Source organism: Dipodomys merriami, unplaced genomic scaffold (assembly GCF_024711535.1).
Source record: "Dipodomys merriami isolate MVZ:Mamm:240054 unplaced genomic scaffold, mDipMer1.0.p SCAF_1672, whole genome shotgun sequence".
Classification (NCBI taxonomy): Eukaryota; Metazoa; Chordata; class Mammalia; order Rodentia; family Heteromyidae; genus Dipodomys; species Dipodomys merriami.
Window position 1 is genome coordinate 1 of NW_027203018.1, and position 117354 is coordinate 117354.

The 117354-nt window shown below is 36.6% G+C and overlaps 1 long non-coding RNA gene and 1 other non-coding gene across 3 annotated transcripts; both read left to right on the forward strand.

Annotated features, from left to right (window-relative positions):
* The first annotated feature begins 2115 nt into the window (after nt 1-2115).
* On the forward strand, nt 2116-63071 carry LOC138828911 (uncharacterized). 2 transcript variants are annotated; one of them, XR_011372417.1, is made up of 3 exons: nt 2116-2384; nt 16054-16104; nt 62720-63071. It is a non-coding gene; the product is annotated as an uncharacterized lncRNA (long non-coding RNA). The 2 variants fall into 2 exon arrangements; XR_011372418.1 differs by lacking the exon at nt 62720-63071 and adding an exon at nt 54257-54382.
* A 26369-nt stretch (nt 63072-89440) lies between these two features.
* LOC138828912 (U6 spliceosomal RNA) lies at nt 89441-89547 on the forward strand. Its single transcript, XR_011372419.1, has one exon. It is a non-coding gene; the product is annotated as a U6 spliceosomal RNA (small nuclear RNA).
* The last annotated feature ends 27807 nt before the right edge of the window (nt 89548-117354 follow it).

A 117354-nucleotide genomic window follows, 5' to 3' on the forward strand; every position in this document is an offset into this window, starting at 1 on the left:
TTCTCAATACGGCGCTTGAAGTCAGGTCATGGCAACTCTGCCTCAGCTTTGATCACCCTAGGCTGGGTTGCAGCCACTAGATCTACAGCTCCTCCTAGAATCCTAGACCCTCAGGCATTGCAAGGAAAGCAATGCACAGAAAAAATATGGACATTTTATGTTTTCTTCATTGCATGGTGACCCTCATGGGTCTGAATTACACTGTTGCAAAGGGTACTTCATCTTGCATTGCTGAAGGCTGCCAGACTATCAGGGATGCCATAGGCCCACGTGGCAACATAGGCTCTGATTTCGAATCCCTGTCCTGACACCAACCAATGGCAGGAGCTATTAAGGAAATGGTTCCCATCCATAGGTTTAACAATGGAATGTTGTCAATGTCATGGTTGAATGAATTGATCATGAATGATGCTCCTATAAAATTAAACAGCATCATTTTAGGAGGTTGATGTATTTTATTTAATATTTATGAAGCATTGAAGGAATATTATTAATTAAAAGAATGCAATAATTTCAGGACACTGATTTCATTAATAGTTTAAGGATGAAAACAATTAATTACATTACATTAATTACATTAATTACATGGAGGCATAATTAATACCCAGGAATTGGAAGGAATGTAGTCTATATAACTGAATAATGTATAGTCATATCTGACACTCTATAAAGATATATATTTATTAGCGTAGTGCCATCTGCATGTCAAGCCCCTGGGGCTTGATCTGAGGTCCTGGGAACAGCCTGTCAGCTCAATTTGCCCCAGGATGGCATGCTAACACTCACCCATTCATGAATTGGGCCTTATAGGCTTGTAGGTCTTGAGTTCAGATGCCAGCACTCCCAAAAATGAATCGTGGAGTAAGAAGATGATGATGACACATGTTTTCCTTTTCTATGAAAGTCCTGGGTGTCAGGTATGAAGTGGAATACATATGCAGACCTATATCTTGTGTAATCAATGTAATCAATGTTTTATGTTCCATAATAGTCAATAAAATAAATTGTCAATACATGAATAAAACAACAAAATAAAATAACTACACTGAATGCAATATGGAGTCAACATAGGTATATAAATATAAATCATATATGTAAATTGTACATGAATAGGATGTTTTCTAGTGTTGGAGATCTATTTTAGGCATAAGGAACAGACCTGAATTTCTTGACTTTAAGTAGGCCAGCTTCCCATTCCCACACAGTGCAACAGAGTTACCAAGACATTGAGTTTCAATCCCAGTCCTGGCAGAAAAATGGTACCTTTGCAGTATGGGAGGCCCAATTCTTAAGCCTTTCATTATGCCTCCATTTTATGAATGTGATTGTTTAACTGCTTAATAAAGAATTAACTAAAATCGATCAGTGTCCTATAATATAATTGTGTATAATTTTATCCTAGAATCATTCAAGTACTTCCCAACCATGACATACATCACATTCCATTGGTATTCATATGGATAGGAATGAGTTCCTTAGGATCTCCAGCCATTTGGAGGTGGCAGGAACAGGATTCCAAATGTGAGCTCCAGCTCCCACCACTTCAACCTGGGGATAGGCTACTCACCGGGCAGTCCAAGAATATCAGCAAGACCAATGATTAGACAGGCACCAGTGGCTCTCAGCAGTCCACCTTGATACTTACAAGGCTGTGATGGGAGGATCATGGTCAAAGTCATCCTAGTCAGGAAAGTCCTTGAGACCTCTGTCCAACTTCAGTGCCAACAAAGCCAGAAGCCCAGGGCTCCAGTGTGGAGGGCGAGCCTTGAGCAAAAGCAGTGCACAGACTGTGCCCAGATCCTGAGTTCACGGTCTGGGTCTGGCAACAAACAGACATACAGAACAATCTGTGCAGCCATCCAGCTAAAGCAGGTCACCATCTCATCTCCAAATGAATTGGACATTGTTCCCTGGGAAAAGGGCTGGGGGAGCTCCTATCTTCTTGACTCCGCCCATGCTGCTTGCATCACAGAATTCTGGCCACACCCCCATTCTTTCATGGTTATTTCTGACCAATGGGATACAAGAACGGTGACCACGCCCACATTCCATGCTGCCTAGTAGCACCCCGGATTCCCTCTGTTAGTTTACAACACTACCAGCAGTTGAGGAAGGTAGAGGTGGCTGAGTGGTGAGGAAGAGACTCAAGCAACTTTGGAGTATAGTAGGAAATTGAGAAGCCTGCCCACACCCTTGCTCCCTCCTCACCTTTCCAAGTTGCAGGATTTCAAACCTCAGGCAATGGTGCACTGCCAGCCCGCATAAAGCCATGACCTGGTCCCTGGCCCTGGTTCTCTGCTCTTGGCCCATGTGTTTGCAATGCCGCTGCCATTGCTGCTTGCCCCACCTGGAGCAACCTCCAGCAGCTTTTCCCAGCAGCACAGGTGAGTGGCTGCCCCCAAATCACCACTACCTGGGATCAGACACCCCTCTGGGGGCACCATGACCACTTTCTTGGATCTGAGGAGCAACCTTTCTGTCTTGGGCATTTCTGAAACAGAAACTCATTATATGCTCTAGTTGGACTGGATCGAGGTCCTCCTATCTGGGACAGGTATGCTCCACCAGGATTGGTCCTCTGTAGTTGGGATGGTAAACACGTAGCGTCATGCTCAGTCATCGATTTAGATGGATTATCCCAAACTTTTAGTCCACAGCAGCCGATTCTTGACCACAAGTGAAGCTCTGGGTAGGGCCACAACCATCAGACCTCATTCTCCTCACAGGACAGTTTTGAGGAAACAAGGGATTTATAGAGAGGGAATCTCTGGAGCATGACTTGGCATGGAGGGAGTGGCATTCAGAGAAGGTTCTCTGCAATTCTGTGAGCAAATGACAGGAAGATACCCACAAAGGGCTCAGGTTGGGCCAGTTATTAATCATGCAACAGCTGGGGATTTTGAAACAAACCATGGCTCTCTTTCATCATTACCCTATCCCCATGAGGAAGGGGATCCTTCACTGTGTTGAATTTTGCATCTGGGGAAACCGAGGCACAGAGAAGTCAGGTGACCTCCTTATGACTTCAACTTCACAGGAAGCTCAGCCTGACTTCACTACCATGCTCCCTAGGACAATGGGTGCTATTCAATCCACTTCTTGTGGTAGGAAGTACACTTCTTGTCAGTTGTGGGGTTTGAACCCTAGGCATGGGCACTGTTCCTGAGCTCCTCAGCAAAATGCTAGTGCTCTACCACTTGAGCCCACAGCACCACCTCTGGTTTTCTGATGGTTCTTTGGAAATAAAAGGCTCAAAGACGTTAATGCGGGGGCTGGCTATGAACCATGATCCTCATATTTCAGCCTCCAGTGTAGATAGGATTAGAGTTCTGAGCCACTGGCACTCAACTTCATTTTAATTCTGACTTCTCTCTCTCTCTTTTACAAAAACTGGTTGAATTGGTGCTGGAGAAGGGGGTCCAGCATCCCCATGTGGCTGGAATCCAAGGTGACCTTCTCATTCTGGAGGTGGGCTGTGGGTCAGGGGCTGTCTCGCTCAGCCTGTTGAAACAGCTCCCTGAGGTAAGCCCCACTGTTCCCTGGCTAGACCATGAAATTCATTGTCCATCCAGCCTTACTGGACTTATTGAATTGTATTGCTTTCTACATCATTTTCTAGCACCTGGCCAAACTTATGATACATAGTTATGGAGTGAAAATATAATGCCTTCTTAAGAAAGTCATTGAGGGCTCTGGGAATGTGCCTTCATGGTATGGTGATTGTCTAGCATGCATGAAAACCTGGGTTCAATTCCTCAGTAACACAGAAAAAAAGAAAAAGACTAGAGGGAATGCTGTGCCTCAAGTGGTAGAGTGCTAGCCTTGAGAAAAAAAGCTCAGGAATAATTCCCTACCCCTGAGTTTAAGCCCCAGGACTGGCAAAAAAATTAGTAAATGGAAAATAAAGGACCCATACTTGAAATACATTATTGCTATTTCCATACTGATACCTGATAATAGCCCCTAATTCATGTATTTTACTTATGTTAGGATACTGTGTTGAAAAAAGTTTTGTTCTTTAAGTCACAGCAATTAATGCTAGGAATGTGCTTAGATGTCAGCTGAAGATTAATTCTGGAAATTCAAGGATTCAAAGATTTTGTGTAATCACTGCTAATCACAAAGTGAAAAGTAGTCTAAGTGTGATTTTGAAATCTTTTGGATCAGTTTTGGCATCAAAAAAGCAGAGGCTAATTACTAGTTGTGACAGAAAATAAGGAATAACTCCAGATGGAAGGAAAAAATGATAGTAAATAACGTATACCAGATACTGGTCTAGAGAACCATTTTTAGTTATTGAAGAACTCGTTGTCAACTAGGCTTTTGCTCATTGCCTTTATCATTCTAAATCTCTTAGGCTAGTTCTTAATCTCTGCGTGATAAATGTTTCTCTCTTTTTTTTTTTACTTGTGTGCATTTTTTCCTCTTTTTTCTTTTTTAAATTTTTTATTCTTTTAATTTTAATTTTAATTTTTTGTGAACATACTGTACAGAGGGGTTACAATTACATGGACCAGATAATGAGTACATTTATCAATCATTGCAGCCTCCTCCTTTGTTTACCCTTCACATCCCTTCCCAGCCTCTCCCCATCCCCCAACACCAACACCCCCACCCCGCACCAAAGTTGTAAAATTCGTTTTTGACATGACAACTTGTACTTCTCATAGTTGCATCAGGTCCACCTGTACCCTTAAACGACTTGTTTTTCCACATCTCCTCCACAAATTATACCGACATCAAATATAGTCAAAGCAGGGGTTGTAATGTGGGAGAGGGTCATACAAAGCAACAAAAATATAATCTCATAAATGAGTTAGAAACAAAGGTATGAAAGAAAAAAACATTTAAATACATATCAAGGGTTCATTTTCCTAAGATCACATTATCTGACCTTTACTGCTTTACTCATACATATACTAAATATTGCAAATAAGGGAAACAATGGGACCTTTGTTTCCTTGGGCTTGGCTTACTTCACTTAATATAATTTTTTCCAAGCCTTTCCATTACCTAACAAATGGGGAAATGTCGTTCTTTCTGATGGAGGAATAGAATTCCATTGTGTATATATACCACATTTTCTTGATCCATTCATCTACTGAGGTGCATCTGGGGTGGTTCCATATCTTAGCTATGGTAACTAATGCTGCAATAGACAAAGTTGTACTGCTAGCTTTAGTGTGGTCTTGTTTGTGAACATTTGGGTAAATGCCCAAAAGTGGGATTGCTGGGTCATAGGGGAGCTTTATGTGAAGTCTTCAGGAATCTCCATACTGCTTTCCAAAGTGGTTGAACAAGTTTACACTCCCACCAACAATGGAGTAAGGTTCCCTTCTGTCGACATTCCCTCCAACATCTCTTGTTGTTAGAGTTCTTGATTATAGCCATTCTAAATGGTGTGAGGTAGTATCTCAATATTGTTTTGATTTGCATTTCTTTTATGGCTAGGGAGTTTGAGCATTTCCTCATGTGTGTATTGGCCATCCTTCTTTATTCTTCAGAGAAGTTTCTCTTTAAGTCTTTAGGCCATTTATTTATTGGGCAGCTCTTTCTTTGAGGACATGTTGTTGGGGGATATATTTTTTTTTAGTTCCAAGTGTATTTGAGATATGAGACCCTTATCCGTTGTATGGCTAGTGAAGATCTCCCAATCCGTGGGCTTTCTATTGATCTTGCTAGCTAGGTCCTTTGCAATGCAGAAGCTCTGCAACTTCATGCAATCCCATTTGTCCAACCTTTCTTTGATTTGTTGTATTTCCGGGTCTCTACTAAGAAAATTTTGGCCTGTGCCAGGAGACCTAGGGTTCTCCTATTCCATCCTGTAATGTTTTCAGAGTGTCTGCTTTGACTCCGAGGTGTTTGATCCATTTGGAGCTTATTCTTGTGTAGGGTGTTATATAAGGACCTAATTTTAGTTTTCTACAAGTTTTTAACCAATTTTGCCAGCACCATTTACTAAAGAGGCTGTCTTTCTTCCATTCTATTATTTTAGCTCCCTTATCAAGGATTAATTGGGTATAGGTCTATAGGTTCATTTCTGGATTTTCAATTCTATTCCATTGGTCTGAAGTCCGTTCTTTTGCCAGTACCAAGCTGTTTTGATTACTATGGCTTTATAGTAGAGTTTGAAATTTGGTATTGATATTCCACCAGAAGTGTTCTTTCCATTGAGGAGCGTTTTTGCTATTTGGGGATTTTATTGTTCCATATGAATTTCTCTAAGAATGAGGTTGGAATTTTGATAGGTATCACATTGAATTTGTACATAGCCTTGGGAAGTATTGCCATTTTCACAATATTAGTCTGTCCAATACAGGAGCATGGGAGATTTTGCCATTTTCTAAGGTCTGTTTTGATTTCCTTTTTCAAGATTTTAAAGTTTTTATCATACCGGTCCTTCCCTTCTTTGGTGAAGTTAATTCCTAGGTATTTTATTTTTAGAGGTGCTATTACAAATGGAGTTACTTTCCTAATTTTATCCACACTTTTCTCATTGTTGGCATACAGAAAAGCCATTGATTTTTTGGGGTTAATTTTATACCCTACTACTTTGCCAAAGTTTTGATTCAGCTTGAGTAATTTGGGAGTGGAGTCTGTGGGATTCTTTAAATACAAGATCATGTCATCTACAAAGAGGGAGAGTTTTATTTCTTCTTTCCCTATTTGGATCCCCTTTATGTTTTTGATCTTGTCTGATTGCTGTAGCTAGGCATCCTAATACTAGATTGAAGAGAAGTGGAGAGAGTGGACATCCTTGACTTGTTCCTGAGTTAAGAGGAAATAGCTTTAGTTTTTGACCATTAAGTATAATGCTGGCTGTAGGTTTGTCATATACAGCCAATATTGTATTGAGGAATGTTCCACGGATTCCTAATTTTTCCAAAACCTTCATCATAATGGGGTGTTGGATCTTGTCGAATGCTTTTTCTGCATCTATTGAGAAAACCATGTAGTTCTTATCCTTGCTCCTGTTGATGTAATGAATAATATTAATTGATTTGCGTCTGTTGAAACAGCTTGCATCCCTGAAATGAATCCTGTTTGATCGTGGTGTATGATTTTTTGGATGAATTGTTGAAGTCTATTGGCCAACATTTTGTTGAGAAGTTTTGCATCAATGTTCATCAAAGAAATGGGTCTATAGTTCTCTTTCTTTGATGAGTCCCTGCCTGGTTTTGGTCTGAGGGATATGATGGCTTCATAGAATGTGTTCGGTAGTAAACTTTCTCTTTCAATTTCATTTTAGAGTTGGAGGAGTATTGGTGTGAGCTCTGCTTTGCAGGCCTTGTAGAATTCTGCTGTAAATCCATCTGTTCCTGGAATTTTCTTAGCTGGGAGGTCTCTTATTGTTTCTATTTCAATGCCTCATATGGGCCTGTTAAGCTGATTTAACTCATCTTGGTTTAGTTTTGGCATGTCAATATTTGCTACGAAACGGTCCATTTCTGTCAAGTTCTCAAACTTATTAGCATAAAGTTTTGTCAAGTATTCCATTATAAACGTTCTGAATCTGGTTTTTTCCATGGTGATGTTTCCATTCTCATCTCTGAGTTTATTTATTTGGGTGTGTTCTCTTCTTTTTCTGATAAGATTTGCTAAGAGTCTGTCAACATTGTTGATTTTTTCGAAGAACCTACTCTTTTTTTGTTGATACTTTCTATAGTTTTTTTGGATTCTAATTCATTTAATTCTAATTTAATTTTAATTATTTCTTTCCATCTACTGGATTGGGGTTTATCTTGCTGCTCTTTTTCAGGGAGGTTCAGATGTCTCATTAAAGTGTTGGTTTCAGATCTCTCCAATTCGTTGACTTGGGAACTCAGACCTATACCTTGCTCTGAGTACTGCCTTTGCTATGTCGCAGAGGAGCTGGTAATTTGTGTGTACATTTTTGTTGAATATCATGAATACTTGAACTTCAAGTCTCATCACTTCTATGACCCACTGGGGGTCCAACAGTGTTGTTCAGCCTCCATATGTTACCGGAATTTCTTTGGTGGCTTTTAGTGTTGAGTTCTAATTGTATTCCCTTGTGGTGTGAGCGAATGCAATGTATAACTTCAATGTTTCTGAATTTGGACAAGTTTGCTTGGTGGCCAAAAATGTAGTCTATTTTAGAAAATGTTCCATGTGCTGCTGAGAAAAACGTGTATTCTGAATCTGCTGGGTGAAATATTAGGTAGATGTCTTTTAAATCTAGTTGACCTATGCAGCTGTTTAGATCTGCGGTTTCTCTGAATTTTTGCCGAGTTGATCTATCTAGCGGGGAGAGTGGTTTGCTAAAATCCCCAACAATTAATGTCTTTGGATCTATGTGGGATATGAGGGAAAGTACTGTTGCTTGTATAAATTTGAGTGCTACATTTTTTGGCGAATAGATATTAAGGATTGCAATAACCTCCTGAAAGAGAAATCACTTAATTACTATGTATCGACCTTCTTTAACGCTTCTCCCTAATTTTAATTTGAAATCTATTTTATCTGATATTAGGATTGCAACACCCGCCTGTTTATGGGGGCCATTTGCTTGGTAGATTTTGCTTCAGCCTTTAACTTTGAAAATGTGTTTGTTTTTATGGGCAAGGTGTGACTCCTGAAGGCAGCAGTTAGAAGGATCTTGTTTTTTAATCCAACTAGACAGTCTATGTCGCTTAATTGTAAAGTTAAATCCGTTAATGTTAAGAGATAGGACTAAGAGGTCTTTGGGAGTTGCTGCCATGTTATCTACCTTCTTGGGGGTTGCGAAAACTGTGTTCTTCCTATGGTTCTTGGATTCTCAGTTTGGGTGCAGTTTCTTGGCCTTTATTGTGGTCTTGTTGGTTTTCTATGTGTAGGATATCTTGAAGAATCTTTTGTAGGCCTGGTTTGTTGGAGATGTATTGTTTCAATTTTTCTTTGCTATGGAAGGTTTTTATTTGGTCTTCAGTTATGAAGGAGAGTTTAGCTGGGTACAGTATTCTTGGTTGATAGATGTTTGTTTTCAGGGCTTGTCATACATCATTCCAGGCTCTTCTTGCTTTGATTGTCTATGCTGAGAAATCTGAGGTGATTCTAATTGGTTTCCCTTTATAGGTGATTCATCTTTTCGCCTTGACAGCTTTAAAGATCTTTTCCTTGGTCTGAGTTGATCCTGTGTGTATAATAATGTTACACTGGGATGTCCTATTCTGATCTGGTCTATTAGGAGTTCTAAAAGCTTCTTGTATCTAAATAGGCCTATCTTTTTGCATGTTTGGGAAGTTCTCTGCTATGATCCTGTTAAACAAATTTCCTAGACCATTTACTTCTGTTTCTAGGTGCTCCTCTATACCCATTATCCTTAGATTAGCCCTTCTGATGGTGTCTTCTAAGTATTGGATAGATCTATCATATTTCTTGGATTTGTCTTGCAGGTTGTATGTTCTTTCTCTATAATATCTAGGCTATCTTCAATCCCCGAGATTTGATCTTCTGCATGGTCTAAACTGCTGTCAAGACTTTCTACTTTGTTTTTTATTTCTTTTGCTTCTAATTATTTAGCTTTGATGGCTTCAATTTCTTTATTGAAGCTTTCTTTTAGATCTTGTAAGGACTTCTTTACTTCCTTAATTTGGTGTTCAGTGTTTATTGTCAAATCACTTAGTTAATTGGTTATGGTTTTCTTGGATTCCCATTCCTTCTGTGGAGTTCCATTCAGCATTTCCTTTGTGGTCTCCCTGACTTCCTTCAGCTCTTTGTTAATGGATCCCATGAATGCCTTTAGTGATCTTTCTGTATTCTCTTCCTGCTTTCTCAATTCCTGTGTTACTCCTTGCTTATCTTCCTCCTGTTCACGCCATTCCTACCTTTCTCTTTGATTATTCTCAAGAAACTGCTCACGCAAATCCTGTATCAGTTTTTGAGTTGCTTCCTCACACTCATGATATTCCTGTATAGACATTTGGATTGCCTCCTCTCTCTCCCTCTCTCACTCATACAGAGTCCTTTGTAGGTTTTCAATCTTTTCCTGCATTGACCTATTGTTTGCCTCCTCTCTCTCCCTATCACGCTCATACAGAGTTCTTTGTATGTTTTCAATCTTTTCATTTATCATGTTTGCCAGCAGTGTTTGTAGAGCTATTTGGGAACTCTCCTCTGAATTATACATTATCTGTTCTGTCCTGTGATTATCATGAGTGGGAGTGGAGATACCCGGACCTGCCATTTTCCTTGTGGTTTTCCGGCTTACTCTGCCCATTTGGGATGAAAGTAACAGCAGTTTTGTGCAAGAACACTAACTTTAGGCAAGCATCAACCAAAGTCTGAATTTGCATAGTCAATAGTCTGCAGATACAATCTAGTTCAACAGATATCTCTATTCAACATCAAACAACTATATATTAATGGGCTATGAACCGCTAAGAAGAATTTGGTAAACCAGAAATTATTAGTGTTAGGGAAATTATTAGTGTTAGGAATGGAGTGATGTGGGAAGGTACAGGGAGAGTTAACTAAGTCCTAGTCTCAAAGCAGGAAATAGGTTAGATAGGATGGAAGTAGAGGGAAAACAAGAAGAAAGAGAAAGGGAAAAAAAGAGACCAGAAAAAGTAGAAAATTAAAAATTAGTAATATGCAGATTTGAGAACAAACTATTCAAAGAACGGGAATATATTGAGAGAAGGGGAGGGATATAAAGGAGATGTGAAAAATTTAAAAATAAAAATACTTAAAGTGTTATATAGGTATAAAGAGGTAATACTGCTATTAAGGAATTTAATTCTCAGAAGTTTTGAATTGAGTAATAAATTTGTGGATTAAGTGTGTACACAATGGGGGATAGAGGCTAATAGTCACCTACGGGTTTATCTGAGGATGTGCAGAACAACAATTAAGTCCCATAAAGAGGAACAAAAGAGAGGAAAAGGTGAGAAGCATAAGAAAGAAAGGAAAAAAAAGATCAGAAGTTCAGTCGAGCTAAGCAAAACACAAAAAGAAAAAAATTTTAAAAGAAGAAAAAAAAAGAAAGAAAAATGCACACATGCATGTATCACTAAAATAAAGATTATAGGGGGAAAAAAGTTACTAGAAAACATTTTTTTTTCAAAAAAGGTAAAAATTGATTTAAAAAAGTTTTAGAAAATAAATAAAAATTTAAAGTTGTAATAAAAAATAAGAAGAGGGACAAAAATAGTTCTTTGATTTTTTGGGGAGGGTTGGGAAAAATCCTGTACCTCCCTTGTGTCTGTAATCAGCCTCTGGTTGTAGTCTCTGGTCTGCTTGTGGTCCTGTGGCTTGGTTGGTTTCTTAAGTCAGTTTGTTTGGACAGGCAGAAAAATTTTCTGCTTTACCCAGGATTTTTCGATCCTCCTCCCGAGTTAGTTCAATGAGATGGGGGTGTGCTTTGAGTATCACAAAAGAGGGAGATGGCTTTTTCCTCAAGTTTGGAAATGCTGTGATGAGGCTATGTTCTGGGTAGAGTTGAGGCCTTTCAGCAAACAGTAGCTTTTCCCTGGGGCTAGTTTGTGAGAAACTCACAGAGGCCAGCCTGGAGCCACTCGCAGGGTTTCTGTTTACTGATGTCGAGGCTACTAAAGGGAGGGGCAGTCTGTGGCTCTGATTACCCAATGAAGAAAGCCACTCCCAGGGCTGGTGCCCGAACTGGGTGACTTTTCCCTGGGTGGAGCTGAGTCTGGCAGGTCATGCCGTTAAGTTCTTGTGACCTGCTAAATGACCCTATTTTTATTCCAAGGCCTGAGTTGGAGCTAGCAGCTCTGCGGAGCTTTGTCAGTATCCAATATGGAGATCTCTGGTACTGGGGGGGGGGAAGGGGTGGCCTTCCCTCCTCTGCTACCTGAGAAGGAGTGAGGAAGTCAGGCTTCTACTCACGCTGAGTCTTGGTTCCTGGGTCGTCTCTAGTCTGCGAAATGCAGGATGAATATGTCTGCTCCTTGTTGGTTCTTCCTGGTGTTGAGTAGTTTCTGCTTGCTTGCCGCATCTGGCTCTTTTAGTCCCCAGACTCTCTCTGTTTCAGGTATGGTGGTACTGCCCCTGCCGCCACCACTGCCGCCACAGCAGCAGCAGCAGTTTCTGGCAAGAGCTCAGATCTGTCTCCTTGCCTGGATTTTCCCTCTCTGGCCTAACTCTCTGTCCTGTGATGGCACACTTGGTGTTATTCTCTGGCTTAGGACTCTTCACTGGAGCTCTAAAACTGCTTTCTATGGGAGAGCTTGTTTTGCCTCCAGCTTCTCCTCTGCCATCTTCCCGGAACTCCCAAAATGTACCTCCTTCTATGCTGTTGTTTCATACCTTATCTCCTTTGTTTTCTAAAAATCTCAGTCTTTCTATATTTCCCTATGAACATTTCCTGATAGTAAATATACCTATAAAGATGTCACAGGATGCTAATATAAGGGTCCCATAGCTCATGAGTCATTAATGTAACAAAATGGAAAAGGAGACATATTTACTGCTACCTCAATTTTTCTGAAATGCTGCAATGTCATCATTTGGTTAAAATTCCATTCTTTGTTTACACAGTGTCATTCAGTCCACCTAAATGCAAATATGAAATTGGTGCTGGTGGTTTACAACTGTAATCCTAGCTACTCAGGAGGTTGAGACCAGGGCATTGTGGTTCAAAGCTAGCCTTGTCAGGAAAGTCCATGAGACACTAATCTTCAATTAACCACCAGAAACCCGGAAGTGGTGCTGTAGCTAAAGTGGTAGTGTGCACAACTTGAACTGAAACGTGGAGGGACAGTGCCCAGGATCAGAATTCAAACCCCACAACCAACAAAAAAGGTGAAATATGACTTTAAGTTTCCCCAGAAGGAATGACAAGATCAATAATCTTCCCAAGCAAAAAAATTAATTCCAAAAAAATTATTCAGTGCACCTACTTTTGGTAAGTTATGTTATCGAATCTGTGCTGGACATATTCTCTAAAAACAAATTGTTTAGGGATACAGGTGGACCCATTGCAACAATGAGATGTCCATGTCGTTATGTCAAAAAACGAACTTTACAACTTTGGAGAGGGGGAGTATGGGAAGGAATGGGAAGCAGAAACAACGAAGAAGCAACAATGTTTGATAAGAAATGTACACGTTATCTTGCCCGTGTAATTGTAACTCCTCTGTAAGGTATTCCTACAATAAAAAAAGAAAAAATGTAAAATATTAGCTTCACAATAAACATCTAATATTTCTTCTTTGAAGAGTGACGTCTATACAGTTGATGTCACTTGGCTTTCTTACTATCTTAGTTCGAATCCAACCCTGGCAGGAGAGTCTGTCAAACTCTTATCGGTAATTACACAGCAGAAAAGCCACAAGTGGACTTTTGGTTCAAGCAGTATAGTACTAGCTTTGGGGGCAGATTATCAGGAAATAAAACTGTTCAGGGACAGGATCCAGCCTATGAGTTCAAGCCCCATAACCAACACAAACTAAAAAAAAAAAAAAAAAGCAAAAAAAAAAAAACCCAGATATTTCACTGGGACCCTGCTTAAAGGAGTACTGGTCTGAGAAAAGGTGCCTTTTTGCTGATCATACTCACTGGATGCTTTTTTGGAATCCTTATTGCTCTCGAGAATTCAGGACCAAACTAAAGGAATTGATAACTGACTCCTGAAACAAGAGAATCATCTCAGGGGAGGAAATACCAGCGGTAAGACACTTTAAAACCTCCGTGTCATTGTTTCTTGGCAGTAGAACTGTTTTGGGGGGTCCAGTCGTGGGCCTGAACTCTGGGCCTGAGCGCTGTCCCTCAGCTCTTCAACTCAAGGCTAGTGCTCTACAACTTGAGCCACAGCACCACTTCTGGCTTAATTTTTGCTTATATAGTGCTGACGAACCGAACCTTGGCCTCATGCATGAAAGGCAAGCGCTCTACCACTGAGGCAATTTCCCAGTCTCTGCAGTAGAACATGTTTAAAACAATGTTATTTCTTTTTGTTCTATGCTGGCCGTCAAATGGCACATTATTTCTTTTTGTAATACTCTCAATTAGAAGTTTACAGAAAAGCTATATATGAGTAAAAACACACACGAAAAAGTCGGGGACAGAGTTTCTTTCAAGCCTTCTGATTTTCTTGTACAGTAAAAATGAAAGCACAAGTTAACTTGAACTTTGTCAATCCTCTATGTTCCATTCCTCTCCTGGGATCAGTTTCCACATCCAGTAGCAGTTACTTCCAGGAACAATCTACGGTGCTGCCTGAGATATAATGAATGCTTTCTTGCTTCATGGAAATAACACAAAGACCCCCTGATCTGAGGTTACACGTGTTTCAGAGACAACTTAGTAAAGAGAAAATATGAAATTTATATTGCTCTTAAATACATTTTCCATGAGAATATTGAGTTCAAACTTTGTAAGTTCTCTATAAAGTAAGGTGAATTTTAAATGGGAAGAAGGTTCTCAGATCATTTTTTTGTGAGTGTATGTGCTGCACATTATTTCCCAACTGTTCATGAGTTAACAGTAAGGAAACAATAGCAATAATAGGAGAAAGAGAAGTTTTGTGTTTAAGTATAAGGGTTCAATACACTATATAAGATTCTACAAATAAGGCGACGTTGAAACAATAAAGCTATGTTCAGTATGTAGATTTGAGAGTGATATAGAGAAAGCATTACTCCCACGTGGAACAGGAAGTATGAGGCCACTCCCTTTCTTAATCACGCTTGCTAATCACGCAACTTTGTAGACAGTAGAATGGAAGCATAATTCTCTTTCCAATGCAACTCAGATATAAGAGCATGGACTTAATTGGAAAAAAAAGTCCATCCTGAGAGAGCAGGGATTATACTAGCCATTAACTGGTGGAGAAGATCACATTTATTTTCTTTCTTTTACTTATGTATTTTTTGTTGGTGGTGGTCTTGGCACTTGAACACTGGGCCTGGGAGCTGTCCCTCGGCTATTCAGCTCAAGGCTAATGCTCTATACTTGAGCCACAGTGCCACTTTCAGTTTTCTTGTAGTTAATTGGAAAAAGAGTCTCCGGGACTTTCCTGCCCGGCCTGGCTTTGAACCCTATCTGAAGATCTCATCACCACCCAGTTTAGGATCACACTTCTAACAGTGAACACACAGCATATATAATGTGCATGTTCATCTATCTTTATATAAATTCGTAAGTTAAAAATATAGGCTACAACTTAGCTTTTTCACTCACAAAAATGTTTGTAATTTAAAAGTTGATACTACTGGAGGAATAAAACCTAAGAATATAAAAGTGTTTGGGAAGTTCAGTTTGCATCCAGCCTGGGCAAAACAGTCTTTGAGAAGCTATAATTAACCAACCAAAAGCTGGATTGGAAACATGGCTCAAGTATTGGAATACCAGTCATGAGCAAGATTGCTGAATAAGATCTTGACGCTTTTGCATACATACATACAATCATACACATATATACAGAGACACTTATATGCACACACAAATACACATATGAAGCAACTCTCAGAATATGTGGAAAAGTTGGAAAACAATAGAAAATATGTCCTGAGTAAGACTAGAACCAAGTGATAATTTTTAATGTTAGAAAGTCCTCAAGAGAACCTTCTTCAAAAAAGTTTAAGAATATTACATACATAGATAAGGACCAGAGATAGTAAGAGAGTCAAGTAATGATTACTAATGGGAACCGGTCCATGGAGGAATGAATCAGAGACTCTTGCAGGTGCATCTGAAAATGTTCATATCCTGTGTCAAATGTTAGAACATCTTTGAAAAGAGTACATGAACACTCTGAGCAGTATAGTGGATAATATTGCTGGAGAAATTCAGAATTGCTAGTCTGTATCTAGATTAAATAAACCAAGAAACTATGGAGGGGCAATGTGATACAAGGCTAGAATTCTAGCACTCAGACTAAGAAAGGAGATTAGATAGTGGAATTACACAGTGATACCTTCCCTGGACCAGGTAGTATAATTTTGTCTTAATAAAACAAACCAAACAGGAAAGGAATACAAAGTTGGAAGTTTGGGCTAATTTTGTCATTATGTTTTCAGAAGTCAAGTTTCCTATTGAAATGCAACTCATATGTAATCCTCAGTTGTGTTTTAAATGTTCTCTTCATTACAGAACATTCTTAGATGCAAAATGGCTCATGATTCCCATCCAAAATTTGAAAAAGTAAGTAATCATCATTCTGATATATTCCAAGGATAGGATGAAGGATTTCAAAAGCTTAAGGCTGAAAAAATAGCAAAGTTAATCTAATGTAGCACTATGTAGATCTTGCTAAATTAGAGTTTAGATTTAAAATAAATGTTTTGGTTTTGTTTGTAATTTCATATTCTATAGGATACTACAAAATTCTTTTTTTTTTTTTGGGGGTCCGGTCATGGGGCCTGAACTCTGGGCCTGGGCGCTGTCCCTCAGCTCTTCAGCTCAAGGCTAGCGCTCTACCACTTGAGCCACAGCGCCACTTCCAGCTTTTTCTTTTTGCTTATGTGGTGCTGGGGAATCGAACCCAGGGCCTCTGGCATGCAAGGCATGTGCTCTACCACTGAGCCACCTTCCCAGCCCACTACAAAATTCTTTTTAAATAGAGGGTTTAATTGACAAATTTACAAATGTTTCTGGAATTCTATTTGCCTAGAATTTTCTTTCATGAGAGTTATAATTAGAACTGTTAATAGATATACCAACACTTCATGTATAAAATGATAATGTGAATAATGTTGACAGAGTTGGCAACAAATGGATGATATTAATTTATAAATTTAGAAAAAGGGCGATTTTCTGAGGCTTTGGTATAAAATGGTATGAAGAGACTAATTGTGTGACATCTTCTTTCTTCTACCTGTATGTAAAACAGGAAGCAATTTCCTTAATTACGTGCATCTGTATACAGTGAGAAAAATGCTAAATTTGGGATTTCTTTTATTTTCGTTTTTGTTTTATTTGTTTGTCCTAGGGCTTGAACTCGGGGACTGGACACTGTCTCTGAGCCTGTTTATGCTCAAGGCCCGTGCCCTACCACTTCAACTTCAGCTCACTTGTGGCTGGCTTTTGTTAAGAAGTTTATTGGAGATAAGAATCTAGAGAACCTTCCTGCCTGGGTGGGCTTTTGTCAACCTCTAGTGCATTGGGGTCCCTGGGTAAGGGTAATGAAATCACCAGTACACCGGGTATGCAGAGTGCAAACAGCAATTGTCACTGCATGCTGTGCTTTATTGTTAGTGGTATTTAATGACAAGCAAGCATGATCTTGCCAAGATTTGGTCAGAAGACATTGACACAAAAATTTCAACAGATACATTTTTACTTGACCTATGAGACAATGTCTTAGTATATAATTATATAAACTATTTTAGAGCAAGCTCAAACCAATCAGGAAAATGCTTGACCAGCTGTTCATCTATGCTTAAGCAAGAAGAAGAGCTACTTCCTCAGCTCTCAGGAGTCTGTGACATGTGTTTTTAGATAGGGAGAGAGAACATTTTCCCTCTCTAGCCCGGCATGCCAAGAGCTTTGCTAATACTCAAATACAGTCTTCATATAATCCTGAGGCGAAGCCTGCATCATTCGGCCCCCTCAACATAGACCCTGAGTCTTCACAATTTCCTTCTTTTTTCTTTTGTTTTAAAAGTAAAGCTTTCCACAGAGTTATCATAGATGCTTGCATTGGTTTCATAAAAATCAAATATAACAGTACAAGTGCAGACAAAATAATAACAATCATAATTTCCATACCACTAGCAGTATGTGAAATGCTTTGTAGTATTTCTTTCGGATCTAACCCTTCCAATTGTTTAATGAATGCATTAGCAATATTAGAAGCATCATCATTTGTAAATTGTTTACCAAAAATCTCATGTACATTAAATTGTAACTGAGCAATCAATTGAGCAGCAGTAGAAATTACAGATAAATACTGCTGTATTACATTCTAATCATGTATGGATTTATTATATTTTATATTAGTAATGCAAAAGGTAGTAAAATTCCAATTACATTTTAACAATAACTGTTTTTCCACAACCAATAACTTGTTTCCTAACCATTCCACTGTCTGTTTAAGAATATTAATGTGTTTGTAATAGAGCATCAATTTCTACCTGTGAGACCCACAATTCATGTGAATCCCGGTGCCATTCTTCCACAAAGTGCTAATTTGTAAGGAAGTGTGTAGGGCCATTCCAGACACCGCAGCAACAGTGGTAATAGCAATTAAGCTTAAGATTAAGCAATTAAGCAATTAAGCTCCAATGGCTCCAATCATACGCTTTGTACGTTTTAGTAGTTTGGTAAAAAATTCAATAACAACACTCTCCAAAGGATTTTGGGACCACTCTCTTCCTAATTTAGCAGGTAGCCAAATATGAGTTCTTTCTGGTAATATCATAATACTATCACTATCATTAAAATTAAGAGAGGAATTATGCAAGAACACAGGTGACAATTAAAACAAGAAATAGTAGGATAAAATGTAAAATTTCCCACTAAAAATGCATAAGGCAGAGGTACACAAGCAGTTGCATCATAAGATTTGTACAAAGTAAAATTATAAGTCGATGCAGAGTTCACTGTCCTTGAAAACGATCCATTTGATAGCATCACGGGATTCAGCGCCGCTGCGACCTTCCAAAGATGAGTCTGAACAGCAGTGGGTGCAGCCATGAAAACCCATAGAGCATCAGCAATGCCTCCAACTCTCCAGGCCATCAATCGAGCTCCAGTATGCGATCCATTAATGGCTTCCGGCATCCTAGTAACATTTGATAAATCACAATTGGTAATATTCCATTCTGAACATGTGTTAATAAACTGCCCAAAAGGTCCTCAATTAATAAAATTATTGAACATTTTTCCAAATATTCCTCTACACTCTTGCCACACAAAAGGCTGATATTTTAAATCGATATAAGTAAATCAGGGCACATAGGTAAGGATAACGTGCCATAAGAGACAGTTTCCCAGCTACTATTAATGGCCAAGTAGTTATTCGCTGCAGCAGTGTTTTAGAATTGGAAGTGCGTTTCCCAGGTAAAACCCAATGTTGCCAATTCATTACTAAACATGGAGGAGGCCCCAGTCAAACAGGCAAGGAATGAGTATAGTAATTAAAATTCAAAAAGCTACCATCATCCTTATTGCAAAATGTGAAATTATTCCAAGGAGGAGATAAAACAGCAGGAACAGTATAGACGGTTATATCCATGTCTCCCCAAATAACAGGTTCCAATAACGAGGATTAGGAATAAAGGCCTAATAACTTAAATTAGCATTAGCATGGACAGTGTTTATAGTAAGCAGGGCACACATGGCCAGGAACAAGTTCTCAGCTGTGACAGGTTTACCATTGCATTGTAACACCTTTTGTCCTTCTCCAGTCAACTTTTTAACCTGCCCCTAAGTGGGCAGTGGGGATTTCTTTTTCCTTAACTGGTGGCCGATTCCTTGAAGGATACAGGGCTGTCCTCACTGGGCCGCATCTGTATCCATCAGGCAGGAAGCTAGGATTGTTTGCCATCCTGTGTAGACACAAAATCCTATCCTCGCCCCTTATTTAATAATGTTCCTAGTTGCCATTCTGCATCCAATGCAATCTTAATCCATACGGAAAAATTTAAATAAGGTTTTTCTGATATTTGTTCAAAAAGGTGCTCAGCTCTAGTTAAAATATATCCTTGAGGTAAGTTTAAAAAATTAAGAACATAAAGAGCTTGATGTAAAATTATTTTAAGATTTTGCATGGAAAACCACAAAATATCCATACGCTCATCCAACCTTTTCCTCCTTTTTAATTTTTTAATTTGTTGTTTTAGTGTGCCATGAACTCGTTCAATAATGGCTTGTCCTTGGGGGTTATATTCTATTCCTGTAATATGTACCACATCATAAAGTTTACAAAATATTTTAAATCTGATTCTTTTATAGGCTTGTCCATTATCAGTCTTTATTTTAGCAGGCACTCCCATAATGGCAAAAGCTTCCAATAAGTGTTCAATTACATGGTTAACAGTTTCTCCCATAAGGCAGAAGCCCAAACAAATTTGGAATAAGTATCTAGTGTAACATGTAGAAAGGAAAATCGGCCAAAGGCTTATACATGGATTATATGCATTTGCAAGAGCTCCTTAGGTTGTAATCCACGAGGATTTTCTCTAGCAGGTACAACTCTCAAATGCATTGGTCTGCATATAGGACACCTTTTTATAATTTGTTTATATTGAGAATAAGGTATTTTATAATGCATATGTAAATGGCTAGCATTTGTATGTAAATGAGCACGATCCTGTTTAGCAGAAGCAAAACTAAATAATTTATCAACCTGATTATTACCATATACAAGGTACCCAGGTAATGAAGAGTGAGCTCTAATGTGAGTTACAAACAGTTTGACATTACGTTGTTGCAGTAATGCTTGTAATAGTTTAAATAGTTGGTTTAGCTGGGGTTTAGATGAATGTGTAACTGCAGTGACTATATTAGTCACAACTCTTACAGCATAGGCAGAATCAGTAACAATATTAACATCTCTCACAAAATCTTGTAACATCTTATTAATAGCACAAAGTTCATTTTGTTGAACTGATGCTTAAGTAGCTGTTTGTACCCAGTATTTATTTGTTGTCCAATAGCACTTTTTGTTTTGGAGCCATCTGTAAAAACGGTAAGAGCAGTGGAAATAGGGGCCTTGGTAATTATATAATTAATGACAAGTTGTTGTTTATGCAAGCAATCCCACAATCTACCTTTGGGAAAATGATAGGAAAATTGCCAGTAAAATTTACTAATGCTATTTGTAGCGTTTGAGACAGGTTTAAAAAATATTTTACTTGGACATTTGGCAAAGGAAAGATAATTTCATATAAATCATACACCGATAGGGTAAATACCCGTTGCCTGGCCTGTTGAATAATAATTGCCAAATGTGGTTCATAAGGCATAGTATTTTTTGTAAATCTATGCCGTGTATAAATCCATTCTAATTGTAGCTCATTTTGTCGTATAATTCCTGTTGGGTAGTTCCATGTATCTAAAATATATAAATTTATGAGTTGATTTAGCATTACTCGATATAAAAACATTTTTTATTCTCGGTTCTACAATTTGTACTTCTCTTTCAGCTTTCCTTAGTTGAAGTTCTTTTGCTATGTAAATCAGGCTCCCCTTGTAATAATGAAAAAAATTATATAATTGATAAGTAGGAATTCCTAAGGCCGGTCGCATGCAAATAATATCTCCTAGTAACTTTTGAAAATCATTTAACTTATGTAATTGATCATGTCGTAAAGATATTTTTGAGGTGTCACTGTTTGTCTACAAACAATATATTCTGATGGAGGCATAGAATTCCATTGTGTATATATACCACATTTTCTTGATCCATTCATCTACTGAGGGGCATTTGGTTCCAGATCTTAGCTATGGTAAATAATGCTGCAATAAACAGTTGTGCTGGTAGCTTTAGTGTGGTCTTGTTTGTAAACATTTGGGTAAATGCCCAAAAGTTGGAGTGCTGGGTCATAGGGGAGCTCTATGTAAAGTCTTTTGAGGAACCTCCATACTGCTTTCCAAAATGGTTGAACAAGTTTACACTCCCACCAACAATGAAATAAGGTTCCCTTCTGTCGACATCCCCTCCAGCATCTGTTGTTGTTAGAGTTCTTGATTTTAGCCATTCTAACTGGGGTGAGGTGGTAGCTCAATGTTGTATGGATTTGCATTTCTTTTATGGCTAGGGATGTTGAGCATTTCCTCATGTGTCTATTGGCCATCCTTCTTTCTTCTTCAGAGAAATTTCTCTTTAAGTAATTAGCCCACTTATTTATTCGGCAGTTATTTCTTTGAGGATTTGTTGTTGGAGGATTTAATTTATTGAGTTCCAAGTATATTTGAGATATGAGACACTTATCCGTTGTATGGCTAGTGAAGATCTTCTGCCAATCCGTGGGCCTTCTATTGATTTTGCTAGCTAGGTCCTTTGCCATGCAGAAGCGCTGCAACTTCATGCAATCCCATTTATCCAACCTTTCTTTGATTTGTTGTGTTTCCGGGTCTCTATTAAGAAAATTTCGGCCTGCGCCAAGGAGACCTAGGGTTTCTCTTATTCCAACCTGTAATGTTTTCAGAGTGTCTCCTTTGACTCCGTGGTCTTTGATCCATTTGGAGTTGATTCTGGTTCAGGGCGGTATATAAGGATCTAGCTTTAGTTTTCTACAAGTAGTTAACCAGTTTTGCCAGCATCGTTTACTGAAGAGGCTTTCTTTCTTCCATTCTATTATTTTAGCTCCCTTATCAAAGTTTATATGGCTATAAGTCTGCAGGTTCATTTCTGGGTTTTCAATTCTATTTCATTGGTCCTGAGTTCTGTTCATGTGCCAGTACCAAGCTGTTTTGATTAGTATGGCTTTATAGTAGAGTTTGAAATTTGGTATTGATATTCCTCTATCAGTGTTCTTTCCATTGAGGAGGGTTTTTGCTATTCGGGGTCTTTTATTGTTCCATATGAATTTTTGGATTGCCTGTTCTATTTCCTTGAAGAATGAGGTTGGAATTTTGATAGGTATCACACTGAATTTGTAGATAGCCTTGAGAAGTATTGCCATTTTCATGATGTTAAACTTTCCAATCCTGGAGCATGGAGGATGACATTGCCCCATTTGTTCAGAAATGGAAATAAGTGGAAAAATTTATATTATATGAAGTAAGCCAAGTCCAAAGAAAGGTCCCATGATTTCCCTTATTTGCAATATCTAATATGTGTATGAGTCAAGGAGAAAAGTTTAGATAAGGTGATGTTAGGAAAATGAACCCTAAGATATGTATTTAAATGCTTTTTTTTCCTTAATGCATTTGTTTCTAACACAATTATAAGATTATTTCTTTGCTGCTTTGTATGTCCCTCCCCCACAGCATAACCCCTGCTTTCACTGTATTTGATGTCGGTATAATTTTTGGAGGTGAAGGGGAAAAACATGTCATTTAAATAAGGATACAGGTGGACCTGTTGCAACAATGAGAATTACAAGTTGTCATGTCGAAACGAACTTTACAACTTGGGGGGGGGGATTGGGTTTGCGAGAGGGCAGATGGGAAAGAATGAGAAGGGTAAATAAAGGAGGAGGCTACAATGCTTGATAAGAAATGTACTCACTATCTTGCCCATGTAATTGTAACACCTCTGTACCGTACTTTCACAATAAAACAAAAAACAACATATCCTAAACATTTTACCACCGTATCTTTTTGTATTTTTCCAGGTGCTATTATTAATCCAAAAATCTTTAAATATAGAGGGTAAACACTGTAACACCATTTCTGATTCTGTCATATTTGGTACTCCAAATAAAATATCATCCATATAATGAAAAATATAAATGTGAGGCCATTTTTGTCTAACAGGTTTTAAGGCCTTATCAACATATATCTGTCACATAGTTGGAGAATTCATCATTCCTTGGGGCAACACCTACCATTGGAAATGCTGATGAGGGGTTTGAGGATTTATTTGTGGTAAAGAAAAGGCAAATCCTTTATAATCTTTTACATGTACAGGAATGGTAAAAAAGCAGTCTAGCAGTCCTGTAAATCTATTACTATTATTGGCCAATTTTTAGGAAGCATGGCAGGTGACAGTATACCAGGTTGTAAAGCCCCATAGGGTACGTGGATGCCTTACCTCCTTGTAAATCAGTCCGCAATCTTCATTTCCCTGACTTCTTTTTAATAACAAATATTGTAGAATTCCCTGGTGACATAGATGGCTAGATATGTCCTTTGGTTAACTGTTTTTCAACTAATTGATGAGCTGCTTCTAATTTTTCTTTAGAAAAGGACATCGTTGAATACAAAGAAGTTCCTCAGATTTCCATAATATCTTTATGGGCTCCAACTAAAAATGTTAAAATTGAATATAAGCTCCCCATTTTTCCAGTACATCTCTACCAATTATGTTAACTGGAACTTCCATAATATAAGGTTTAAGGACAGCTGTTTGTCCATCTTCTGATGTTATAGTAACATACGACACTGAGAGTTAGAAAAGAGCAGCGAGAGAGAGCCTCTGGGCCTGGGCTAGGCCTTATCTAGGGTATGGGCAGAGAAAGCTGTGGCCACATCAAATTCAGATGTGACCTCAGCGGATGCAGATGTGACCTCTTCCAGGTGTCCCAGTTGCCTAGGTAACGCAGGTACTGGGTGGAGACTTTGCTGCGAGAAGGGTGGAGTCTGCTTGCCATCCTGGAGCGGACCTTACATTCCAGCCTTTTAATAATCATAAAATAGGGTGTGGATTCTCTCTGGCTACTTCCTGCTGACAAGGGGGCTTCGACAATATGGGTAAAAGGCTGGAATTTGGTCCCCTCCCAGAGAAGGAAGTGAGCAGCAGTGGTCTCTTGGTGGCGTGAGTCCTTAGATGAAGTCTGGAGAAGTCTCATGAGCATTGAGGGGATGGAAAAAAATACTAGTGAGCAAATAAATGACAAGAGTAAGGACTTGGGGCTTAAAATGTTGTAGAAATATCCTTAGCTACTTCTGACATCTGGCGACTAGGTAGAGAAGTCAGGTGACAAAGGCAAGAATTATAAATTCCTGTTCAGTTAATAGGTAGATAGGTATAGACATTGGATGGGCAGGCTTCTTACTTCCCCTGACCTCCAGACTCTGGTTAATTTTGAAAGGGCACAAAATAGCTGATGTGTCCTCTCCTCTTACTCCTCTCCATGTTCCCTAGTTCCCCAGACTGGCTGTGTCTAAGTGCTCATTGCTGGGATGGCTTGTCCCAGTTGGTATTCAAGGAGGCTTGAACTCAAGGCCTGGGCACGGTCCCTGAGCACTTCTGCTCAAGGCTAGTGCTCTACCACTTTGAGTTACAATAGCACTTCCAGTGTTTGGCTGCTTACAGATAAGAGTCTTGAGCCATGCTTCCAGCTGGGCTCTTTGTAGGTTAGTTGGGAGATGGAGTCTTAGGGATTTTTCAGCCCGGGCTGGCTTTGAACTGCAATCTTTGCTACAAAAGCCCTTTATTGTTTTGAATTAAAGCAATAGGGAGGTGAAGTAGAATAAGTAGAGCTTACCTGGTTCTTATCAAGAATTGAATGACAAATATTCTGAAATGACAAAACTCATTAGATGTGATGAGAATTTCAGTACAGATATGCCCAGTATTTTAAAACCATGTAGTCAGTAGAATACACAACACAAAACAAAAAAGGCAAAACTCAAAACCGAAAATTTTGACAACAATGTTTAGACATCTTTGCTAACAAAGCACATCACATGGTTGGGCCTCAGTTACCAGGGCCTGTGAAAAAAGCAAATTGTTAGTAAGGCACCTTAGAATAGCCGGATGGAGTAGTAAGTTTGGTGGAAGGTTAAGGGCTAGATGGGGCCAAACCCTTAAGCCAGCATGTGGCCAAGATGGCAAACTCAAGATGGCGAATTTCTGAAAATAAAATGCAAAGACACCCTGAACAAATAGACCAAGACTACAGTTGGCTAGCCTTTGAGAGAGAACCTAGAGGGGGTCCTTGGGATCCAGCCTGCATCGCACTCTTCAGGGCACAAGCTAAAATGTAGAAAAAAGAAAGGGAGAGATAGGGAAAGTTGGACATGAATGGCAGAGAGAGAGCAAAGAGAGCCTGGAAATAAAGAGAATTCTGACCATTTACCATTGTAGTAGCAAAAATTGTCTACATCTGAGAATGGCATAAAAATGAGGCGCTCTGGCTTTCCAGGGACCACAGGAGACATTTCAAAGGGGTTTCACGGTTCAGGCATGATTCGCAGCACCCCATTAAATGAGTAGGAAAGTCAGTCTGGTCAGTGAAGGAGAGCTGACCAGGTAGAAGGGGCATCCCGACTTCCCCCAGAGCCCTCTAGAGAGAGCAACAGAGAACGTTAGAGTAGCTTCACTCACCAGAGTAGAGAAGTGGTGTGTAGCTTCACTCACCAGAGTAGAGAAGTGGTGTGGACGTGGATGTGAAAGCCAGCAATGGTATCGATGCGCTGTGTCTACAGCAGACAGATGGGTTCGCAAAAGGCCATTAGAACTGTGGGTATTCCTCAGAGCAAAAAAGGGAAAACAAACAGAAAAAGAAAAAAGAGGAAAAAATACCAGAGAGAAGTCCTAGCTATCCTGACTTTAAGCCCTTTATCCGAGTCATGCCACCATTCATGTTAGGTTTTTAAAAAGCGGTAGCCGAGTAAGAACAGCACCAGGCATGTGGTATTCAGGTAAGGGGTAGATTTATTCAATAGACCTGCTGGGACCAGGCAAGGTTGGCACTCCACGTGGCTGGGAAAAGCCTAGTAAAGAGAGATCTGGGAAAGAGAGAGGAAAGAAAGACAGGAAAGAGAGAGAAGAGAGAGCTAGAAAAGAGCAGCGAGAAAGCAGACTGAGAGAGCAGAGCTAGCTAGAAAAGAACAGTGAAAGAGCAGAGAGAGAGAACAGAGAGCTAGAATAGTACACTGAGAGCAGAGAGAGAGAGAGCAGAGAGCTATAAAAGAACAGTGAGAGAGCTAGAAAAGAGCAGAGAGCAGAGAGAGCTAGAAAAGAGCAGCGAGAGAGCGCCTCTGGGCCTGGGCTAGGCCTTATCTAGGGTATGGGCAGAGAAAGGTGTGGCCACATCAAATTCAGATGTGACCTCAGTGGATGCAGATGTGACCTCTTCCAGGTGTACCAGTTGCCTAGGTAATGCAGGTACTGGGTGGAGACTTTGCTGCAAGGAGGGTGGAGTCTGCTCACCATCCTGGAGCGTACCTTGCAAGGACGATACACCATCACTGCCTTCTTAAGTTTACCAATATCATCAACAGCAGCACCTTCATATCTGGCTGGTTGAGATATATCATTCATAGGGGGTGGTCGAATTACAGGATAAGAAAAAAATAGGCATTTCATCATCAAACTCTCTCTCTGAGCCCTCTGTTTTGTGAGGGAGTGATGCTATAAAAATTGCATCGGCCAATGAAGGAGCCGAAGGCTGCTTTACTTTCACTTTCTCAGGTTCTCTTTTCACTCTGCTAATTTCCAACTCCACATGTTGTAATTTTGATAAAAACAATTTCATTTGCTCAGACATTTTATTTACACTTTCAGTTTGTTCCTTTTTAGCCTTTTTTACCTCTTTTTTTTCTCTGTTATTTGCAATGCATCCTTATCTATTGTGTCGTTAACCTCAGAGTCCAATTGTAAATCTACAATAGAAGGGGTGGCCTCTTTCTTTAAGTCTGCTATTAATCTTTCCTCATTCAAAGCTTTAAGAAGGGTATGTAAAATAGCCCAAATGGATCAAATCTAATAGGAATCTTTTCCCCTTCTTGAACAGCTCTTTCTATGTTATTCTTTACTCGTTTCTAATTATCAACATCTAATGTTCCTTCATCGGGGAACCAAGGATTCCATTCCATAACTACATTAATACACAGTTCTATGTCAGAAGAAGAAATATTTAGACCATAAGCAGCAAGTAAATGTTTAAACATATGTAAGTACGGAGTAGATTTAACTTGTCCCATCACCCTGTAATTAAAAGTACTTACCTGAATATCCTTTCCTGAATTCAACAATGAAGGGTCCCTGTTTGGGTGCCAATTGTATCGTCTAGTGCCTTGGGGTCCCTGGGTAAGGGTAACGAAATCACCAGGACACTGGGGATGCAGAGTGCAAACAGCAATTGCCACTGCATGCTATGCTTTATTGTTAGTGGGTATTTGAAGACAAGCAAGCATGATCTTTGCCAAGATTTGGTCAGAAGACATTGACACAAAAATTTCAACAGATACATTTTTACTTGACCTATGAGACAATGCATTGGTATATTATTATTTTTGGGGGGGTCCGTTCGTCGGGCCTGAACTCTGGGCCTGGGTGCTGTCCCTCAGCTCTTCAGCACAAGGCTAGAGCTCTACCACTTGAGCAACATCACCATTTCCGCCTTTTTTCTTTTTGCTTAAGTGGTGCTGAGGAATATAACTCAGGGCCTCATGCATGCAAGGCAAGCGCTCTACCACTGAGCCACCTTCCCAGCCCTGTCTTGGTATATTATTATCTAAACTATTTTAGAGCAAGCTTAAACCACTTCTCCAATCTCAGGAAAATGCTTGACCAGCTGTTCAACTATGCTTAAGCAAGCAGAAGAGCTACTTCCTCAGCTCCCAGGAGTCTGTGACATTTGTTTTGAGATAGGGGGAGAGAACATTTTCCCTCTCTAGCCCGACATACCAAGAGCTTTCCTAATACTCAAAGACAGTCCTCAGACAATCCTGAGGCCAGGGCCTACATCATTCTGCCCCTTCAACATAGACCCTGAGTCTTCACAGGCTTTGAACTGTAATCTTAAAATCTGATTATCTATGATAGTTAAAAAAGTATAAATATAAATAATATTTCCAAGAATACCAGTGGGGGAAAAATGATGCAACCCAGTTTATAGTGGTGTTCTTTCCAGAACACGGAGGCCAATACATTAGCAGAGGTGCAGTGTATTTTCACAATGGAGATAAGCTATGCTTGATGTGAATTAAGGGAATTTTGAGATGCACCCTACAAGTTGGAAACTGGTGGGCTAGGATGACTTTATGGCATAAATCTTGTGATTGATGGTCATTAAATAATAGCTTAATCTGACAAACAACTGCTTACTCCTGAAGAATTAATTATAACATGCTTCATAGTTTTATCCTATATCAGAATGTAGCTTTTTTCTGTTCAGCTCTCAGTCTGTAACACCCCATTGGAAAATGGATCTATTGCAGAATTACATAACATACAAACAGGCATATTTTGAATCTGTCAGGTATGGAATGTTCAGAATTTGAAAATGAGTAGTTATTAGACATAGGAATTTTGAAGAACACGTACATTCTGTCCTCTTAACAACTTATTTACTTTTAAAAGTTATGGGTTTCCATAGAATTAAACTGTTTTCTGTTTTAGTATAAGAAAGTACTAGATTTATTCTATTTTCAAAATATTGGCAAGTATATTTTGAAAAAATTGTCTAGTTGGATATGTCAAGTTGATGACCCTCTGATAAAGAAGAGGTAATTAATTCAAATTAGATGCCAAATAATACTGATTTTTAAAAAGTTACTACATAAAGAATAATATTGACTATACCAAAACAGTGAAATTTTATTTCATCAGCTTATTTTTTAAATTTAATTTTAATGAGAAAGTGATGTGCACTGGGGTTACAGCCATTGTAAGGTACTGAACACATAACTTTTCAAACTTGTTATTCCCTCTCTCATTTTTCTCACAGTTTTTCCTTCACCCCAATACGCCTCAAAAGTTGTAATGTACATTTACAACATATTGTCTTGTGAGAATTGCTATTGCATTGGTTTGCTCTTTGTCCTTTGCCTCACCATTATTTTTGTTCATGTTCCTTTCCCTAATTAAGGTAAATGTATACACAATACACAGGATACCAAAATCAAACACAGCAGGGGATTAACCACACAGGAAAATCTCAAAGAAAATAGAAATCACGTAGTACATCAAAAACAACAACCGCAAATAAATATTTCTCTTTCCATATCTTGGAGTTCATTTTGCTCAGCATCAGTTTATATGGTCATATATACGCATAACAAAGGTACTGGAAAATAGTTTTTCATGGATACTATATCATGAAAACAACATGTTAACTGCTTTTGATGGTAAAGGCGGGATTATGATTGGTGATTTCACGATTCTGATAAAGGAATTTCAAAAGAGCATTAAAATTTATGACAGGTAAATTTTAATTGTTCAAACTTTTTAACAACTTAGCCTATTAAGAAAATTTAAAATTGTCTGGGAAAATAGGCTTTCATGCAAAGAAATCCGTGGAGATTTAGCTGAGAGGGAGCAATGTGGGTGAATATGCTCATTTTCACAGTAAACAAACAAGCCTCACAAACCTTGCTGTAAATCCTGTAGGTTCCCTTGAGAATTGTCCTTACCCAGGAAATATGCTCTCACTGTGTGAAACAATGTTGCAGTGGAATTAATATTCAAAGATCTTTAAAAAAAGACATCAAAATTTGTGAATTGACATTTAATTACCAAACAGTAATTCTCTGAAAAAGACGGAAAGATGTAACTCAAAATCACTTGATTTTATTAAAAGTATGAGAAAAAAGTAGTGAAGAAAGATGAGAGAAACCATAGAGGACTGTTTTCTCTCTAGTGGTGTAATGGGTTCTTGACCTTGTTTCTTCCATTCTATCTTCACAAGCTATAAAGTGTAGCTCAAGACTGGAGTAACCAGTTCAGACAAAGAATACTCAAAGAATGGGGGCTGGGAAAGTGGCTCCGTGGTAGAGCGCTTGCCTTGAATGCCTGAGGCCCTGGGTTCGATTCCTCAGGACCAGATAAGCAAAAAGAAAAAAGCCGGAATTGGAGCTGTGGCTCAAGTGGTAGAGCACTAGCCTTGAGCTGAAGAGCTGAGGGACAGCACCCAGGCCCAGAGTTCAGGCCCCACGACTGGACCCCACCCCCCAAAAAAAAAATACTCAGAGAAGAAAATATTTGCAGTAGATGTAGGTAATGTATAACCTTTGACAATCTATTTTAATCTATTCAAAATTCTCCCCTACCCCAAACTGCCCACTTTGAACAATTTGTTTGCTTTTCTCATGACTTCCCTTCATTAACTGCTTAAAATTGTGTGAGGTCATATACATACTCTCTAGAGATTGCTGTTTGTTTGTGATTTTTGTGTGTTTTTGTTATATTTGAACTCTAAGTCAAGTTTTCCTAGCCTTGGTAGAACAATTATGGATCTAACATTCCAGGAATTATTTTTTGGCCTACTTATGCTGGACTGAAATCTTCCATTCATCATTAGGAGAGGGGTATTAAAAATAATCTTGTGACATTTGTGATTTTGTTTACTCATATGCCGAGGACCGGCTCTGTCTGGACGACAGAGGACACCTAGGGGAGGAACCTGGAATAGGGGGGGAGATGGCAAACAGACAACTCACACACATTAAGAGTGGATGCTGATTACGATTTTATGCAGAGGATAACAAACTTTTATAGCAAAAGTCTTCATGAGAACTGTCAAAAGGTTACACAATCTTGCTGCAGGACTTCATTCTTGGGTGTCACCAGCTGGTCGCCTGATAGGCATTTGTTTCCGGCTTATCTCTAAGAAATAAAATGGGTTTCAATGTTTGTCACCAATTAACCATTACCTTTTTTTATAGAGGCCTTAACTGTCCCATAAGATCTTTCCTGTTCCTTTTTTAATAGTAAACTTCAAGGAGACCTAGATCTAGCAAGTCTCTTAATAAATAAAAGAGAGTAGCAGGAAATTCTTTCTCCTAAGTAGTTATCTCAGCAATTGCCATACATTCTTTCTGTTCTAGCCGAGCCTACAGCTTCTTGCAAATCTCTTACAAACAATTCCTTCTGCTGAAGTGACTTCGTGAAACCCCCAATACTTTTATATTTACTTATGACTTGTCTACTGGCCTCCATAAGAGGGGTTTCAGGGTAGAATTTAACTCTGGTGAGTTAGTCATATTTTTAAGACACTCATCAGATATTGGAGTCATCAACACTCTTAAGAAAGAGCTTTGAATACGGGAACGTTGACAATGAGTAAGTACAAAGAGCAGTAGAAAAAGTAAAAGATTAATAGGCACTCCTATACAGTGAAGAAAAGAAAAGCAGAAACACATCTTTCCCAGGGGTTTGCCAGCCTTTCCAGGAGTAGGCCTCTTAGAAGCCCCATTCTCTGAGGTAGACTTCGGTGAAGTCCCATTGTTCAGAGATAGGTCTCTGTGGAGCCCCATTCTCAGGTCTGAAAGGAGACTCCACTGGAGTCTGCTAAGCAGACTCCACTGGAGTAGGCGTGGCACTCATATGGGCTGGTCATCTGTAAATTGAAAGTTTGGACTACAGTAATTTCTCTCATATTTTGTGATCTCATCTTTCATTTTAATTTGCCTTACATTTCACAATTGCTTACGGCTAATTCCTGCAATGAATTGAGATGGGTCTTCAATTACTTTCTCTTAGCATGTTGCATGGACCAAGGTGAGAAGTCTTGCCCATGTTATCTGATGATGCAGGTAACTGGGACCTGATATCGTCGGACCCATGGGTACTGCAGAAGAATAATAGCTTTTAGGCATCATATCAGTAAAATTTGGGTATAATCATTAAGAATGCTTCAGAAATATGGAAAAAAACACTGGGACTACCGAGTTAACACAATAAACACATCACATCAGCAGTGTAAAATCTCTTCTAGATTAGAGAAAAACAATACTGTTTTTTTTTTTTACAATGTGAATTCAGAAGAACAAGAAAACTTAGAAGGTGTCACAAGTTTATACCGAAGACATTGCATTGATACATTTTATAGTCTAATATATATTCTAAACCTAATTATTTATGTTCCAATCTATTTATGGGAATAATTTTCAATTTATTTGTCAAATTATCAATTAATTCTAGTAAGATTCACTGTGTGAGATTTAAGATAAGCACATATAAAATATATAAGTATATATAATATAAGAAATTGTTATGCATTATTCTGTTGTGTTTAGGGTATCAAAGGCAACTCTGTTTTAAAGTATTATTCCATTATCTCTACCTCAGTTTTTGGTAGAGTTAGACCTAATACTTTACCATTTGTAAATTTACAACCTGGAGGCAAGAGGAAACACTTTGATTAAAACATTACCAATTTAAGGCCTAATATCGAGGAGAAACATATGGACTTCTCAAGGAACTATGGAAATATTTGGTGGTAGAAAGTCAGTAGTGTAAGTTCCTGCCTGGTTGGATGGTAGACAGGCCAGGATATTAGGTAAACATGAATATGAACAATTTTTTCACCTTCTTGGCTTTAGCTACTTTTGAAATGATAGGTATAATAAATAATTATATTGTGATAAAATACCTTCTATTCTGAAAAATTCGGTCTGAGGTGTTCATCTCTCTATGAACCCTTGTAACTAAGATTAGTTTTGTTCCAGTAAGACAATCTATGCTGTCAGGGTAAGATATTCTGGTTGGTCTGTTCCTACATGGAAGAAGGGTAAAGGGTCAGGAAGACATTTTTCCCTTGAGCTACCACCTCATGTCCAATGTCTAAATGTCCACTCTAGGCTTCTCGATGAAGAAGGGTATACTTACCTCATTTCTAGTATACATGAGTGGCCTTTTTGGAAAGTAGTCTCGGCACTGGAGTAAGCCGATTAATTTCCGCATCCCAAAGGAGAAATTTGCATGGTATTCTTCTCCATTATTTTCTTGCAATTGATACCCTCCTCACATTTTCATCTTGTTCCGTGTCTTCATCAGAATTGCTTAACCAGAGACTTTGAGTACCAGTTCGAATGAGGTGTCCATGTATTTCCCCAATAGTTCACATTGGTTGAAATGGTCAGAAAAATCCGGTGAAATTTCTGCAGATGTTTTTTCACCAGAATTTATTTTCTCTTTTTCCATTTTTACTATTTTAAATTATTCAAACTGGAGAGTAGTGAATTGATAGAGAGCAGAGGAAATATTTTCCTCCGTATTCAAATGCACAGACTGAAAATGAAGACCAGTGGTGTATTCATGATTCATGTGCAGCTTATTCTAAGAAGGAGAAAATAGGAAAAAATGCCTTCTATGTAAATAATTTGGGAAATACCAAGATATAGTGTAAGAGAACTTACTATTCAATATATGAGCTTTAAGAGCTTGCTAATAGATCCATTATTTATTGGTAACCAACATTTGAAAAAAATGTATAATGCAGTAGTAAAATAGAATTCCTTTATATGACTACCTAAATTCTTGTTTTTTAAAAAAAACACTTGTTTTCATCTTAAAAAGTAGGCCTGGGCTGGGAAGGTGGCTCAGTGGTAGAGCGCTTGCCTTGCATGCCAGAGGCCCTGGGTTCAATTCCTCAGCACCACATAAGCAAAAAGAAAAAAGCCGGAAGTGGCGCTGTGGCTCAAGTGCTAGAGCACTAGCCTTGAGCTGAAGAGCTGAGGGACAGCGCCCAGGCCAGAGTTCAGGCCCCAGGAAAGGACCAAAAAAAAAAAGTAGGCCTATCTATTGTCTTCAGGTGATTTTGATGATTGAAGATGCTTAATGAGAAGTCAAAATGTATTAGTCGTCCTTTGATATCAATTAAATTTCATTTTTCCTTCTTGGAGAATATAATGATCAAAGCAATAGTTCAGAATCAGCAAGCAATAGTTCAGCATCATGCTTCCAGTGCAAATGGATCTCCAGCAAGTAATCCTCTATACCATTTTCCACAAAGTTTTGTCACAGATACAATCTGCCTGCCTTCTCTAGCTGCTTTCCTAGCCTGGACCTTTTCTTTCATTGTGCAGGAAAAGTGTGAGTCAACTGATTTCAGTCAGATCGGTTCCTAGAATTATCAAGGATTTAGATTCGTTTAAAAAAAATTAGTTGTGGTAAATAATGCTGCAATAAACATAGTTGTGCTGGTAGCTTTAGTGTGGTCTTGTTTGTAAACATTTGGGTAAATGCCCAAAAGTGGGATTGCTGGATCATAGGGGAGATGTATGTGAAGTCTTTTGAGGAACCTCCATACTGCTTTCCAAAGTGGTTGAACAAGTTTACATTCCCACCAACAATGAAGTAAGGTTCCTTTCTGTCCACATCCCCTCCAGCATCTGTTGTTGTTAGAGTTCTTGATTTTTGCTGTTCTAACTGGAGTGAGGTGAACTATATTTGATGTCAGTATAACATGTGGAGGAGATGGGGACAAACAAGTCGTTTAAGGATTCAGGTGGACCTGTTGCAACAATGAGAAGTACAAAATGTCATGTCAAAACCAGCTTTACAATGTCGGTGTGGGGGGGGGAGGGGGGTATAATTGGGTGGGAGGAGGGGGGTAAAATTGGGTGGGGGGAGGGGGGAGGCGGGGAAGGGAAGTGAAGGGTAAACAAAGGAGGAGGCTGCAATGCTTGGTAAGAAATGTATGCATTATCCTGCCCATGTAATTGTAGCCCCTCTGTGCAGTATGTTCTCAAATAAAATAAAATACAATTAAAAAAAATTAGTTGTGGGGCCTGAACTCTGGGCTTTTGCACCGTCCTTGAGCTCTTCAAATCAAGGCAAGCGCTCTACCACTTGAGCCACAGAACCACTTCTGTGGTTCTGTTTATGTGGTGCTGATTTGGGAAATGCAGAGCAGAAAGTGAAATGATGCAACCAAAAATATAAAAGCAAAATAAACTAGGATAATTATGGAGCAACCATATTGTCTATGAGACTCATGAAAGAGAGAGAGGAAGAGAGATACAGATGTGCAATGACCTAGCTAGCCAAAAAATCCATGCTTCTGATCCATTTACAAAGCTAACAATTTTATTTTTCATTTGTTAAAAGAGATGGAAATAGAATTTATATATTTACTTGAAATTAGTAAATACATTTTTAGTAGCCTACATAAAGAGACATAGCTTTGAACAAATTACAAACAAGAATCTTAATCCTTGGGCTAGGAAAGTGGCTAGTGGTAGAGTGCTTTTCTTGCCACTTATTACAGTGCGGAGACTACTTTCCAAAAAGGCCACTCCTATGAATACTAGGGATGAGGATGAGTATACCCCTCTTCATCGGGAAGCCTAGTGGACACTTAGACAATGTCCACGAGTTGGTAGCTCAAGGCAGATATTCACGCAATTACTGTGAATATCTGGACACCCCTGCACAGTGCTTATATGTGAAACATATTGCAACAGTACACACACATCACACACACACACACACACACACACACACACACACATACATCATCATCATCATCATCATCATCATCATCATCATCATAAGATTTCTTCTTAAGTATTTTTTGTGTATGGTCTTAAGAAGAAATTTACATTACTAACTTGAATTTCTGACAGAACAATGTAATCACTATACATCTTGCTTCTATACTGTCAATATTAAATTGCTATCTAAGTATGTGCAATAGATAAGTATAGGAAAAAGTAGGAGCCACACTGGTGGCTCATGTCTTTATTCCTAGATAAGCAGAAAGATAAAATCTGATGATTGTGGTTTGAAACCAGATGAAGAAAAAAATCTATTAGATTCTGGTTTGAAAGTAACCAGCAAAAGCTAGAAATGGAGCTGTGGTACAAGCAATAAAATGCTAGCCTTGAGAAAACTAAAACAAAAAAATAATAAATTTTGGGACAGAGCTAGGCCCTGAGTTCAAGCTCTAGTATTAGTATTTAACTAATGAAGGAATGAATTAGTTAAAGAATTGCCTAAAATAAATGAAGTGGTCACATGTGGAGGGGCAGAAAAAATGTAACTACAATGATGACTGAATTATGTATTATTTTGTAATAAGGCAAATTATCATTTGTCATAATCACTAATATTTGTGTGTATACGTGTGCACACATATGTGTTTATGTGTGTGTGTGTGTGTGTGTGTGTGTGTGTGTGTGTGTGTGTGTGTGTGTGTGTGTGTGCTGTTGCAATGTTGCTTGCCAACATGAACAGGGTGAGGCTAAAAAGAACTGTATTGCAAAGTTTCTTTTTATTTATCAGTGTTCTGTCCTGTCATTTCAGTGGAACCACCCTTCTGTACATTTTATTTGTTAATAACATCATCATAATCAAAGCATTTACAACATAAGTTAGATAAAAGAGATCATTTTCAGTTCTTAATATATGTTAGGTAAAAAGATACACATATAATTAGGTAGTAAGTTATTGCTGTAAGAAGACTGTCAGTACAAAATATGTACTTGACTTCTTAAATTGGTTATATTTTTAAGAAATATTCATGGAGTGATTTTGACCAACTTGACCAAATAGGTATTACTCTCTGGTTATTTCTGTGAAACACAAGGTGGATAAACTCTTTCCGGATTTCTGTTGAAAATAACATTCTTTGTAAGAACGTATCTATTCACAGTAAGATAATAAACCCCATATTTTTAAGGTTTGAATATCGCATCATATTGACTGAAAATCAGTATTGTTGCTATGCTTGTTAGATATATATTTAAAAAAACAAAAACATGTGTCATCTCTAGATTGTGGATGCATTTGAAGTTGTTTTGTACATACAAAGGTTTCTTCATTAATAGTTCTTTTGTGGGAGTAACTATCACAACTTTAACAAATAAGACTTTTCGAATATCTTTTGCAATATAAATAACATTCCAGACCGTGTCTTGCAATTTCAGAAAACCATTTAAATATTTTAGTAATATTTTAGTTCATTGATTATACAGCTAAAGACATTTCTGAAATAAATATTGTGAAGATCTGAAAATGTGGGTGGGTATATAGGATTTTTTATGGATCATTTTATGAAAAGCCAGTTTTTTTGAAACTAAAAGAAATAGAATAAAAGAATGTAAGTGAATTGGGTAACTAAATTATTAATATAATTTTGTTTTCTATTAGCACAGTCCTTTGAATGTAGATGATGCAGTTAAATTATTTTTGTGTCACTGCGTTTCAGTTATTTTTAGAATTTTTGTAGTTATAAGAGTGAATTTGTAGTAAAAATAAATGTCTTTTAATATGATTAGGATTAATCTTGTGTTTTGTGTTCTACTCCCATGAAAATGAGTTATTTTCAAGTGTTAATAGTTTATAATTGAATCTTCAGTATCATAAGAAATTTTGAAAAAAAATGGTAGTATTGATGTCTTTATTTTTGGGGGTAGGGGTTCAGTGGTGGAGCTTGAACTCTGGGCGCTGTCCCTCAGCATTTCAGCTCAAGTCTAGCACTCTACCACTTGAGCCACAGCGTCACTTCCAGCTTTTTTCTTTATGCTTGTTTGGTGCTAAGGAATCGAACCCAGGGCTTCATGCATGCAAGGCAAACACTCTACCACTAAGCCAACTTCCCAGCCCTTCATGTCTTTTTAAACCAATAGTATTCACAAGTTGGAGAGTTTTTAATTCATACTTAGATCTTGGTGTCTATGATTTTTTATCCTCTCATTCCTAACATTAATGATAGGTCAGAGTGCATTTTTGAGTATAGGAAAGGTAAAATATTTATCTGGGGGGTCAAAGGTGATTTTTTATAGCAGTCTTGCTTTAATAGCATTTTAAAGTAGTTCCTTTCTCTCAAAATGTTGGGTATAAAAAGTAATCAAAATACTTCGAATGGTAAACAACTTCGTTGAGCTACAATATGGAAATGATTGGTCCATAAGACCTGCAGTCTGTTTCCATCAGGAATTGGGAGGTCATTATTTCAATAAGGCAGTGTTAAACAGAGATAGGGTCCCCAGGCAGTGCAGTGTTGAGTGAAGGCATAAAATATGATTTCTACTATTTTGAGCTAGAAATCAAGAATATTATTCTTTAACAGCTCCTTTCACCAGGGAGGTATGCATTGATTCTGAACTTTGAGTTTTCATATTATAGTTCACTGTTTTCTAACAAAGATAAAGTGAAATATTGTGAAAGTGAAAACAATAATTCTGGGAAATTTTCCTAGAATTTGTAGACTAAGTGCTGGTATTTTAGTCATAAAATAGAATGAGGTTAATTGATACAGTGGGAGACGATCCTCAGGCTCACACTTACCATGTGTGCAATGTTGTACTAGTAATTTCAACTCTGAAGACTTCAATATCATCATCTGAGAATTAAAAATGTAAGGAGTTCCACTTTATGCAATTATTGTGAGGATTAAATTATATACCATGGGTAAAGTACTTGGAAAAACAATCAATTAGCATTTGGCACATTCTACCTGTTATTTTATCATGTGATGAATTCTAATATTTTTACCGTGATTTTATATGTGCAATGTGATGTATTGATATTCATTGCATTGATCAGTTTTCTGTCACTCTGAGGAAAATACCAGCAAAGGAAATTTCTGAGGAGGAAACTATTTTATTGACTCATGGTTTAAGAGAACACAGTTGAAGATCAAATGTCTCCATTGTTTTTAATCATATTTTTATTATCTTAACTAGGTGTACACGGGAATTTCCATTCTATAAATGAGTTTTTAAGTATAATGGATCTTTATATAACTTTTCCCTACCCTTCCAAACCTCACCCCTTTAATTTTTTCTAGTTTCATATTATTTGCATTGAATATAATGTCTTCACTCTTACTCCATAACTCTCTTTATTTCTTCCCTTTGACTTCCCCTCACATCTTCCAAGTGATAGTTTCCTGGTATTCATTTTGTTGGATTAAAAGTTCAATTTTATAAGAAATTACACCTTTTAAATACTGCTCTGAAAAATGAAAACTTTGGTTAATACTCTTGTTTAACTTGCATAAAATTCTGGCTTCGAAATATGCGACAGAACATGGGTCCTTTGTGTGTCTGGCTCTGACTTCATTTACTTAACATATTTTTAGATCTATCCCTTTCTTTGCAAATAATGTAACAGTGCTCATAATGGATAGGTACATTCCAATTGTGTATATATGACACAATTTCTCCAACCATCCTCTGCCAAAAGGCATCTTGGCTGTTTCCATAACTTGGCTGTGGTGAATAGTGCAGTAATGAACAAGGTTGTGAAAGTGATTTTACTGTAACCTTTTGGAAGAAATCATCACTATCTTTCTGGGAGCAATCCTCTAGCCAGTTTTCTAGAATAAGCACATCCTTCCTTTCATCTCTATCACAAGATATTGCAAGTCCTCAAAAATACACTCTACCATACATGTCTCAATAAGCTAAAACCACACTATGCCCATATTCTTTCAATAAATTTTTAATACTTACATAAATTTAGTGAGAACTTTCTATGTACTTTCCTAATGTGGGAATAAGAGATATAACAACAGAGTAAAAGTAAGAAAAATATATTTTAATTAGCTATTATCATATTTAAAATCTTTTTCAGCTCTAACTCATAGCCTCACTTACTATTATTTTAATCTTTATTTGATTACTTCATCTATCCCCTAAATTATAACAGGTGAGTTAAATACAGATAAAAATTTTGGTTTGATTTTGACACTCATGTGTGAGGATGCACAATATGGGCAAATAGATGGATTGGAATTAATAGCAATTATCCATTTTGTTAAAATAGAGATGGTTTTTTTCAAAACTGATACATATTTCCTTCAACAAAAAGAAACTTGTAACAATTCCCTTTGTTTTGCTACTTACTAACTTTTGTTTCCATTTTATTTTATAATGAAGGATGATTTCATATATGTACTGTAGATACAAAAATATGTTAAACTATTTCTATCCATATGTATTGATATATATATATACATACATATATTACACAGGTTACAATGATAATTTATAACTTCTGTAACTATACAATTTACTAAATTATTAAAAACATCGATGGTTCATGCCTGGAATCCTGGTTACTCGGGAGCCTGAGATCTGATGAACATGGTTTAAAGCCATCATGGGCAAGAAAGTCCATAAGCCTCTTATCTCCAAACAAACAACAGAAAATAAGAATTGGAACTGTGGCTCAAAGTAATAGAGTGGTAGCCTTGAGAGAAAAAGCTCAGGGACATCACCCAGGTTCTTAGTTCAATAACTACAATCTACCCAAAAAAATCTATTTAATTTACACCTGTGTAAGTAGAGTATTTCCATCACCCAAATGCACATCCATGCTCATTTGCAAGGTAAATCTGTTTTGTCTGAAGTACCACTAAGCACTATCACTAAAGTAGCATCGGAACGTGGGTTCATTCTATCTCTCTAATGGATTTTTCTCCACTAAAATACTCAAGTGTTACAATTATTCCAATTATTTAAAATCATACCTTTTTTCTTTAATACCCCTAATATTACAGTTTGAATTCAGTGTCTTGTGTCCCCTAAATGGGTGTTCTTTCCATTTTGTCATGTGCCCAGCCCGAAATTATCCTGACAATTTTTCAGATAGAAACTGGCTTCCTACATGTGTAAGATCTTGGCCTCAGTCCACTTTATGTTATTCTTCCTGGAATTTAGAATAACAAGTGCATGGTATTATTTATAATTTTTTTCTGTGTAGTCTCGGCGTTAGCCACTGTTCTCAAATCAGTGCACTCCCATGTAGTCAGGATTTTCATAAGCTTGTCATAGCTGATTTTTAAAAAAAACTTTGCATTTCCTGCAGGTTCTTGAGTACTGAATTAATTTGTGTTTTCTTGTCTTGTTTTGTTTCATTTGAATGAATGTGTTGAGTTGTTCCTCACTTTTCCATTTGTTTCTTTCCCTGATATTCTTACCTAAAGTGCTGAGAAACTAATTCTTCTTTCTCAAGATAGTCAGGGTGAACATTATTCATTCCAAAGCAATTTCAGTAACATTTAAACACCTTCATATCTATGAATGGTATACAAATGTTAAGCGCTGAGAAGGGTGTTTTTACTTTCACGGTAGTCTTTGTCATACACAGATCATGAAATATATGAAGATAATATAACTACAGATGCATGCCAGGAGTATAAAAACCTACTATTAATTGTGTGACAGAAGCTTCCCTTCTAGTGAAAGAAATATATTGCTTGATGCAGGATTTCACAAAATCATATTGCTAGGAAGAACCTAAGCTATCATCTAATACTACAGACTTGAAAGTGATGAATTGACTTCCTGAATAATTTACTTTTGGGTCAAATAAAAGCAGGCATCCAAAAAGAGTGTAGATTTTAGAGAAACATGATGAATTTTATGTAAATAGGTCCTTAGCTGATTTTGTTAATTTGTGACCTAATACAGGGAAATAAAGTACAGCAAGGTAAAAAAATAAAGAACTTCACAATAAAATACTCATGTGTGTGTGTGTGTGTGTGTGTGTGTGTGTTTATGCGCATACGAGTATGGAAACACACATGTGCATGTTCTCATGCATGCATTCATCATTCTTGAGGCTTGATAGTGCCTGAGAACTATTCCTCAGCTTCTGTGCCCAAGGATAGTGGTCTACCACTTCAGCCACTTCTGTGTTTTTTTGTTTTTTGTTTTTTAGATAATCACTTGTATTTTCATGATTGGACTGGCTTTGAAGTGGTCATGAGATTTCAGACTCCTGAGTAGCTAGTTAAGCTTATTCAGCCTCTGAGTCCCTAGTTAAAATTCTGCCTGTCCTCTATGCTTCACTGCTCTTTTATTCATTTCCTGAGGTAATCACAAGCCTAAGTCATATATATGCCTAATTGCTTTAAAAGTACTGTTACTGCTTGGCACCAGGCGCTCCTATCTGTACTCTTAACTACTTAAGAGGCTTGAGAACAGAACCCAGGCCAAAAGTTTAGTGGAATTACTTCTCAATCTAAAGCTGCCTGCATTGGATCATTTCCACTATCCTTCACTACCTAGTTACTACGATTGGAAGGCCTGTGGATCCAGGCCAGTCAAGGTAGCAGGTTGGAAAAGTTGGTGTTTATCTCAGATGCCACTGATGATGAGAAAGCTAAAAGGACAGATCAGGTGCATGTTCTTGTGGAAAGGAATCCCCTATCCTAAAATTAACCACTGATATGACGCCGGCCTAGCAAGAAAAATATACCCCCAAGTTGAAATATCCACAATTTCCCACAGCCAAAATAAGTATATACATGAACATTCAAAAACTTAGTAAAATCTCTTCTTTGCTCTAATATCAGCTTCATCTGATTATCATATGATGTGACAGAACAGTTTCTTCATTAATCTTATGATAATTTAAAAATTCTTTCTCACTTATTAAGTGCAAATTATTGGCAAATTGCATCATTTCTTACATATTTGACTACCACTATAAATTCATCTTATGATTATCATTAATAGTAATATATTCTGATTTGTTACTTTACTTTGTAACTGTTTTTAAACTTTTTGCTTTTCTGCTGAAGATGAAGTATTTAAATAGTATCATCAAAGTATATTCCTTGGGTATTTATGGCAGTTTTTTACAAAGTTTTTAACCAATGGATTCTAAGAATTCTTAATTGGTATATCATTTGGTTTATTTTTAATTTCAATTTAATTTTATTTCAATGGTAGTGTACACAGAGGTTACAGTTACATAAATAAAGTAATGAGTACATTTCATAGGGAGGGAACATTGTTATCTCTTCCATCAATTTTTTGTACACTCAAAAGAAGAACTACTGATGCTTTTGCAGTTGCTATTGTTCCATGGGTACTTTTGCTTTCTTTGTTAATGCACTTTTATTATAAAATCGATATACAGAGGGTTTACACTTAAGTAAACTAAAGAGTACACTTCATTTTATTTTCTAAATTTCAAATTTTGGGCTTAAATGATTTGTTTCTTTAGGTTAATTCATTTTTTCAGAGTTGTACGATTAGTTAATTTATTTTTGCAATGTTTTTACACATGTAAACTATTCAGACACATGTATTTTGCTTTTATAATATTTAACATGTGACTATTTTAAATTATTTTCTTAATTTTTATATGGCTATTGATTTTAAATAAATTTATTTTCTTATAGTTATAAACATATTTGTCCAGGTAACAAATACTTACTGTATTTTCAAGAAGCACATACTTTATTAAGAAAGGCTTCATTACTTGGTCACTCTTTGGAAATATTTTTACTTGAATTAATAAAAAGTTTGATCTCCGCATTGTGATTTGTGGCATCCATTTCCTCGCTATGGTGGGAAGTGTAAATAGGGTTTGTAATTCGAGAGATACTGAGAAACTCTGTGACCTTATTATAAAACTATTCAGAATGAAATGATTAGAGATACAGCCATCGCTAGTGTTATATAGGGCACCTCGCTATCATATACTAAATCTTGAGTTAAAACACCAGTAACATCAATCTTTTGTCAAAATAAAAGGACACATATTTAAAAATGTTTATTATTGAAACTTATTTGCAAAGATTCTCATGTCTTCTAATAATTTTCAATTTACTTAATCTATAAAATCCAAGTATATTGTGATTATTTTATTTCTACTAAACTTTTAAATTGTACGAGCAATATTAAGATTTCATATATAACATACTTTTACTATTTGTGATAATTTCCTCCATTTAATATGATAATATCAATATTCCAAATGTGTGTATGTGGTGTGTATGTGTGTGTTTATGTGGTTTTTGTGTGTGTGTGCTTTGTGTGTACTTTGTAATGTTTGAGAGATCACACCATTGCTTCACACATGCTAGGCCAATGTTTTACCACTGGGCTATACTGCCTATAGTCCAAATATTGTTTTAAATCATGACTTTGAAACTTTCATTCCTAGTATGTTTTTTCAAAATTATATATGATAAAATGTGATCCATATTCTATCCACGCTAGCAATTTTTATTGTTATTTAGAATATTCCCACTGCCTTTCCACTTCCAAACTCTTGTGTTTGTTATTGATAAAGGTTTTACTTTGCTTCTTTTCTCTCTTCATTCTTTCTCCCTTTATAGTTTAGCTATTCTTTCTTTTATTTCTTTGGGAATTAATTATCATATTCCTACTAAATTTCCTTACATTGTAATAGGTTTATACAATGCTTTATTTTCTATTTTTTCCCATTTTTCACTGACTTTTGGTCCAAACTATTAGATGGATTAAAAAGAAACTTGACTCAGGACATTTTACTTTTCTCCTTCTTTTCTCTGAAGTCTTTCTGTTTTTTGAAACACAATAGCAATGACATATAGCTCCTATGTGGTCCATCATTCTTTCCCCTCTCACTCTCCTCTGTTGTAAAGCTCAAGTTGTTATCATTCAGATTTATTATGCTACAGCATTATCTAAATCTTAACTCATTCCTAAATTAATTTTAGTTGTTTCCAGTATTCTCTAAAGACATTTCTCTATGTATAATATCTGGGGTCTTGTGTTTTTCCAAGGTACAAAATATGAGTGACTAACAAACATCTAGATATCTCTGTAGAATATTGGTCCACCTGCTCAACAAACTTGTATGTAAATTCAAGGAATACAGGTCAGTCAGAACATTCTTGTAAAATGGGTGTAGCTTCAGCCTTCAAACTAGTTTTGAATCTTATTACCACCTTTAGTAGTAAAGATAAAATAGTTCTACTATAAGAGCAGATACATAGAAGAATGTAACAGATTTATCAAAAATAAATTCTTAGTTTTATGATCAATAGATGTTGAAAACTATCCTATGACTTTATGAAATAAAAATAAAATCTTAAATGGGTGTATTGACACTATTTTCTCTCGAGATTTAAAGAATGATCTTAGACTACTACCTCAAACCTTTTTTGTTTTGTTTTGTATTTTTGTCATTCATGGGGCTTGAACTCTGGGCTTAGGCGCTGTCTGTGTGCTCTTCCGCTCAATGTGAGTGCCCTACCGCTTGAGTCACAGAACCAGATCTGGTTTTCTACAAGTTTATTGGATATAAGATTCTCATGGACGTTTCTGCCCGGGATGGCTTTAAACTGTGATCCTCAGATCTCAGACTCCTCAGTAACTAGGGTTACAGATATGAGCCTCAGGCACCCGTCCTACCTCCATCCTTATACAAAAAATTAAAATAAAAATGATTATCAAACTAAATGTGAGATGTGAAAACCTATAAAACATAAATGTACAATTTCATGACATTGCATCACTAAGGATTTCTAAAAATTTGACATGGAAATCATTAGTGGCTAAAGAAAAACAAGAATAAACTGGATAATATCAAGTGATAACTTTTCATAATCCAAAGGATACTATAACCGAAGTGAAAACATATCCAACAGATACAGGGAACATATTTGTTAATGCTACAATATTTCTGAATCTTAAGTATTTTTATATCTTCTAATTCTATATAAATTTTACCTGAATAGGATATTTCTTTGAAGAACATATATAAATTAATAGTCAATAGGAGGATCATATGAAATAAGTTCTTCTTTAGTTTCTAAGAAAAAAGACAAAGAAAACTCACTAGTATGACCCTAATATAAAAAGATGACACAAAATATAGTAATGCATTTGTGGAGAAAATGATAAACTCTACATAGGAGAATGATTTGTATAATACTGTGATCATTTTAGCAAGCAAATTGCAAGTCTTCAAAAGGTCAAAGAGAATTGTATATTATCCAGCCATTACACTTCTATGTATGTATTAAAGAGAAGTAAAAAACTTGTTTGGACAGGGAATGTAGTTCATTGACAGTGCACTTGAATAATATGTGTGAGACCCTGGAAATAATCCCCAAAAACAAATGCGAAAAGACACACTATAGAGGATGTATGCTGGACAAATTCCTGTCGGTTCTAAAATTTACAGCATTTCTATTTGAAGAAATGCAAGTTTGTGAAAATTAGGCTTGGAAAACCTATTATTGTACAATTTACTTCCAAAGCACTAAAATGTATACAATAAAAGGAGATTATTTATTGATGTGAATTTCATGTCAGCAAAAAAAGAAAACTAATGTTAAAAACACTTCACACAAATTGCAGAATACCTAAAAAGATGTTTTCAGTGTTGGCTAAAAATTCCTTGTAAACTACAGCGTTTAAAACAAAGATGTGATTTCTGTGTACTTTGAGTTTTTTTGGTCCGGTGTTTTTTTTGAGTTTATACAGAGATAACTCAATCAAAAAGTGTATGCGATAACTGTAATATCTAGGAATAATGCATCACTTATAAGTAATTGATAACCTTTTCTGGAAGAAACTTTTAGCAAATGACAGATGACCCAAATCTATGCATCTGCATTCTATGAAAGTCATATGTTACTTCCTCAATCCAATTGTATTCTCTACTTTGTTAGGAAAAAAAAAACTATTCTTAATGTAAGAGCCAATAGCAGTGAAAAGAAACAAAATACATAATCATTTTAATTTATTTGTGAAAATAACAAATTAAATAAACAATTCCACTTAAGCGACTCCAATATTAGTACCTATGAAGATGTTCCTGAATATCAATATCCACTGAATTTTTGGAATGTTAATTTCTACCAACATATAAAAACTAGAAGAAGAAAACAAATATAGTCTTAGAGCAAACCAGCCTTGGACTAATTTTTTTAATTGTTTTGACATTACAAAAGAATTGATCCCCTGGGAAGGGATGTGAGGGGTAAAAAAAGGAGGAAGCTACAATGCTTGATAAGAAATGTACTCATTATCTTGCCCATGTAATTGTAACTCCTCTGTACAGTATGTTCTCAATAAAAAATAAAATTTAAAAAAAAGCAAGTCAAAGGAAAAAAAAGGAAAAAAAGAAAAGAAAAAAAGAAAAATAATCAAAAGAATTGATACCATTAAGAAAATGATTTTTTCCTATGGAAATCAATTAAAAATGTTTATTATTTATTATAGCTCAAATACCAAACAAGATTATTTTTATACAATCATTACAAATATCATTTTATTACTATAGTAAAATAAAATAAAAGACCAGTCCCAATATATTATCATTATTCTTAATTCCTAATCATTACCTAAATATCTTAAATTAAATAGTCATGTCTTTCACATAAACTTAATATTCTATAGTTTTTACTTAACATTTTCCAGGGGCTTGTATTCTTGTTTCTAAGAAATGTTCACAGCAGTTAAAAGGTGCTTTTTTGAAATTAATGTGATATATATTGTTGTTGTTAGCAAGGCCTGGGCATTATCCCTAAGACTTTTTATGCTCAAAGCCAGCATTTTACAACTTGAGGCACAGAGGTAACTCCTGTTTTTAGTGGTTAAATGGAGATAAGAATCTAACAAATACTTTTTTGCAGGGGGGGGAGGGTCCAGTCATGGGGCCTGAACTCTGGCCTGGGCACTGTCCCTCAGCTCTTCAGCTCAAGGCTAGAGCTCGACCACTTGAGACACAGTGCCACTTCCAGCTTTTTTCTGTTTGCTTATGTGGTGCTGAGGAATCGAACCCAGGGCCTCATGCATGCAAGGCAAGCGCTCTACCACTAAGTCACCTTCCCAGCCCCCTAAAAAGTATTTTCCTGTCTGGGCTAGTTTCGAACACAATTCTAAGATCTCATTAAGCAGAATAGCTCAAATTACAGTCGTGAGTCACTGGCACTTGGTTGATGTATTTTTTTAATTTTAATTATGTTTTAAGATTTTTGTTTCACTATAATGTACATCGTTCTACACATAAATTCATATATATGTATATATTTCTGATGACAAATAATCTCTAAACTGTATGTCTTTCTTCATATATATATATATATATATATATATATATATATATACATTGCTGAAGACAGACTTCCTCTAAAACTTTTATGCTACTATTTTTTGACCTTTTTCATTTCAAAGATATACAGTCTATTGTTCCAAATGTTTCGTAGAATAAAATAACTAATATTTCAATAGAATGTAGAATCTATTACTTTCAAGGGAATTTTAGATATACACATGATATTGCAGTAATATTTACAGTATGTTACTTGAAATAATTCTGTTCACAGTCTTAAATATTTGTGTGTAGTGGTGGGGAGAGAGGAAGTTAATTCATACTGGTTAGGAATTTGCAATACATCCAAAATCTATTCCATAATTTGTTATAAGCACATAGTCAATCTACCTGTTATGGTTTAGTTTTTTTTTTGTTTATTTATTTGTGCAAATCTTTAATATGGATGCATGCACAGTGGTAACATTAAAAATATTAATCCAGATTTTCGGATATTTATGTTTCTCTTGGGAAAACTAATGAGCTCCCAGATAATGTCCATAAGGAGCCTTTCAATTCTAATATCACAGTTTGTCTTAAAATGCTTTAAATTCTACACACTCTAATGTGGACACAGGGTCATATTATGGAACTTTTCTCTTCAGAGAGTGAGCACTACCCTACTGCTTAATATGGACAATATACCTTCATACATAGACTGGGCATGTCAAAGAAGAAGTGGTAGTTGAACAATTTTCTTAGCAGTTTTTACAGATGAAATGGAAATAGAACAACGATGAACTCAAAAGGAATGTGCAAAGAAGACAAGGGCACAAGGTAGAATGTGCCACATGCTGAAGTATATTTTCAAATAATGTGCTCAGGTGTGAGGGTGTGTTCAAAGTACAGATTCAGACAATGTACTAGGATATCTTGGGGGGGGGCAACTGCTTTAACCTCTTCTGGGATAAATGTACAAGAACAAGCCCATAACTCTGACTCTACTCAGCCACATCATCATCAACTAGGGATATTTTCCAACTGCAAAGTGAGAAAAAAAAGGGCTCATCACAGTTAGTATTCAGGTTGAAGCAATGGCAATCACATAACTTTTCTTATAAGTTTTCAATTGTTTTGGATCATTAAAGTAGGAAAAAGCCAAGTAATTATTTTGCATGTACCTAAATTAAATGGCATGTATTCTACTGGTCTCTCTTTAACTTGATAGTTATAGACTATGTCTTTTTTACTCTATCTTGGGACAATGATCTGCTGTCAGTTATTTTCTTCCTGTCCCCTTCTTTTGTCCTTCTACTTACATAATTATTATTTAAAGAGACATACTTAAGCTTGCATTTCTAAATTCTTCAAAATTATCTGAACTACTTTATACTTCTGGCAGCCTCCTATATCTTTCTCAAGGGAAATATTTTTGACACTACCATTTTTATCCTCTATGATATTGGATAGCTTCCTGCCTAATTCAGTGCAAGATATACATAAGACTCATCCAGATTTCTCAAAAATCGTACCACCATAAAATCCTATGATACTTAGAAATCATGCTTTTAGAATGTCTGGGGAAGTGGCATCTCTCATTTTTGAATGACCCTAAGTGATACTTACATGCAGTCATGTTTTGAACCAATATGCCACTCAGTAGATGAACGAATTTACAAAATGGATTTATGTATGCACGGTGGAATTCATACTTCAAATTCATACGGAGCTGGAAAGTCTTGGAAAAATCCCACGAAGTAAAGTAACCAAGACACAAAGAAACAGATTCCGTGGTTTGCTCATTTTTAATAAGTAGGAAATGTCTAGGATAGTAATAGCAGTTGAGCAGAATTGCTCAATAACTATATATGTATGACCATATAAGATGATGATGAGAAAAATGGAATCCTGGATATGGGAACAAAATTTTCTGTTTGTGGTTGTTTTTAATGTACTATGTGATTTCTTTTTTCTTTTGTGTTTTTCCTTTGGTTTATCCCTGTTATATTTGATTTCAATATCCTGTGTATTGTATATACATTTATCTTAATTTGGCAAGGGAAGAGGAACAACGAAATGGCAAGACTAAGAACAAAGGGCAAACCAATGCAATAGCAATACTCACAAAACAACATGTTGGAAATTTACATTACAACTTATGAGGGGTATTGGGCTGAAGGAAAACTGTGAGAAAATTGAGGGAGGGGGTAAAAAGTTACACATGTTATGTATTCACTACCTTATAATTACTGCAACCCCTTCTATATATCACCTTGACGATATAATTAAATTAAAAATTAGCTGTATAAAATATAATATTACTCTATTGGTATAGTAAATATTATTCTATGTGTATTACCTTTTAAAGAAATGAACATTTTTGGCTGCTAATTTGAATTAATTACCCCTTTATCAGAGGGTCATCAACTTGAATATTATCAAACTATACAATATTTTCAGAATATAATTGTCATTATTTTGAAAAAAAGATTGTTTTAGTATTGTCTCATTCTAAAACAAAAAAAGTTCAATTCTGTTGAAACTCCTAACTTTTAAAACGGAATAATTGTTAAGAGGACAGAGTATATATGTTTTTCAACATTCCTATGACTACTAACTACTCATTTTCAAATTCTGAACATGCCACACTAGAGACATTCAAAACAGTACCTGTTTGCATTTTATTTAATTCTGCAATAAGTGCAGTTTTCAATGGGGCGTTACATATTTAAATTCAACAGAAAAAATAGCCACAGTCTGGTAGAAGGTAAAACTATGAAGTATCTATATTAATTCCTCAAGAGTAAAAATTTGTCCATCAAAGTAAGCCATCATTTCTATAACCATCAATCCCAAGTTTTTATGCCATAAAGTCATCCTAGCCCCAAAATTTCCAACTTGTAATGTGCACCTTAAAATTCCTTAAATTCACAACATGACAAGCATATAACTATTGTAAAAAAATACTACATTTCTGCTAATGTGATGCCCTTCGTATTCTTGAAAGAACACTACACTAAACTTGCTGCATCATTTTCCACCCAGTGTTATCCTTGAGATCAGAACACTTGCAAATATTATTTACAGTTATATATTTTATCTATCATAGATATTCAGGAGATCTGAATGTCTGAATATTAAGATCTGAAGACTCTGGGAGGACGGTTCCTTAGATTCTTACCTCCAATAAACTGCTCACGAAAAGCCTGACACAAGTGGCACTGAGGTTCAAGTGGTAGAGCAGTAACCTTGAGCAAAAACAGGCTCAGGGACAGTGCCCAGGCCTAGAAGTTAAGATGTCACACAATTACTCTCTTCATACCATGTTACACCAAAGTCTCAAAAAGTTGCTCTTTTGGTAAATTTATAAATTAATAGCATCAATTTGTTGTCAACTTTATCTAGATTATTCACATTATCATGTTACTTATGAACTGTTGAAATTAACTGTTAACTAAGTTCTAATTATAGCTTACATGAAAGAATATTTTAGGCAAATAGAATGCCAGAATCATTTGTGAATTTGTAAATTAAATCTTCTACTTAAAAACAATTTTATAATAACCTATAGAATATTAAATTACAAACAAAAATATTTATTTTAAATCTAAATTATTATTTAGCCAGGTCTACAATGTCCTACTTTAAATGAACTTTCCTATTTCTCTAGACTTAAGCTTTTGAAATCCTTCATCATTTCTTTGGAATCTAACAGAATGATGGTTGCTTTTTCAAATTCTTGGTTGGGAATCATGAGGTCTTTTGCATCTAGTAATGTTCTGTAATGAAGACGACATTTAAACACAACTGAGGATTATATATGAGTTGCATTTCAATAGGAAACTTGACTTCTCAAAACATATTGACAAAATTAGCCCATACTTCCAACTGTCTATTCCTTTCTGGCTTATTTTTTATTCCTTTCTTGGTTTGTTTTATTGAGACAAAATTATACTACCTATTCCACTGAAAGTATCACTATGTCATTCCACTCTCTAATCACCTGTCTTAGTCTGAGTGCTACAATTCCTGGCTTATATCACATTGTCCTACCATAGTTTTTTTATTTATTTAATCTAGATACAGACTAGCAATTCTGAACTTCTCCAATAATATTTTCCACTAGAATGATGGCTCAGGCTGTTTATGTACTATTTTCAAAGATGTTCTAACATTTGGCACAGGATATGAATATTTTCATGTGCACTGAAGGGGTCTCTGATTCATTCCACTCTGGATCCAATCCCTTTATTAATGATGACTTAACTTTCTTACTATCTCCGTTCCCACCTATGTAATATTCTCAAGCTTTTTGGAGAAATTTCACTTGAGGTCTTTCAAATATTAAAAATTATCACTTGATTTTCTTTTTACTCAGGACATATTTTCTAACTTTTCTACAGAATCTGAGAGTTGTTCCATATGTGTGTTTGAACATATAAGTGCATCTGTGTGTATGTGCGTATTTGTATGTATATATGTATGCAAAAACCTCAAGCTCTGGCTGGGAAGGTGGCTCAGTGATAGAGTGCTTGCCTTGCATGCATGAGGCCCTGGGTTCAATTCCTCAGCACCACATAAGCAAAAAAAAAAGCTGGAAGTGGCGCTGTGGCTCAAGTGGTAGAGCGCTAGCCTTGAGCTGAAGAGCTGAGGGACAGCGCCCAGGCCCAGAGTTCAGGACCCACTACCGGACCCCCCCCCCCCAAAAAAAAAAAAAACCTCAAGCTCTTCTTCAGCAATCTTGCTCATAACTAGCATTCCATCACTTGAGACATTATTCTAATGCATCTTTTGGCTGGTTAATTATAGTGTTTTGCCCAAGCTTGTTGCAAACTGAACTTCCCAGACTCCTTTACATTCTTAAGTTTTATTTCTCCAGGGGTATCAACTTTTGAACTGCAACCATTTTTGTGAGTGTAAAATCTAAGCTGTTTCCCATATTTTTAAATCGAGTTCATATAAAGATAGGTGAACCTACACATTACATATGCTGAGTATACACTGATAGAAATGTGATCCTAAGCAGGGTTCAAGTGGTTCATAACTGTAATCCTAGCTAATTAGGAGGCTGAGATCTGATGATTGCAGTTCAAATCCAGCATGAGTAGGAAAGTTTCTGAGGCATTTATCTCTAATTAACCACCAGAAAACTGGAAGTGGTGTGGGGTTCAATGGTAGAGAAAAAGTTTTGAGCTGAAGAATAGAGGGACAGTGCCCAGGCCCGGAATTCAGGCCCCACTACCATCAAAAAACAAGAAAGAAAGAAAGAAAAGAAAAAGAAAAAGAAATGTAATTTTAGCCACTAGTTCATTGCTAGTATAATTCCTGCTCTTGACATGGCCTTTTTTCCATTTAAGTCCATGGTCTTATATCTGAATTGCTTAGAACCAAAATTATTCTTTCATTCTATTTTTCACAAATTTGAATGATTAACTATCATGATTTAGAGCTAGTAGAAGAAGGAGACTGGTCTCATCCTTCGTGTTCCACTTAGTAGTAATGCTTTGTCTATGTCACTCCCATAGATCTACATACTGGCGTTGGCTTTATTATTTGAAAGTTGTCTTATTTGCAGAGTCTTCTATAGAGTATTGAACCATTATACTTAAATACAGAACTTCTCTTTCTCCTATTCCTATTTTTTCTCCTTCTGTTAACTTATGTACACTTGGATAATAATGCACAACACACTGACAAAAAATGTTTCTGAGAATCTTCTTCCCACTTAAAATAGGTCTTAATTTACAGAGCACTTAGGAAATTTGAACTTAATGTACTCCAGGATAATGTTTTACATTTTCATGCTCTTTATTGTGAAAATGGTGGACAGAAGGGTTAGAGTTACATAAGTAAGTTAATGACTACATTATCTAACGAGCATTGTTACCTCCGCATTTGTCTTTCCCCTGCCATGCCTTTTCTTTTTTTTTGTTTTTTTTTTTGGGGGGGGGCCGGTTGTGGGGCCTGAACTCTGGGCCTGGGCGCTGTCCCTCAGTTCTTAAGGTCAAGGCTAGCGCTCTACCACTTGAGCCACAGTGCCACTTCTGGCTTTTTGCTTATGTGGTGCCCAGGAATCGAACCCAGGGCCTCATGCATGCAAGGCAAGCACTCTACCACTGGGCCACCTTCCCAGCCCTCTGCCATGCTTTTTCTCCCCACCACCCCAACTTTCCCCTCCTATCCCCAAGTTGTAAAGTTCGTTTTCAACGTAGTGTTTTGTTCGTCTCATTGTTACAACAGGTCATACTGTATCCTTGTTTCACCATTTTATTTCCCTTCCCCTCCCTACATTAGAAAAACGTATGTGCAAGGTCACCAACATCAAACAGTGGAAATGGGTTATACCATGGATGAAGAAAATAGAAGAGAAACAAAAAAAGCCACATAATATATGTTAGATACATTAAAAACAATAGTAAAAAAGAAAAAAAAAAACAAGTTGTGTCTCTATTTTGGGGCTCATTTCACTTAACATATTATTACATGGCCATATGTACATGGATAATGTTTTATAAGCCATGTAAATTCCATATTTTCTTGTTACTAAGTTGTCTCTGAAACACGTGTTACCTCATGCCCAAAGATGTCTTTGTGCTATTTCAATGAAGCCAGAAAACATTCATTTTGCCTGGAGAAGCACCGTAGATTGTTACTGAAGTAATTGGAAGGAACTTTTACAGGAAGAAGAAACTGAATCCAGGAGAGAAATTGAACATAGAGAAATGACAAATTTCAAGTTAATTTGTGTTGTCCTTTTACTGTACAAGAAAATAATCCAAGGCTTGAAGGAAACTCTGTCCCTGACTTTTTGAGTTTGCTCTTTATTCATAAAACTTTCTGTAGACTTCTAGTTCAGAGTATTACAAAAGGAAACAATATGCCATTTGAAGGCCAGCATAGAAAAAATGGAAATAACATTGCTGTACAATGTTCTACTGCCAAGAAACAAAGACACGGAGGTTTTAAAATGTCTTATGCATGGATGTTTAAGTCCTGAGATGATTCTCTTGTTGTAAAAGTCAGATATCATTCCTTTCTTCTGGTCCTGAGTTCGCCATATCCATAAGGATTCCATAAAGCAGGATACAGTGAGTATGATCAGCAAAAGGAGCATCTTTTCAAACCAGTGCTTTAAGGATGGTTCCAAAGAAATATGTGGGGTTCTTTGTTTGCTTTTTTTGTTTCTTTACTTTGTGCTGCTTCTGGGGCTTGAACTCAGAGCCTGGACCCTGTCCCTGAACAATTGTCTTTCCTGCCCACCTGCCCCCAAAGCTAGTACACTACTGCTTGAGCCAAAAGTCCACTTCTGGATTTTTTGGTGTTTAATTAGAGATAAGAATTTGACAGATTCTCCTGCCTGGGTTGGCTTTGAACTGAGATAGTAAGAAAGCTAAGTGACATCAACTGTATGGACTTCTCTTTGGAACCAAGAATTATTAGATTAAGATTATTATAAAGGTAATATTTGACCATTTTTAAAAGAAGAGAATACATCCAGCAAAGAAGCCATAACTTAAATAATTCAGCAAAAGTAGGTGTACTGAATCATATTGGAAAAAATGTTCTGCTTGGGAAGATTACTATTCACGTCATAGTCCCTTTTGGGAAAGCTTAAAGTATATTTGACTATTTTGTTGGTTGTGGGACTTGAACTCTGATCCTGGGCATTGTTCCTCAGCTCTTGAGCTCAAATTGAGTGTTCTACCAGTTTAGATACAGCACCACTTCCTGATTTCTGATGGCTAATTGAAGATAAGCGTCCCATGTACCTTCCTGACCATGCTAGCTTTGAACCACAATCCTCTGGTCTCAACCTCTTGAGTAGCTAGGATGACAGCTGTGAGCCACCAGCACCCGGCTCATATTTGTATTTATGTGCACTTAATGACACTGTAGACAAATAATGGAAATTTGAATCAAATGATGACATTTCAGCTTTTCAGAAAATTTGAGGTAGCAATAAATATGTCCTCCTTTTCCATGTTGTTACATTAAAGACTCATGAGCTATTGGACTCTTACTTTAGCATCTTCTGATGTCTGTGGCGGTGGACTTAGTATAAATAATTGTTAGTAGAGAAATATAGAAAGACTGAGATTTTTAGAAAGCAATGGAAATCAGATAGGAAAGAATAACAAAGAATGGCATTCAATTTATCACACAGAGATTAAGAACTAGCCTAAGTGATATAGAATGCTAAAGGTAATGAGGAGTAAGCTTGGTTCATAGCTAGTTCTTCAATAATCAAATATGGTTCCCTAGAAGAATTTCTGGTATAATTTAGTTATTATTATTGTGAGGTCTGCTCCTGGATGGCTAGCAGACTCTACCCTCCTCTCAGCAAAGTCTCCTCCCAGTACCTGTGTTAACTAGGCATCTAGGACACCTGGAAGAGGTCACATCTGCATCCGCTGAGGTCAATCTGAATTTGATGTGGCCACACCTTTCTGCAACCATACCCTATATAAGGCCTACCCCAGGCCCAGATGCCCTCTCTCTGCTCTTTTCTAGATCTTTCTCAGCTCTTTCCTTCTCTTCTCTTTCCCAGCTCTCTTCTCTTTCCTAGCTCTCCCTTTCCCACCTCTTTCCCAGATACTCTCTTTTCTAGCTCTTTTCTCTCTTTTCTAGCTCTTTTCTCTTTCCCAGCTCTCTCTTTCCCAGCTGTTTCTCTTTCCCAGATCTCCCAGCAATCTTTCCCAGGCCTTTCCCCACCACGTGGAGGACCAAGATGGCCTGATGCCAGCTGGAACGAAGAATACACCTACTACTTGTCTGAATACCACGTGCATGGTGCTGTTCTTGCTCGGCTATCTCTTTTTTAAAAAAAAAAACTAACAATTCCCATTTATTTCATCCATCTGGATTTATTCCTTCACTTCTATCACAACTATTAATTAACTGGTGCCTTTTTGGTGCCATGCTGACCAAAAAGATTTCCAATTCTCACTTAGACGACCCTTCTCATTGTGATTAGCAGTGACCACTCAAAATCTTGGAATCTTTGAATTTCCAGGATTAATCTTCACTTGATATCTAAGCACATTCCGGACATTAATTGCCGTGACTTACTAACAAAATGTTTTTTTTTTCTCAACACAGCCTTCTAATATAGGTAAAGTACATGAATTAAGAACTATGGTTAAGTCATTATTGGAAGGAGCAATTATATATTCAAATATAGGTTCTTTATCTGGCATTTACTAGCTAAAGAATTTTTGCCAGTCCTGGTGCTTGAACTCAGGTCCAGGGAACACTTCCTGAGATGTTTCTTTTCTTTTCTTTTCTTTTTTGCTTAAGGCTTGCACTCTACCACTTGAGGCACAGCACCACTTCCTTTTCTGTTTATGTGGTACTGAGGAATTGAACCCAGGATTTCTTGCATTCTAAGCAATCACTGTACCATGAAGCCACATTCCCAGAGCCCTAAATGACTTTCTTAATATGGCATTACTTTTTCATTCCATTACTATGTATTATAATTTAGGCTAGGTGGTAGAAAAGGAAGTCGAAAACAATACTAAGTCCAGTAAGGCTAACATTCCTATCACCCTAAAGAAGTACAGTGTTAAGACCTGCAGGACTCATAGGGATGTTGCATGTTACATTATTATATAAAAAAACAAAAATTCATCCCTGACATACACAACATTATACTTACACTTTTAAGTTCAAGAGCCAAAAATCTAAACCTTTTTATTGATTGGGTGTATTTCCTAGGAAGGAAGAAGGAGAATGTAGAAGGTGAAGTTGGAAAAATATGTATATTGGCTCTTAGTCCACATTTTTTGCACTTTTAAAAAGTGCTACTGACGAACTCCACATCTACTTTAATATACTGTCTGCACAAAATGCAGAAAATGAAGACATTTATTCTGGTGGATAGTCACATATATTAACAAAATACAGTTCTGGAAAAAGAAGTTACCAGTATAAAGTATTGTCTATAAAATCGTTTCATGTCCTAGCAGAACAAAATGTATCATTGAAATAATTAGTCCAGCTTTCTTTGAGATTTTATGCTCTCACAGTATTAAGATGTTCTCTAATTCCAGTAACATGGAAGCATAAAAGACATGATTTGAAGATCTCAGTAGTTTTAGAAACAAAAGTACATAATAGTTTCCTTCCTGCAGAGACATGTGATGGCAAGTATGACTGATTGTATTATAGTTCTCTTCTTTTTCCTCTTTATCTCAAGTATTGCATATCTTGGCATATTAGTCTGTCCTGTATCAGCTTACTGTAGGTGAGATTTACCTCTACTATGCAATGTCAAGATGGGTCATGTGACTTACTTCGGCTTACAAATATGAACCAGAAGTGGTCAAAGGCTATTTCTAGAGGAAGATTTCTATCCCATTGTCTGTGTCTAAGAGCTAACTTCTTTACCCTTACCGATAAAAATAGCATATTTCTAGAGGGAAACTTTTTTCAACTTATATACTGGAAGAATATAGCTCGTAAAATTGAAGCAAAACTCAAACACAGCAAGAATTAAGCGAATATTAGTATGTGATATTAATATGTTAGTTTCTTACCATTCTTGTATGACTACAGCACATCAGAATTTAACAAATACTAAACAAGTACGAAACAAATAGATAACACTTCCTGTTTGATGCTATTACATTTTTTAAATAAATAAGCATTCTCTATGTGATCACGTGGGGTTAACTCTTTCTATAAATGTGTTTAATCACTCTAGAGTACTGTATCTAACATCCACAATCATTATCAAGAACTTCTGATTGAGATGAGAAAGAAATACCTAGATTTCTCGCTTCTCTTTTCCTCTTCTCCTTTTCCTAGTGAGAATTCTCAGCCTTTCTCCAAATTCTCCTATTAATAAAGAAAGAATAACACATTGTGGATATCAAGCAAAAGGCTTCAAAGCCAGAATTTTATTCTTTCAGAAATAGATGAAATAAATAAGAGTGGCTCAAGGAAGAAGAAAAGCATGGTTTTTCCCTTTCTGGCTTCAACAATAGAGACTGAACACTACTCTAAACATCTAATAAACAATTTTCCTTGGCTAATTTTTAAAAAATATTGTTTTTTAATAAATAATAATTTTGACAATTAAAAAATTTAAAATATGTAGTAATTTGATGTTTGCTTTTAGTAGGCATGAAATAAGACTGCATTAACATTGTGTGAGTTGAGAGGCTAAATTTTATCAGAATCCAAACAAAATGAAAAATATATGATGTTAAGAAAATAGCTTTTAGGTAAATTTTCAACATGAAACACAGGGACGTCTTTTTTCTTCTTTTCCTCTCCACACTTCAATAAGCAGTTCATGTAATTCAAATAGCTGTGTTTCTTTCAGAAATATATTACACATAAACAAGTTAAAAGATGAGAACTAATATTGGTGGTGCATTCTTTAAAAATAGCAGTCAAATAACTATTAACCATAATTCCAAAATAATAATCAAATGCTCTTGAAAAGAGAAGATTGTAAGCAGAATATACAAAAAGTGAAAGTGCCAGAACTGCTTCAGCAGCTGCTGTCTGATATTTAAGATTTCTAGTAAATGACAATTTTTAATCAGGATTAAATGCTTTCAGGAACCAAAATTTTTCTAGTTATATTTTATTGAAGAAATATGTTGTTCAAAATTAATGAAAGGGTAACAGGTAGAAAGAATGCTTACACACTCATTGTGGTAGGCAGTAAAATACCTTCCCAAAATACCTATAGTCCCGAAATATCTAATCAATCAAATGTAGATTTATATTTTATATATGTTTGTAAAATAATCACCTTTCATTACCCAAGGAACACAAATTTGAATAATTATCAGATGGGCAAAAATACTCAGAAGTCCCAGCTGTAGTTCGAAAGGGACATCATTAGGTAAGAATCATCAGAAAGATGTAAAGATGCTACATTAGAAGATTAAGGAAAAGACAAGAAAAAACATACTGAAGTTTCTGGAAATCAGAACAGGAAGTAAATGCCTTTTCCACTAGATTCACCTGAAAAATATTTTAGCTCTGTAGGAGGCTCTATTTTAATCTAGTGAGACTTATTTTAGATTTCTGTCCTTTAGAAATGTAAACGGTAAATACGGATTATTCAATACATTTATCTTGTAAAAATATTTTACAGCAGATTTGGTGTAGTAAGCTAAATCAACCAAGACTTTTCTTGATGCAACTACAAGGATACCACGAATCCTAGTTTCTGAGAATAAGAAAAAGTTGCCACCAGCTTTTTACACATGTATGATGTACATACTACTAAGGGCTTGGAATTAATGAAGTCTTGAATTCCTAAATAATATTTAAACAAGAAGCTCCCTATCTTCATTTTCATATTTGGGGATCACTAAGTACCAAAGTTATGTAGAAGGCTAGGTTAAGAATATAGAAATGAAATCTGTCTCCTGTTATTATAAAGATAATTTATGTTATTTTGATTTACAGTTTCTAAGCTAATAAAAAAAATAAGGTAAAACCGAAACAGTAACTCAATCTTTTCTCCTTCCTAACTTTCCAACAGAAATTAGAGAATCCAGTAAAGATAAGCAATCCCAGGTTGGTATAGGATGTTATAGGATCACCAGATGTTGAAAAAGAAGTTAACAAAAATGGGTCCCATGGAACAATGGTAAAAAAAAAAAAAAACCTACACCTACAGATTGTGATATAGCTAGAAAATAGTTTGCCCTATACTAAATCTTTGACATTTTATCTACTTTCATCTCTTAGGAAATGACTACATTAATACTCAAGGGTTTGCAGCTTATAACCCAGCAACAAATAATGCTTCTAAATGTAAACAAGCATGATACTAAGAGTAACCAAGGCTACTTGCATTGCTATAGCTGATAAAGTAGAATGATCTTGGGGAATAGTCAAACAATCTTGAACTTTTTCATATCTTTCCTCTTCTCCAACACAAGAAGTCCTAGTCTAGATATGTAAATTTGCAATAAAGGATTTTTATATTTTTTATCGTTCACATTAAAGCAAATACACTTTTCCTCTTTGCAAGCCTGACTTTGAAAGAGTCAGACCCTCGCCATATTTTATAGACAAACGTTTACTGCTTTGGCTTAGTTGTTTTCTTGCCTTTGGGTGTTGCTCTCTATTATTTTGGCAACTACATAGAAAAAAAAGATAAATCCATTTTACTTATGTTGGATTGTTCAAAGTCTAGCTGTCTTCAGTTTTCTTTTTCCTTCTTCACTGTTAATTGAAGTTCATTTATTCCTCTTTAAATGATAACAAAAACGTGATACTTTAACGTATATTCTCATTGAAACCAGTGAATACAGGAGTGTAGGCGATTGTTTTATAATTGTTTCAAATATTTTCCTTGGCTATTTTCATTATTGCCTTTGTTCCTGTCTTCTAATCAGGAACACAAGGTTACACAAAAGATCTTCCTAAGGAATAGGATGTTAGGCAGAAAAAAATAGATATATAATTAAAGGTTTTCATCTCTTAAGAGACTGAAAAGCTCAGAAGACATTGTGTTATTACTTGTACAGTTAAGATGACTTGAATGTTTTGGTTCTTAAACTAAGTGAAATGCATGTAAAATGTTACAGGTCTTCCAAAAAATGATTATGGTTTATATTTTTCTGCTTCATTGAGATGAAACCTCTTACAAGGTTGGAGAGACTATTTATTTTACGGTAGAAGGTTTAATGTTAGAAAGCCAAGGGAGATTCCTAAAACAACACTGCCTATCACATATCAGTTAAATATACTTATGGCATATAAGTATATAAACATACAAATATGAATTGAGTGAGAAATGTGTGATTTACACAATTGATTCAATGACATTTAAAACCAGAGTTCACTTCTCTACGTTTATATAAACTAGTATATCTAGTGAGAATTTAAAGATTTTTTATAATACATATTTTAACATTTATACCAAAATATTATTTTATTTCTAACTTTATTTTTAATTTTTGTCAGTCATGGAGCTTGAAATCCTGACCTGGACGATGTCGGTAAGGTCTTCAGCTAGTGATCTACCACTTGAGCCATAGCCAGTTTTCTGGTGGGTCATTGGAGATAAGAGTCTTATGGTCTTTCCTGCCTAGGCTAACTTTGAACCATGATTCTCACCTCTCAGCCTCCTTAGTAAATAGCGTTACAAGGATGAGCCATTGGAGCCTAGCAACAGAATTATTTTTTACACATTTATGAAATATGGAGTGATATTCCCATTCATTTATATGTTGTTTAATAATCAAGCCACATCATATCCATTAATTTCTGCATGTAACTTTTCTTTATGGGGAGAATGCTCAAAAACTTATCTTCTGACTGTGATGAAATATCTATTCTTAAGTATAATCACTTTGCTTCTTGTAGTATAAAATTAATATATTTACTTTTAGTCATGGAAGTTTGCTAATTAAAGTTATATAAAACATGAATTGTAAAGTGAAAGAAATTCATAGTTCCTTTACTTGTTTAAAGAAAATAATTATGCATTTTTTCAATTATATTTCTTTGGGAATATGTAGCATTCATTGATTTAACTGTTAAAATTGATAGCAGTTACATTATATCAAGTAGATTCAAACTTGTATTTGAAAATTGCACACTTAATACAAATAGACTTCACTTTCTTCTAAGACATAATTAAAATAATAGTATAGCAAAGCTTGGTGTTAGTTGTTCTTGTGTAGAATCATAGAAACTCAGGAAGCTAACACCTGAATATTTTAGCTCAATATCAGTCCAAACAGACAAAAATGTGAAAAGTTTTCTCCAATTATCCAGCAGGAGGCAGAAGGTGAAGATGTGGCTCAAGGAATAGCGTGTCATCAGCCATGAGCAAAAAATACAAGGGAGACCATTAAACATTGTGTTCAAGAACTAAAAATGGCATATACACAAAAGACAACAACAAAAAAGTAGTATGAGCATCAATAATGAAGACAACATAGTAGAAAAGATCATGAGCAATGTTGTGAAAACATCTGGAAGACAGAAATTATTAGAATTTTGATTCATGAGAGGTAAAAGTCACAGTATAATTTGGACAATCTCATTGTAGTCATATGTGTTGAAACATGGCTATTGGGTAACATGTGAAAGAGCAGACTGCATTACCTGACATATCAGACTTCGTCTGTAACTATGCATCATCTCACTCTGCAAAAATCTAAAATCGTGCTTGTTAATTTAAAAAGAACCTCATGTTAGAGACTGTTTGGCCCACACAGAATGGGGTCCTTATTTTGAGGCTTCAGACCAGTGCTTTTTTTTTTTATAACCACCCCTGATTTACCCATCTTCCCTGGTGCAGCTATACCTTACTAAGCTGGCACCAAGCCAAGGCTTTGAACTAGACCCCCCTGCCTTTTTACATTTAGAAGAATTATTTGTTGCTGGGTTATAAGCTGCGAACATTTGAGTATTAATAAAGTCATTTCCTAAGAGATGACAGTAGCTGTGTAAACAAACCTAAAATGTCAAAGACTTAGGATAGTGAAAACTAATTTCTAGCTATATCACAATCTGTAGGTGTAGATTTTGTTTCCCATTGTTCCATGGGACCCATTTTTGTTAACAGATCGTATTTTGCTGTCTTTTCATGAGAAATCATAGAGGTGATGTTTTGCCTCTTATTCAATTATATCTAATATTTTAAAGTAGATTTGTCCTAATATAATATTAATTTAATCAATCATTTCATTATGGCGATGTTGGTCTGATTTTTCTCCAGTAAATCTTATCGCTTACCATAAATGAGAACATGTGTTTCAGTATCCTATTAATATAACAAAATGCATTATAAAATTAACTTAAAAGGAGGAAAGATAAATCTTGACTTCTGATTGTATACATTTCATTTTATGTTTCTTATCCTCATTGCTTTGATTTGCTGGTGGCACAGTATCCCATGTCAGGAACATGTGATGGATTATTTGTATTCATGGAAGCAAGGAAGTAAAGAAGAGGTGGAATAGGAGTGGGGGAAGGGAGAAAGAGGAGCAGGGGAAGAGGGAGAGGGAGAAGGAAAAGGAGAAGGAGAAAGAGAATTAAAAGAAGGAAGAGGAAGAAAGGACTTTGATCTTAACATCCTCTTTGATCACAAGTTCTCAGTGACCAAATCTTTATGACTATGCCCACTTGAAAGGGTTCATCTCTTTATTGCAACATAGTGAAAGCTAATTATTAATCCCAATCCTTTTTGATTTCAGATTTAATTTATTGCGTGGTGGATAGATACATCTATACAATTGTGATAACTTCTGTTCCTAAATATTTACATGAATTAATCAGAGAAGCTATTTGGCATAAAGGTGGTTTGGTTATACCATTGCTGGAGAAATGAATGAAATATTTAGAAGTACAAATACTTTTTATTTGACAGATAAGGAAGCTTCAAGAGATTTCATTTTTGACTTTCAAAAATGACTATTTCATCTAACTCATAATGACTTGAATTTTTCATAATTTTATGGCATTTCCATTCAGGTATGTGTCATCTATAGTGAGGTTCTTTCTTTCTAGTTGAAGGAACAATAAATACTATCATGATCATTTATTTTTTAGTTATTCTATAGAGAGTAGCTATTCAAAAATAAGTTCTATTAAAGTCTGTTGGAATAATTGGATAACTGATGGAATATCGTGCTTTAGTTATCTCATATTGAGATTGATTCATTTCTAAAATCACTATTGACATATAATACATGAAATTCAGTATTTCTCTGAAATGACTTGTATTCAAACCTTAGAAATACATGACAAATAACTGAGATTTTTATATACCCCAAAATTTATGAATCTACTTTTTTCTGTCAAATATAGCTTATGTTTAAAGGAAGAGAAAATTAAGTGTTCAAAGTATATAATATTTAATGTAATGTAAAATTGCTTCATTCAGCCTGACAGAGCCTGATGCTTTTAGTTTACATGAGAAATTTGATTAATGATTCTTTTTCTCTTTTGAATAATAGAATATTTCAATTTGTCCAAAAATTCTGTCATCTAAACCTTTGAGTGTATATTTTTTCATAAAAATGAAAACTAGTTTTCACACTGCAAGTTCAAGTTTAATAAATAATAATAATCTAAACGTTAATTTGTTAAATGGAGCCTCTAAAATTCAAATAATATGAAATTTAATTTATTCTTACACATATTAAATCTGTGCTAAGCGTAGATGTCTCAAGCTTGTAATCCTCGCTACTCAGGAAGCTGCGGTTCAAAGCCCAAACACATCACAACCCACACACATATCACACACAAATCATAAAACACACACACACACACACACACACACACACACACACACACACACACACACACACAAAGCCAGAAACGGAATTCTGGCTAAAATGATAGAGAAATATCTTTGAGGGAAAAATGAAACTAAGTTTTAGGTCTTGAGTTAAAATCACAAGAACAACATACACATACACAATATTATGTCTAAATTCTTATTTTAGTTTGAAGAAATAAACAATATCATGAAAAGTAATATTTGTTACATATCTTGCAACGGTTGTGAAATTGTTTTTAGTATAATTTGTCAAAATATAACAGGATATTTAAATTAATATTAATCTAGTTATATTTATAATTACTCATAATACCTTGGAGTACAACAGTTGGTATATTTTCTATAGCCATAAGAAATATTCTCAGTAAAAGAAAGAAAGAAAGAAAGAAAGAAAGAAAGAAAGAAAGAAAGAAAGAAAGAAAGAAAGAAAGAAAGAAAGAAAAGAAGGAAGGAAAGAAAGAAAAAGAGAGAGTAGGGATGGAAGGAAGGAGGTAGAAAGGAAAGAAATAAAGAAGGAAGGATGAAAAAAGGAAGGAAGGAAGAAATGAATGAACAAAGGAAGGAAAGGAGGGTGAAAGGAAGAGACAAAACTAATTTCTAAAAGCTATTAGTCCAACAGAAACTCGATGTAATTAACCCTTTAGTAAATTCAAGTTTGCAATTTTCACTTCTTTGCATGTTCTCCATGCATGAATGAAACTAACGAATTGAGGATCATGAATAACCAGGTGAATCTGTTTGCATCTATAGTAATATGCATGCAAATCTTTCTCTCATTGTCTATACATTGCAAACAATTTACACTTATAAATATTCTAAAAATTATAAATAATCTAAAAATGATGTAACCAATGAATGTCAATGTATTATATAATGTGCATATTAGTATTTTAGTGTTATTAACGTTACAGTCTTCATGTTATATTAATTACAAAAAAATATTATGTATTTTATCAGAGAAATTAATATCCTCTGATTTTGGTGTCTGTGAAAGTCCTAATAGCAGAAAGTAATTAAAATGAAACCATATTTGTATTTGTTGGCTCAAACGAATATTTCTGAAAGCAATTAACTCATCAGAGATTCTTCAAATACATCAGAAGGGCCTTAGAAAGGCTGTACAATGTTTACATGGTTACCTATGATGTGATTCAAAAGTCATTAAACTATCATACTTCACTTTGCCATCACTATAATTATTCCCATTTTAAGAAAAATCATCCACATAAATAAAATGATATAAGCTTGTCCTTAAGTTATTATCTTCCATGAAATAATATCCAAATGATATACTACCCTAAGTTAAAGCAAATGTTGCAAAGTGTATTGGACGATGTAACTCCTTTCAGATACACATGTTGAAATTTGATTCCCCTGTCGGGTGACATTAGAATCAACCATTTAGAGATGACCCTGCAATAATGATCCTGATTAAGGAAGCCCAATATGATTACTCTGCCTTATGAATGTCCAGCAAATAATTATAATGAACCAGAAAGTGGACCCCCATGAGAAAAAGAATTGCTTGGAACAACCATTTTTATAATCAATGTTCAAGCTTCTAGAGTATGGGTAATATACTGCTTTTGATTTTATGCCACTTACTTTGAAGTGTTCTCTCATAAAAGCCCAATGGCTAACAAAAAGCAAAGTAGTTTGGAGTTAAATATCACAAATTTTGATAAAAATATTTATACTATTTTATTATTTGAATTTTATTCTCCAAGTCTCCAGGTTAGAAATATTTTTAAACTGGAATTGAATTGAGATTCAACTATATTCAACTATCATAATTAATTTCAAAAAGTTTTTATCTTTAAGTAGTTGTACAAAGGAGTTGCCATTCACTGAAACAGTATATGGGATACAGTGCATCTTGATCAATATCACCCCTTTCAACATTCTCATCCACCCCTCCCAATCAAGCCCAATCCTTACGTATCTAAATATTTTGTTATGGAATTACTTGCCATTTAACAAAGCAGTTTATATGTACAATGCACCTGTAATTGTGTTACCACATCAACATCTCCACTCCCATTTCACACTACCCCTTCTTTTGTATATTTCAATTCTAGGAATTATACAATGGATTGTTGTCTGTATTCTATCCTTTTCCCCTTCAATTTCCTACCCCTCTCACATTGCCCCCCACTGTCGTCTCTTGCAGTACGCATTTACTCCTATTTATTTTGCTGGGCTTTGACAGTCTTTTAAGAGAATTATAGTATTTTCACTCTCCATGGACTATGACATTTCAGATAATTCATTTGTACCTCCTTGCATCCCGTAAGTGGGATTGCTGGATAATAGGTAGCTCTCTATTCAGTTTTGTAAGCAACTTCCATAGTTTTTTCCAAAGTGATTGAACAAGATTACAGTCTCACCAACAATGAAAAATAGAGTTTCCTTTGGGCTACCGCCATATCAGTATCTATGATGGTTCATTTTTTCATAATGAAATTGTAACACGGTTGAGATTAGTCTCAGTGTTATTTGGATTTGCATTTCTTTTATGGAGAGAGATGTGTCTATTTGTTATTCTTACTTCTTCTTAGAAGTTATCTTTAAGTATTTAACCATATATTAATTGCGTTCTTCTTTATTTGAGGGTTCATTGTTGTTGGGTTTAACTTTTTCATTTCTAAATATGGGTTAGTTATGAAAATCCTTGTCTGATGATTAGCTAGTAAAATTCTTCTTCCATTCTGTTCTCTTTCTATATATCCTGCTAACTTTTCCTTTGATATGAAGAAACACTTCAGTTGGATGCAATTCTATTGATCCAGATAGAATACTATTACACCATTAATAAGGAAATGGAAAGACTTAGAACAAACATATTAAGTGAAGAAAGACACACTCAAAGAAATATAGGTTGCCTGATTTCCCTCATTTGTTTTATTAGAATGTGCCCCTAATTCTACAAGTAAACACACTTGGATGGTAAAAGAGAAAACATTACACTTGGACATGATAAATTATATGGGATTTTAAACATGTATACACTGAGATCAAAGCAGGATGCCCTTTGGAGAGGATCACAAAAGCTCAATAGTTATATGAATATTATCATATAAAATAATGTTCATTAAAATGATCTCCAATAAATGATAATGAAAGATTTTTTTATTTGTTTGCTTTTTCCTTCTTTCTTCTGATGCTGGGTTTTTTTCTGCAACTTTAGTCTTATATGTAAGTTTTCAAAGGGCAAGGGGGAGCAGAAATGGTGGGACAAAGGGTGAACAAATGCAGCAGTGCTACTCAATAGACACTACATTAAAAATGAACTATACAACTTATAGGGGAAGGAGGTTGGAAGGGAAAAACTGGGAGAACATTAAGGAAGAGATGACACTTCAAAAAGAAATGTGCTCATTATCTGACGTATGTAATTGTAACCCTTCGGTACATCTTCTTTAAAAATTAAAAATAGACCTCATAAACAGGCCAGAGTAGCTATACTAATATTAGATAAAATAGGCTTTAAATTAAAAGTGGTATGAAGGTATAAAATAGGCTTTAAATTAAAAGTGGTATGAAGGTAAAACGAGACAAAGAAAGACATTACATATTGGTAAAGAAAACTATCCATTAGGAGGATATAACAATTCTAACTATCAGTGCCCTGAATCCTAGAGCTCCCAAATTTATCAGACAAATACTACTTACCCTAAAAACATGTATACATCCAAACACATTGTTGGTTGCTTGAACACATCATTCTTACCTCTGGACAGGCCAGCCAGGTAAAAACTTAGCAAAATAACTTCAGTGCTAAATAACTGTATTTACAAACCATACCTAACAGATATCTACAGAATATTTCATCTAGCAGTGTCACAATATATATTCCTCTCAGCAGCCCACAGAACGTTCTCCAAAAAAGATCATATCTCAGATCACAAGGAAAATCTGTGAAAATTCAAAAAAAATGAAATTACTCCTTGTAATCTGTCAGCCCATGATGGGACCAAATGAGATCTCGACATCAAAAGGCATCACAGAAAATTCTGAAACACAGAGACTGAATAACACATTGCTAAATCATCAGTGAGTTACTGATGAGATATGGAGGGAAGTTCCAACGTTTATAGAATTCAGTGGAAGTGAAACAGACAAAATGCTACCTCCTCTGGGATACAACAGCACAGGCAATACTCAAGGAAAATTTATATCTTTGAGTGTGTATATCAACAAATTAGAACAATCTTGAATCAGCATTAGGTACTTGAAAAACAGGAACAAGCCAAACCAAAAACCAGTAGACAGAAATAACACAAATTAGAATAAAGAAATAAATGAATCAGAGTCTCAAAAACCATACAGACAATCATAATTGACTTATCTTCTAGTAGCTGACAACTTCTCCCAATGAGCTCACAACTTCTCCCAATGAATGTCAATGTATCTATTTTCAGAGATAGACTCAACCAGCCCAAACCACTGAACAAAGCAAACTATTAGGATTCTAAGAAACAATATTTTGTTTGCCTTTAAATAAATTTAGTCTGTTATTATTAAGGTGATTTATAGAGGGATTACAATTACATGAGTCAGGTAATGAGTACATTTCCTTTCATAAAATGTCTTCAGTTCCCTCACTAGTTCCCAGTCCTACCCTCCTGTCCCTACCCGTTTGTTAAATAGTTCACTTTTATCAATGTTCAATGAACTCCACTGCTGCAATTTTTCACTAAAGCTCTGTGCCCACCCATACTTTCCTGAAGACATACAATGAATATACCAGGCATGAGGTAAAGACTATAGAATCATCACAAACTATAAACAACAACAATGAACACAAAACAAAACAGGAGTTTTTTGTTTCCATATCACATACTTTGTTTCAGTATATATATTATATAAATATAATTATTTTTATCATAAAATTAATTCAGAGATTGAGGAGTGATAACATAATTTTGCTTTCTATTTAATAATGCTTTTTATTCTAACATTAAAGATGTAAGTAACACAATTGAAGTCCTATGAAATTTGAAGGTTTTGATTTAAAGTTATATTCTCAAAAATTCTAATACTTGCATTTCGGCAACCAAAATGAAAAACAGGAATGTTTTATCCTCAAGAATGTCATTATTTCTTTGCAAAAAACTACAATAAGTGTAATATTAATGTAGTGGAAATAAGAAATCAAATACTTATGCAATGCATCAATTCCATAGATTATGAGATGTATTGATAAAATTAATAAAACTTGTTTTAAATAGATTATTTAAGACATGAAGCAAGTGATAATTTTCTTTTCTAGGTGAAGTTGATATAGAAATCAAAACCCAAAGATTACAGAGTCCTGTATGCTTGATGCGTGGCAATTTACATATATGCTTGTCTCATCTCAAAGTTATTTTAAAATAACTGTGAACAGGAGTAGAATGAAAAGAATCACTCAAATGTTTACTTTTATTTTGTGACTAAATATGCCTTTTTATATGTATTTTATTTCAAATATCTGGTAAATTTATTTAAGTCATACCAACAATAATGAGAAATAAACAGCCCTACTCTCCTTAAAAGACAGTAAATAAAAAAAAAAGGAAACAACAAAGAAAAAAATGAACCTCATTTTGCACGTGGTCTTTTATATTGTGGTGCTTTGTAATTGTGGATTATGTGACTATCTCATGAGTCTGGGCTTGAATCACTAGGGAGGGCTACTGGAAGAAAATTTCAAAATCTAGAGCAGCTAACAAAGCTGAGCAGTTGTTTGTGGGTTTCACTACAGTAGTAGCAGGGCATATGATTTACGAAGGAAATGATTCCACTGTTTTACAGGCCAGAATGTGATGAAAAGCATACTTTTATCTTCTTAGATGAAATAAGAAGACCACACTTTAAAAGATAACTAAACGATCAGCCCTTTAAATAGCATTGCCATCTTTTAGGCACTCCAGATAATTCAAGTCCTTCATCTCCCCACAAACATTGCTGCCATTCACAATCATTGTTAAGGTGAATATCCAGTTCTTTTTGACATTTCAAATGGTTTAGGAGCAATATAAACAATAATACAAGTTGCTGAGAAAAGTTAATTTAGAATTAGTAAACAAATCAGATTCAACTCTATAGCATAACCTTTAGGAAAAATGAATTAAGGAATATGGCGTATCCTTTGTAATTTAATATTAGACATTAGGGCAAAATGCCAGAAACAGACTCTGCAAGAAAGAAAGAGAAGTCTTTAATATGATATATTAAAGATTAACTTGGGAAAAGTAATTTTACCTACAGTTTCTATTATATGATAACATACTTTTGTCTACTAATCAGAGAGACTCAAAAAGATTTTTAATTATGATATGAAAAATGAATCGTCATGAATGAATGAAATCACGGAGTAGATGGCTCATTATTGTCTTTATTTTGAATGATCTGGTGTTTTTGTTTGTGTGGAAGTATGAATGTATTTTATGTCTGGGGAGGAAAGTTTGATTATTAGATCATTGTGCGATATCCAATGTCAGGAACCTAACATGAGTCAAAGTGGTAAATATGTATATGTGTGTGTGTGTGTGTGTGTGTGTGTGTGTGTATGTGTGTGTGTGGGGGGGTCATGGGGCTTGAACTCTGGGCCTGGGCGCTGTACCTCAGCTCCACAGCTCAAGGCTAGTGCTCTACCACTTGAGCCACAGTACCACTTCCAGAAGCTATTATTCTTACCACGAAAGGACTTCACATTGACAGGTATAATTACAAGAAGTAAAACGATAAATATTCACAGTGGCACAAAAATCCCTTAGGTGCCTAGCAAGACAGCACGTTTTTCCAGACACTGCATGTGGTGTGAGCGATTTGCTCACACCACTGTAGATGTTGGACCCTAAACAAAACTGACAATTGCATAAACCCAGTCCTCTATGACAGATTTAGCAAGGCCTATCTTGGAGATTCTTGTTAGGGACTTGATGAAAAATTTATAGTTTATTTGTTATTACAGAACTCTTTTACAAATATCCCTCAGCCATTAACAATATTTAACATAGTTTCTTTTGCTCTAACATATTTTTTTGGCTCAGGAAACACTTTTGTTTGTGAAAACTTGGTTGTTCACAACATAGACATGAGTCTTTTAAACCTTTTGAAATTGCTGCTCGCATAGAATTCTATGAGATGAGCTACTCTTTGTCATTTCATAGGAATAACATTACTTTGATTCAAACCTGGACAGCAGCTAGCTTGTTCTCCCTCCTAGAAATCCATCTGTGTAGACTTCTTTACATGTAAACAGACCCTCATTTACTTGCAAAAGTCTGTCAGTGAGTCAAACCTAATTCACCCAATGAGGTGAATTCCTTTCCCATGCTTCCTTTACATTAAAAATACAAACAATTTTTACATTTTGTTGAACATTAAAAATGTTCAACAATGTACACACTTTTTAATGTGAAGTGTGATTCCTATTTTCCATAATGTGAATCAAACAGAGAAATCATTTTAAGATGTGAAAGAGCCTTTCAAACAATCTTTGACCTTGAAAATTTTCCTGGGTATGAATTTTTGAAGAAAAATCTCTTTTCAAAATTAAAGGACTCATTTTTTTATATTGTGCTGGTACTCGGGTTTGAACTCCTGGCCTTGCGCTCTACCTGTGTAAGGTCTGCTCCTGGATGGAGAGCAGACTCTATCCTCCTTGCAGTAAAGTCTCCGCCCAATAACTGTGTTACCTAGGCAACTGGCACACCTGGAAGATGTCACATCTGCATCTGCTGAGGTCACATCTGAATTTGATGTGACCACACCTATCTTCACCCATCCCCTAGACAAGGCCTAGCCCATGCCCAGACGTTCTCTTTCCCAGGTCTTTCCCAAGTTTTTCCCAGGCCTTTCCCAGCCGCGTGGTGGACCAACATGGCCTGGTGCCAGCCGGATTGATGAATAAACCTACTGCTTACCTTAATACCACATGTGTGGTGTGGTTCTTACTCAGCAACCTCTTTTTAAAAAGCTAACATAAATGGTGCCATTTGAACCCGGGAAAGGCTTAAAGTCAGGATAGGAGGTGGGATTCCTCTCCTTTTTTTTTTCTTTCTTTTGTTTGTTTTTCCCTTTTTTGCTCTGAGGAATACTACAGTTCTGAAGGCCTTTTGGGAACCGGTCTGTCTGCTGTGGACAAAGTGAATCAATTCCTTGCTGGACTCTGCATCTACCCCCATGCTTGTACATTTTGGTGAGTGAATTACTCTCTAAGGTTTCTCTGTCCCTCAGTCTCTCTCCAAATGTAGTTCCACGCAGAAGAACCTGCTAGGCCTTTAACTGAAACCCAGTCAAGTCTGGAGCTGAGGGCAGTTGTTTCTGGTTGGTTGGCCACTCCCTCCTAGAGGGCTCAGTGTTAAGTTGTGGGACCACTTCCATCCAATAAGCCCACCTTCACTCACTGATTATTTTTCTCTCCTACACCCTTAATGGGGAGCTGTGTGTAACTCCAGTGCCTTGAAACCCCTCTGAAATGCCTCCTGTACTCCCTGCATAGCCAGAGCACCTAATTTTTTAGTCTCTTCTCAGATTTAGACAATTTTTGCCTCTGCAATGTTAAACGGTCAGAAGTCTGTTCATTTTCAGGATCTCTTTGCTCTCTGCTAATCATGTCCAACTTCGTATATCTCTCCCTTTCTTTTCTACAACGTTTTGGATTGTGCCCTGAAGAGTGTAATGAGAGTTGGGTCCCGGGGACCTCCTCTAGCTTCCCTATCAAAGACTAGCCAATCTAGGCTTCATCTATTTGTTCAGGCTTTCTTTGCATACTTTCAGAAATTCACCATCGTGAGTTTGCCATCTTGGCCACATGGTAGGTTCAGGGTTTGGTCCTATCTGACCCATACCTTTCCACCAAGTATACTACTCCTCCATCCATCAATTCTATTGTATCTTGCTAACAAGTTGCTCTTTTCTCAGACCCTGGTAACTTAGGCCCAACTATCTGATGTGATTTGTTAGCAAAGATGTCTAAATGTTAATGTAAAAAAATTTAGATTTTGAGTTTTGCCTTTTGGTGTTGTGTTATGTATTCTAGTACTGACTACGTGATTCGAAAATATTGGGCATATCTGTGCTAAGATTCTCACATCTAACGAGTTTTGTCATTTCATTTCAGGATATTACTTGGTCAATTCTTGGTAAGGACCAGGTAAACTCTACTTATTCTATTTGATCTCCATGTTATTTAATTGGAAATAATAAAGAGTTTTCGTGACAAAGTTTGCAATTCAAAGCCAACAGGGGCTAAAAAATTCCCTAAGACTCCATCTCCCAACTAACCTGCAAAGAGCCAGGCTGGAAGTATGGCTTAAGATTCTTAACTCTAACCAGCCAAACACTGGAAGTGGTACTATAACTCAAAATGGTAGAGCACTAGCCTTGAGTAGAAGTGCACAGGCACAGTGCCCAGGCCTTGAGTTCAAATCTCCATGAATACTCACTGAGACAAGTCATCCCAGAAACGAGCACCTAGACTCAGCCAGTCTGGGGAACAAGGGACCATGGAGAGGAGTAAGAAGAGATGATGTCATATCAGCCATTTTGTGCCTGCCCTTTCAAAATTAACCAGAGCCACGCGGAATATAAGTAAGAAGCCTACCATCTAATGTTCATACCTGTCTACCTTTTAACTGGATGGGAATTCACATTCTTGTCTTTGTTACCTGAATCTCCTCTACCTAATCACCAGATAGGGACATTTCTACCAACATTTTTCAGCCCCAAATCCTTCCACTTGCCATTTATTTGCTCTCTAATAATTTTTTCCAGGCCCTCAATGCCTCATGAGACTTTCTCTAGACTTCATCCAAGAGACTTGCCTCCGCCAGACTTTATCAAAGGACTCACACTCACCAAGGGACAGCTGCAGCTCACTGCCTTCTCTGGGATGGGACCAAATTCCAGACTTTTACCCCTAATTTCGACACACCTTGTCAGCAGGAATTAGCCAGAGAGGATCAGCACCCTATTTCATGATTATTAAAAGGCTGGAATATAAGGTCTGCTTCTGGATAGCGAGCAGATTCCACCCTCCTCCAAGCAAAGTCTCCTCCGAGTACCTGCGTTACCTAGGCAACTGGCACTCCTGGAAGATATCACATCTGCATCTGCTGAGGTTATATCTGAAAGTGATGTGGCCACACCTTTCTCCACACATACCCTAGATAAGGCCTAGCTGCTCTCTTTCTCAGGTCTTTTCCAGGTCTTTCCCAGGACTTTCCCAGACACATGGAGGGCCAACATGGCCTGGTGCCAGCGGGAATGATGAATAAACTTACCCGTTTTCTGAATACCTCGTGTTTGTGTGGTTCTTACTCGACCACTCTTTAAAAACCTAACAATCTGGGCTGCAATTCTCAATGTTACTCTATACCTCCTGAAACACACTTTCACTTCTTCCTATTACCACAAGTGGATAAAAGAATCTCTTAGGTTTATCTACTTAGAATAGCTTTGAATTACAATTGTCAAACTTGAACCCACCTAGTGTGGAGCTGTAAGCCACTGGTGCTCTGCTAGAACTCACTTCTTATTAATAAATATTCACAAAAAGAGGAGAAAACATATTTGTTCAATTACGTATGTATTGACAGATAAACCAAATCACTTGCTACTAGAAGAGAAAAAGAGAGAAGATAGAAATGAATATGGAGGAGAGAGACATAAAGAAAGAAGAAGGGAAGTGAGGGTAAGTGATAGGAGGGGAGGGGAAGGAAGGATGGAAGAGGAGGGGGGAGCTGAGTATAATTGTCTATTCCTCACCAAGGTATTGTTGAACAATAGTGCCCTTGCATTTATGTAACCAAAGCTTTCTATTTTGGGTAGTAGTAAGCTGAGATATAAAATACAAATTTACGTGTAAAACCTGTTAGTGTGCTTATTCCTGCAGGAAGGAAGCCACAGTTAGGTTACTGTTAGAGACAAGGAAAGAGTAAGCAGTTTAAGTGATTCTGAGAAACAATAATTGATATGCCAGGAATGCTCCCTTGCCCAATTATTTCTTTTGTTCCCTGCTCCAGTCTTCCTTTCTACAAGGATAGCAGAAACAGGGAGGCTGGAAAGGGATCTGAAGGGGAAACAAAGAAGGAGGCTACAATGCTTGATAAGAAATGTACTCATTATCTTGCCCATGTAATTGTAACCCCTCTGTATAGTATTTTCACAATAAAAATAAATAAAAATTAAAAAAAGAATAGCAGAAACAGAAGAGGAAGTAGATATCTGAGCAATGATCATTTTCTGTTTACCCTCATCTGTTTACCCTCATCCCCTCAAACAAAAAGGAGACTTAACCTGAACTAGTAGGGGAAATGGGGGGGTGGGATTTCATTCCAACTTATTGTGAAAGTTTTAAAATAATTGGGACAGCATTTCAAATATTGAAATAAAACTTTTTCAATTATTAATAAAAAGTAACTCGAAATTTATTGAAAATTTATAAGACTACAGCACTCACTACATAGTGGATTCTGCATAATTAAAACTGACCCCTGTTTCTATCATCAGAAATTGAAAATCATCCCTAAACTTCCAATACTAGGTAAATTGTCCTCAATATTCTCTTAAAATGTGTGAATATAATGCAGAAAACATAACTTTAAATTTAGACTGTTGAAGTGATAAGTGATGGACATTCATTATGGATAGCATAATATTGAGAGCATGGAAATTATTTTCCTTCCAAATTCAGTGTGTAGAAAGTGAGAAAGCTCTATTTGATGGCCCTGAAGGTCCAATTCTAAATTTAGGACAGAAGGTGAATAATAAAGGAGACCTATCTCAGGCATTCACAGATTGAAAATGTGGAGAAATAGCCTCATTTATGTAGGTCAAATATGGAAGTGAGGATGTGGCAAGCCCAAAGCCAAATGCCAAAGTAAGAGATATTTTACAAAATACCATGAAGTTGAAATAAGTCTTAAATAAGGAGCTGGGCTTAAAGGGAGTAGGACAGAAGAATGGAGGGGGAAATGTAGAACTAATACAGTCAGATCACTCAACGTACATATGTGAGAATATAAGTAGGAAACTTGAAGGGATAGGTGGGGTTGGGGAAAGGGAAGGAAGAAAAGTGGAAAGATTTACAATGATCCAGATGTGTTGTACAATGAAATGTAAATACACTCTATTCCACACTGACATGATGGAGTGAAACCCCTTTGCACAACTAGCTAAAGATGAAAAAAATTTGGTTTTAATATTAAGAGACCAGAAGCATAAACCTTTAGAGATAAATAACAGAATAGCATTGACGTATTGTTGAGGCTTATGCTCTTTTCAATATACAAAATTTGATAAGTGTCAAGTGTGCTGCAAATGTAAATTTTACTTTGCCAATTCTTTTTGCAAATTGCATAAACTATAGAGAACCAAATTCCAATATCCCTTCACTTCAAATAAAAAAATCTTATAGACCTTTAGTTTTTAAATATCTTACGGTAATGCACTGGAACTAATTTCATTCCAAATTTAAATTTAAATTTTAAAGCACTAAAGTCATTTAAAATCCTCTCACTCGGGCACAGGTATGGATAGATAACTAATATGGGCAGAATCAGAATTATTCAGACGGTTGTAAATGGATGCTTACCCAGTTTTCTCTCTGGGGGATCATAGAATACTGACTATGCTAATTGGAAAAATTTAGCCTTCCCAGGTTTTCTGCATATAAACACTCCATCAACATTTTCTCTTTTTCTAATTTTAATTTTATTTTTTGTGAACATACTGGACAGAGGGGTTAAAATTACATGGGCAAGACAAAGAATATATTTCTTATCAATCATTGCAGCCTCCTCCTTTGTTTACCCTTCACATCCCTTCCCAGCCTCCCACCCCCACCCCAGCAATTCCTCACCCCTTCCGGACCAAAGTTGTAAAGTCCGTTTTTGACATGACAACTTGTACTTCTCATAGTTAGATCCGGTCCACCTGTATCCTTAAACGACTTTTTTTTTTAATTTAAATTTTTATTTTTTGTGAACATAATGTACAGAGGGGTTACAATTACATGGGCAAGATAATGAGTACATTTCTTATCAAGAATTGCAGCCTGCTCCTTTGTTTACCCTTCACATCCCTTCCCAGCCTCACCTCGCACCCCACCCAAACCCACACCCCCCAAAGTTGTAAAGTTAGTTTTTGACATGACGACTTGTACTTCTCATAGTTGCATGGGGTCCACCTGTATCCTTAAACGACTTGTTTTTCCCCATCTCCTCCACAAATTATACAGACAACAAATATAGTGAAAGCAGGGGTTGTACTGTGGGGGAGGGACATGCAAAGCAACAAAGAAATAATCTTATATATATGTTAGAAACAGTCACATGAAAAAAACATTTGAATACATATTTTAGGGTTCATTTCCTTAACATCACCTAATCTGAACTTTTCTGCTTGACTCAGACATATACTAGATATGGCAAATAAGGGAAACCGTTGGACCTATGTTTCTTTGGGCCTGGCTTACTTCACTTAATATTTTTTTTCGAAGCCTTTCCATTTCCTAACAAATGGGGCAATGTCATTCTTTCTGATGGAGGCATAGAATTCCATTGTGTATATATATCACATTTTCTTGATCCATTCATCTACTGAGGGGCATCTGGGTTGGTTCCATATCTTAGCTATGGTAAATGATGCGGGAATAAACATAGTTGTGCTACTAGATTTAGTGTGGTCTTGTTTGTAATCATTTGGGTAAATGCCCAAAAGTGGGATTGCTGGGTCATAGGGGAGCTCTATGTGAAGTCTTTTGAGGAACCTCCATACTGCTTTCCAAATTGGTTGAACAAGTTTACACTCCCACCAACAATGAAGTAAGGTTCCCTTCTGTCCACATCTCCTCCAGCATCTGTTGTTGTTAGAGTTCTTGATTATAGACATTCTAGCTGAGGTGAGGTAGTAATTCAATGTTGTTTTGATTTGCATTTATTTTATGGCTAGGAAGGTTGAGCATTTATTCATGTGTATGTTGGCCATCATTCTTTCTTCTTCAGAGAAGTTTCTCTTCAACTCTTTAGCCGACTTATTTATTGGGGAGTTGATTCTTTGAGGATTTGTTGTTGGGGGATTTAATTTTTTGAGCTCTAAGTATATTTTAGATATGAGACCCTTGTCCGTTGTATGGCTAGTGAAGATATTTTCCTAATCTGTGGGCTTTCTATTGATCTTGCTAGCTATGTCCTTTGCCATGCAGAAGCTCTGCAACTTCATGCAATCCCATTTGTCCAACCTTTCTATGATTTGTTGTGTTTTCGGGTCTCTACCCAGAAAATTTCGGCCTGAGCCAAAGAGGCCTAGGGTTTCTCCTATTCCATCCTGTAAGGTTTTCAGAGTGTCTGCTTTGACTCCGATGTCTTTGATCCATTTGGAGTTGATTCTGGTGCAGGGTGATATATAAGCATCTAGTTTTAGTTTTCTGCAAGTAGTTAACCAATTTTGCCAGCACTATTTACTGAAGAGGCTGTCTTTCTTCCATTCTATTATTTTAGCTCCCTTTTCGAAGATTAGTTAGCTATAGGTCTGTAGGTTAATTTCTGGGTTTTCAATTCTATTCCATTGGTCCTGAGGTCTGTTCTTATGCCAGGACCAAACTCATTTGATTACTATGGCTTTATAGTAAAGTTTGAAATTTGGCATTGATATTCCACCAGGAGTGATCTTTCCGTTGAGGAGCGTTTTTGCTATTCAGGGTCTTCTATTGTTCCATATGAATTTTTGGATTGCCTTTTCTATTCCCTTGAAGAATGAAGTTGGAATTTTGATAGGTATCGCATTGAGTTTGCAGATAGCCTTGGGAACTACAGCCATTTTCACAATGTTAATCATTCGAATTCAGGAGCATGGGATGTTTTGCCATTTTCTAAGTTTTGTTTGGATTTCCTATTTCAAGATTTTAAAGTTTTCATCAGAGAGTCCTTCATTTCTTTGGTTAAGTTAATTAATAGGTATTTTATTTTTTGAAGGGCTATGACAAATGGAGTTACTTTCTTAATTTCAGCCACACTTTTCACATTGTTGGCATACAGAAAAGCCATTGATTTTGGGGGGTTAATTTTATACCCTGCTACTTTGCCAAAATTTTGAATCAGCTTGAGTAACTTGGGAGTGGAGTCCATGGGATTCTTTAAATACAAGATCATGTCATCTGCAAATGGGAGAGCTATATTTCTTCTGTCCCTATTTGGATCTGCTTTATGTTTTTGATCTTGTCTTATTGCTGTAGCTAGGCATTCTAATACTAGATTGAAGAGAAGTAGAGAGAGTGGACATCCTTTTCTTGTTCCTGAGTTAAGAGGAAATGGCTTTAGTTTTTGACCATCATGTATAATGCTGGCTGTAGGTTTGTAATATACAGCCTTTATTGTATTGAGGAATGTTCCATGGATTCCTAATTTTTCTAAAACCTTCATCAAAAAGGGGTGTTGGATCTTGTCGAATGCTTTTTCTGCATCTATTGACATAACCATGTGGTTCTTATCTTGCTCCGGTTGATGTGATGAATGATATTAATGATTGGCGTATATTGAACTAGCTTTGCATCCCTGAAATGAATCCTGTTTGACCGTGGTGTATGATTTTTTGGATGAATTGTTGAAGTCGATTGGCCAAAATTTTGTTGAGAAGTTTTGCATCAATGTTCATCAAAGAAATGGGTCTATAGTCCTCTTTATTTGATGAGTCCCTGCCTGGTTTTGGGATGAGCGTTATGGTGGCTTCATAGAATGTGTTTGGTAGTGAACTTTCTCTTCCAATTTCATTGAAGAGTTGGAGGAGTATTGGTGTGGGCTCGGCTTTGAAGAACTTGTAGAATTCTGTAAAACCATCTGGTCCTGGACTTTTCTTAGCTGGGAGGTCTCTTATTGCTGTTTCTATTTCAATGCTTGATATGGACCTGTTAAGCTGGTTTAACTCATCTTGGTTTAGTTTTGACATGTCAATATTTGCTAGGAAAAGGTCCATTTCTGTCAATTTCTCAAACTTATTAACATAAAGTTTTGAGAAATATTCCCTTATCATGTTCTGAATCATGGTTTTTTCTGTGGTTCTGTTTCCACTCTCATCTCTGACTTTATTAATTTGGGTGTGTTCTCTTCTTTTTCTGATAAGATTTGCTAAGGGGCTGTCAATTTTGTTAAGTTTTTCTAAGAACCAACTCTTTGTTTTGATGATTCTTTTGATAGTTTTTTGGATTCTAATTCATTTAATTCTGATTTAATTTTAATTATTTCTTTCTGTCTACTGGATTGGGGTTTACCTTGCTGCTGTTTTTCAAGGAGGTTCAGATGTCTCATTAAATTGTTGGTTTCAGATCTGTCCAATTTGTTGATTTAGGAGCTGAGAGCTATAAACTTGCCTCTGAGTAATGCCTTTGCTGTGTCCCAGAGGAGCTGGTAATTTGTGTGCTCATTTTTGTTGAATAGCATGAACATTTGAATTTCCTTTCTAATCTCTTCCATGATCCACTCGTGATTCAGCAGTGTGTTCTTCAACCTCCATATGTTACTGGACTATCTTTTTGTTTGTTTGGGAAGTTCTCTGCTAGGATCCTGTTAAAAAAATTTCCTAGACCATTAACTTCTGTTTCTAGGTGATCCTCTATACCCATTTTCCTTAGATTAGGCCTTCTGATGGTGTCTTCCAAGTGTTGGATAGATCTATCATATTTCTTTGACTTGTCTTGGATGGTTGTATGTTCTTTCTCTATAATATCTAGGCTATCTTTAATCCCCGAGATTCGATCTTCTGCATGGTCTAACCTGCTGTCAAGACTTTCTACTTTGTTTTTTTAGTTCTTTTCCTTCTAATTGGTCAGCTTTGATGACTTCAAATTCTTTGTTGAAGTTTTGTTTTAGATCTTGTATGGACTTCTTTACTTCCTTAATTTGGTGTTCAGTGTTTATTCTCAAATCACTTAGTTGATTGGTTATGGTTTTCTTGGGCTCCCATTCCTTCTGTTGGTTTACATTCAGGATTCCCTTTGTGGTTTCCCTGACTTCCTTCAGCTCTTTATTAATGGATTCCATGAATCCCCTTAATGATCTTTGTGTATTCTCATCTTGCTCTCTCAATTCTTGTATTACTCTTTGGTTAGCTTCCTCCCGTTCATGCTATTCTTGTAGTTCTCTTTGAGTGTTCTCATGCTCTTCAGGCCATTCCTGCCTTTCTCTTTGAGGATGTTCAAGCTGTACCCACAAATCCTGTATCAGTTTTTGAGTAGCTTCCTCACGATCATGATATTCCTGTATAAAGCTTTGGATTGTCTCCTCTCTATCCCTATCACGCTTATACAGAGTTCATTGTATATTTTCAATCTTTTCATTAATCATGTTTGCCATCAGTTTTTGTAGAGCTATTTGGGAACTCTCCTCTGGATTATTCATTATCTGTTCTGTCCCCTGATTATCATGAGTGGGAGTGGAGTTACGCTGACTTACCATTTTTCTTGTGGTTTTCCAGCTTACTCTGCCCATTTGGGATGAAAGTAACACCAGTTTTGTGCTAGAACACTAACTTAAGGCAAGCATCAACCAAAGTCTGAATTTGCACAATCAATAGTCTGCAGATACAATCTGGTTCAACAGATACTTCTATTCAACATCAAACAACTATATATTAATGGGCTACGAACCGCAAAGAATAATTTGGTAAACCAGAAATTATTAGGTTAGGGGGAGATGTGGGTAAAAAATAGGAATAGAGTGATATGGGAAGGTACAGGGAGAATTAACTAAGTCCTAGTCTCAAAGCAGGAAATAGGTTAGATAGGATGAAAGCAGAGAGAGAGAAAACAAGAAGAAATGGAAAGGGAAAAAAAAGACCAGAAAAAATAGAAAAATAAAAGTTAATAATATGCAGATTCAAGAACAATCTATTCAAAGAACGTGAATATGTTGAGAGAAGGGGAGGGATATATAAGAGATGTGAAAAATTTAAAATAAAAATACTTAAAATATTATATAGGTATAAAGAGGTATTACTGCTATTAAGGAATTTAAGTCTCAGAAGTTTTGAATTGAGTAATAAATTTGTGGATTAAGTGTGTACACAATGGGGGATAGGGTCTAATAGTCAAATATGGGTTTATCTGAGGATGTGCAGAACAACAATTAAGTCCCATAAAGAGGAACAAAAGAGAGGAAAAGGTGAGAAGGATAAGGAAGAAAGAAAAAAAAAGATCAGAAGTTCAGTCCAGCTAAGCAAAAAAAAAAGAAAAATTTTTTTAAAAGAAGAAAAAAAAGACAAAGAAAAACGCACACACACATGTATCCCTAAAATAAAGATTATAAGGTGGAAAAAAGTTACTAGAAAACAATTTTTTTCAAAAAAGGTCAAAATTTAAAATTAAAAAAAAGTTTTAGAAAATAAAAAAAAATTGTAAAAGTTATATAAAAAAAAAGAAGAGGAAAAAAAAGTTCTTTGATTTTTTTGGGGGAGGGTTTGGAAAAATCCTATATCTCCCTTGTGCCTGTAATCAGCCTCTGGTTGGAGTCTCTGGTCTGTTTGTGGTCCTGTGGCTTGGTTGGTTTCTAAAGTCAGTTTGTTTAGACAGGCAGAAAAATGCTCTGCTTTACCCAGGATTTTTCAATCCTCCTCACAAGTTAGTTCAATGGGAGGGGGGTGTGCTTTGAGTATCACAAAAGAGGGAGATGGCTTTTTCCTCAAGTTTGGAGATGCTGTGATGAGGTTATGTTCTGTGTAGAGTTGAGACCTTTCAGCAAACAGTAGTCTTCCCTGGGCATAGTTTGTGAGAAACTCACAGAGCACAGCCTGGAGCCACTCTCAGGGATTCTGTTTAGTGAATTTTAGTTGATTGTCCAGGCTGCTAAAGGGAGGGGCAGCCTCTGGCTCTGATTACCCGATGAAGAAAGCCATTCCTAGGGCTGGTGCCCGAACTGGGTGACTTTTACCTGAGTAGAGCTGAGTCTGGCAGGTTACGACGTTGTTAAGTTATTGTGACCTGTTAAATGACCGTAGTTTTATTCTAAGGCCTGAGTTGGAGCTCGCAACTCCGCGGAGCTTTGTTGGTATGCAAGATGGAGATCTCAGGTACTGGGGGGGAGGGGTGGCCTTCCCTCCTCTGCTCCCTGAGAAGGAGTGAGGAAGTGCGGCTTCTACTCATGCTGAGTCTTGGTTCCTGGGTCGTCTCTGGTCTGCGAACTGCAGGATGAAAATGTCTGCTCCTTGTTGGTTCTTGCTGGTGTTGAGTAGAATCCGCTTGCCCTCCGAGTCTGGTTCTTTCGTCCCTGTTATGCCTCCACTTCTCCTTTGCCATCTTCCTGGATCCCTGTCCACGACTTGATTTTCCCCATCTCCTCCACAAATTATACTGACATCAAATATAGTGAAAGTAGGGGTTATACTGTGGGGGATGGACATACAAAGCTACAAAGAAATAATCTTATAAATGAAAGAAAAACAGTTAAATACTTATCTAAGTATTCTTTTTCCTAACATCACATTATCTGACTTTTCCTGCTTGACTCATACATATACTAGATATTGCAAACAAGGGAAACCATGGGACCTTTGTGTATTTGGGCTTGGCTTACTTCACTTAATATAATTTTTTCCAAGCCTTTCCATTTCCTATCAAATGGGGAAATGTCATTCTTTCTGATGGAGGCATAGAATTCCATTGTGTATATAGACATGACAGAAAGGTGAGGGAAAACCTTTTATACTTCAGTGAGGTTGTGGCTTGTGTTTCACAAAGTGTTATGAAAGCTATCCATGAGAAATCTAGCAGCACTATTTCTAAAAAGTACTTGCATGTTTACACTTTCTGATAATGTCTCAATTCAAGTACTTCTCCTTGGACTTCAGTACTATTCAATGATGCTGTGTCAGCTTTTTGTTACATTTTGCAGACCAGTCTTGGTGATGAAATTTGTGCTTCCAATTCCATCCACAAAATGCAGACAAAAATTATCTGAAAAAATTTGTATCTGTTGACAGTGCATATACTTTTATTTTTTATTACAAACATAGAATGAAGTACAAATTTTCATAGCAATTACACTGCACTAGGTTGTGGGCAGATTCTAATGTAAATAATAACTGTGTTCATGTAGATTATTTGAGTATCCGATGTTTTAATATGCCGGTGGTCCTAAAACCAATACCTTACTGATATTGAGTGACAAATACAACTTCCTATTAGTACAAAAATTTTCCTTGTATCTTTTATATATATATAGAGAGAGAGAGACAGATATAGATAGATAGATAGATAGATAGATAGATAGATAGATAGATAGATAGATAGATAGATAGATAAATAGATAGATAGATAGATAGATAGATAGATAGATAGATATTTATATTGTAAAGATACTGTACAGAGGGGTTACAGTTACATAAGTAAGGTAATGAGTACAATTTTTTTCTTGACTATTGGTCATGGGCTTGAACTCTATGCCTGAGCACTGTCCCTCAACTCTTCAGCTCAAAGCTATCGCTTTACCACTTGAGCTACAGTGCCAATTCTGGTTCTCTGGTGGTTTATTGGAGATAAGAGTTTTACAGACTTTCCTTCCCTGGCCGCCTTTGAACCATGATCCTCAGACCTCAGCCTCCTGAGTTGTTAGGATTACAGGCATGAGCCACCGGCACCTGGCATGAGTCCATTTCTTATTGAGCATTTTTACCCCATCCTTTGTTTTCCCCTACCATCCCTTCTCTTCACACCTCGTCAACTCATCCCTCCATCCATTCTCTGATAAAGTGTCTTATTATTACATTATTATTATCTCATTATTACAATGGGTCAATCTGAATCCTATCTTTGTATATTAAATGAAGAAATGCTGGCTTGATTTATGCTGATTCTACTTGTGTAGACACAAGTAAAATCAGTCACCATGTCCAAGAGCATATAAATGAAATGTACACCTTTTTTGTCAGTTGGTTTAGTTGTGTTCTACACATTTATTGACAGGTTACAAATTATTCTCAAACTTTAATATGTTAAAAATAATCTCTTCGTTTCTTATTTTCTTAGCCAGAAAATCAGCAAGACCTCAGTCAGCATTTCTCTCATAGGAATTTTCACATGAGTTGGTTACCTGTTGACCTGAGGTCCAGTTTTATGCGGACTCACTAATCTGCTTAGGAATTGATGCTGGCTGTTGGAAAAGAATTCAAAGAAGGATGCCATTTAAAGGCTTATAATTTTATTCTTTACCATGATATTCTCCTGCTACTTTGGTTGTTGAGAGTGTGTATAAGAGCAAGCATTCCGTGGGCATCAGGGAGATACCACATGATCTTTACATACTGACATTTCCGAGTAACTTGCTATCACGTATACTGCATTTTGCAATTCCAATCTGTCAAAACCTACCAGTTTTAAGAGATAAGAGGAGTGGTAAAAGAACTCTTAGAGACAAATACATCTTGAACATATTTTGTTCCAAGCATTCCATCTAAGGCATTTTCAGCAACTAATGAAACTTGCGTTGGCTGTAATTATGTGTCTTTCTCCATGTGTGCATGTATTCATGTGTATATGTATATGTGAATTTGTGTGTATAGTAACATATATGTGTACAATATAAGGGCATATACACACATATATGCATATATAAATAAATATACATATACAAATATATATGCATATATATCTTTGTTCAGTGACTTAATCTATAGTTCCCAGAACATTGTCATTCTCACAAAGTGTTCATAATAAACTGCTCTGAGGACCTGTGCTCTATTGTACTCATTTCCACCATTACCTTCTTTTTCATTCCTGTGAACAACTTCGGTCTATTTTCCACAGGAGAGCTTTATTTTCATTACATGTAGTTACAAACAGATAATCAAAGACAAAGGTTGTTTGTAAAAGAAAAAGAACTTTTAGGTCACAGGTTAAAATATCTTTTTTTTGGTGGGGGGTCCAGTCTTGGTGCCTGAAGTCTGGGCCTGGGAACTGTCCCTCAGCTCTTCAGCTCTAGGCTAGCGCTCTATCACTTGAGCCACAGTGCCACTTCTGGCTTTTTTTCTTTTTGTTTATGTGCTGCTGAGGAATCGAACCCAGGGCCTCATGCATGCAAGGCAAGCACTCTACCACTGAGCCACCTTCCTATCCCACGTTAAAATATATCCATCCAAATGATTCCTATGAGATGAAATTTGTAATAGTAGTAAATGTGAAAAGGAATTCCTAGACCTGTTGTTTTGCCCTTTAGAATGTCAAAGAATAATATCACGTCACTCAAAATTCTTAACGAATGCAAGGGAAGATGTTAGTCCCCATCATGTTCCCACAAAGCGAGTGGATCCTCAAGGATAATAGTAGACCAGCAGAAATTCTATGTAGCAGACATGGAGCATGAAAGAGAAAGAGAGGAAATGAGAGAGCGTGAAAGAGGGAGAAATATCATGATACTGAAAGTGCATAACAGATAAAAAAGAGCTGTACATGAATATTCATACTGTTATCTTTAGACTCTACATGTACATTTGAAGGTATTTGATGTATGATAATCCATCAACCCAAAATATAAAATGATTCTAATAAAAATTAAAAATGACTCAGAAGTAATTAAAAATGCTAACACAATTTTCACACTAACAAACTCTCAGAGATATTTCATGACTTTGAAAAGAAAAAAGTGGCTGGGGTTAGTATAAATTTAGAAGTATAACAAGACACAAAAATATGAAAAGATATTCATATATTTCATTATATAACCGAAAGCAGAAAGAAAATGTTGTTTAGATGAATCTTTAAAACCCAGTCTATCAGGAGCTGGGACGGTGGCTGTTGTAGAGTGCCTGCCTTGCATGCATGAGGCCCTAGGTTTGATTCCTCAGCATCACATAAGTAGAAAAGGACGGAAGTTGTTCTGTGGCTCAAGTGGTGGCACTAGCCTTGAGCTGAGGTACAGCAACCAGGCCCCAGAGTTCAACCCCATGGCCAACAAAATCAAAGTAAAAAACAAAACAAAACACAGTCTCTCACTTTTGTGACCTCAACTCTGTAATATCACTGCTTCAGCCTAGGGCTAAGATTTTAAGTGTGGACATTTATCATCCCTCCTTATTCTGACTGTACTTGATAATTTTAATCAATATTTTGTTCTTAATTTTGCTTTTTGTAAATTCACATGCAACTATAAAAAATGGTTTGGCCATCCCAGTAACCTTCTCAAAGTACCTCCTGATGATAGATAACAAAAGGTTTTATTATATTACAAGGGAAACAATACTACAAATAAAGCAACACAATAACTAAATATTAATGATTAATAAAATAAAATACCAAAGAATTACCAGTGTTTTCAGTATTTGAAGTGTACTTACATATTTGATTTTACTATTCTCACATTCCTGTACATTTAACACTGAATAAGATTATGATATTCAACAAGAGTTTTTTAGGCTATGTGTAGTTTTTAAAGTTACCCACTAAGATTGCTTTTTATGACTCATCTCATCATTTGTATATGTATATGTATATGGCTTATATCATCATTTGTTCCTCACTAACATATAAAGTAAGGAAGCCCTAAAGTTTTAAGAGAAACTATGCAGTTAACAAAGTCTTAACTCTTCACTCTGCTTCTTTACACTAAGACTTTGCAACATCTCATTAGTAATGTTTCTCTAAACTGAAATGTAGTTTTTAGTAGCATATGTCTGCTACCATAAATCTTAAATATTTATAGAAAAGTTGTATGACCTGACAAACAATCCTAATTTTGGCCTATATAAGCAAATTCCCAAAATTAAATATATTTAAAACATTAAAACTTTTAAAAACCCTTAACACTTGCCGCAGTGTTCATTATGACAGGTGCCTTATACAGAATAATTGAATTCGTCCTCCTACACATCTCTTTTTTTATTTTTATTTTTTGTGAACATACTGTACAGAGGGGTTACATTTACATGGGCAAGATAATGAGTACATTTCTTATCAAGCTTGCAGCCTCCTCCTTTGTTTACCCTTCACATCCCTTCCCAGCCTTCCTCCGCCCCCCCACCTGATTCCACCCCCTTCCCCCGATCTTACACATATCTTGAACAACAATATCTGGGATTATTTTGTTTTTGATATGTCAATCTTGGCTATTCTTAAATGTGTGCTTATGTAAGAAGTACATGGTTCTAAAATTTCATGAGAATTCTTCAAAACTTACTTTTCTTTGAATTGTCTAGTTTAAGAAAATCAATTACACTTTATATATAAAAAATGCTCTGTGCTCAATTCAGCAGCACATACACTAAAATTGGAGCAGTACAGAGAAGATTAACATGGCCCCTGCGCAAGGTTGATATGCAAATTCTTGAATCATTCCATATTTTTACAACTAAAGATGCTGGAGAGGATGTGGCCACAAGGGAACCTTACTTGATTCTTGGTTGGAGTGTTAACTTGTTCAACCACTTTGGAAAGAAGTATGGAGGCTCATCAAAAGACTCCATATAAAGCTCCCCTATGACCAAGCAATCACACTTTTGGGGATTTACCCAAATGATCACAAAGAAGACCATACTAAAACTACCAGAACAACTATGTTTACTGCAGCATTATTTACAATAGCTAAGATATGGAGCCCACCCCGATGGCCCACAGAAGATGAATGGATCATGAAAATGTGGTATATATACACAATGAAATTCTATGCCTCCATGAGAAAGAATGACATCGCCCAATTTGTTAAGAATTGGAAAGACTTGGAAAACAAAATTTATTCAGTGACGTAAGCCAAGTCCAAAGAAACATACGTCCCATGGTTTCCCTTATTTTCCACAGCTAATATATGTCTGTATAAGCAGAATAGATCAGAAGCTATGTGCATATCAGATAAGATAATATTACAGGAAATGAACCAGACAAGTGGTTTTTTTTGTTACTTGCTATTGTTTCTAAGATACTTATACTGTGTGATGTGATTTTTTTTTGTTCCTTTATATGTTCCTCCCCTACGCTCTAATCCATGTTTTCACTGTATTTGAAGTTGGTGCGCCTACACCCTGTGTATACGTTTCTCTAATTTGGGGAGGGGAAAGGGAAATACAAAATTCTTAAACAAGGATACAGGTTGAGATGCACAAGACACTATCTTGAAAAATGAACTTTACAATTTAGGCAGGGGAAGGGGGAGGGGAGTGTATTTGTGGAGGTGGGAGGGAAAGGATGGTGGAAGAAAAAGAAAGGAAGAGGTAACAATGCTAGTTAGGAAATGTACTCATTATATATATAAATATGACACCTCTGTACAGTTATTTTTACAGGTGGACCCATTGCAACAATGAGAATTACAAGTCATTATGTTGAAAACGAACTTTACAATTTTGGTGGGGGGAGCGGGGAGGATTGGGTGGGAGGGCTAGGAGGATGGGAAGGGATTGGAAGGGGAAACAAAGGAGGATGCCACAATGCTTGATAAGAAATGTACTCAGGATGTGAAGGGTAAACAAAGGAGGAGGCTGCAATGCTTGGTAAGAAATGTATGCATTATCCTGCCCATGTAATTGTAACTCCTCTGTACATTATGTTCACAAATAAAATAAAATTAAATAAAAAAAGAAATGTACTCATCTTGCCCATGTAATTGTAACCCCTCTGTACAGTATTTTCACATTAAAAAAACAAAAACGTATAAAAATGTTCTGATATAGAAGTTTATTTCCTCTATTTTACCCGATAATATCTTTAACAATGAAATTAATGCAGAACACTGATATGCTGATTTGAAGGTATTTTGAATAAATGTGTGTGGGGGGGGTGTGTGTACACACACGCATGCACACATGCACACATGCATATGCTTGTGCATTGGCATGCTCAGAGTTTGAAATCAGGGCTTCAAGGTCTTGCTAGGCCTTTCCTCTCTTGATTGATGAGCTAATATATGAGCTACATCTCCATTCCTGGCTCTTTGCTAGTTCATTATAATTTCTGAAAAATAATCTCTTGAATTTATTCTGCCCTGAGTGGCTTCAAACAGTTATCCATAGATCTCAGGCTCCTGAGTAGATATCCGGAGTAGATAGGATTAAAGGTGTGACCAGCCAGGACAAGGATTTCAGAATAATTTTAAAGGTAGAAGAAAGTTTACTTGATGGGGGCCTGTTTTATCATCTCCTACTTTTAAATCATTTTGGAGTGATTATATGTGAACTTACTTCGTTTTCGGATTCTTAAAAGATAGTAAGTGTTGGTATTTAAAAGTTTTAGTACTTTTTAAAAAAGGATACAGGAGCGATGGGACAAAAGAAATTTGACTATCTTTGGACCTCAATTTATAAGCTCAGCTCTGTGCATGATAACCCAATGTCACCAACACAGTCTGTGTTGGAGACAAAAGGTAACAGAAAACAATCACCATGGGCAATATTTGGTATGCTATTATTTATAGGACAATATGAATATTGAATTGAGAGTGTAAGAGAATGGAGAGATTTTACCTCCTTTTTTTGTATTGCTAAAAGTCTTTTGGAGACTGTGACTCATTTCCTTCCTCAGTGTGTGTCTTTGGGCCATGCACTTCGTGCCTTTAATTACAATTTTTCCCAACGCTAAAATGATAATAACATTAGCATTATAGCAAATGTTATCTTAAGAATTGAGAGAAATAAAACTTGCAAAATACTTAACATAAACTTCTGTGAATGAGCTTTGAGTTTAGCCAAAAATTTTTAATACTAAATAGAATGCAATAATATTACAGAAAACATTACAGGTAGTGAGCAACCAGAAGGAATGTGATCTATTGACCATGCTCTGCTTCCAAGGAAGCCAGGTGTACAACGTGTCATGCTTTAAATCAAACTGGTTATCTTATGTCTTGGTAGTGTAAAAGTATCAAGGACAGAATAATGAAGGAATGTTGTAGACTGAGGTAAAGTCCATAGGATAATGTGCAAAACTGATAAAACATAAAAGTACCTGAGCAGTATATTGTGTTTTATATTATTTAAGTTCTATTGCAAAGATAGGGAATACCTCGAACAATGAATTCTCTTTTTGATATCCTATCATAGGTCCTTAGCAGGCTGAACTCTTTCTTCATTCTTGTTGAGGCATTATAAAATGAGAAGAAATGTATCTTTTGTTTGCTTCCTTCAATTTATTCTTCAATTTGAAATCTGAACTACTTGACACTGAAAGAAACCAAGGTAAATTAGACACACAGGCTTTGGAAAGAACAATTAACATAAAATAAATAAAATACATATAGCTTTATGAAAGGTCTAACTAAATTGAATTATATAGTCTAAAGCATAAACAGAAAATGATATAAGCAATATGATGTTGAAAGTTGGAAAATGTAAAGAGTTGCTTAATTTTTTCCTTTCTCCTCCCTTGAATTAATTATTGATTTTGTATAAAGAGATTAAAGATGAGATTAACAAGAAATGATTAAAATTCAAAAGAGTTCTGGGAAGATGGTAGGGGAGAAGGTGGAGTCTAAACAGGCTCTCTCATAGAAAGCAGTTTAAGTATTCCAGTGAACAGTCCTAAGTAAAAGAATCACACCAAGGGTGCCATCACAATACAGAGAGTTTGGCCAGAGAGGGAAAATCCAGGCAAGGGGACAGGTCCGTGCACTTGCCAGCAGGCTCCGCTGCGGTTGTGGTGGGTGCTGGGGCAGCCATAGCCATCAAACATGAAACACAAAGAGTCTGGGACGAAGGCCCCAGATCAGCAGGCTAGGGGATTCTACACAACACCAGCAAGAACTGACAAGGAACAGACATCTTCATCCTTCCAATCGCAGACCAGCGATGACCCAGGAACCAAGACTCTGGCATGAGTAGAAGCCTGACATCCTCACTCCTTCTAAGGGAGCAGAGGAGGAAAGGCAACACTTCCCCTCCCCACTACTGGAGATCTCCATCTTTTATACTGATAAAGGCCTGGCTGAGCAGCTAGCTCCAACTCAGGCCTTGGAAGAAAACAAGAGTCATTTAGCAGATCACAGGAACCTGACCTCACCTGCCAAGCTCAGCTCCACCCAGGGAAAAGTCATCCCGCCCAGGCAGAGAAAGCTCTGCCCTCCTCAGTGTTGATTTCTTCACAGGCTAAACAGAGCCAGAGGCTGCCCCTCCCTACAGCAGTCTTGACAATCAACTGAAATTCAGTAAACATAAACCCTGAGAATGTCTCCAGGCTAGGCTCTGTAAATGTCTCAGAAGCTAGCCCCTCAGGGAAACTCTACTGCTTGCTGAAAGGCCTCCACTCTACCCAGAACCAAGCCTCAACAGAGCATCTCCAAACTAGAAGAAAAAGCCATCTCCCTCTTTTGTGATACTCAAAGCAGATCTCCCTCCCATTGAACTTGCCTGGGAGGAGGATCACAAAATTCTGGTTAAAGCAGAACATTTTTCTTCCTGCTCAAACAAACTAACTTAAGAAACCAATCAAGCCACAGGAAAATCAAACACTACCATCAGACCAGAGACTCCAACAAGAGACTGGTTACAGACACAAGGGAGATACAGGATCTTCCCACTCCCTCCAAAAAATCAAAGAATTCATTTTTTGTACCTTTTAAAATTTGTTTAAATTTTTTGTTTTCATTTTTAATTTTAAAAAATTGTTTGCTGTTAACCTTTTTTTTCTTCCTCTTATAATTTTTATTTTGGGAGAATATCTGTGCGCGGGCGTGTGTGTGTGTGTGTGTGTGTGTGTGTGTGTGTGTGTGTGTGTGTGTGTGTGTGTGTATGTGTGTGTTAGTTCTACTTAACCTTTGATCCTTTTTTTCTTTCTCATTCTTTTCACTTTTTTCTTCTTTCGTTCTTTTTTGCGTGACTTAATTAAGTTCTGCTCATCCACAGATATACGAATAGTTGATTATTAGACCTTATCCCCCGTTGTGTACACAATCCAGAAATTTATTACTCAACTCAAATCCTCTTTGACTTAAGTTTCTTAATAGCAGTACTACCTCTTTATACCTGTATAATATTTTCAACATTTTTTTTACTTTTTCGCATCTCCTTTCTATCCCTCCCCTTCTCTCATCCTATCCCTCTTCTATGAATATTACGTTGTTAAATTTGCATAAATTTTAAGTGTTTCAATTAATAACTTTTAATATTTGTTTTTCTATTCTTTCTTGTCTCTTTTTTTATTTTTCTTATTTTTTCTTCTTTTTTTCTCTCTCTTCTATCATTCTATCCAAACTATTTCCCTTATTGAGATTAGGACTTAGTTAATTTAACTCTCCTTTTACCTTTCCACATCCCTCTATATCTCTTTTTACCCACATCTCTCCCTAAACCTTATAATTTCTGGTATGTCAAATTATTCTTTGCTGTTCATAGCCCATTAGTACATAGTTGTTTGATATTGAATAAAATGATCTGTTGAAGTAGATTGTATCTGCAGACTTTTGACTGTGCAACTACAGACTTTGGATGATGCTTGTCTTAAGATAGTGTTCTAGCACAAAACTGGTGTTATGTTCATCCCAAATCGGCAGAATGAGCAGAAAAACACAAGAAAAATGGCAAGTCCGGGTATCTCAACTCCCACTCATGATAATCAGCGGACAGAACAGATAATAAAAATCCAGGGGAGAGCGCCCCAAAAGCTATACAAACACTACTGGTAAACATGGTAAATGAAAAAATTGAAAACCTGCAAAGGACTAAGCTTAAGCATGATAGGGAGACAGAGGAGGCAAACCAAAGGTCAATACAGGACTATCATGAGCTTGAGACACTTACTCAAAGATTGACACAGGAATTGCTTGAGCAGATTGAAAACACTCAAAGAGAAATACGGGGATGGCATGAGCAGGCTGAGTTCAGTCAAAGAGATAGACATGAATTGCGTGAGCTGGCTGAGAATAGACAAAGAGAAAGTCAGGAATTGCATAAACGTGAGGAAGCTAAACAAAGATTAATACAGGAATTGAGAAAGCGGGATGAGATAGACAAAGATCTTTAGAGGCATTTAGGGAATCCATAAATAGAGAGCTGAAAGAAGTCAGGAAGTTCACAAAGGGAATGCTGAATGGAACCCAACAGAAGGAATAGGAGTCCAAGGAAACCATAACCAATCAACTAAGTGATTTGAGAATAAACACTGAACACCAAAATAAAGAAGCAGGTTAGACCATGCAGAAGATCGAATCTTGGGGATTGAAGACAGCTTAGATATTATAGAGAAAGAACGTACAAACATCAAGACAAATCCAAGAAATATGACAGATCTATCAGAAGGCCTAATCTGAGGATAATGGGTGTAATGGAGCACTTAGAGAGAGAAGTTAATGGTCTAGGAAATGTGTTTAACAGGATCCTAGCAGAGAACTTCCCAAACATGCAAAAAGATAGGCCTATTCAGATACAAGAAGCTTTTGGAACTCCAAGTAGACCAGACCAGAACAGGACTTCCCTCCTTCACATAATAATCCACACAGGATCAATTCAGACCAAGAAAAAGATCCTTAAAGTTCTCAAGGAGAAAAGATCAATAACCTATTAAGGGAAACCAATTAGAGTCACCTCAGATTTCTCAGCAGAGACAACCAAAGCAAGAAGAGCCTGGGATAAGGTGTGCCATGCCCTAAAGACAAACAATTATAAACCAAGAATACTATACACAGCTAAACTTTCCTCCATAACTGAAGGTCAAATATAAACCTACCATAGCAAAGAGAAATTGAAACAATATATCTCTGCCAAACCAGGCCTACAAAAGATTCTTAAAGATATCCTACACATAGAAAACCAACAAGACCACAATAACGGCCAAGAAACTGCACCCAAACTGAGAATACAAGAACATAGGAAGAACCCAGTTGGCACAGCTCGCAAGAAGGTGGATAAAATGGCAGGAACTCCCAAATACCTCTCAGTCCTATCTCTCCACACTAACGGAAGGAACTCTCCAATTAAGCAACATAGACTGCCTAATTGGATTAAAAAGCAAGATCCTTCTATCTGCTGCCTTCAGGAGTCACATCTTGCCCATAAAACAAACACATTTTGAATGTGAAATGCTGGAACAAAATCTACCAAGTAAACGGCCCCCATAAACAGGCAGGTGTTGCAAGCCTCATATCAGATAAAATAGATTTCAAATTAAAATCAATGAGAAGAGATAAGGAAGCTCGCTATATACTAATTAAGTGATCCCTCCTTCAGGAGGATATTACAATTCTAAATATCTATTTTCCAAACAACAGAGCACACAAATTTATCTAAGAAAAACTACTTTCCCTCATATGCCACATAGATCCAATGGCATTGATTGTTGGGAACTTGACACACCACTCTCCCCACTAGATAGATGAACTCGGCAAAAACTCAACAGAGAAACCACAGACCTAAAAAACTGCATAGATCAACAAGATTTCACAGACATCTACCGAATATTTCACTCAGCAGCATCAGAATACACGTTCTTCTCATCAGCACATGGAACCTTTTCCAAAATAGACCACTTTTTAGGTCACAAAGCAAACTTGCCCAAATTCAGAAACATTGCAGTTATACCTTGCATTCTCTCAGACCATAAGGGAATAAAATTAGAACTCAAAACCAAAAGCAACCAAAGAAAGTCCTGTAACTCATGGAGGCTGAACAACACACTGCTGACTCACGAGTGGGAGTTGGAAGAAATTAGAAAGGAAATTCAAATGTTCATGTTATTCAATAAAAAGGAACACACATATTACCAGGTCTTCTGGGACACAGCAAAGGCAGTACTCAGAGGCAAGTTTATAGCTCTGAGATGCTATATCAACAAATTGAAGAGATCTGAAACCAACAATTTAACGATAAATCTGAGGCTCCTTGAAAAAGAGCAGCAAGATAAACCCCAATCCAGTAGATGGAAAGAAATGAAAAATTAAGTCAGAAATAAATGAATTAGAATCCAAAAAAACATCGAAAGAATCAACAAAACAAAGAGTGGGTTATATGAAAAAATTAAAAAAAATTGATAGCCCCTTAGCAAATCTTATCAGGAAAAAGAGGAGAATACATACAAATAAACTCAGAGATGAGAATTTTAACATCACCACAGGAACAAACAAGATTCAGTACATTATAAGGGAATAATCCTCAAACTTATTATGCTAATAAGTTTGAGAACTTGGCAAAGACAGAACTTTTCCTGCCAAATATTGACATGTTGTAAATAAACCAAGATGAGTTAAACCATCTGAACAGGCCCGTTTCAAGCAATGAAATAGAAAGAGCAATAAGAGACCTCCCATCTAAGAAAAGTCCAAGACCAGGTGGTTTTACAGTGGAATTCTACAAGGCCTTCAAAGCAGAGCTCACACCAATAATCCTTTAGCTCTTCAATGAAATTTGAAGAGAAAGTTCACTACCGAGCTCATTCTATGAAGCCATCATAACCCTCATCCCAAAACCAGGGAGGGACTCATCAAAGAAAGAGTACTATAGACCCATTTGATTGATGAACATTGATGCAAACATATCAACAAAATTTTGGCCAATCGATTTCAACAATTTATCCAAAAAATCATGCATCATGCTCAAACAGGATTCATTTCAGGAATGCAAAGCTGGCTCAATATATACAAATCAATTAATATAATTCATAACCTCAACTGAAGCAAGGATAAGAACTGCATGGTTATCTCAATAGATGCAGAAAAAGCATTTGACAAGATCCAAAACCCATTTATAATGAAGGTTCTGAAAAAATTAGGAATCCATGGAACATTCCTCAATACAATAAAGGCTGTATATAACAAACCTACAGCGAGCATTATACTTAATTGTGAAAAACTGAAGCCATTCCCTCTTAACTCAAGAATGAGACAAGGATATTCACTATCTCCACTTATCTTCAATCTAGTATTAGAATGCCTAGCTACAATCATAAGATACAAACATAAAGGGGATCCAAATAGGGAATGAAAAAGTAAAACTCTCCCTCTTTGCAAATGATATGTTATTGTACTTAAAGAATCTCACAGACTCCACTCCCAAATTTCTCAAGTTGATACAAAACTTTGGCAAAGTAGCACGGTATAAAATTAACCCTCAACAATCAATGGCTTTTCTGTTTACCAACAATAAGGAAAGTGTGGCTGAAATTAGGAAAGCAACTCCATTCATAATAGGCCTCCAAAAAAATGACTAGGAATTAAATTAACCAAAAAGTGAAGGACGTCTATGATGAAAAATTTAAAAACCTGAAAAAGGAAATCAAAACAGAACTTAGAAAGTGGTAAAAACTCCCATGGTCTTGCATTGGAAAGATCAACACCGTGAAAATGGCAATACTTCCCAAGACTATCTACAAATTCAATGCGATATTTATCAATATTCCAATCTCCTTCTTCAAGAAAATAGAAGCGGCAATCAAAAATGTCATATGAAACAATAAAAGATGCCAAATAGTGAAAATGATCCCTAACAGAAAGCGCAGGGCTAGAGGAATGTCAATACCAAATTTCAAAATCTACTACAAAGCATAATAATCAAAACAGCTTGGAACTGGCACAAGAACAGACCTCAGGACCAATGGAATAGAATTGAAAACCTAGAAATGAACCTACAGACCTATAGCCATCTAATTTTCAATAAGGGAGCTGAAATATAGAATGGACGAAAGACAGCCTTTTCTGTAAATGGTGCTGGCAAAATTGGTTAACTACTTGAAGAGAACTAAGGGTAGATCGTTAGATATCACTATGCACCAGAATCAACTCCAAATGGATGAAAGACCTTGGAGTCAAAGCAGATATTCTGAAAACATTACAGAATTGAATAGGAGAAACCTTAGCTCTCCTTGGCAGAGGCCTAAGTTTTCTTAATAGAGACCCAGAAACACAACAAATCAAGAAAGGTTGGATAAGTGGGATTGCATGAAATTGTAGGGCTTGTGCATGGCAAAGGACATAGCTAGCAACATCAATCGAAAGCCGACTGATTGGGAGAAGATCTTCACTAGCCATACAACAGACAAGGGTCTCATATCTAAAATATACCTGCAACTCAAAAAAAATAAATTCCCCAAGAACAAATCTTCAAAGTAACAACAGCCCAATAAGTAAGTGGGCTAAAGAAAAGGAGAGACTTCTCTGAAGAGGAAAGAAGCATGGCCAATAGACACATGAAGAAATGCTCAACCTCCCTAGCCATAAAAGAAATGCAAATCAAAACAACATTGAGATACCACCTCATCCCAGTTAGAATGGCGATAATCAAGAACTCTAATAGCAACAGATGCCGGAGGGGATGTGGACAGAAGGAAAGCTTACTGCATTGTTGTTGGGAGTGTAAATTTGTTCAACCACTTTCAAAAGCAGTATAGAGATTCCTCCAAAGGCTCCACATAGAGCTCCCCTATGACCCAGCATTCCTACTTTTGGGCATTTACTCAAATGACCCCAAACAAGAATACCAGCACGACTATGTTTATTGTTGAATTATTTACCTTAGCAAAGGTATGGAACCAAACCAGATGCCCCTCCACTGATGAATGGATCAAGAAAATATTGTATATATACACAATGGAATTTTATGCGTCCATCAGAAAGAAGGATATTGCCCCATTTGTTAGGAATTGGAAAGACTTGGAAAAAAATTATTTTAAGTGAAGTAAGCCAGGCCCAAAAAAACATAGGTCCCATGGTTTCCCTTATTAGCAATAACTAGTATATGTCTAAGTCATGCAGAAAAGGTCAGATCAGGTGATGTTAGGGAAATGAACCCTAAGATATGTATTCAAATGTTTTTTTTTTGTTTCATGCAATTGTTCCTAAAGTATATATAAGATTTTTTTGTTGCTTTCTATGTCCCTCCTCCGCGGTATAACCCCTGCTTTCATTGTATTTGATGTTGGTATAATTTGTGGAGGAGAAGGAAGAAAAAAATCGTTTAAATAGGAATACAGGTGGACCCATTGAAACAATGAGAGTTACAAGTTATTCTGTTTAAAAACTAACTTTAAACTTTTATGAGGGGAGAAGAGGGGGACTAAGATTGGCTGGGCGGCACGGGGAGGATGGGAAGGGATGGGAATGGGAAACAAAGAGGAGGCTACAATGCTTGATAAGGAATGTACTTATCTTTCGCATGTAATTGTAACCCCTCTGTACAGTATTTTCACATTAAAAAACAGAAATGATTAAAATTGGACAAAAGTTCGGAATAGACCTGTTTTCCAAATAGCCATGAAAGTAGCCAGTGGGTTTACAAAGTCGTGTTTAACACAACTTCTATGTTGGCTTAATGCTTTTGGAACAGAAGTCATTAGAGAAATGCAATTCAAAATTACTATGATACTACTTCATAACTATTATAACACTTATCCAAAAAATCAAAGGAACCTGGTGTGGTGGTAAAGGCTTGTAATTCCAAACATTTAGCAGGTTGGAATAATAGGATTTTATTCTAAGGCCAGTCTGGGTTACTGCACATAGTACAAACCTGCCCTTAAAAAAAAGGTAATAATGTTGGTGAGAATGTGGATAAAAGAAATTTTCTAGGGCTGGAAAGGTGGCTCAGTGTTAGAGTGCTTGCCTTGCATGCCTGAGGCCCTGGGTTTGATTCCTAAGCACCACATAAGCAAAAAGAAGAAATTTTCTACACTCTTAGTCAAAATACAAGTTAATATTCTCGTTGTAGAAAGTAGTATGCGGTTTTCTAGAGAAATGTAAAGTTGAAATATCATCTGACCCACCGATCATGTGTTTATTTCTCTTTCGGTAACTGATAAATATATCTATAGTTCATTGCTATTGACATTATTCACAATAACGGCCAAGATATAAATCGAAGTTAAGGGTTGAACTACAGACTAATAAAGCACTGTGTTGCATGCACAATATATTTTTGTTTCATCTTTAATATAGCAAGAGTCTTTTCCCAGTAGCCACAATTTACAATAACCTGAAAGATGTATTTTAAATGAAAAAAAAAGTCTTCTGATCTTTGTAAAACCACACATACACACACACACACACACACACACACACACACACACACACACACACACCAACCTCAACGATTTAGAGAGAAATGATTTTTTTGTTCCCAAGAATTTTTTTATTGTGAAAATACAATACAGAGGGGTTACAATTACATGGACAACATAATGAGTACATTTCTTGTAGTGCCCACGTTGCTTGACCCCCACCAAGAAGACCAACAAGAGTCAGACGTTCTGAAAAGCAAAATCAAGGTTTTATTTAGAAGGGCTGCAGCTTGGGCCTCGTCCTACACTCCCACACACTGGAGCCTAGGTGGAGAGCCCTGAGATAAATAAAGATTTGCAGGGCTTATAAAGGCAAACAACCAGGTGTTTGGATTACCACCACGAGTTCTCTGCTAGCTGAGATAAACAAGCAACAAATGATCACTGCTCACTGCCTCAAAAATGGAGTTACTTTAACCCTTCCTCCCCCCTTGACTTATGGTCCTGAGACACAATATTGTGGCTCCGGCCCCAAACTTCACTCCAACAGCTCTCGATCTTGACTAGTTCGTCTATGACCATACCCATGTTGTCTTTTGCTATTCCTGAATGGTCAATGTGAAAACAACACTCTTCTCCTAGGACAGCACAATGTTCCCCTTGTTGTACTGAGCACCTCCCGGAAGTTCTGCAAATGATAATTGAAACAATACCAATAACAATCAGTCCATTTTGCTTTTCTTGAGTTATATATGGAGTGGTTGGGTAGGATGCTTAGAGTCTTCCCATGTTTCCCCATGGTCATCCATGGCAATGGGGTCAGCCGGTCTTTCATGGGTGCAGTGGATCTAAGTAGCAATGCTGTCTACCTTAAGGGCAGTGGGTATAGCCAGAGGTACCAAGTAAGGCCCCTTCTACTGTGGTTCCAAAAATCTCAAGTTGTACCTTCGAACAAACACACAGTTCCCTGGTTTAAACAAATGGGGGGTAGGAATAGAAGCAGAATCATATAATGTTCTAAGCTGGGGCCACCCACTTTTGTGGACAAGCTATAGATAGTCAAGTTTACATAGAAATTCAGTGTCACTCAAATGAGCAAGCAATCCAGTCTGAAGGCTAGGGATAACAGGTGGAGGATGTCCATACATTATTTCAAAAGGAGTACACCCAAAGTGATAGGGTGAATTTCTTATTCTAAACAGGTCAAAAAGATGGAGTGATACCCAGTCTGTGCCAGTCTCCAAAGCCAATTTAGTTAAGGTCTCTTTTAGAGTCTGCTTCATTCTTTCTACATGCCCTGAACTCTGGAGTCTATAAGCACGGTGCAATTTCCAATCTGTCCCCAGTGCCACAGCTATCCCCTGACTTACTTTTGAGACCAAGGCCTGTCCATTTTCCGACCTGATGGTGGATGGGAAGCCATATATGGGTAGGATTTCTTCCAGGATCTTCTTAGCTGCGAAGTTCACGATATCATGCTTTGTTGGGTAGGCTTCAACCCATCCTGAAAAGGTGTCTACAAAAACTAGCAAATATTTATTTCCAACTTTTCCACTTTAAATTTCTGTGAAGTCTAATTCCCAATACACATCTGGCCTATCTCCACGGAGGCAAGCTCCTTTTTTAACCGGTTGATTGGGGGCATTGGTGAGCTGACAGGCTTTATAATTTTTAACAATGTCCTCATTGAGTTGATTTCCTTGCTTAATTTTTACTTCTGAGTGTTGGAGCAAGTCCTGCATTCTTTGGGTTCCCATGTGAGAGGCCTGATGCATTCTCTTAAGAATCCCCTTGCCCAATCTTTGTGACAAGATAAGTTTCCCCTCACCAGTTCTACACCAGTCTTTATTTTCTTCTCTGCCTGGGGGTTTATAGGGGGTTTATAGGGAATTTTCTTTATCCACTCCAAGTTTTCTTGGGAGTACTGAGGCTCAGGAGGCAAAGCTCAAGTCCCTGCATCTACTAGAGTAAGTACTCCCCCTCTGGGATGCAGGGCCGCCTCATTAGATGCCTGATTGTACAAGTTATTTCCTTTGGTTGTTGAATCAGTTCCCTTTTGATGGCCAAGGCAGTGCATAATGGCAATATTTGCTGGTTCCCATAAGGCCTGGACAAGGCTTAAAATTTCTTGTTTGTTTTTAATAGCCTTTCCTTCAGCTGTCAGCAGCCCCCTCTCTTGGTAAATGGCTCCCTGGACATGCATGGTAGCAAAAGCGTACCGACTGTCCATGTAAATGTTTAATCCCATCCCTTTCCCCATCCATAGGGCTTTTGTTAGTGCCACTAGTTCTGCTCTTTGTGCAGATGTTCCCTGGGGGAGTGCTTCAGCCTACACTATCTCAGTGTCCATGGTGACTGCTGCGCCCACATACCTTTTTCCATCTCGAATGGAACTGCTGCCATCTGTGAACCAGGTATGCACGGCGTGTGAGAATGACAAGTCCAACAAGTCTGGCCTCTTTTCCTTGGCCTGGTCTCTCTTTTCATGCTCAATTTCACGTTCTTTGCCCTTCCTTTCCTTTCTTTGCTCCTCTGTCTCTAACTTACTGTAAACCTTTTCCACCACGGCTATTAGATCCCTAATAGACTTTTCACCAAGTCTTTCTAGAGCCTGCAAATTTGCTTTATGTCTGATGCAGATTGATTTATATAGGAAAACATAATCATTTGAGCTGACTCCTGGGTCTCAAGATCATACGGGGTATATTGACTAAAAGCTTCCATGAGCTGCTCAAGATAACCTGCCGGACTTTCACTTCCTCCCTATCTAACATCATAGACTCTGGCCATATTAGTAGGTCGGTGAGCCACCACCTTGAGACCTACAAACAGAGCCTGGTGATAGATGAGGAGTCGCTCCCTACCTTCAACCATATTGTAGTCCCATGTTGGTCAGATCTCAGGAAAATAGGCAGCGATCATGTCAGGATCTGTGATGGGCGCTCCTGTGTGGCCAGGGATTTGTTTCCGGGCCACCTCTCAGATACGGTCTCTCTCTTCGATGGTAAAAAGGACCTGTAAAAGCTGACTGAAATCATCTCAAGTGGGTGATGAGTAATGAGAATGGTTTCAAGCAAACGAATTAAATCCTGGGGTTTCTCAGAAAAGGAGGCATTTTGGGTGTGCCAATTGTATAGATCACTGGTAGAAAATGGCCAATATTAGAATTGCTGTTGACCATTTGCATCCACAGGACCTACTGTGCTTAAGGAAAAAAACAGCTGCATTAGAAGGGAGAGAGGGGCTGATCCCATGGCTTCCTCTAGTGACTGGCCCCTCAGAAACCTTAAAGGCAGGTGCCAAGGGTTCGGCTGCTGGTTCTATAGCTACCTCCTCCTCTTGATGATCCTCAGGCTCTGCAAAAGGAACCTGGGAAGCTGCGTATGAGGTAGGAAATATTTTTTTCCACGTTATCTCCCTGAAAAACCGAAGGGTACAATATCTTTTCCCCTTTCTTAGATTTTTTCTTTTTGTAAGTCTAGGGGGTTAGATGGAGTGTTGCCCATGATTTCCCGTCCCATTAGTCGTACAGTCCAAAAAACAATAAACAGTACAAACAAAACATACACAGCCCTGACAGTTAAAAAATAAGTTTACAAAGTGGAGATCCCCTGAATTGGTCCGCTGACCCCTGTAATAGGGAAGCAGAAGGAGCAGACCCACAGTGAGTGAGTTAGGACTCAGTTAGGAGGCCCTCTTGGTCAGTTCTGGCCCAACACCAAACCAAACTAGGCACCACAATTTTCATAGCAGGGATCCAAGGACCATCCCCCTCACAAGAGGATCTGGAATGTCTCCCAGTTCCTCCAGGGTTGTCATGCAAGTGCGTCCGCTATGACAACCCTTTACACAATACGAATTGGAGTGGCCGTCCTCACAAACAAAAATGAAAGTAAAACACATAAAGAGAGTAACGACAGGACAAGACAATTTGACAGCACTTTTTACCTTCGGAGTCTGAGGTCTCGTGGGTCTGTCTCTTGAGGTATCCTGGACGAGCCCTCACTAACATGTAGTGACCATTTTGCAGGACCCCCACAAAGAAGACCAACTAGAGTTAGACGTTCCGAAATGCAAAAGCAAAGTTTTATTTAGACGGGCTGCAGCTCGGGCCTCATCCTACACTCTCACACAGTGGAGCCTAGGAGGAGAGCCTTGAGCTAAAGATTTGCAGGGCTTATGAAGGCAAACAACCAGGTGTTTGGATACCACCATGTGTTGCTCTGCTAGCTGAGATAAACAAGAAACAAATAGTCACTGCCTCAAAAATGGTGTTACTTTAACCCTTCATTCTTATCCAGCATTGTAGCCTCCATCTTTGTTTCCCATTCCCATTCCTTCCCATCCTCCCGCTCACCCAATCCTCCTCCTCCCCCAAAGTTGTAAAGTTCATTTTCAAAATAATGACTTTTACATCTCATTGTTGCAATGGGTCCACCTGTAACCGTATTTAAATGATTTTTTTTGTCTTACCATCCACAAATTATACCAACATAAAATACCATGAAAGTGGGGGTTATACCATGGGGAAGGGACATACAAAGCAACAAAAAAAATCTTATAAATACTTTAGATACAATTGCATGAAAGAAATAAACATTTGAATACATATCTTAGGGTTCATTTCCCTAACATCAACTTATCTGGCCTTTTCTGGTTGACTCTGACATATATTAGTTATTGCAAATGAAGGAAACCATGGGACCTATGTTTCCTTGGGCCTGGCTTACTTCACTTAATATAATTTTTTCCAAGTCTTTCCACTTCCTAACAAATGGGGCAATGTCATTCTTTCTGAGGGAGGCATAGAATTCTATTGTGTATAAATACCCCATTTACTTGATCCATTCCTCACTTGAGGGGCATCTTAGCTATGGTACATAATGCTGCAATAAACATAGTCGTGCTGGTAGCTTTAGTGTGGTCTTGTTTGTGATCATTTAGGTAGATACCCAAAAATCAGATTGCTGGGTGATAGGGGAACTCTTTGTTGAGTCTTTGGAGGAACCTCCATACTGCTTTCCAAAGTGGTTGAGCAAGTTTACACTCCCAATGCAGTAAGGTTCCCTTCTGTCCACATCCCTTCCAGCATCTGTTGTTATTAGAGTTCTTCATTATAGCCATTCTAACTGGGATGAGGTGGTATGTCATTGTTGTTTTGATTTGCATTTCTTTTATGGCTAGGGAGGTTGAGCATTTCTTTCTGTGTCTATTGGCCCTGCTTCTTTCCTCTTCAGAGAAGTTTCTCTTCAAGTCTTTAGCCCACTTACTTATTGGGCATTGTTTCTTTGAAGATTTGTTTTTGATGGATTTAATTTTTTGAGTTCCAGGTATATTTTAGATATGAGTAACTTCTCCGTTGTATGTCTAGTCATCAATAAAGGAGCTAAAAAACATTGAATGGAGAAAGACAGCCTCTTCAGAAAATGGTGCTGGCAAAATTGGTTAACTACTTGTAGAAAATTAAAGCTAGATCCTTAGATATCACTCTACACCAGAATCAACTCCAAATGCTTCAAAGACCTCTGAGTCAAAGCCGACACTCTAAAAACATTACAAGATGGAATAGAAAAAACCTTGGGTCACCTTGGAATAGTCCAGATTTTCTTAATAGAGACCCAGAAACACAACAAATCAAAGAAACGTTGGACAAATGGGATTGCATGAAATTGCAGAGCTTCTGTATGGCAAAGGACATAGCTAGCAAGATCAATAGAAAACCCTCAGATTCGGAGAACATCTTCAATAGAGAGAAATTTTTTTAAAAAGTAAAGCGAAGTGGAATTCCTGGGGCATTTAGGTCACAATGTAGAAGACAGTAGATATACTTGATGATCAAGTATAAAGTTGTAATGTACAACATGAGGATACAGGGGGCAACACTGGCTTACACAGGAATGAAGATAAGTGAACAGGAGTTCTTCTTCCTAATGGGGATTGCTATTTTAATTGTTCTCCTTCAGTAATGGATAAGCTGAACATAATTCTTTAAGTATATCTGCCTTTTGCCCCATTTGTCCGGAAATGGAAAGACTTGGAAAAAATTATATTCAGTGAAGTAAGCCAGGCGCAAAGAAACATACGTCCCATGGTTTCCCTTATGTACAATAACTAGTATATGTCTGAGACAAGATATAACGGTCAGATAAGTTGATGTTGGGTGAAATGAACCTCAAGATAAGGACTCTTTTTTTTTCTTTCTTGCTATCATTTCTAACATATTTAAAAGTTATTTCTTTGTTGCTTTGTGTGTCCCTCCCCCATGGTATAACCCCTGCTTTCACTGAATTTGATGTAGGTATAATTTGTGTAAGTGAAGCAAAAAAAATGTTTAAATAGGTGGACTCATTGCAACAATGAGATGTACAGGACTTTAAGTCTAAAATCGAACTTTACAACCTTTGCACAAGAGTTGGCAGGAGGGATAGGAATTGATGGTTAGGGGAAACAAAGTTGGAGGCAACAACTTTTGATAAGAAATATACTCATTACCTTGCCATGTAATTGTAAGTCCTCCATACGGTATTTTCACAATAAAAATTTATTAAGAAGATACATTGTATTAAACCTTATACAGTGGCTACAAACTTCATTTTAATGGTTAAATAAATAGTAGCCGTCCTCAAAAAAAGAAAGAATAACAAACAATATAGTAATAATGTTGTATGTTTAACATAGAGAACAAAATTTCAAATTAAAATACATGAGATTTTCCTTGATGTAACCTAATTATTACAAATAAGGAAAACCTGGGGAGCTATGTTCCTTTAAGTCTGGCTTACTTCACTTAGTATGATGTTTTTTCAAGATCTTTCATTTCCTTACGGATGAGGTGGTATCATTGTTTCTGATGGAAGCATAGTATTCCATGTATGTGTATGTGTGTATGTCTGTGTGTCTGTGTGACATTTTCTATATCTATTCATCTACTGAGGGGCATCTGGCTTAATTCCATACCTTAGCTATGGTAAATAATAATGTAAAAACATAATTGTGCTGGTAGCTTCATTGTGGCCTTGTTTGTGGTCACATGGTTAAATGCCCAGAAGTGGGTTTACTGAATAATAGGGGAGCATTATTGTGCACATCAAGGATAATCTTAGTAGATGAGCAGAATAACTCAATAGCTATGTACATATGACCATAAAAGGTGATTCCAAGTGAAATGAACTCCAAGACATGTTCTTTGTTGTTGTTCTTAATGTACTATGTACTTTTCATCCTTTTGTGTTTTCCCCATATATGGTTTATCCCCTCTAGTCACTGTATTTGATTTTGATACCCAGGTTATCACAACTAGGGAACTAGGGAAGGGTAAGAGAAAAAACAAAATGGTGAGACAAAGGACAAAGGGGGAACCTATGCAAAAGTGAAAATCACGAGACAATTTGTTGGAAATAATCTTGGGGGGAATGTTGGGAGGTACGATAGAGAAAAATGGGGGAAAGGTAAAAAGTTATAAAATAAATGAATTCATTACCTTACTTATGTAACTATAAACCCTCTGTACATTACCTTGACAATACAATTTAAATAAAAAATGAAATAAAATACTTGAGAGCAGCAATACAGGAGATGCAAGTGTGGGAAATACAATAGTATACAAAGAAGAGTAGAACAGCTGTTGGAAGCAGTAGTTTGACTTTAACATAGGAAGTAATAAACTAGCATACAGATTTTCAGCCTCATGTCAGTCACTACAAAGGGAAAATAAAATGCACAATCAGCAAACGAATAGAGATAAAATAGAAAACTAAACAACTAAGGTGAGGAGATGACTTGGACCAAGAATAAGAAATGAAACAATTAGAAAACAAATAACAGGCTGGTAAGTTTAAAAATTATTACCTACAATTCTATTAAAAGTTTTTTACATCAGGGCTGGGAAGGTGGCTCAGTAAAGAGCACTTGCCTTGCATGCATGAGGCCCTGGGTTTGATTCCTCAGCACCACATAAGCAGAAAGAAAAAAGCCAGAAGTGGCGCTGTGGCTCAAGTGGTAGAGCACTAGCCTTGAACTGAAGAGCTGAGGGACAGCGTCCATTCACAGAGTTCAGGCCCCACAACCGGACCCAAAAAAAAAGTTTTTTACATCACAATTTATTAGAACTATAATTCAAATCACAGTTTAATAGTAGATCATTTTAATAACAGGTTTCTTAATATTAAATATTTAATATATAATTTAAATTTAATATATAAATTAAATTTGAATTTAATATATCATTTAAAATTTACAAAAGAAGAAATTGAAACTAATTTTAATAATACATTTCATGAATTGTAAAATTGACAAGAATTAGAATTTAAAAAATAATATATCATTACTGTTTCATTTATGTGAATTAATGGAATAATTCAAAGTGTATTCGACACTTAGCACTCATCTTGACATCAAATAATAAATTATTGCACATGACTCTTGGTATTAGGTGGAAGAGTTCAGCACTGTGGTAACACACCACACAGTACATGAGGGTATGACTCCTCTCATCTAGCTTAAATTGTGGAAATTTAATTTCTTCATGCATGTTAAATTCCTTTCTAGGTGACATCTACACAGTTAAATGCAATTAGATACATGAGTAGCATTTCAGATGATTCTTAAAAGTTATATTCATTAGTTAAATTTTTATTATTTTGTACCAAATACGTATTTATAGAGAGACTGAATTTCTGAGTAGATGATGGTGTATATGTGCCAGATTACACATCTTGAGGTTCATTTTATATTCCTGACGTTGCTTCTATTCTTGGAATGAATATTACCTAAGGGGTTAAGTGTATTATATTGGATATATGAAAGTAAACTAAATGTTTATTCCATTAATCTTTTGCCACTTGTCTAATTGCAATATAAATTATCCATGTGTTTGAAGTAATGAAAATAACAATAGATATAAGCCAGATAAATCAGTCTGTAGTAGACAAGTATTTTCACCTTTATTTTGATAATTGGTCCTCTTTTACAATAGAGAATATTCTTGGGAAAATGTGCTGCAGGATGGCCCAAACTACAGAATATTATGTTTTTATCTATCGTAAAACAAGGAAGAAAGGCCAACCTTCCATAGAAAAGTCCGTTCCCAGTGATGTGATCTGTTTTATGGTGGTCACTTGGAAATGAACATTTTTCACAGTCAACCTTGAAAAGCCATCTTGATAGACTATTTCTGTAAGTGGTTACAGAGGCTCATTGATGGCTTTGCAAAGATCCAGATTGCCTCATTTTGAGACAATTAAAACAGGAATTTAGTCAGTTGTTTTTGTATCTTTAGGAAAAAAGCCATTGACTCTAGGCCAGGGGATCACTCGGGCCCAGAGAATTTACTACCTTGAATAGTAATCCTAGATCTCTAAAAAACACACAAACAAACAGAAAAGTCCAGTAAGTACAGCCAGTCAGGGCTGCTATCACAGCCTACATGAAGTCAGGCAAAAAAGAGAAGCTGAGAGTCAGTTAACTAATAATTAATATATTTGTTATGAGGCAGACTGAAATGAGATTCCCGAGAGAGGGTCAGAAAGACTGATCAGAGAGACTAAAATTGATCACACAAAGATTGGATAATAGAATTCCTTGTAGAACAAATAAATCATAGAACACTTGTGCATGTAAGAACAAGACATAAGACCAATTCCAGAAATAAACATTTTCTTAGAGTTCAGCTGAATGAATTATCAATGGAAATCTTTGAATTCTTAAATATTTGACCACATGTGGGAGAAGGCCAATTGCTGAAGAGAAAGAAAATGTCATCACTCTGTTAGGAGGTCCAATATCACATTAGGAAGTAATCAAACACAGATATGTAATAAAAAGAGAAAACAATTATTCCAAATGAGGGTTTTATTTGTTTTAATGTAACAGTTCTTGATTTACATCTTAGCAATTAACATACAATTGATCCAGTCCCACAGCTGAATTGATATTGACTGCAGTGTTCCCACATGAAGGAAAAGAGAAAATTTACAAATGTCTGATGAAATGAGTTGAGGGTGCCATGTCCTAATAGTGATATCTGATATTTAGACACAGGTGAAGAGGAGGATTTTCTTTTATAAAAACCCCCCATTTTTAGCTTGCTACCAGAGGCTCATAGTTGTAATCCTAGCTACTCAGGAAGCTGAGATCTGAGGACTGCCGTTAAAAGCCAGCCTGGGCAGGAAAGCCCCTGAGCCTCTTATCTCCAATTAACCACCAGAAAACCAGAACAGGCCCTGTGGCTCAAGATAAAAAGCCCTTACCTTGAGCTGAAGAGCTCAGGGCCAGTGCCCAAGCCCAGACATCAAGCCCCTCAACCAACAACAACAACAAAATAATCTCCCATTTCTTGGACTGCTTACAGCTTTTCCTAACATTCAATAAAGAAGCCATTTTATCACCAACTACATTTAAGTCCTATCGTAGCTGTTACAAATAGAATGATTTGGAATCTTATGTCAAAAGATTCATATTTGGGGAAACAAATACCAGCAATGTAACTTTTTTCCAGTCTTGAACTCTGGGTCTGGGCCTTGAACATGGTTATGCTGGTAGTTTTAATGTGAACTTCTTTGTTATTTTTTGGAATACTGCCCCTGAGTGGAATTACTGGGTAATAGGGAGATCTATATTTAGTCTTTTGAGGAAAGTTCATACTGCATTCCAGACTGGTTGAACAAGTTCAATTTCCTACTAACAGTGTAATAGAGTTCCCATTTGGCTACATTCACCTCAGCATTTGCTATTGTCAATTTTCTTGATAATGGCCCTCCTAACTGGGACGAGGTAGAATCTGTCTTGTTATTGTAGATTTCTAGGCACCTTCTAGCTACCATAAATGAAAGAATCCATGAAACCTATATTGCTCTGAGTGTGCATTCCTTTCTCTTAGTATAATTTCCCCAAGCCTTTCATTTTCCTTAAGACTAGTGAAAAGTCATCCCTTCTGATGGGTGAATAGAATTCCATTGTGTGTGTGTGTGTGTGTGTGTGTGTGTGTGTGTGTGTGTGTGTGTGTGTGTGTGTGTCTTTGTGTGCCTGTGTGTGTGTGTGTAAAATGACTCTAGGCCCATGAGTTCATTTCTAAGCTTTCTGTTTCATCTGTAATTTTGTAATTTCATATGAAATTTTGATTGCTTTCCCTACTGCATTGAAGAATATTGTTGGGATTTTGCTGGGTATTGCATTGTCAATTGTTTGGGGGTAATATTGCAGTTTTCACAATGTTAATTCTTCCAACCAGGAGCATTGAAAGACTTTACATTTCCTTGAATCTCCTTCAATTACCCATTTTAGAGTTTTAACGTTTTTACAGTAGAGGTCCTTCACATTTTTAGTTAAATTAATTAATTCCTAGTTTCGTTGTTGTTTTCTTCTGTTTAGTTTTGATTTGATTTTGAGGTAATATATATGACGTTGTTTTTTGGATTCCAGCCTGGATCTTCCCATTGTTGGTAACACAGAACAACTACTGATTCTTGTGGGTTTTATTCCCTGCTACGTTGCTAAAGGTTAGCATCACCTTTACTAACTTGAAGGAGGAAGCTCTAGGGTCCTTTAAATACAGGATCATTTCATCTGTAAAAAGGGATACTTTTCCTTCTTCCCTATTTGGATCCCCGTTATGTTTTTCTCTTGCCTATTGCTCTTGCTAGGAACTCCACTACTATATTGAACATTAGTAGAGAAAGTGGACATCCTTTTATCATTCCTGATTTTAATGTCTTCATGCTTCCACCATTAGGTACATGTTTATTATCTCTTTGTCATATACATACTCTGTATTATATTGAGGAATATTCTATGCATTCCTAGCTTCTCAGACCTTTAATCATAAAGGGGTATTGGAGTTTGTTAAAAGCTATTTTTACATCTATGTATAAATGATAATGTGGTTCTTGTCCCTGCTTCTGCTGATGGTTTATGTAATGTTTATTGACAAGTATATTGGATCCAATTGGATCCGAGAATGAATATTATTTGATTATAGTATACGATTTTTTTGTTAGTTGCTGAAATTGGTTGGTGAGAATTTTATTGAGAAGTTCTGTATCAATGCATACCAAGAGTTCAATTCATAGTTCTCTTTCTTTGATGAGTCCCTATCTGATTTGGGGAAGAGTCTAATTCTAGCTTCATAGAATGTGTTTGATAATTTCATTTCCCTTTCTATTCCATTGAAGAGTTAGATCTGAGTATTCCAAGCTCTTTGCAGGCCTTAATTTCATGGTAAATCCATTGAGTCCTAGATTTTTCTGGTATGGGAAATTGTTTATTGACATATCATTTTCATTATTTCTTATGTGTTACTTCCTGATTCAGTTCGAGTATAGGAAAGCATAAATTTCTCTACAATTCTACAGGTGACTGGCATACGGTTTTCAAAGTACTTTCTTATAACATTCTCAATTTTGCTTATTTATGTTGTGATACCTAATTTTTTCTCTAATTTCTCTATTTGTGTGAGTTCTCTTATTGTATTTTCAGGGGTTTTTTTATTATGAAGGTGTTACACAGGGGGGGTTCATTAAAATAAGTAATGAGTACATTACCCCCAACCTTGATATCCCATCCCCACAAAGTTATAAAGTTCATTTCTAACATAGCGTCTGGTGTATATCACTGTGGCTTTGGTTAATCTTTTTCCCACCATTTCTGTGATTTCCCTTCGTTCCCCAAATCAGATTAACTTATGTATAAGACAAAGGGTATGGAAATCAAAAACAGTGACTACAGGGAATAAACCAAAGTGGAAAAAGTAAATAGAAATAACAAAAACAGTTCACTATACAATTATCTTGTATCCATTTCTTGGAGCTCATTTCAATAAGCATCATTTTCTATGGTGATATGCATATAGCTATTGAGCTATTGTGCTCTTTTCTAAGAATATCCTAGGTATAGTCTAGTTTTTCCAAATGAGTGAAAACATGTAGCCTATGATTGTTTGTGTCTGGCTCTTCTGACTTATTACGTTTTCCAAGTCTTTCCTTTTCCTTACAAATGGGGCAATGCCATTCTTTCTAAAGGAACCATAGAATTTTGTTGTGAGTGTATAGGACATTTTTTGACCGATTCATCTACTGAAGGGATCTGTTTTGGTTTCATATCCTACCTATGGTAAATAATGCTACATTGGACATAGTTTTGATAGTAGCTTTAGTGTGGCTTTGTTTGTGGTCTTTTGGGTAAATGCCCAGGAGTGGGATTGCTGGGTCATAGGGGAGCTCTTCTTAGAAACCTGTACACTTCTTTATGGAATATTTGTGCAAGTTTACATTTCCACCAATAGTGTAGTAATGTTCCTTTTTGCCCATATCCCCACCAGCCTAGCATCTGTTATTATTAATTTTCTTCATATTGGTCATTCTAACTGGGGTGAGGTGGAATCTCAATATTGCTTTGATTTGCATTTCTATGGCCAGAAATGTTGCATATTTCTTCATGTGTATATTGGCTATTCATATTTCTTCTTCAGAGAGGTCTCTCTTTCAGTCTTTAGCCCACTTATTAAGAAGGTTGTTGGTTTTTGATTATTTGTTTTTTTTGGGGGGTTAACTTTTGGGGCTCTAAATATATTTGAGATATGAGGCCATTGTCTGTTGCAGAGCAAGTAACGATCTTCTCCCAATCTGTGGGCTTTCTATTTATCTTTCTATCTATATAAATTCTATTCTTAGTCAGATTCGGTAAGGGTAGGTCAATTCTGTTAATTTATTGAAAGAACCAACTCAGTTTTGTTGATCTTTTTATGTTTTATTTTGTCTTTATTTAGGTATTTCTGATTTAATTTTTTTGGTAGGTCGTAGGGCTTGAACTCTGATCTTGGGCACTGTCCCTGTGCTCTTCATCTCAAGGCGAGAGCATTACCGTTTGAGCCACAGTGCTACTTCCAGGTTTCTATTGTTTTATTGGAGATAAGAGTCTCATGGACTTTCCTGCCAGGGCTAGATTTGACCCTCTATCCTCAGATCTCAGCCTCCTGAATAGCTAGGATTACAGGCGTGAGCCACCACCTGTGCACGTCTTTGATTTACTTCTTTTTTGTTTCTGTCTACTGCTTTGGGTTTGGGATTGTTCCTCTTTTCAAGAAGTTTCAGGTATATAATTAAAATACAGACTTGAGATTTCCCCAATTGCTTGATGTAGGCACTCAGAGGTATACATTTTCCTCTGTGTACTGCATTTACTGTGTCCCAGAGAAATTGGTATTTTGTGTGTTCAATTTGTTAAATTTCAGAAACTTTCAGATTTTCATTTTAATGTATTCAGTGCCCCACTGGTCATTCAGTAATGTGTTGTTCAGTCTTCATGTGTTTGAGATTTTTTTTTTTTTGCTTTAGCTGTTTAATTCTAAGTTTATTCTGTTGTGCTCTGACATGATTTGGCAAGTCAATTTATTTTTCTTTCATTTTGGATAGAATTTCTATGTAACATAGGATATGTTCTATTTTGAAGACTCTTCTAAGAGCTGTTGAGAAGAATGTTTCTATTGATGCTGAATGTATATTCTGTAGATGTCTGTTAGGGCTAGGCTGTCAATGTAGTTATTTAGGCCTGCAGTTTCTTGGTTGAGTTTTTCCTGGATGACCTATCCAAGGATAACAATGATGTGTTGAGATGTGTTTTTAGGTTAAGTAGTATTTGGTTGATGAAGTGGGGGTGCTCCAGGATTCAGGGCATTGGTGTTTAGACTTTTTTATATCCTCCTAATGGAGAGTTGCTTTTATCAATATATAATGTCACTTCCTCCTATTTTTAATTTGAATTCTATTTTATCTTATGTTAGTAATTCTACTGTGGCCTGTTTATGGTGTCCATTTGCTTGAAATTTTTCCTTCCAGCCTTTCAGTTTGAGTATGTGTTTGTTTTTGTCAATAAAATGTGTCTCTTGTAGATACTAGAGGGATGCATCTTGTTTATTGATACTAATATCTAATCTATGTCTTCTGTTTGGAAATTTAAGTCCAATGATATTGAGAGTTATGACTTTGAAATATTTGATAAGTCCTGCTGTGTTATGCACCTGTTGTTAGGAGCTGTGCCTCATCTACTCTTAATATATTTACCTTGTTCTCTGGTAGGGAGCATTCTATGTGACTAGTTGCTGTTCTTTTTGATCTTCTCTATGTAAGATATATTTGATTAACTTCTATCCTGCTGATTTGGTGGAGATACATTGTTTCAAGTTTTCTTTGTCATGAAATATTTTTATATATCCTTTTAATATAAAGGATAGTTTGGCTTGGGACCGTATTCACGGTTGGTAGTTGTTGCCTTTAATGTTTGTCATACATCATGCCAGGATCTCCTTTTTACCATATCAGCTAAGAAATCTGTATTTATTCTGACTCTATATCTTTTATAAATAATCCGTCTTTTGCCAGGTGTGGATTTGATCTTCTGTTGTGATTTCTTTTTCTGGATTTAGGGTTTTGTCTAGACCATTAAGTGTAGGAGGAGAGATCAGTTGTGGTGAGATATTGTCATGTTAATACTTGTGTTTACAATGACAGTTCGGACTGTCCAGTGGTAAGGTGAATTGAGTCTGTGTTTAGATGTGACTGTCTCTGTTCATGATTTATTTCCCATGTGGCCCTTTGTTTCCACACTGTAGTTGTGCTTTTGAATATGTTGGCAAACACAGTCACAGCAGTCACCTGCCTGGCTGGGTAACTTTTCATAGATTTCTGTTTTCTTGTGAAGACAGTATAAAATCTACCTCTGAATTTTATATCTATATATAATTATAGCTCACTTGGTGTGAACCTCTAGAATTGGAGTATCTTCTAGGACTCTCAATATCTGTTTCATTAGAGAGAGCTAGGGTAATTTTCTGTTGTTATTCTGCCATTGTTTTTAACTATTTCTAAGGTATATTTATTTATATTGTGGATTTTTTTCACATAATTTATGATTTGTGATGGTTGTACAAGATTATTTTTGTTTTTATATTTGGGTTACTTTGAAATAGTGATTCCAGGCTTGTATGAAGAGACAGTAATAATATGAAATGTGAAGAGCCTAAGGCTTAAAGAGGTACAATGAAGGCCCAAGTAACTCCATTACAGGCTAACAACCATCTTGTGAGGTATGAATTACTAAAATAATCATGGGTTTGACCAAGAAATGACACAAAAAGAAAAACAATTCCTGGACAACTGAGACATAAATGATCCTTGGGAAAGCCACAGGAATTTTCTCCAGATGTATTGACCAATCACTGGGTGGCCATGCAGGACATGGTGACCCAGTGGCCAGACAATT